Source organism: Macrotis lagotis, chromosome 4 (assembly GCF_037893015.1).
Source record: "Macrotis lagotis isolate mMagLag1 chromosome 4, bilby.v1.9.chrom.fasta, whole genome shotgun sequence".
Lineage (NCBI taxonomy): Eukaryota > Metazoa > Chordata > Mammalia > Peramelemorphia > Peramelidae > Macrotis > Macrotis lagotis.
Genome location: NC_133661.1, coordinates 50412238 through 50534133, shown reverse-complemented (window position 1 = coordinate 50534133; position 121896 = coordinate 50412238). Strand labels below are relative to the sequence as shown.

The 121896-nt window shown below is 44.5% G+C and overlaps 2 protein-coding genes across 3 annotated transcripts in view; one reads left to right on the top strand and one right to left on the bottom strand.

Annotated features, from left to right (window-relative positions):
• Positions 1-3084: 3084 nt before the first annotated feature.
• On the top strand, positions 3085-103555 carry CSPG4 (chondroitin sulfate proteoglycan 4). 2 transcript variants are annotated; one of them, XM_074232762.1, is made up of 10 exons: positions 3085-3233; positions 69459-69622; positions 70725-74270; positions 75365-75847; positions 76945-77121; positions 84008-84206; positions 85123-85257; positions 85973-86139; positions 90740-90923; positions 92159-103555. In XM_074232762.1, exons 1-10 carry the CDS (start codon positions 3125-3127, stop codon positions 94081-94083), a joined length of 7089 nt encoding a protein of 2362 aa, XP_074088863.1. In that variant the 5' UTR covers positions 3085-3124; the 3' UTR covers positions 94084-103555. The 2 variants fall into 2 exon arrangements, with proteins under 2 accessions (XP_074088863.1, XP_074088864.1); XM_074232763.1 differs by lacking the exon at positions 3085-3233 and having other exon boundaries at positions 67389-69622.
• Positions 103556-121682: 18127 nt separating this feature from the next.
• The window catches only part of SNX33 (sorting nexin 33), a 20241-nt gene continuing 20027 nt past the window's right edge, over positions 121683-121896 (bottom strand). Inside the window, exon 3 of the mRNA XM_074232760.1 lies at positions 121683-121896. This exon is cut by the window's right edge and continues 1579 nt beyond it. The gene's annotated coding sequence lies outside the window, so the exon portion shown is untranslated.

Genomic DNA, 121896 nt, shown 5'->3' with positions numbered 1-121896 from the left:
ATTCCATAATTACGATTTCATGGCATCTCCAACCCAGAGAAGCATTACTGATTGTTAACTTATCTCAATTATCTTTGCTTCACACCATTTTACTGTCAAAATTTCCATGTCAGGCCCTTACAATCAATTCTCTCTGTTCAGGAATCTTCTTTTCCCTATTGGCCCCCCATTAAATACCCACAAGGAAGGGTCCTCTCTTGATCATACACCCATTCTTTTCAAGACTGCTGTTTTTACTTTCCCCAGTGGTAAGAAGGATAGACTGAATTGTTAGAAGCAGAAAGAATGAATATTTGGGGTGTGAAGTGTATGATCTCCCAGGGAGATCGTTATCCACCAAGCTTCAGTCATCACGCGATCTGAGATCCAGTGTGGGGAGGGAAACTGGGAAAAGTTGAAAGCTTCACTAGTCCCCACCAAGGCCCAAGTCATAGTCCTAGGAGGCAGCTTGGAAATCACTGTATCTAAGCCCCTCGTGTTACAAATAAACTAAGGTATAGGGGAAAAAATGACATAGTCAAAGTCACACAGAGAGTAAACAGCAGTCAGGATCTGAACCCAAGTCCTCTGACCCAGTGCCCTTAGCACTCTTCCACAAAGGAGAAAACGAGAACTCTACATAATATTAGAGATCATGTGATCTGATATCCTCATTTTACAGACAAGGAAACTGAGGCCCAGAAAGAGGCAAGTTTTGCTCAAAGGTTTACTAGCAAGTTTGTGGTAGAGCTCCTGTTTCCAACTCAGCACTTTTCTTCCACTGCCTCTCCTGCAGAATGACTGATATGAGTGAATTCATTCGTTAGTCCCCTTTTCGTATCACTCAGAGTCCTAAGGGAGTAATAAATCACTCAGTAAGGATTTAGTTTCTTAAATTTTTTCAGTTTTCCTGCAATTATTTTTCCCCTCCCACATCTTCTCCTTCACAATGGAAAAAGAAAAAAAAAAAGACTTTGGAACAAATAAGTGACAAAATCAAGCTAAACAAATTCTCATACTGGCCATCTCAGAAATGAGGGTCTCATTCTGCAATGCATCTACCACTTCTAGCTCAGGAGGAATGGCATCCTTCAGTGGTTCTCAACCAGAATTCATGCATTATAACAAGACCTTCAAGGAGATCACATTCTAACAAGAGAGGAAAAAAAACATGAATATAATCAAGTGCATCCAAGATATATGCAAAATAAACAGAGGATTAAATCTTAGAGGGGGATGTCACTAGCAGTTTGGGGAAAAGGAAAGACCTCCTGCAGAAAGTACAATTCCAATCTTGAAGGAAGCCAGGAGTCAGGAAAATCTGAATTCAAATTTGGTTTCAGACACCAGTTTTACGACTCTAGGTTAGTCATTTAACCCTATTTTCTTCAGTTTCCTCATCTGTAAATGAATGATGGAAATGGCAAAGCACTCCAGTGTCTTTTGAAGAAAATCCCAAATGGAGTCATGAAGAGTTGGACCCAACTAAAACTATTGTGGTGGTGGTGGTAGAATTGGACATAACTAAAACTATTGTGGTGGTCACAGTAGTGCTGGTGGTGGTGGTAGTGTTCCAGGCTTGAGGACCAATACAAAGGCACAATGCATCATGTGTTAGGAACTGCAAGGAGTTCAATGAGGTCAGACAATAAAGTGTGTAAGGCAGAAAAAGTCTAAGAAAACTGAAATGTGGGAAGAGGACAAGTTATTAAAAACTGTAATCCAAACAGATTTTATATCTGACTTTAAGGGGGAATAAGGGAGCCACTGACTGGAGTTTATTGAGTCTTTAGGGGGTGACATAAGCAGACCACCTTTATAAGAAAAATCAATTTGGCGTTTGAGCCAAAGTAGGGGGTAGGGAGGTATTTGAGACTTGAAGTGTCCCCAAAGGTCGAGAACTGGAGCTCTGCTTATGGTCACCTCTACCCCACCCTACATGCGGAGTACGACTTTCATCTCCGCCAGTAAAGAGAGAATCCCATCCCAGTGGTTCAGGGACAGCAGGGCCATGAACATCTATCTGTACATATGAGATAGATGAGATAGATATGAGATTATTGAAGGAAAGACATGAACAAAGAGGAGATCAGAAAAGGGTTTGTGTTTGCGGTAAACCGAGTCCTGAAGGAAATGGTAGGGTCACACACACCCAGAGATAGAGTGAATGCTTTTCAGGTACGGTGGATATATTCCCCACGATGACATAGAAGATAGAATGCCAGTAAGAAAGTCAGGTTGACTGGATTGCAGTGTCCATGAAGAGGGTCAGAGTGTAATAAGACTGGAAAGAAGGGTTGTGGCCAGGTTGGCACACACACACACACACACACTCACTCAATCACTCACTCACATTCACATGCCCATACACTGGCCAGCACCCCCAGGCAGGAACACAAGAACACGTCGGAGGCCAGGCTCATGAGGAGCCACACAGACGTGGGGAGGCTGTAGCTCTCCCTGTATAAGCAAACTGTTGCAGAGAACATAACTGTGCACAGCCACCACCCGGGTCCAGGGAGGGGTTGTTTGAGTTGAGCCACTGCATAAGCAGATCTTTGTGAGCGGTCAGGGCGATCCGGACCCGGGCCTGGCTGCTGGGCAGCCCTGCATCATCCTTGCCATTTCATGTGGCTTTATCCCATTCTGGATCTGAACTAGGAGAAGGGACCCCAAAGATCTCTGGGGCCCTCTTGAGTGGGTGGGTGGCTGGGCGAGAGTAAATCAGGATATCCCCCAAGGAAAAGCTTCTTAGGCCTAATGCAGTCCGGAACACAGACCCCAGGCCCCAACAGGGATGAGGTGGGGGAAGGAGAACCCCAAGGGTTCTCTCCCCATTAATCACACGCACAGTCTCCCCAAGTCTGGCTTCAGCCGAGAAAGAGGGGGAAGCCTTCCTGAGTCCCAGCCCCCCCAGGGGGAGGGAAACCCGCTTCTCGAGCTCAGCTCTCCACTGGCCCTTTAAGGCGGGGTGGTGAGGGAGGGGGAGCCCCGGCCTGAAATCTGAGAGGCGCTTGTTCGAACCCAGCCCGAATAGCGGGCCGCTGGCCCCTCCCCGGCCCTGAGCGCTATTAAATCTAGTAGTCGTGCGGCGGGACCCCACTGCGCCCCTTCCTCCCGACAGCCGCTGATCTCAGGGGCCAAGATGCTTCGAGCGCCCGCAGCACCCCGAAGGCGGCCGCCCGGGGGGCCCCTGCTGCCCCCTCTCCTCCCTCTGCTCCTGGGCGCGCTCCTGCCCTGCCCGGCCTCTGGGGGTGAGTCTTACGGGGCTGCTGCCCGCGCCCGGGCCCTCTGGAGCTAGCGCCGTTACTGCAGGGCGGGGAGGTCGAGGCTGCGCGGGCCAGAGGGCGGGGAGAGGGTCCGTGTCGGGAGGCATCTCCCCTGCTTTGCCCCTCTTGCTGCCTGCACCCCAGTGGGCGGATGGGACCCAGGCCTCCTGGGTGATGGGCATGGTCCTCAGGGGGCGAGCCCCAGGCTTAGGAGCTGGAAAATCGGACCCTGGGAAGTGCCTCCCTTAGGGGCCCACCTTGGTAGGGCACGGGGAGAGCTTCTGGAGCTCCCCAGGTGCCGGAATCCATGCAGGGTGGGCTGGGCAGGGCGCCCTTGGCACCAGGGCTCGGGGCCAGGACCACCAGGCTCCCGCCTGTCTGCGCAGCCCCCTCCTGTCAGGACCTCCTCCGCCACCCCGACCCCCACCCCCCCAGCCGAGCCCTGCCGCACCCCCAGCATGTGGAGCTGAGAAAAGGGACCGCCGAGTCCCAGAACCAAACAGATGTCCCTCGTCGCTCTCTCGTTTAGACAAGGTGGGTCCCAGCCCGCCCTGGGGTCAGATGACTTTTGAAGGCTCCCCCTTGAGCCCCGGGACAAGGGGCTCTCGGGGGCGAGGTCTGCGCCCTCTTGCAGAAGAGCTGAGTCCGGAGGACTTGGCCCTGGATTAGCCAGGTTACGGTTTGGTCAGGGTGTGGCTTGGCCAGCCTCTGGCTTATCCAGGCTGAGGGACTGTCCAGCCTGCGGCTTATTCGGGCTTACAGTGAAGCATAGCATCGTAGAGATTCGAGCTGGCAGAGATCTTGAAGGCCGGCTGACTCGGACTTCTCGGTTTCCAGGAGAGGAAACTGAGGCACAGAGCCTTGCCGTGCCCCAGGCGTTGCTCGGTCCCTTTAGTTTCTGATTTAGCGAGGTCGTGATTTATTCCAGTTTGGGGAGCGTTTCCAGACCTGTTTCCCGCCCCCTCCCCTCCCCAGCTTGTCCTCTGGCCTCTCCACTGAGGTCCTGCATGGGTGTCTCAGAAGCAGACTCCTTAACCTCCTCTGTGACATGGGTCCTCTGGCAGTCTGCTGAAGCCTAGTTTCAGTTTGAAATGTGTAAAGAGAAATGCAAGAGATTACAAAGGAGACGATTATGGAGCTATTCAGTTTTTTGAGTCCATGGACCACAGGTTAAGAAGCCCGCCAGCCCGGGAATGGGGAGTTCCCTGGAAAGACTGGGAGCAGAAAGATGCTGAAGCTCTGAGTACCAAAATTCGGATTCTCCAGGGCCCCTCCTTTCCAGACCACTGATCATGGGAAAGGGCTGCCCCCCTCTCCCCAGGGAAGGGTGGGTCTGGGACTGGTGGAGTTCATTGGACCTAATGGTGGGGCATACAGGTCTCCCTTCAGAGGACCAGGTCAGTGGAAGAGCTTCAGGGAAATCAGAGAGGATGTTGGGTGGGTGGGTGGGTGCTTCTCTCAGCCAGCCTCAGTTTACTGGCCAGGTTGGTGTCCACTCCTGGAAAGGTAGCCTCAGCAGCGGCTTAGCCCGACAGTGGTTTCTTGGTTCCAGCCCCCCCACCCCTCCCTCAGTCTCTCAAATCTCCCTGGCTCTCTTCATGTCTGTCTGTCTGTCTCTCTGGCTATCTGCCTCTCACTGCCTCTAATTGCCTTTCTTTCTGCCTCTGCCTCCCCTCCACTGTCTCTGTCTCCTTCTCTCTCTTTCTGTTACTGTCTTTGCCCCTTGATCTGACTCCTTCCTTCTCCAATTCTTCAACTGTCTCTTGTTCTTTGCATATCTATCTGCAGCTGTCTCCCACTACTGCCTATCCCTACCCTCGGAGCCTTCTTAACTGGCATCCGCCTCCCTCTTAAGAAATCCTCTCCAAAGCAGGAAGGCAGCCTTAGTGACCTAGGAGACCACCCATTCAGCCACGCACTGGGTGGTTCTAGCTTCCTAGTGCCCTCAGGCAGGACCCTGGACTTCCCACACACAAGCCTACATACCAGGGAGGACTCACCTTGGAGGGTGCTGGCCAGCAATCCCGCCTCAGGGATCTACCTTTGCCCCCACCCCCAACCTCTGGCAGTGCCTCTTGTAATTCTCAGTCCCTGGTGGGAAGATTGCTGGGTACAGAAATGGAACCACACCCACCTCGGACCACAGCAGTGCCTAGAATGCCAGTGAGTGACCCTGCCAGTCTCCCCCTCAGAGTCCAGCTCAGGATGAGCTTTGGGAGCTCACACCCAGGAGAGTGTGATAAAGGAGATTCTGGAAAGACTCTCCCGCCCCCTTACATCTCTCTTCATTTCCACTCTTCAAGCTTCATTTCTTTTGAATGAGTTTCGGAAAACAGTGGTTCACACCAGTACTACCACCATTCAAGAATAACAGTGATATTTGAGTATCAATGAATGAGTTGTCTATCCGGGCTAGATCTGATGGGTGGTGTCGAGGGAAGGCTTGGATTGAGGACCTTGGACAGACAAGAGGGTACAGTGAAGAAGTTCAAACACAATACCCCTCCCACCAGGCCTGGGTAGGAAGAACCACACCCGTTTGACCACTAATCAGAAGGGGAAGCCTCAGCCCCCTAAGAGCATGAGGGGAGAGGGGAGAAGCATCATGAGTTTCCTCTGGGGGAAATGAGTCAGAATAGGATACCCCATGAGTCAGGGGTAGGAGAGCCTTGGGCTCCTGTCCCAAGACGCGGGACCTATTAAGGAACTCATTGCTTGTCTCAGAAAATCCGAGAGGACCAAGAAGAGAGAAGATGCTGGGTCCTGAAATCAGCAGCTCCAAGTTGGCAGTAGTTTCAAAAGATCTGTTTCACCCAGCCCCTTGCTGCTAGTTTGAATGAAAAATCAGAATACCAGCATAAACAGAAGGACTAATTCTACAATCTCCCTCTTTTCAGTTTTGTTTTTGATCCCTCCATCAGACAGATGGAGGAATCTGACCACAATGCCTCCTGTTTTAATTTGGACTCATTTGTTTTCATCACAATACAATTCTAATTTTGTTGATTCATTATATCATCCAAGGTAGCCCTCTCCCTACTCCATCCCAGAAAACAATTCATTATAACAAAGAAAAAGAAAGAAAAAAGAGAGGGAGGAAGGAAAGAAAGAAATAGGAAAGAAAAAAAAAGAGAGGACGGAAAGAAGGAAGGAAGGAAGGAAGGAAAGTAGGCAGGAAGGAGAAGAGAGGAAGGCAGGAAAAGGAAGAAAGAGAGAGGAAGGAAGGAAGGAAGAAATGGAGAAAGAAAGAAAGAAAGAAAGAAAGAAAGAAAGAAAGAAAGAAAGAAAGAAAGAGAGAGAGAGAGAGAAAGAAAGAAAGAGCAGGGAAGAAGGAAGGAAGGAAAAGTCACACATTGTTGTAGTTTTTAACACCCATAGTCCCTCACATCTGTATACACACACACACACACACACACACACACACACACACACACAAACCACACAGAGTTTTTAGACTCATTTTCTTGTTTTTGTTTTTAGGTTTTTGCAAGGCAATGAATGGGGTTAAGTGGCTTGCCCAAGGCCACACAGCTAGGTCATTATTAAGTGCCTGAGGCTGGATTTGAACTCAGGTACTCCTGACTCCAGGGCCAGTCTCTATCCACTGTGCCACCTGGCTGCCCCATAGACTCATTTTCAATCAATACTTTATTGAGTATATGCCTAGTACTCCATCTCTATGTCTCTCTCTGTCTTTGCCTTTCCTCCACTGCCTTTGTCACTCTCTCTGAATCTATCTTTATCCAGCTCTGTATATTCACCTTCTCTGTCTCTTCTGACATAACCCAGTAGCCCACCTGCTAGGATCTCAGAAGGATTTTAAACCATCCACAGTCTGACTCTTCCCTGGTTTTTCTAAAATTCTCTCCTCCTTTCTATCCATCCCATGGTGGAATTGGGAAAACTCCATTATCCTACCAGGCTTGGTCCTCCACTCACCACTACCTTCTGCCCCTCTAATTGAAGAGTGGAGCCATGAACTTCCAAATCTCCATTTAAGGAGGGAGCTAGACTCCGAACAGCTCATCTCTCACCTGGCCGCCTGCTTTAGGACACCTCTTGCATCTCCACTGACTTCCTGGTTGCTACTTTCCCTCACCTCTCTCCTCAGCTTTCTTTTTTTATTCTGACTTCCTCCTTGATCATTCCTTCCTAACTGAACTAAGTTCTCTCCTCCTCCATTTTGCATAGAGTACTTTCTCTGATTTTCTCCTTTACCTCTGGGCTCCTTCCATTGGACTGGCCTATATATTTCTCTATGTATATGGTCATGATGGAGTTGCTGAGGTGTTTTTGTCTCTGGTACATAGTAGGTTTTTGATAATGTTTGCCTAATTGTTCAATCAACAAAGAATTATTAAATACTTATCATGAACCAGGGCTCTGTGGTGGGCCATTATTATAAGACCCATTTCCTATCATTAAATTTGTAACATAGTAGGGAGACAAAACTCAGACATGGAAAGTTCAAGGTTGTATTGACCAAAAACTAGAGGTCCAACACTTCCAGTTAAAGAAATTAGAAAGAAGAGATCATCACTGGGCTGGGTAGTCAGCTTGCTGAAAGATAGCTTTGCTAAAAGGACAGCTTGCTAAAAGAAGAGGACCTTATTTAGACACACACACACACACACACACACACACACACACACATGAGCACACTCTGAACAAAATGTACCAGTCATCCACCAGATACAATCATTGTATAATAAACTTCAAGTCAATAACAAAGTCAGTCTCAGCTCTGTAACTAGGGTCTGGTGCACAGAGCTTTGGCCCAGGCTATCAGAATTTGAAGTGCTTGTATAAGTGATGCCCCAAGATGAGCTTCTCTCTACCCCCTTTCCAGTTCACTCCTTCAGAGACTGACCCCAGTAACAATCAATCAACAAGCATTCCAGAAGTACCATGTGTTAGAGGCTAAATAAAAAGCCAAAAAGAAAACAGTCCATGCCTTCAAAGTGGTAGCATGGTGGAAAAAGCAATGGATTTTGAAATGGATTGAAATCAGAGGACTCCTGGCTTCAGATCTCTTCTTTTAACATTCTCTCCAGGGCCATCTCCAGGTGTCCTGATTCCTATCTGGCCACTGGACCCAGATAGCTCTGGAGGAGAAAGTGAGGCTGGTGACTTAGCACAGCACCCCCACACACACACACACACACACACACACACACGCTCAAATCCATCATTTCCACAATGTCATGGTCTTCTTTGAGAATGAAGGACTGGGGGGAGGCTAGGTGGTACAGTGGATAAAGCACCAGCCCTGGAGTCAGGAGTCCCTGGATTCAAATCTGGTCTCAGACACTTAATAATTACCTAGCTGTGTGGCCTTGGGCAAGCCACTTAACCCTGTTTGCCTTGCAAAAACCTTAAAAAAAGAGAGAGAGAGAATGAAGGATTAATCACCTGTATTGGTATAAGCAAATCACCTCCCTGAGTCTCACTTTCCTCTTTTGTAAAATGAGGGGATTGGGTTGGGTGGTTCAACAGCTCCATATGACCTCTGACCAATGATGATCTTTATCAGAATCACTCAAATGTTCAATGTTTCTATTTCCTCCCAAAGGGTAGTTGGCTTCCCAAAGGGTCTCCTCCACACTTTCTCTTATGTCTAGGGATCTCAGGTCTCTCCCCTCATCCTCCCAATTGAATTTCTCCTTCAACATCAATTGGGGAGTGCTTTCGTTCTCCTGGCCTCAGGACCTGGGGACCAGTATTTGTTAGTATGGGTCTGGCTCTTTTCAGTCTAGTAATCCCCGAGCCAGATGCCTCAGCTGAATTATCACTGCTTCTCCTCTTTTCTCCCTGGAATGAGGGTCTCCAAAACCAGGCCTTGGGTTGGGAATGTGGACAGATATCTCAGACTGTCGACTGAATTTGCTGCAAGTTGAGAGGAAGGGAACTGAGAATGAGAGTCGTTGCTAGGTTCCTAGCATATTAGAATCATATCTCCAGAGCTGGGATCTCAAAGTCCATGCAGCCTAAGCACCTCATTTAATAATATTAATGATAATAGTGAATATTTATATTGCACTCACAATGTGCCAGATATTGTGATAAGCACTTTCTAATTACCACATTTAATCCCCACATTGACTCTGAAAGGTCAGGTACTATTATTATATTCATTTTATAGAAGAGAAAACAGATCTAAAATGGTTGATTGATTTGCCCAAAGTCACACAGTTAATAAGTTTCAGAAGAGGATTAAGGAGATTTGGGTGGATCCAAAGAGGAAAATAAAAGAAAGCACAGTTGGAAAGATAAAAAGTTTTGAAAACTGCTGGGGGGTGGGGGTGAAGCAGTGTGGAAGGTTCTGATTCTCTTTGAGGGCTGTCTTAAGGGGAGGGGAGGGGTTGCAGGAAACAGATTGGACTAGATGACTCTCTTAATACTAAAATGATCCAGTCCCTACCCCTAAAGGTTTAACAATCAGACCAAAGAGCCTAAGAGAACTAAAGACCAACAATTCGGGATAAAGGGAATCAAGAAACCTGGCTTCAAGTCCCACAACTATCACTTATAGTCACATGCCTTTGAGCAAGTCATTTCACTTCTCCAAGGCTAAATTTCTAATCTGTAAAATGAGATAATAATATCCATCATGCTGACCTCACAGGGCTAGTGAGTTGTAAAGACCAAATGAAAGAAGATATTTTGGAAACTGTAAAATGCTCTAAGAATGTAAATGATCCTTACTATTTAAAGAGATTTGTACTAACCAGCCAGGGGACACAGACAGTGGAGATTAGCTAAGGGAGAAATTCCAGAGGCAGGGAGCAGAAACAGAAATGGAAGACCTTTGTTGGTTGTTCAGTTGTTTCAATCATGATACCATTTGGGGGTTTTGGGGGGGAGGCAGAGGTACTATAGAGGATTTGCTATTCCCATCTCCAGGTCATTTTATAGATGAGGAAACTAACAGAGACAGGGTTCAGTGACTTGCCCAGAGTCACATGGCTAGGAAGTATCTGAGGTCAGATTTGATCTCATGAAACTAAATCCATCTAAGTGCCTTATCTTTTTGCACCACTTAGCTACCTGAGTTGAGATTTAAGCTTTGTTACTTGCTAACTATGAAGTCTTTGTTAAATTATTCAAACTCTTTGGGCCTCAGTTTCCTCACCTGTAAAATGAGGGGTTTGGACTAAATGAATACAAAGTTTCTTCTAGCTATAAATCCATTGATCTAGGATCATAGGGTTGAGATAATGAGGGAAAGCTTCCTAGACCTTGAAGGATGGTGAGGACCTGAGGCAGCAGGAAGGAAAGCAGAAGGTCACGTCACACAGCAAAGATGCCAAGGCAGGAATGAACATGGTTTGGGTGGATGATAATAAAGAGAACAATCTGACTGGAGAAGAGGGTGTGTGTTGGGGTGTAGTTGGCTAGGGTCCTGGAAAGGTAGGTTGGCATCAGATTATGGAAGATTTTGAACACCAAACTGAAGAATTGAAATTTGTTTTTCTTGCACTATCTTTATCCACCCCCTAACCCTATGAGTAGTGTGGAGCAAATGAAGAGTTTTGAGTAGGAAACTGATGTTAGGAAGAGTTATTGGTATTGGTATGCAAGACGTATTGGGAGAGAATTGGGATACTTAATGACTGGAGGAGAGGGCAGATATTGGAAAGGACAGAATTTTAGGATTTGTAGCTGGGAGGGATCCTAGACAAGTCCTGGCCAGTGTAAGTCCCAGAGAAGCTTAGGGATTTGCCCAAGATCACCCAGCTGTTATCAGAGCCAGGCAAATTGGTTTAACTTCTTAGGGGACTTCAGGGTTAACCCTTTCTCCCTGAACCTGTCAGCTGGCAGACCTTCTGATCTCTTCCTCCCCTCAACCAACCCAGATTCTCTGCAGTTGTTCTCCCCCTCCCCTCCTCTCCCCACCCCACCCCACCCATACACTGGGGGTCAGAACAGGGTCTTCTTGCTTGCTTGCTTGGGAAAAGTCAAAGGTATAAGGAGCTCTCCAACAGCTCCCCACAAGCTCCCTCCCCACCAAAAAGCATACACACTAGAAATGCTAATAATAACAATAATTAGGATTGTATAGCACTTTATGGTTCATAAAGCCTTTACAAATATTATCTCATCTTATTTTCAGAACAATTCTGACACAGGTGCTATGATTATCTCCATTTTTACAGAGGAGAAAAACTGAGACGTCTAGGCAGAGGTTAAATTACCTTCTCAGAGTCAAACAGTATTAGCTGTTTCTGGGGGCTGGATTTGAATTTAGTTCTTCCTGAATCCAGGTCTGGAGCTCTATCCACTATATCACCTAGCTGTCTCTAAAAGACCTGAATATGTCATCAAGTCAAACACCCTGCCTCTGAAAAGTCCCACTGAAATCTTTCCAGAGCTATAATTCCATCCTTCACTGCCTCACTTCATTTTATTTTCACAGAATCTTAGGGTTGAAAGGAATCTCAGAAAACCCACTGAAAAATTAACCTTCAACTTTTCTTAACCTGATAGAACTAAGGTCCTTGTTAACCCATTAAAGCCCCTCAGGACCATGCCTTTGTATTGAGGAATATGGAAAAGTTTAATAGAAATATCCAAACTACTAGAAAGCATGATATAATAGAAAAATGATTGGATTTTGAGTAAGAAAATCTAGTTTGAGTCCTAACTCTGCCATTTACTAGCCTCATTTACCCATTTGTGAAATGAGTGAATTGGACTAAATAATCTCTAGGGTATCTTTCAGGGTTTTTTTCCCAATATTTTTAACATTTTTATTTAAAGGTTTGAGTTCCAAATTCTATTAATCCCTCCCTCCCTCTGCTCCCCCTCCTTGAGTCAGTAAGCAATCAAATATAGATTAAATGTTTGGTAGAATTCACTTGTGAATTCATTTGGTCCTAGGGATTTTTTCTTAGGAAGTTCATTGATAACTTGTTCAATTTCTCTTTCTAAAATTGGATTATTTAAGTATTTTCTTTCTTCTGTTAATTTGGGTAACATATTTCTGTAGACATTCCCTGACTTCATTTAGTCAAATTTATTGGCACATAATTGAACAAAATAGTTCCCAGTGATCTTAATTTCCTCTTCATTGATGGTAAAGTAATCCTTTTCATTTTTGAAACTTAGTAATTTGATTTTTTTCTTCTTTTTAATCAAATTAACCAAAAATTTGTCTATTTTATTGGGGTTTTTCATAAGCCAGTTTCTAGTTTTATTTATTAATTCAGTTGTTTTCTTATTTTCAATTTTATTCATTTCTCGTTGATTGTCAGGATTTCCAATTTGGGGGGGTTTAAGTTTGTTCTTTTTCTAATTCTGTTTTATGGATGTAAGCAATTAAAGGTACAAATTTTCCCTTAAGTACCACTTTGGCTGCATCTTATAAATTTTAGTATGCTGTCTCATTGTTGTCATTTTCTTTCATTAAATTATCAATTATTTCAATGATTTGTTGTTTGACTCACTTGTTTTTTAAGATTTGATTATTTCATTTCGAATTAATTTTTATCTCTTTCATTGTCCATTATTGAATGTAATTTTTATTACATTATAATCTAAAAAGGATGGATTTACTATTTCTCCTTTTCTGCATTTGGTCAATTTTTGTATAGGCACTATGTATTGCTGAGAAAAAAAAAGGTTTATTTCTTTCTATTGCCATTCTGTTTTCTCCAGAGATCTATCATCTCTAACTTTTCCAGAATTTTATTCATTTCCTCAACTTCTTTCTTTTGGTTAGATTCCTCTAGTTCTAAGGAGGGAAAGTTAAGGTCCCCCACTAGTATGCTTTTATTATTTATTTCCTCCTGTAACTCATTCAGCTTCTTCAAAAATTTAGATGCTGGGGTGGCTAGGTGGCTCAGTGGATAAAGCACCGGCCCTGGAGTCAGGAGTACCTGGGTTCAAATCCGGTCTCAGACACTTAATAATGACCTAGCTGTGTGGCCTTGGGCAAGCCACTTAACCCCATTTGCCTTGCAAAAAAAAAAAACCTAAAAAAAAAAAAATTTAGATGCTATACTATTTGACACATATATATTTAGTATTAATATGACTTTACTGTCTATGGTTTTTTTCAGCAAGATATAGTTTCCTTATTTATCTCTTTTCATTTAATCTACTTTTGCTTTTGATTTGTCTGAAATAATGATTGCTATCTCTGTTTTCTTTTGAACTTCCTTAGAGGGTAAGGTAGATTTTTATATCTAACTGAAAGTGTATGTTCTTCCCTATTTGAGTCAGTTTTGATGAGATTAAGGTTTAAGTTTTGCCTGCAACCACTGCCCAACCTCCCCACCCCAATCTTCCCCTACATTTTAATAGCTCCTTCATGACTCTTTTATGTAGGATAATTTTGTTTCATTCAATCTCTCCCCTCCTTCTTCTAGTGCAATTTTCTTTCTTATCCCTTCATTTTATTTTTTGGAGTATCATTCCATCAAAGTCACCTTATATCCACAACCTCTGTCTACATACACTCCTTCTACACTCCTTTTAATTATATAATGTCTGTCCTTCATTTTCAAAGAAGACCATGATATCAGGCAGGTGATTCCATGACAAGCATGTGAATTGGACTTGAGTGAGAGGGATGCTGTGCCAAGTTGCCAGCCTCACTTTCTCCTCCAGAGTCATATGTGTCCAGTGGCCAGATATGAATCAGGACAACTGGAAATGGCCCTAGATGTGAAGCAATCAGGGCTAAATGACTTGTCCAAGGTCACAGAGCTAGTAAGTGGCAAGTGTCTGAGCCTGGATTCTAACTCCCATCCTCCTGAATCCAAGGCCAGTGCTCCATCTACTGTACCACCTAGCTGCCCTGCCCTTACTATAATAAAGTTATTAAAGAGTAATAAATATTATTTTGCCATAAATAAATGTAATCAGTTTGTTGAATTTCTTATGTTTTCTTTTTCTTGTTTCTTTTTTGCATTTTTATATTTTCCTTGAGTTTTGTATTGGAAGGCCAAATTTTTAATTCCATTCTGCTCTTTAATTAGAAATGCTTTAAAGTTCTCTATTTCATTAAATGCTCATTTTTCTCCTGAAAAACTTCATTCAGTTTTGGTGGTGATTCTTGCTTGTGATCCTAAATCATTTGCCTTCTGGTAAACCATATTCCAATCCCTCTGTTTTTTTTAATATGGAAGCTGCCAAATCCTAAGTAATCCATAGAATTTGCACTGTTTGTTTTTGGCTGCTTTGAGAATTTTCTCCCTTCATCTGAGAGCTCTGAATTTGGCTAGGATGTTCCTAAAAGTTTTCATTTCAGGATTTCTTTCAGGTGGTGATCAATGAATTCTTTCAATTTCTATTTTGCTGTCTGATTTTAATATATCAGAGCAGTTTTCTTTGATAATTTCTTGAAAGATCTGGTCCAGGCATTTTTTTATGGCTTTTAGTTAGTCCAATAATTCTTATATTATCTTTTCTGGATCTGTTTTCTAGGTCAATCATTTTTCTAATGAGAAATTTCACATTTTCTTTTTTACTTTTTTTATTTTGTTTTACTATATCTTGATGTTTTATAGAGTCCTTTGTTTCCACTTGTTCAATTCTAATTTTTAAGGAATTATTTTTATCATTCAACTTTTGTACTTTCTTTTTCATTTGGCCAATTCTAGTTTTAGGGAGTTATTCTCAATGAATTTTTATGTTTCTTTCTCATGCTATGGACTCTTTTTGCATAATTACCTTGCATTATTCTCACTACTTTTCTCAATTTTCTTCTACTTTTCTAATTTGCTTTTTAAAATCCTTTTTTAAGTTCTTTCAGTAACTCTTTTTGGTCCTGAGACCAAATGACATTTTTCTTTGAGGCTTCTCTTGCAGCCATTTTGATACTATTGTCCTCTTTTAAGTTATCCCTTCATCCACCCATCACCATAGTAACTTTCCATAGCCAGGCTCTTTTTTTGTATTTTTTCTTTGTTTTTGCTCATTTTTTTCTGCCTTTTTTTTTTGGTGACTTGGGTGTTTTTAATGTGAGATTTTGTATCTGATCCTACACTGTCCCAAGCTTTTTGTGCTGGGGCTTTATGTCTTTCAGAGCTTAGCTGCTTATTTTCTCTGGAGGGTAGGCCTCCTGTCTGGCTCATTGTGGGTGGGTGGGGGTCTCTGTTGGCCTCCCCTGAATGTGGGGTTAAGCTGCTGACCTCTCCAGGGGTGAGCTTGCTGCTGGGTTCTTATATCAACTGAGTCTTTCTGATAGCTGGCCCTTAGGGATAGATCTTGTGGCTGGTTAGCCCTGGGGCTGGGGGCTCTGCTACCAGTTTGCTGTGGAAAAAGGCCTCTCTTCCAGCAGACCTTGAAGGAGTAACTTTATTGCTGTTCTGACAAGGGATGGGGCCCTGCTGCTGGGTTGCTATGGAAATAGAGTCTCTCCACTGGTCCCCAGGGGTCAGGTTTCATGGTTGGCCACCCTTGGGGCAGGGCTTCACTACAGGTCAGCAATGTGGTCAAGGCTTCTGTGGGTGGTGGGGTCGCTAGGGTGGAACCTAGCTGGACTGCACAGACTGTTCACTTGCCTACTCAGCTGCTGACTTACAGGACAGGGCCTCAGCGCTGGATTGTACCAGGCTTGTAGTCTTCCGGCAGGTCACCTGCTGTGAGGCTGGCTGGACTCACTCCCCTCAGTGAGACAGACCTTTCCTACCATACTATTAAGTGGCATCCTTCCTCCTCAACAAATTCTGAGGTTGTTTTCTAGTTGTTTAGAGGGGAATCTGGGAAGATTTCAGAGGGCTTTCTTCCTCACTCCACTATCTTGGAAGACCCGACTTTAAAGGTCAATTATTCTGAGTGACATAGAGAAGAATAGAATCCTAGAGTTGGAAATGGCTATAACAATTATCTTAAGATTAATCCAACCTCCTCATTTTACAGATGATACAACTAAGACCTTGACAGAAAACTAAGTCCCCCCCCAAGATTATGCAATTTATTAGTTTCAGAGCCAGGATTGGAATCTTGGGTACCTGACTTCCAGTTCAGTGCTTTTTCAGCATCTCTTATGCCCCATCTACATAGAAGGATTAACAAGAAAATACTGATTTTGTCCCCAGGAAGCTCCCAGTCTAATTACTACTGCAGAATTTGCTCACTGATAACAGTGAGGCAAAATAAAGGTACTGATTAGGGCAGTAGGGGATCAGAAATACTGGGGATCTCCATCCTCCAATATTTGGAAAGAGAAGTAACTGGAGGTAAGAAATGAGTGGACCCCTACCTGTAAGGTCCTACATAAGGGGGGAGTGGTAAGACGTGAGTGAGATATCACAGAATTGAATGCTTAACACGATTCTAAGCGGCTCAGTAGCTAAATTAACTGTTTTCCCCACTACTCACCCTCTATCCTGGCCCCTTGGTCCTCGAGCCTGCCAAGAGCTGACAAGGATAGGCTTTTTCAGTGTGGGGGTGGGGCAGCATCAGGTGGGACAAGCAGGCTGCCTCAGTGCAGGAGTCAAAGACAGACAAGGATCATGGCTTGTGCTGAGATCACAGAGGAAGTATATATACTTGGAGAACTGGGCGTGCTGCCACAGGGTTGGGGGAGAGGTGGGAGGGAAAGGGAGAGCGAGGGAAGGAAAAACTGGAAATAGACCTGTATACAGAGAGAGAGAGAGAGAGAGAGAGAGAGAGAGAGAGACTTAGAAACCTTGGCTCCGGAGCAGGGAGAAAGGGTTAGGAAAAATTCTTTACCCAGTGTTGTGAATTAGAAAAGAGGAACCACTCTCTACCACCCAGAAACAAGGCTACCCTCTGGCTGAGATCTCTTGGATCTGAGCCTGAAAAGACTTGAGGAGACGTGGGATGGGGGATAATCCAGGGACCAAGGAAGTCTTTTACCACCTCCCGGGTCCTTTACACACAGCAGGCATCTAATAAATGTGTGTTGAAACAAAGTCTCTTAGTTACTCACCTTCCAGCTGTGACCTTGAGCAAGACACCTGACTTCTCTTTGGCCTTCGTTTTCCTCATCTATAAACTTAAGGGGCTGGATTTCATCCCTTCTGAGCTCTAAATCTACAGTCTTCTGACCTTAGGCAAGATACCTTACTCTCTGACCTTTATTCCTACTCCTTAAAATGAAGAAGCTTCACTAAACAACCTCTGAGGTCTCACCCAGCTCTGTTCTATTATATGATCCCCTAGAGATGCATTCTTTCTCTCCCACATCTTTCAGGAATCAGCTCAAAGACCCCTTCTCCAAGAAGACTTCCCTGACTAATCCAATCCACATTACCTCTCCCTTCTTGGACTTTTTCCAATCATTTACTGTCTTCATCACCTAATGTCTCCATCACCTACACTACTTAATCATATCTTGTCTTGTATTTTTCTCTAATGTTTCATTAGTGGGCTTCCTTTTTTGTCCTCCAGCCATGCTGTATCTTCTTCTCTTACTTAATTCCCTCTTTCATTGACCATTCCTAGGAACAAATGCCCAGAAATGTCTTCTTGCCTTTTATTTTGACATCTTCATTGATTTTGAAGTTGGGAACTTCAGATAGGCGAGAATAGAGAGTGACACTGTAGCAGCTGGATGAGAAAGGTTGATTTAGTGGGACCCCCTCAGATTCCACTATGTAGGCAATCTCCTATTCCACCTATAAATGAGACATATGATTATAGATTTAAGACCTCAGGACAAATCCTGCTTTAGCATCTATTTAAGAACAAGTTTGAGGAAATGAAACTCCCATATTCCCCTAATCTATTTCCACTTCATCTTTCTCTCCGGCGGTTCCTCTACCGGAACATGTTCTCTGCATTCAGATCTCTCTAAATCTTACCCATCTCTGGCCCTTGTCCCAAGACTACTCCAGCCTCTTAAGGCCAACAAAGTAGAACAATGTTGTCTTAATTGATAGACCAGGTTCTATGGATAGGTGGTAAAAGGAAGGGAGATGGATGGGTTAGGATGATTTGGGATGGAGGGATAATCATTACTAGCAGAGCCTTCTCCTGCATCACAGAAAATGATGGGCCTGGCCTACTCTGAGATGGGATATTTGTGAATGGCTTGCACTCCCCTCTCCCCACCCCCCACTCCCTTGGCAGCCTCCCAGATGTGAGAGTAGCCTGGGCCTTGTTCTCACTGAGGTCTGTTCTTCATCAGATTTCCTGCCTTTATCCACGGTTTAACCGTTTCAGTGTGTGGAGTGTTTCAAATGCTCCATCGCCCTCCATATGCTTCTTCCTTTCTGGGGGGCAGTATGTACCAGGGAGAAAGATTCCACCACCTAAGCATCAAATCCTTTCCAAGAAGGAGAGGAGTCAAAAGAAGAGGGAGGTGACTGTTTCTTCCCAGTAAGAATATGATCAAGAAACAGGAGACAAATTCCAGACCATTTAATTCAACCAAAATTCATTCATCACGCATCTATAAGGCCTTGCAGTTTGCAAAGCACTTTAAATATCTCCCTGTCGTACCCTAGTTAGAGAACTGACTTTTTGGTCAGAAGACCTGGTTCATATCCTGCTTCAGATGCAAGCTGGGTGACCTCAGTCAAGTCATTTAACCTTTATGAGGAGACTGAAATAAATGATCTCTAAGGGCTCTTCTAATTCTGATATTTTGAAATTTCCCTATTCTGTAATGCTGCCGCCTCCCTTGAGGCCTACTGTTGAGAGCCTGGAGGTTCCCTTGGCAGAATTGGGCCAGAATTGAGAGCTAGCCTGGGCATTCTTTGTTTCGGGCTACTTTGGAAAGTCCTTATGGATTTATCTGTTGGATGGTTAGTGATTCTTTTCTTCCTCCTTCTCTCCCACCCCTGGTTGGAAAATATACCCCATGTGTCTGGGCCAAAATGCTAAACTACTTTAAAAGTTTCCAGCTGATGAGAAAGCACCAATGGCAGCCCCATGTGAGCAAAAGAGGGAAGGAAAGAAAGGCCCAAGCCGTGGGAATCACGCAAAACCCAGGCTAGCCCAAGTCAGTATTTATAGCTCCCACCCCCTCTTCCTGGCTGAGGTTGGGCCTTGGGGTCCTGATGACATTCCTGAATAGGGGAACCAGGGCAGGGCTCTCTCTTCCTCTGCCAGCATCTGGGACTTCATTCCAAAAGGGGCTGTTTTCTTAGGGTCTTCAGACCTGATGGGAACGGAAATTGCTCTCCTTCACTGCACCCCCTGCCTTACCTCCCTTCCACTGTGACCACCCTCCCAAGGGGACACAGCCAGACCCCAGACAAATGTCTTTGACCCTTCTTCTGCCAAACAGTTCCCCAGGGACTAGCCCGGAAGGAGCTGGGAGGTATGAGGGATTCAAATCCCAAAGACTGAGGATTAGTCCTAGCTCTGCTAGTAACTGGAATGTTGAGACAAATCACTGCTCCTTGGGCCTCAGTTGCCCTCAGTGAGCTCTAAGACTCTTTCCAACCGTAGCATGCTGCTATTCATTCATTCAGCCCTCCAGTTAGCTGTTCTAGGCCCAGCTGCTAGGTTGGAGGCCTGAGGGAAAGTGAGAAAATTTCTTTGGAATAGGTTTTGGCGGGTAGGTGGGTGGGGTCCAGACTAGACAGAGATGTGATGCCTCCCCTCTGAGTGGGCTAGGCTTGACTCCAAGAAGGCAGGCTTATGACTGGGCTGATTGTATTGGGGCTCAGGCCCCTGCAGCTTGCTTCTGCCCTCCCCAACTCCCCAGGTCCAACAGGTAAGTAACCACTCCCCACCCATTCTCATCACAAAGGAACTTTTCTTCTCCCACTGGGGAGGTCCCAGTCCTAAACGATTTCCCCAAACAAGGCAGAAGCAGTTCTAGCCCCTGAAGTCATACGTTCCCCAGGACAGGGAGAGTTTGTCTTTTTCCTTCCACTGCTTATCCTTTGACTTGGGCAGGGTCAGCTCAGACTTAGAATCTACTGGTTCCAAGGGATGTTGGTCTATTTTCAGGACAGTCATGGTGACTTTTCCCCTGGATTTCTTTAACCTCATAGAAAGACTCCCTGTCGCCCAGGAGAGAGAGAGAGAGAGAGAGAGAGAGAGAGAGAGAGAGAGAGAGAGAGAGAGAGGGAGGTCTAACTGGATGACTCCAAACATCTGACCAGGGGATATAAGCAAACAGGGCCCAGGTAGGAGTATGAAAGGAAGTCTCCTTGGGCTGAGACTCAGTATTTTACAGCCCCTGCTGTATGGAGACTGAGAATTCTGTCACCCTTTCTCCCATCCTTCATGGGCTGGTGAGGTCATTTGGTCCAGCCCCCTGTCTTCAGGCTGATGAATGGCCAAGACCTCCAGAGTAAAATTTAGTCTTTCCAAATGGAATTCCAAAATGTCTTAGTCACCTATCCCAATAATAGATCCCCCTGAGAGTCCAGAAGTTGGGTCTTCCTTATACCTGGCTGCAACGTCTCATTCCTTTGCTCATTATTGATCACCCAATCCGTACCAACCTCTGTAGGGAATGAGAGGAGTAGAGCTCACATTTGTAGAGCTAGAGAGGCCACTTCATATGGGAGTGAGAGAATTAACCTCAAAGCCCCCAGGAAGATGCGGGGTTGAATGCTTTCTCTGAAACATATTGACTTTGTGAGCCCAGACAAATTTCTTAATATCTCAGTGTCCTAGGCCCCTGTCTAAAGAAGCGCCTCTTAACCCTGATCAGTCTGTTGAAGCCTACAGACTCCTCAAAATTGGATTTGTTTTAAAATTCCCAACAAAAGAATATGTTAGATAGAGGATATAAGGATGTAATGCTTTTTCTCATCTGAATTTGCCAACTCCCTGAAATCTATCCAAAGACCACTTGAGAGGGGAAGGAATTCGGTGCCCCCAGACATGAACTTCTACTTCAAGGATATACACTGCTGATCTGTCTTAATGGGGGAATTCCCCCATAACTGAAATCCTGGGTTCAGATCTTAGCTCTTTGAGGTGTGCAAACCTATGATATTCCCAACAATATCCCCCCCTGCAGGGGATAAAGAACTAGAAGGGACTTAAAGATCATCTAACACAACCCATTTGATTTACAGATGAAGAAACTGAGGCCCCAAGAGAGTATAAAGGCAGTAAGTAGCAGAGCTGGGATTTGAATGTGGATCCAATAATTCAATGTTTAGGACTCTTTGCACTGCCCCATTTAACTGGAGATTGGAATAGATGACTCTGGAAGTCTTTGGGGGTAGATAATTGAAGATATTATCATTATCCCAAATTTAAATATAAGGATGCTTACATCTCTATCACCATAACTTCCCTTGCAAGGAGGGAGAAGACTTCATCTTAGAATTCCCCAAGCATGTGTCTGGTTAGAATTGGGTGGGTCCCTGGCTGAGGGCCCTTTCTTTGTCCGAAGGGAAGGAATAGCAAAAGCAGGCATCTGAACCTTGGACCCTCAGACTCAGGTCTGACCTCAACAAGATGGGAGAAGGGTTTCTACTACATCTTCTAAACGGGCCAACAGCAGTGTCAAACAACTCCATTAGGCAGTAGCCACCAGAAGGGTTGGGCTGTGGGCATGTTGGGCAACCACAGGCCAGGGAGAGGCCTCATGGGCTGGGGGGAGAGAAGGGAGAGGAGATGGGGTAATGGCTCCATGACACATTCTCCAGGATCCCACAAGCCACCACCAGTGACTCAGATGCTTAAAAAAGGGATCGTTTATGTTCCGTGAGTCATCTGGGGGGTGCAGGGGGGGAAGGAGTCTAGGGGCTGGGGCTGGGCCTTAAATGTGGCAATTTGAACTTTATTTTTGGCGGTATGTGGAGCAAAGCCAAGGGCATTCTGCCCTGGAACAGCTCCACGTGCCAAGGCTCAGCTCTAGGGGAATCTTTTATGGATCCACTGCAGGGCCACAGATCACTCAACAGATGACCTCATGTCTATGGAAGCACCTTGTAATCCATCAGGTTCTGGGCAAAGAACATGGGATTGTGAACCAAGAGTTGGAAGAGAGCTGTGAGATCATCTAGTCCAAAGCTCACATTTGAAAGGGAGGAAACTGAGGCCAAGAGAGGAAAAGTAACTTTCAAGTAGTGAGAGGAGGACAGTTGGGCAGGCCAAAAGTGAAAAGGCAGAGACCTGACTTCAAGTTCATGGCAGCTCAGGACAGCTAGGGGCAGCCATATGGCAGAGTGGTTAGAGCCATGGACTGGAAGTGAAGGAGAAACTTAACAGCTATGTCACCCTAGGGCAAGTCACTTAACCTCAGTCTCCCTAGATTTCATCATCTGTAAAATGCGGATAATATATATAAGAGTCTCCAACCACTATATGTGTAGCACAGTGGTGATCATTCAAGGTCATTGGGAATGAGGGACTGTCACTCTGAGTTCTAGGTCTAACGCTGCCTCCTTCCAAATTGCTGGACATCTCTGGGTACCTGGGAGGGAGATTTACCCAGACTGTCATATGAGCCTTTTGAATGTTTGCCCCACTCCTGCCTTCCCTGAGAGGTAGCAGAAATAAAGTCTCTTCCTAGCATCAGGAAGTCACAAGTCCAAATCTTCCCTCTGATTTTTATTGGTTATGTGGCCACAGAATCAGGGTAGCTCTGGCTAAGTCACAACCTCTCCCTCTGTAAAATGAAGGGTTCAGATTCAATGGATTATTAAGGTCTCTTCCAGCTCTAAAACTATAATCTTAAATTCCAATCTCTCTGAGCCTCCCTCTGAGCATCCCACCCCCAAGTCAGGAAAATAGTATCATCTTTCTTTACCACATACTATGTGACCTTGGATTAGTCACAACTCTCTAAGACTCTACATTTCAGAACAGGAGACAACCTGCACTGGAGAGATGATATTCCTTAAACCAATGAAATTGCAGATCGCTCTCCCAAAGTAATAATAACAGTTGATATTTTACATATAAATAACATGATTTCATTTGAGCTCACAACAACCCTGGAAGTAGGTGCTAATATTATATGCATTTTATAGAAATCTGAAACCCAGAGAATGATTTCCCAGCATCACACAGCTTCAAATAACCAAGACTAAATTGTAACAGAGGTCTTTCCTGCATATTCATTGCTCAATCCATTGAGCCAATCCTCCTCTCCATAGGATTGTTATGAGGCTGAAATCAGATATAAAGTGCTTTGCAAACTTTAACTATAAATTATAGGTATTATTATTATTATTATTATTATTATTATTATTATTATCACTGCCCCAACCCTAATCTTGAAATTAGTCTGGAAAAGTAAGAATGAAGCATTCTGTACTCTGAGTCAGAATTACTGTGCTTAGGTACCCTCCCTTGCCACCTCATCCCCACATCTCTTTTTCGTTGCAATAAGATTTTTAGTTTCTTGGACCCATGGGCTTAGGCAGAGCAAGGCCTTTGTCCTCACTCCCACAGAACCTGGAGAAGCACCCCTGACTTCCCTTGTCATCAATCACTGAAGATAAAGAGCCCCACCCATCCTTGCCCAGAAGTGCCAGCTGGATGCCAGATGGATGGATGGCATAAGGATAGGAGTTTCTCAAATACATACCACTATTTCCCCCTTAAAAAAACATTTTTAAATGTTCTTTTTTAAATTATATGTAAAAGCAATTTTTAACATTCACTTTAAAATTTTGACTCCCAAACTGTCTTCTCTTCTTTCCCCTCCCCACTCCCTGAGATGGCAAGCAATTTGATATAGATTCTACACATTCAGCCATATTACTACAGAGTCAGACTTGGGGCAAGGGCTTTGGGGTTCCATTTAGAATTCAACCCTGTGTCTTAGCAATATGCCATTTCACTCTCTACCTTAGTCCAACTGCCTACCATCTCCTATGGAATGGATTTTTCTCTGTCCTCAGATGACCCAGGAAAGATCTCAAAGCACCCTAGGAATGGGGTTGAGAAGGGTAGGCAGTCAGTATTTCTGTTAGTTTAGCAACATCCCACTGTGACTACCACATGTAAAGAGGTTGTTAGGGCTGAGGTTCCCTGGTTTGAGCTGTTTTTTCTATGTGGGTTTCTTTCTTTATTGGATCAGTCCTCCAGTCTAAAGTGCAGCTTCTAGGAAGGCCCCTATCCCCTCCCAGAAATCTCCTGACCTACCCCCAATGACTGATACTCACCCATCAGACCTTTGTCCCCTTGGATTCTATATTGTCCTTTCTTGGAACCTCTTAAAATGAAACACCCCCCCGCCAACTCCCTGTGGAGAGGGAACTTGTTAGCCTCTCCCAAACCAAGGGGAATAAGTAGAGACTTGCCTCCCTAAGAAGGGGATCCCAAGGAAATGAGTAGGGTCCTGGGACCTGGAAAAGGGGACAATGGGCATAGAGAGAGGAAGTAAATAAATTTTATAGATGTTACCATTTGGACCTGGTCTTGATGTTGTCTATAAAATGCTTTAGGATCATCTCCAGCTCTGAGGTCAGAGAATTATGAAAATAGTTTCTCTTTGTGTCTAGTCCATCTTTCCCTTCTCCTTCCCTCCTATGGATCTGAATCATTTCCCCCTACATCTGGGGTGTAGCCAGTCTGAGGTGGAGAATTGGGAGGGGGGAAATAGCTGCAAAATCACCACCTAGCCCCCTGAGGCAAAAAGAGAGGCCATCTAGCTCATGTTTTGTTGGATCATTCCACATGGATGTATTGGGAAATTATTCAGGGTCCCTCATAAAAATAGCTTTCTCCCACTTCCTCTCCCCGCTTGCCAACACCTCCTGTCTGATATAGGCATCTTCCCTGGAGATCATCGATCACATGTCATCCAACTCCTACGGAACCTTCTAGGGAAGGGAAACCCACTAACCAGACAATCCGTTCCACTATGGAACAGTTCTCTTTAGGAAGTTCTTCCTGATTTTCTTCTGCCTCAGGCTTGCAATCACCAACACTCATTGTTCCTAGTCCTGCCTCCTGGGAATAGACCTGAGGCATCAGCCCTTCTTCCATCTGACAGTCCCTCTGCTAGTTGGACAGGGCTATCCTGACCCACCACCGCCGGGCCTCTGCTATCCTCATATGACAGTAGTTTCCTTCCTCTGCACCATGTCCAGTTTGTCAATATCATTTCAAAAATGTGGTGTCCAGAGCCCGACACAATAATATTCATATGTAGTTGGATCAGGACAAAACACAAAGGAATTTTCACTTCCCTCTTTCCAAACCCTAGATTTCCTTAGTTGTTATGTTGTTTTAATGTTATTTTATTTTATTTTTCCAATTACATGCAAAGATGGTTTTCATCATTCATCTTTTTGAAAGCTTTTGACTTCCACATTTTTCTACCACCCCCTCTTCCTTCCTCTCTTCCTATGGTAACCAGTAATCTGATAGAGGTTGTGCATGTGCTTTAGTTGTTAGGCATTTTTGTTTGGTTGGTTTTTTTGCAAGGCAATAGGGTTAAGTGACTTGTCCAGGGTCACACAACTAAGTATTAAATATCTGAAGTGCATTTGAACTCAGGTCCTCCTGCCTCCATGGTCGGGACTCTATCCATTGTGCCACCCAGCTGCCCCCAGTTGTTGGGTTTTAAAAAAACATCTATATCAAATTATTGAGTCATAAAGGAATTGAGAGCTTTGCAGAACCCCCCAAGTCAGAGGAGAGGTATAAAATACAAACCCCCTGAAAGAAGGCTTCTCCGACCTGAGGTTCACACTCTGATATAATCAATATCAAGTCCTTCCTTTTTCTTTTTTTGATTGATATTTATTTTATTTTTCCAATTGCATGTTATGAAAGTTTTCGACATCCATCTTCATGCATATTTATGTTGCATCATTTTCTTCTGCCCTCCCTTCCTATTCCCCCCCTCTCCTCAGTGGCACAGTCTGATGAATATTGTAAATGTTCATTTGTGTTTAATGTGTTTACATATTAGTCATTTTCTATATGAGGAATTAGGATTAAAGGAAGAGAAACAAAACCACAGGATAGGAAGGAAAACATAAGAGAAATTCTTAAAAAGTGAACATAGTATTCATTCAAATTCTGTAGTTTGTTTTTGTTTTGTTTTGTTTTATCAAATTCTTTCTTGAGAGCAAGTTTTCATACACATCTGTCTCCCTTTCCTCACAACAGACCTTTCAGGGAGGTGAGTGCAATTCATTTTACAGATGACAAACCTGAGGCTCAGTGACTTGCTGGGGTCAGAGCCAGGATTCTAAGCTAGGTCTCTTGACTCTAGCACCCAGATCTTTTTCACTCCTCTGCACCAAAATGGAGAGATCAGCAGGATCTTGAGGACATGAAGGGAATGAGAGGAAAAAAGTCAAAGAATAAATTCATGAATGGCACTGTTTGTTTGGTGGCTAATAACCTACTGAGATTTCTGGGGACTCGCTCCAATCTGTTACCTGGACTCTGGCATTGACCTAAAAGAGGAAAAAGTAACCTGGATAGCTTTCAAAAACAGGTTTAGAGAAAGGGGCCAGCAAGGTTATACTTAGGTAGCAATGGGATCTCCTCACTTCCGGGGCTATAACATAGGATCTGAGATTAAAAGAGGTTGAAAGGGACTTTAGAAATCATCTACTTCAGCCTCTTCATTTTATACAGAAAAAACTGAAACCCAGAGAAGAGAAAGTGTTTGTCCAAAGTCTCATGGGCAGTGAGCACCTGAAACTGAAAGCTAGCACTTTCTCCCTCTGCCATGCTGACTCATATTCCTATTTGATTATCTTAACTGTGTCCAATAATTCAAACAATGCCTCGTGATTGACTGAAGCTATAATTCTTTTGCATATCTCTTATCCTGTAGACCTTCTTTTCTTTCCCTTCCCTACCATTCTCTGGATCTCATCTTCCTTCCCCTCACTCTTAGTCCTCACCCTTTCTCTTCCTTTCCTCAAATAATATAATCATACCCATTTATATATCAATATATGGATCCTCCATTTCTCTTTTATCTGTGTCTCATTCCCTTTTTTTCTCATTCTTTCTCTTTTGTCTCCTATTTTCTTTCTCTGTTCCTCACACTCCCCTCCTTTCTCTCTCTCCTTTCCTCTGTTTTCCTCTCCCTTTCTCTCTGCCCAGAAACCTTCATTCAATCCTAGTCAGAGCCTCCCTAGGGAATAGGAAGGGGGAAGATTCATAGGAAAGACTCTGCCCCAAGCCTTACATCTTCAGACATTCTCTCAAGCCAGAGGTGTGGGAGTGTGGGGTTTGGGAGGCAGATGATCACTCACAGCCCTGAGAGACCAACCCAGAGAGAAGTTTCCCATCCCAGTCTTCCTCCCCCATTCCACCCCCAGCTGCTCCCTAGAAAGCAAGTTACACATCCTGTCCCACGGTTCCCAAAGCAACTTCTAGTGGGGCAAGAGAAAGGACCTGGAAAATGTGCTGCCCCCCCTCCTGGATCCCTACAGATGGAGCAGAGGTGTTTGTAGACCAAACAGAAATAAAAGCCCCACATTCATTCTTCTAGAAAGAACTCAATGGAGCCATGCTAAAAAGGTGCATCTCCTTCCACTAGGACCTTCTCTGACCCAAGAATTATCCTTCCTTTAGCTTCCTCTAGAGCCTGACTCACATCTCCTCCCTCGAGGGCTGTGCTTATTCTGGGTTAATAAGTGAAGGAACCACGCAACGGAAGCCTCTAGACTGAGGTTTGTTCTCTTGTCATTGCCTCTGACTACCTCCAGTTTCTTGGAATTTTTCTGATTCGAGATTGGCGGGGAAGAGCGGGCAAGACCCTGAAGATAATGTAAAAGCTAGGATTTGACCCTAGACTAACTTCACTGTAGGGCTTGGTACCCCTCTGTGCTGAGGCTGATGGGAGGAGATCCAGGCCTTCCATGGGCTTCAGAATCCCTGAATAGGTTTTTCCCTTCTCCCCTACCTAGCTGGGAAGCCAGGTAGATAGAGCACCAAGAACTGAGTTCAGATTTGGCCTCAGAGGAGGTTCTGACTAGGATTGAATGAAAGTCTCTGGACAGAGAGAAAGGGAGAGGAAAACAGAGGAAAGGAGATAGAAAGAAGGAGGGGAGTGTGAGGAACAGAGAAAGAAAAAGGAGACAAAAGAGACTGAATGAGAAAAAGGGAATGAGATACAGACTGAAGGGAAGACAGATAGAAAGAGAAATGGAGGATCCATGCACCTAGGTGGCACAGTGGATAGAAGCACCAGCCCTGGAGTCAGAACCTGGACCTGAGTTCAAATACGGTCTCAGATACTTAATAATTGCCTAGCTGTGTGATCTTGGGCAAGTCACTCAAAACCCCATTGCCTTAAATTAATGTTTTAAAATTTAAAAAAAAAAAAGAAAGAAAGAAAAGCACCTACCTCCCGGAGTTGTTGTGAGGAGCAAATGAGATAATAGTTGTAAAATGCTTATTAAACAATTCCTGGCACAGTAGGCACTTGATAAATTACTCATTCCTTCCCATTTCCCTCCTTTCCTAAGTTCAAGGGCCAGTCAGTACTTTATCGTAGAAGCAAAAGGAAATCATTGAAGGTCTTTGGGAAAGGAAGTAATAGGATCAGAATGAGAATGAAAGAAAGGGGAAGGCTAAGTGGATCCATCAGAAGATTCTTTCACTCCAAAGACCTCTCATTTCAGCCCCCAGGACCCTCCAATTCTCCTCTAGAAACTGCAGGGGATGAGCCTGAAGTCCAGAAGGACCTGAAACAAAATCCACAGTCATCGTGGCAGACCTGTGCCTCCAATCCAACCTACATCAGGTTCAGAATAGGATAAAGAGGGCCAAAGAAATGGAAGGACAGAGAATTGGAGGGTCCTGGGGGCTGAAATGAGAGGGCCCAGAGCCACAAAAGCGAAGGGAGAGAGACGAGGGAGGAAAACAGCTGCACTTGACCATAGTTAGACTTTCCGATCTGCAAAATGGTCTGTATATTTGTCCATTGCTCAGCTTTTGTGAGTGTTTTCTTTTCCCTTGGTTTCATAGTAAAAGCTCTTCTTGGAGAAAAGCCCAACCTGATCTCCATGGAATTAAAAAGGGAAAGATCTATTGGAACCTAGGGCAGAGGAGGAGCAAAAGGCCCTTGATGATCTGATTGCAGGGCGGGGGAGGGGAGGCTGTGACTTCCGTTCTGAAGTTCACAGCCTGCCACAGACACTCACTAGCTGAGTGACCTTGGACCCCAGTTTCCTCATCTGTAAAAATGAGTGGCTTAGAATAGATGATCTCCCAGGGTCTTTCCAGCTCTTAATCATTCTATGATCCTGAGAGTTTGGAAGGCAGAGGCTTTAGGCAAAAAAATAGGTAAAGAAGGGACCCCAGAAGGGTAAGGTTTCTGCCGAGCTGAATATGTTGGTCCTTTCCTGCTTGGATCTTCTTCCTAGAGGAGCAAGTATGTTTGGAAGCTGTGACTCTGACAAAAGCATAACCTTTCCTTTCTACTCTCATGCCACCACCCAAGTTCAAACCCTCATCACTTCTGGTCAAGATTAGTTCAATAGCCTCCCAACTGATCTTACCTCCATTCGTCCCCTTGCCAACCCACCCAGCACCCCATAGACAAAGCCTGATCTCCCTCACCAGCAGTCTGATCCTATTACTTCCTTTCTCAAAGACCTTCAATGATTCCCTTTTGCCTCTAGGAAAAAGTACTGGCTCTTTAACCTCGCATTCAGAACCCTCCACAATCTGGCTCCAACTTCAATTTATTTCACTATCCTGCAGCCAAACAGAGCCACTCACTGTTCCCTAATCTTCTCCTGGTATTCCTGGCCTCCGGGCAGTTCTACAGATCATCCCCTAATCCTATGATAAATTCCCCAGTGATCCTAAAACCTTGTCTGCCTACCCCCTTCAGGGCTGGATCCATCATGATTCTTGCATTCCCCATTCAAAGTCTCCTTAATCACTAATTTTCATCATAATTATTTGCGGACACTGTCTATCCCTCTCTCTCTCCTAGACTGTAATGAAGTAAAGCACTGTGTCTTGTGCCAAAACAGAGAGCTGAAAGAAGGAACCTCAGTCACCTGATAGCTTTCCATTTTAACTATTGATTCATACTAAGGAGGTAATATCTACAGAAGAGGCTGCTACTGTCCAAGCTGCTAGATTTCCCTGGAAGTATGTTCTCCTAAAGCTAACAACTCCCACCAATAATAATAATATATAATATTATTCCCCCCTAATAATATATATAATAATTAATCATCATCCAATAGATAAAACTACCCCAAAATGATAACATTTATTAAACTTCTGAGTAGCTTCTCTTGATACTGTAGCACAATAATAAACATTGGGCTCACTGGCACGTAAATGCACACTGATTCCATGGGAAGATTGACATGTAAGGAAAACACATAGCTTAGGCAACATAAAGATTAATACTGCAAAGCCTCAGTATCCTTTTCCTCCTCTTAGACTATTTTCTGCAATCTAACTCTAGATTATCAGGACTAGTTCTCTATTAAATCCATGGTCAGCTCTCTTCTCTACTGCCAAGGGTCAAGTTCCTTAAAGCTTGTTTCCACCATTAAGTGTGTTTCCATCATTGACTATTTTTGGCTATATATTATATATATATATATGTATATATATATATATAATATATAATGGTCTATATAAAAACCATATAACATCTTATTCCTTCAAAAGAAGGGCTTCAAAGAGACATGGAATATATATACATAAGAACCAGAAGGAAGCCTAAAAAGTGAGTTGATCCAATCCCCTCCTTTTATAGAGGAAGAAATTAAAGCCAAGAAAGAGACAAAGCATTTATCAAAAGTCACACAGCAAGAGTCAGAACCTGGATGAGAGTCATAAGACCTGTGTTCTGCACTGATACTTTCTAATTGTCTTATCATGAATGAGTCATGGGACTCCTCAAGTCTATGAAATAGAAGACAACGCTATCTATACAACCTACCACAAAAGAGTATTGTGAAGAAAAGCAAGTGTTATAGAAATAACGAAAAGGTTAAAAATTATAATATGTGTAATAAAAATATGATATTGTTTAAGTTTTTCAAAAAGAAATTAATGAAAAGAACTTATCTAGGAATTGCTAGAGATTCACTACTTTGGCATAAGGTTACTGGGTACTATATACTATTAAAATACACATCTCCAGGGGCAGCTAGGTGGTAAAGTGGATAGAGTTCCAGCCCTGTAGTCAGAAGGACCTGAACTTCAAATCTGACCTCAGACATTTAATACTTAATACTTAATACTTACTTAGCTCACTATGACTTTGGGCAAGTTATTCAACCCCTTTGCCTTGCAAATACCAAAAAATTAAAAAATTTAAAAAAATGCACACCTCCAGATAACAATATCACCCAAATGTTTCCATTAGCTATCAGAAAACCAGTTCCTGAGGAATCAGAAGACAAGAAGTTTGGATGGGACAGAGAGGGAAGGGAAACTTTCATGAGGAATCCACAGAGGAGTACCATATTTCTTGGGGATGACAAATAAGAGAGCCAACAGGAAGGACTAGGCACAGAAAAGGGAAAGGAGGAAGGATACTGAAGACAATTTTGCTAACTTTGTCCTTTCCCCAAAATTTGACTGCTCAGAATAGTCCTGATCTTAAGTAAGCCTTGGTCAAAGGCCTTCAGTCCTCCCACTGAAATAATCATCCAATAATATTGTAAAGTGCTTACACCGTGTCTGGTATACAGTGGTTGCTTAATAATTGCTTATTTCCTTCTTTCCCCATTTCATAGCATTCATTTTCCCAGAGCTTCTTACTCTCCACAGAGCTCCCTCCATGCTTTGCCCCTCCCCAAGGTAGAGAGAATAAGGCTGCAAGGGAGCCACAGATTAAAATAAATCAATTCACAGGAATTTGGGGACAATCAGGAGCTCTTCACAGAACAGGGCACAGCACTCTATAGTAAGTCACCCTTTCTATACTTAGAGTTCACCTAATGCAATCTCCTCATTTTAGAGAGGAGAAAATTATAAGCTATGAAGAAGTAACTAGTCCAAAGTCCGTTGATGAGGAAAACACAGAGTTGAGCCTCAGCTTTCCAGTCCACAGCTCTTTCAGTTATGACATGTTGCCTGACCTCCTTCTGACAGTCCACATCAGCCCCAACAAAACCACAGGGAAAGGCATATTACCCAAAAAAAGAAAGTCATTCACCAAAATATCACCAACGTCCTATTTTGAAAAACACGTCAAGTTTCATTTAGAGTGTTGAACTTAGGCAGGTGTTCCCACCCAGTTACTGGACAGAAACACCTTCCCCATAGGAAAACAGCTGCATTAATAAATCGTCTGCCAAGAGGACATGGGCTTATGAAAGCCATTATTATATGGGGGTTTTCTCATTCCAGTAGTATTTGTGGTATCCATGTCAACAAAGGGAGGCAGGGGGTGTGGTAGTGGTCAGAGTGTTACTGGACCTGGAGTCAAGAAGACCACCATTTAGCTCCCCCTCTGATACTAGCTGGGGGGCCTGGAGAAAGTCACGCAACCTCACTGAACCTCACACAACACTCTAAGACATCTGCTACATTATAGAAGGGAGGAGAGAGCTGTCTTTGGAGAGGCTTCCCACAACATAAAAGTCCCAGATCCTAGGTCTACAAAGTAGAAGGTGGATAAGGTGGCTGGTGGGGGCAGAAAGCTCTCCACATTAAAGATCTGGACCTTAGAGCTGGGGGGTTCCTTTCACTTACAGATCAAACTGGAGAGGAAAGGATTTAGAAGATGGGATAGGAGAGTGATGAGAAAAGAAGAAGCAGCTGAGTGTTACAGAAATACCTTGGATGGAGGGTCAGGAGACAAGAGTTGATTCATCCATGCAATCCCTTAAATAATTATGGGGTTTTTTTAGGTTTTTTGCAAGGCAAACAGGGTTAAGTGACTTGCCCAAGGCCACACAGCTAGGTCATTATTAAGTGTCTGAGGCCGGATTTGAACTCAGGGACTCCTGACTCCAGGGCCGGTGCTTTATCCACTACACCACCTAGCTGCCCCAAATAATTATGTTTTAAGAACATCAGGGGTGGCTAGGTGACACAGTGGATAAAGCACCGGCCCTGGAGTCAGGAGTCCCTGAGTTCAAATCCGGCCTCAGACATTTAATAATGACCTAGCTGTGTGGCCTTGGGCAAGTCACTTAACCCCACTGCCTTGCAAAAAGAAAAAAAGAACATCAGAGGCAGCTAACTGAAATACAGGCTCTGGAATCAGGAAGGTTTGAGTTCAACTCCAACTTCAGTCATTTACTTAGCAGGATGATCCTGGGCAAGTCAGTTTAATCCTATGAGTGAGAGAGAGAGAGAGAGAGAGAGAGGGAGAGAGAGAGAGAGAACACTATTATGTCCCTTGTATCATGCTAGATGAGAGGCTTATGAAGACAAAGAAGCTCAAACAATCCTTAATCTGATGGATAAATAAATTGGCAAAGTAAATAATAACACCTAGCATTTATAGAGGCTTTATGTGTTGCCAAGTGCTTGGATTCTCTCATTTAATCCTCACAACTTTGAGAGATCATTACATCCATCTTACAGATGAGAAAACTGAGGCAGCAGAGGTTAAGTGAGTTGCCCAAGGTCACACAACAAATGAATATCTAAGTTCAAATTTGAACTTGGATCTTCCTGACCCCAAGTCTAGCACTCTATCCACTGTACCGCCTAGCTGTCTCTCATAGCAAACACACAAAATAATTTGGAGAGGAAGAAATGGCATCAGCCACGGAACAGAGTGGGATAGGCCTCAAGGAGGAGAGAGCATTTGAAGGAAGTGACAGATTCTGTGGAGAGGAGGTCAGGAGGGCGGGTATTGCTGGCATAGAAAAAAGACCTTCAAAGATGGTCCTGGATGATGCCAGGTCCTGTGAGGGGAACAGCATATAACCCAACATGCTGGGAGCCTGGAAAAGGGTCATTCTTCCTTTGCCCTTGAGGAGAACCAATGACATCATGATATGATTTAAGTGAGGCTGAGCTGTGATTTAAGAGAGAAACTCACTCTCTCCTGCCTGGAAAAGTGAGCTGGAGTCGGACTGGGAGGGGCAGGAAAGACAACTGGGAGCCCCAGAGTTTTCTCAAACAGAAGTCTGAGATGGCAGGGTCAGATCCAGGCTTGAGGAACAGCTGACTAGAAGACAGGTTGAAAGGATGGAGATTAGTCCTATCATGACCTCAGTCCTTCTTCAAAATACTGGGGCAACTAGGTGGTTCAGTGGATAGAGCATCGGCCCTGGAGTCAGGAGGACCTGGGTTCAAATTTGACCTCAGACGCTTAATTACCTAGCTGTGTGACCTTGGGCAAGTCACTTAACCCCATTGCCTTGCCAAAAAAAAACTTTTTCATGAAAACTCTTCTTAAGGATGTCTATGAGTTCTCAGTGGCCAAGAGGACTCTTCCCCCCCCACCTCCATCCAGAACTTCCTTAACTTGATCCCTGTTTCACATGGAGACACATGGAAATTTTATCTATCAGGCTCCTGAATACCTTGGCAAACACTATTCAATAGGGGAGAACAGGAGTTTCATCTGTAGATCATGAACTTTTTAAAAAATAAATTTAAATAGCTGCATTTTGATACCATTGATTTCTTTTGTTATCCTATGTATTTTATTTTGTGCATTTAAGTACATTATTCTGAAAATGGTCTGTGGGTTCTACCAGTCACTGCTGTTGCCGTTGTTTGTCCTTCATTCTCAAGGAGGACCATGATATCAGGGAGGTGATGCTATGACACGCAAGTGAATTGGATTTAAGTGAGGGGGTGTTATACAAAGTCACCAGTCTCACTTTCTCCTTTGGAACCGAGTTCAGTAGCCAGATATAAATAGCACAAAGGGATAAATAAGATTGCCATGATGCAAAAAAAAAAAAAAAAAATTAAGAACTTTTGGCTTAGACACCCCCCCAGTTCCAATCTCCTCATTTTGTTTTAAAAAAAAAAAAAAAGAAACTCAAACTAGTCTAAAGTCTCAAGGAAATAATGACTCTTCTACCCAGTTGCCTCAATTCTCCCAAGACCAGGGCTCTTTTTACATAAGTCAGAGGCTCTCCAATTAATCAATGAACATTTTTTTTTATTTAGGTGCTTCTATTTTTTTGATTGATATTTATTTTTCCAATTACATGTTATGAAAGTTTTTCAACATATATCCACTTGCATATTTATGTTACATATTTTTCTACCACCTTCCCTTCCCATCTCCTCTCCCCTCCCCTCAGCAGTCTAGTAATAACTGTTCTCAGTGAACATGTATTAAGCATCTACAGTATACCAGGAGCCACAACCACACACTTCACCCAGTGTTATATGTCTTTCATCCAGGGCCATCTCCAGTCGTCCTGAATCCTACCTGGCCACTGGACCCAGATAACTGGAGGAGAAAGTGAGGCTGGTGACTTAGCACAGCCCCTCCTCATTCAAAGCCAATTCACTTGCTTGTCACGGCATCCCCTCCCTGATGTCATGCTCTTCTTTGAAAATGAAAGACAAGTAACGTCATATGTTTTTCTTCTCTTCTATAAGCATCAAACATTACCTTCCCTCATGGACACACCCTTCCTTCACCTCATTCTACCCTCCAGCTATCTGGAAAAAGATTTGCTCTTCCCATTCATACTTAGTTGTTAATGACTGATAAGTCCCCAGGGGACTGTCTGGAGCCTGAAATGAGAGAGGAGGAGGAGGAGGAGAGGATTAGAACTCTGGAATCCGCTGATCAGGGCTCCCCTCCTCTCTCCCTCCTCTTTCAATGGTCCTTCCCTCTCAGCCTGACCCTTTCTAAACCTATTTTCTGCAGTTGTCTCTGGAGAAAATGGATAAACTGTTCTGTACAAAGGTTCTGATAAACTTATCTATACCAAGGTGTCAGTGCTCAAGAATAACTTCCTATTTCTCAGTCCCAGGGAGGAGATAAAAGTCTATGGTGCAGAAAGGACATTAAACTAGAAGTGCAAAGACGCGAGTTCCCCCTTTTAGGTTTCTGTGCATTGGTTTCCCCTATCTGGCCCTTATTTTCCTTGGTCATAAAAGGAGTCCAGGTGCTTTCTGAAGTTGTTCCCATCTCTGAGACTGTGTTCTGCCCCACCTCTGGTGGCATGGATCAGGTCCGGGTGGGGCCCTAAACAGAAGTTGGGGGAGGGGAGGTGCCCTCTTGGGTTCTTCATCCATCATGAGAAAGACAGATCTCTATAACTACTTCACTGGTTCCACAGGCCCCTGTACCAGTGGCACTGGGCACACTGAGTAGGCTGGACCTGGAGATGAGAATAACTATGCCCCACCCAACACCCCCCAGGCCTGGCAAAGACTCAGGAGCCCTTCCCCTCAGCTGCTTTTCATTGCCTTAGGCGGCAGACTAGTATATGAGCAATAGGGTGGGTACCTTGATGAAGGGGGGGAGAGGGGGGAGATGGAGAAATGGGCAAAACCCTTCCCCAGGAGTCCTTTGGAGATCCATGGAAAGACCCCAGCAGCCTCTCTGCCCTAAGCCCCCAGCCCAGACCTGGCATCCAGAGCCCGAGGAGCTGGGCCTCTCCCAGGACCACAGCACCTGCCAAATAGAGGCTTCTTGTCTGCCCCCCTCTTCCTGTCTCAGCGTCTGTAACTTAGCCCAGGTGAGGTCACTCACAGGTACACGAGTTGTTTCTTAGAACTGGAAGAGTCCTTAGACATGATCTTGCCTGAGGCCCTCATTTGACGGAAGAAAAAAATGGAAGGTTAGCTTGAAGTGACTGAGCCAAGATCTCACAATCAGTGCTAGAGACAGGAGCCTCCCAGCTCTCTCCCAGTGGCTCACAGGTAGCAGGAGCCCCTTCTCTCCTTCAAGCAGCCCCTCCTTCTCCAGGCTCGCAGACATCCTGAAGAGCTTCCAATCCAGAGAAGAGATGGAGTTGCTCAACGAGCCCCCTGCTAAAACAGCTGCTTCTCTCTTCCTTCCTTATGACCACTCTAGGGACTCCAAGGGGGAAATGGTGCTCTCCTTCCCCCAGGCCCCAGGCCAAATCTCCTCTCCCAGGGGCAGCCTGAGCCTCCACTCCCCTTTGATTCCCATTCACACATTGGTAACGCAACTTCCCACTCTTGTGTACATGCACAGTGGTTCTCATTCACCTGCCCCATCCACCATGGACCATACACACACACGCAAGGCCTAGGTGGTCACTGGCACAGGGACTCACGGAGCAATAGGCATTCAGCTGAATTCAATTCAACAAGCATTGAAGTACCTTCCTCCTATGGTAGGAAGGAAGGAAGGAAGGAAGGAAGGAAGGAAGGAAGGAAGGAAGGAAAAGAGGGAGGGAAAGAGGAAAAAAGAAAGAGAAAGAAAAGAGGAAAGAAAAAGAAAAAAGAGGAGAAAAAGAAAGGAAGGAAAAAGAAAGGAAGAAAAGCAAAAGGAGAGAGAAAGAAAAAAGAAAGGAAAGAAAAAAGAGAGGAAAGAAAAGAAAAGAGAGAGAAGAAAGAAGAAAGTGGGAAAAAGGAAGAAAGGAAGAAAAAGGGGAGGGAAAGAGAGAAAGAAAAAGGAAGAAAAGAGAGGAAAGAGAAAGAAGAGAAAGGAAGTAAGGGAGGGAAGGGGTGGGAAGAGTGAGAGAAACAAAAGAGAAAGAAGAAAAGAGAGAAGAAAGAAGAAAAGAGAAAGAAGCAAGGAAGGAAGGAAAGATTTACATTCTGCTGAGGGGCCCAACAAGTCCACCTATACTAATAGGTCTCTATTTGGGAGGATGGTATTAGAAAGCAAAGAGCTGTAGAAAGGTGGATCCATTTCTGTGGGGAAATCACTCCTGGAAGCTCTTCCACCTGTTGCAGATTGGTGTGCAGCTCCTGTGATTTGTAGTCTTAGAGAATTTCCTGGAGATGTTAAGAGGTGAATGACTTGCCCAGGGTCATTCGGCAAACGTGTTTCAGAGAGAGAATTTGAATCCAGGACCAGTCCCCCTTGTTATCACCCAAAGCTGCCTCTGGTATAAGTATTAATAAACGGGGAGTATATCCAAAGGTATCTCACCCCTAACCAGAGTGATGGGGGGAACCTCCTTCAGATCCTCTTCCCTTAGAGAAATTGTCCCCCATGGACCCACTCTGTCTGACTCAAGCCCCATTCTTCACTCTGAACACTGAGTCTGGAGAACCCTCCATGACTACAGATTTCATAGAGTACTTACCCATTTTATAGGTAGGGAGCCTAAGGCATCGCTCCAACAGGGATGGGCACACATCCTATTCTTCTCACCAAGTAGGGATTGATACTCTCAAAGGAAATCCTACTGAGAAGGGGCAGCTAGGTGGCACAGTGGATAGAGCACCAGCCCTGGAGTCAGGAGGACCTGGGTTCAAATCCAACCTCAGATACTTAATAATGACCTAGCTGTGTGGCCTTGGGCAAGCCACTTAACCCCGTTTGCCTTGCAAAAACCTAAACAAAAAAAGCCCTACTGAGGAGGGAGAGTCCATGAAATGCCCCAAGGAGAACTGGAGTATGTTTCCAGGGGGACCCTGCCTGTGTTTCCTTTCCCAGGACTAAGCAGACTCTAGGACCCAAAATTGCCCAAACCCAGGAGGGAGAGAGGTGAGGGAGGCCTCCGCCCAACCTTGATGCTATAATTTGGCAAGTTCTGGAAATAGATGTACTGATTCCTACCTCTCTGCCCCTTTTATGCTTGGAATCACCCCATTACCTCTTGTCCCTCATTAGGTTTCCTACTTCTAAGACCCCTTCTGACTCTGTTCTATGATGCTGTGCCCCAACTTCCACCATCATCCCCTCCCAGAGTTTGTCCTCTGCCATTTTGGGTGAGAGAACCTTCTCTTGTGCCTTGCTCCATTCCGATGAGGAAAAAATAGGGGAAGAAAAAGGAATAGAAACAAGGAGAGGGGACATAGAGCCCCAGGGCGGGCCCGGAAATCCGCCTGCCTCCCAAGACAGGGAGAAAAATTAGAAGGGAAGAAAACACACACTGGCATCATCCCCAACCACAGCAGCAGGCCCAGCCTCTTCCTGCCCTGGGGGAGCAGAGGGGATTTGACAAAGGCCCTATTTAGCTTCCTCCTGTCCCCCACAACACCCCCTGCCTCCACCTCCTGCCTGCCTCCGCCTCCTCTGCGTCTCCAACTCCAGGCCAGGTCCCTCCTTTCCATTCCCTTTCTTCTCTACCCCAAACCCAAGGTGGTTGGGCTCTGAAGGCTCCAGGGTTTCCTCCCAAACCCTCTTATTTGCCCTTGCTCCTTTTCCTCTTCCAGGCCCACACCCACCTAGAGGGTTGGTATCCCTACCCTAGTCATCACTCCATCACCATCTCCAATACACCCAAGCCACAGGCCCAGGTAAACATCACAGTACATTTGTCCAACTGTGGTTTCTCTATCCTATGCATAGCCTGGGGAGACTCATCTTCCTTTCTGAAAGTAGGCAGCCCGTTCTTAGTTACAGGGCCCCTCCCTTGGAAGCAGAAGATTCCCGCCTCTCTCCTCTTGGGTGAATTTCCAGTACAGTGGCTGGATGTACCCCCAAGAGATAACAAAGGCATCAGGGGCAGTGAGCCAGACACCCCCAGAACCCATCTGGAGAATACCTGGGGAATACCCTCCTTTCCCTTGTCTAGGATCCCAGGTCTCAAGGCTAAGGGTATAGAGGTTCAGCTAAACCTTCTACTGAACGGACACAACCAGTCTGACCACCCCCAAGAGCCTGAAGCTCATCATTATAAGTGAAATAGAAGGAAGTAAAGAGCTATGAATGTCTTATCAATGGTCAGGAGAATGTGCAGGGAAGAAAGCCTGGGTTCAGCTGTGTCCTCCCCCCAGCTCCCAGAAGGGCCACAGGACAGGGCTCCCCAAGGCTTTTCCCCAGTCACAGAAGGTCACCCAGGCTTATGGAACCTGCCCTCAGTGAAGCTCCTCCTTCACCATCACGGTTTGGAACATCTCAAAAAATAGCTTCTTTCTCACATGTGTTTTTCCCTCTGAAATTTCCACCAAATTTGCCCTCTATCTATCTTGTATATACATTGTTTGTTTGCATGCTATCTTCCCCCAGACTCTGAGTTCTGTGAGGGTTTTGCTTTTTGCTTTGTATCTCCAGGGACTGGGGCCCAGTAAGGATAAAAATTTGTTGACTGACTAACTGACAAATATCCAGGACTGGAGAACAGCCATACTCTCAGGTCTAGCAAATTCCAGCCTTGGCCAAAAAGATCAGCCAAGACTCACAACGATTCAGGGAAATGTTTGGCAAGGACCCTCACCTGGCTCCCTCTGATCACCAACAAGAGACTCGCTTTGAAATATCTCCAGCCATGGAGATGAGTTGCCCTAAACTATTGACACTCTCAGACCCAGTCTCCCTTGTGAATAAAAACATGCATATATTGATTTGTGAAATGGTCTGATAAAATTAGGATTCTGGAGGTAAACTGAGTTTAGAGGCTTGAGTGACCAAGATTAGGGGTCATTTTTCAGGGTCATCCATGGCCATGGAGAGATCTCAGCATGTGATGGTTTAATCTGGTATTGGGGAAATAGCCTTCCCTGTAAAGTTAATTGTAGCATAAAGGAATCTTAATATTTTCTGACCTACTTTGTACGAGGTCAAAGATGGCAGCTAAGGGTGTTGTCTTCAAAATGTCAGTCCCATTGGCAGAACCATGTATCTGTAAAATAGGGAGCCATGATCAGGACCTGCTTTTTCCTGTAGAGTCAAAAAGGATCAGAGATGACAGCTGGAAGGGACCTCAAAGAACATCCGATGCAAGAATTATTAACCTGATGTCAAGGGATCTGTGAACTTGGAGGGAAAATTGACATCATCCTGGTTACTCACCTCCAATCAAAACTGAGTGTTTCCTTCAATTACTTCAGAACATGATTCTGAGAAGTGATCCATCAACTCCACCAGTTCATACTGTCCAAGGGGAGCATAACACAAAGAAGGTGGAAAATCCCCCTTCCCTAGTCCAATTCCATTTGTTTGGGATTAGGTGTCCTAACTCCAAGCTTCGGGTTCATTCTATTCCATTTCATTGGGCTTGTCTGATGCAAAGGGTCCCAAGAGTGTCCCCTTACTTCCAAATATTCCTCATGGTCAATGGTCAGATTACCTATTATGCCACTATCAAAACTATTTCTTTTGGGTAAAGCGTTTTCCTTTTTGTCCCTTGCTAAAACAAATACCAAAGAGAGAAGTAGCTGTTCTCAGTCCACTGATGCCCCACTACAAATGAGTTTACCAAAGCCGTTCCTGGGTGACAGCTACTAGGAACTTCAGGAGAAGGGAAGGAATTAAAGGAACAATAGAGAAGAGATTTGGAGGAATTGAGGCCAAGAGAAAGATTAAATGACTTTCTCAGTGTCACAGAACTAGTTATTTGTGCTAGAGGTAACTGGGGGGGAGGGGTACAATGGCTAGAGGGTTATACCCAAGCTGAGCAAGACCTGGGTGCCAATACTTGTGAGCTGTGTGTCCCTAGGAAGGTTACTTAACCTCTCTGGACCTCAGTTTCCTCATCTGTAAATTAGGGGTGATAATAACACCTACCTCCCATAGTTGTTGTGATGATCAAAGGAGATCATAATTATAAAATCAAAAGTGCTTTGCAAACCTTAAGTCACTCCATAAATGCAAGCTAGTAGGAGTTATAAGTGTCTGAGGCAGGATTGGAAACCATCTCTTCCTGATTCTGGGTCCAGTGGCTATTTATTACACTCTGTTGCTTTTCAAAGGTGAGAAAAGCAAATGTGGAACACTTTAGAAGGGGCTTCTGACCAAGTATTTTCTTAACTGCTGATATCCATCTAACTTCTGAAGGTTTACAAAAGGATTCACTACTGGGGGCAGCTAGGTGGTGCAGTGGATAGAGCACTGGCCCTGGAATCAGGAGGACCTGAGTTCCAATGTGACCTCAGAAACTGAATAATTACCTGTGTGACCTTGGGCAAGTCACTTAACCCCATTGCCTTGCAAAAACAAACAAAAACAACAACAAAAACAAAGGGATCCACTACTTCACACATTATTACAGGTGAGCCTTCCAGCAGCCCTAGGAGGGAAACCCCTACAGGTGTTACTATCACCAGTTTCACAGATGAGAAAACTGCGGTATAAAGAGGTTAAGTGACCTGCCCTGCTAATGTCAGCAGTAAGATTCAAACCCAAACCTCCTCTGTCTCTAAATCCACTATGTCTGGCTTCCTTCACTGGCCCCAGCAGTGAATACCTAGTGACTGGGGGTGTCATTGGAAAGACATTGTAGTTAAGTCCTCCACGGAGTGAAGGAAATGGATGTTCCTTTGAATCATGGAAATATCAGCTGTTAGATAGTAATGAATTGGCTGGTTGATAAAACAGAGAATCAATACTCATAATCCCCGTTTAGAAGCTAATATGGGGGATCTGCCTTTCCTCCCTAAGATACCAGGACTAGATACAGGGGGAAAGGACCTTAGCAACCGAGTGGCTTCTCATTTTACTGTCAGAGAACATGAAGCCCAGAGGATGGCAGAGAGCAGTGGCAGAATTTGGACCACAGCCCATGGCCCCCTGACTCCAAGCTTGGACCCCAGCCCAGGGCCCCTGGACTCCTCGTACTGTGATCTTTCCCATACACCAGCTGCCATCCATGAGCTCACACACATCACATAGTGTGGCCATGTATGGGCCTGTGTGGATAACTGTGTGTACTCACTCACCCACCCTCACTGTTTATCTATGCTAGCAACAACAGCTATTCACTGTTAAAAGGGGAATAAAGAAGCTCCCTTTACTGCCTGTGGGCTTCAATGAAAAGGCAAACCCCAGCTTCCGGCTGGAAGGCCAAGGACAGTAAGAAAAAAACAGTTTGAAGGCTCCTCCAGCCCTCATTTTGTAGATGAAGAAAGGGATTTCCAGAGAGAAGGAAGCCCCCACCCACACTTAGGAACTAAGGCCTTCTTGAAGTCTCTTCTTTTTCAGTAGGGGTTGGGGGCCAGAGACAGGGTAAAGATCAGAAAAGATGAAAGAACTGAGGAGGAGCTTGGAGAAGGAAACCCAGCCAAGAACTGGGCTCCTTAACCTTCTCTACATCATGACTCGGAGTCCTTGGTGGCTTAGTGAAACCTTGGCACCCTGTCTTAATGTTTTTTAATTCATAACATAAGATTACAAAAGAAACCAAGGGTTAGTGGATATAAAGATGGAAGTCATTTTTCCTATCCAAGTTCACTGCCCCTGAAATCTCTCCAAGAACCTTTGAGAATCTGGGTTAAGAAATTAAGAACCCCTGGCCTAGAGAGATGAGAGAGAAGGAAGGAGGGGGAACAACATGGAAAATCCAGTTTTTTTTTTCAAGAGCAATAAAAGAAGGGCTTGGCCCGGAAGGCACTGGATTCTATGTTGGACAAAGGCCACCAGAACGAAGGGGACTCTGGAGATGCATCTTCTGAGTTAGAGACAGCTGGTTTCTGGCAAACCCCCTCCCGTGACCCCATGAAGTCACCCTGAACAGAACAGAACTCAGTCCTCACTCTGGGAAGGAGGTTTTGTTGCTGGCCTGGTGGAAAGTGGAAGCATTGAACTTTACAATTAAGAGAGCTTTCTGTCTCTTCTTGGTCAGTAGCCCTGCCTGGAGACAGGAGTTGGAGCAGATGACATGTTAAGCATATGAGGTTCCCTGATTCCATAAGGGTAAATGCTCCTGGCCTCTGGCACTCACTTATCTATTCACAAAGCTGGTCTTCAAGCTCCCAAGGTGAGCTGACCCCCTTCTCCATCCAGGTGGAATGTCTACTATCTGGATACAGAGACAAAGAGTCCTTGGACTTCATTCAAGTCTCCTTATACCCCACTTGCCCCCTAGTTTAATTTCCTAAAAGGACATACCCACACCCAACATCTCCAGTCAAATCACAAGCCAGACTCTGAATATGCTGCAAGTGCCAAAAAGAACCATAGAATTTAAGAACTGGAGGTTAATCTAATTTACTCTCATTTTACAAAGGAGGAAACTGAGACACTGAGAGTAATGGTTATCATTCATTCCCATTTTCACTGTGCTTTAAGGTTTACAAAGTACCTTTTTCACAGTCTGCCTATAACATGGGTTACAAAGTATAATGATACCAACTTAAAATTGAGGAAATCAAGGATCAGAGACACCAAAAGTCACACAGCAAGTAGAACAGAACCTAGACCTTAGAACACTCTCCTAGGGTAGGGCTTTCTCCAATAGACCACTTGTCTCTCCGATTTGTTCTGCTGTGAATGATACCACCGTTCATGGCCTAAGACCAAAGAGAGAAGACAAGCTAGAGTCCTCATGGTGAAGGCAGGGGGCAAGGGGGAATGGAAAGCCTCCTCTGGCACCTAAGAGGTTCTATGCCTCCTCAAGGACAGGGATCAGTACTTGATCTGTCTCAGCTATTAGAATGGAGACTTTGAGTTTGATAATGGAGGTGATAATAATACTATCTAATCCTTATATAGAGTTTTAAGGTCTGCAAACTATCTTACATATTAACTTATTTGCCCTTCACAACAACCCTGTATACTAGGAGCTACTATCAAACACCTTGAGAAAATTGAGGCTAAGTATAGGTAGGGGACTTGTCCAGGATCACATAGCCAGTCACTGTGAAGAGAAATCTGAAAGTCAAGCCTTTCTGACTCAAGTCCCATAATCTAGCCACAATATCAAGCCACCCTAAGTACCCTGGTCAAAAGTCTATGGTCAAGTCTGACTAAGCAATTCTGGTGCCCAGGAATGGGAGGAAGACCAGTCTCTGGAATACCTATTCCCAAGGGCATCAACCCTGGGAGTTAATGGGAGATAAAATAATGGAAAGTTGGGATGGGATTAGATGGAACACCAGGCTGAAGATACTGTATTTGATCCTGTGGGGCCACTGGGAGTTAATGAGGCTTTTTTGAGCAAAGTCAAAGTGATACCTTAGGAAAATGAGTCTGGAAGATTATTGTGTGAAGAATGAATTGGAGAATGGAACACCAGTGGGCAGTTAGTTGATTATTATAGTAGCCCATGTGAGAGACAAGACCTGAGCTAGGATTGGAGCAATGGGGATGGATGAATGAATGAATGAATGAATGAAAGAAAGAAAAAAGTATTTCTTAAGTATTTTCCATATACCCAAGCACTGAAGATCCAAATATAAAAGTAAAGACAGTCCTTCCCTCAAGGAACTTCCATTATAATGGGAGAAACAAGGAAGGGACAAATGGGAGAGATAGGATGGATGTAGTTTTAAAACTAATTAAATATGAGAACAGAGGAGGGAAGAGTCAAAAGTTATTTGGATCTCGAACCTGAATAAATGGGATGTCATTAGCATCAACATTTTCTCATTCCACCCCTCCTCACATGGCAAGGAACTCCAGCATACAAATGAATAGAATGTCAGCTCCTTGAAGGCAGTGTCTGGCACATGGTAAATGTTTGAATGAGGAAAAAGAGATTCAGAAAGAGACAGTGACTCTCACAAGGCCCCAGGTGTCAGTGCTAGAGCAGAAGCAGCCTTTCTTTGTCATCACTAATCATCATGGTCAGCCTACTCCACCACCACCCCCAGCTTCCAGAGGGTGGAGAACCCTTAGACCTTGTGTCCAAGATGCTCAGGAGACCTCTGCCAGGGACCTGGTCCTCACAATAGGCCCGCTTCTTTAGAATTTTGGGGATCCGGGTCTGGGAGCTGGGTTCAGAGACATAGGGCCCAGCTGTTCCCTGCCTCCAGAGAAGTGCCTCATGACTGTCTTCTCTCCTCCCACCCAGAGATCTCCCCTGTGAGACAGACACTTGATACTTTCATAGCCGGGTGTCTCCGTCTCTCTCGTCCACCTGCCAAAGTACAGTAAGTCTGCTCATCGCTTTGGCCTGAGGCAATCTGGCACTCACTTCTCCTATTTCCAAGGACCTGGAACCTGCCCATGTCCCTTGTCCTTTCTCCCTGCATGACGGCTGCTCAGTCTATCTCTCTTTGTCTCTTTACTCTGTGTCCTGTTGTCTTTCTGTCTGTGTCTGAGATTTCTCATTTTTTCTTCTTTCCATATCCTTCTCTATCAAGTTTTGTCTTTCTCTTCTCTCCCTTTAGGTCTCTGTGTTGGCCTCTTTCTTGGCTCTATCCCTTGCCTTCTCCCTTCTTGTTTCCATTCCTCTGAGCCCAAGTCAGTAGGTCACAGATTTGAAAGTGCTCAATAACCAGTTTAGACAGAACAAACAGATATTTCTACCCATTTCTTAGTCAGACAAAATGAAGCACCTATGCCCATTTTTTTTGGTTGGTCAAACTGAGGTCCCATGTCTTTTTATTTTGTTAGAATAAGTAAGTTTCAGAGGAGGCTAGGTGGTGCAGTGGATAGAGCACCAGCCCTGGAGTCAGGAGTACCTGAGTTCAAATCTAGCCTCAGACACCTAATAATTACCTAGCTGTGCGGCCTTGGGCAGGCCACTTAACCCCATTGCCTTGCAAAAAAAAAAAAGAATAAATAAGTTTCTCTGTCCATTTTATATCTGGACAAACTAAGGTACCTAAACACATTTTTTGATAGGACAAACAAGTTTCTATGTCCATTTTTGGTTGGATGAACTGAAATACCTATGCCCAGTTTTTGGTTGGGACAAATGGCAAAATTTATGTCCATTTTTTTTTTGCAAGGCAAATGAGGTTAAGTGGCTTGCCCAAGGCCACACAGCTAGGTAATTATTGTCTGAGACCGGACTCGAACCCACGTACTCCTGACTCCAGGGCCGGTGCTCCATCCACTACGCCACCTAGCCGCCCCTTATGTCCATTTTTTGATAAGACAAACAAGTTCCTATGTTCATTTTTGGTTGGATGAACTGAAATCCTATACCCATTTTTTGATTGAACAAACTGAGGCACCTCAAGGGGAAGTTACTTGTCAAAAGACAGAATCTCTAAGATCTTAGAATCTCTAAGTCTGTCAGCCATCCCTTAAGCCCTGCTACTTCTTAGACCCCCTGTCTCAGGAGCCTCTCCCCAAGCTTCCCAGGCCCTCTTCTGTCCAGGCTGGTCTGCTCCCTGCCACATTCTTTGCACCACTGCAGCCAGGCTGGCCCCTGGCAGCCCAACAGGAGCATTCCTGGGCAGTGGTGGCCTTGTTACTTTATAAGGGAGAAAGCTGTAGAGAGTAGGAGCCGGGTGCGGCTCGGGGTGGTGTTGGGCATGACTGGAAGCTAGGCTTTCTGGCAGACGGGGAGGTTCCCGCATGTGGGTGCAGGGAGAGAAAGAGACCCACGTAGATAGCCATTCATATACAGAGAGAAAAACTCACTTCATGTATGTAGGGAGATGAGAGAACCACAGACAGACACAGAGAGAAGCTTAGGCAGGGACTCAAAAGCAGGGAGGCACAAATAAGGGGAGAGAGAGAGAAGTTTAGATAAGGAGAGAAGAGCCAGATGGAGAGAAACACCAACCCTATGAGATGAGGAGAGAGATAGAAAGATACCTAGAAAAACAATATCAGACAAAAATCCAATACTATCAAGAAAAAGGCACAGGAAGGCATGGGGGTGTGGGTGGGGAGGTAGAAATTAGGCCAGTGAGACTGACTGAAATAAAAATGAAGAGACAAGAAAGCAGAGGGGAAAAGATCCTCAAGACAAGGCAAGTGTTAAAAAAGATGAAAGAGAGAGACATCTATAAAACAGTGAGAAAGGACAAAAGTCCATCTTTCACATGTCTAGTGCTTGGCAATAGGGATAGTCACTAATTGGTTGAAAGAGCCTTCCACATCCTCTTTTCTTGCTTAGACTATCAGCCTCAAGGTTGAGAGCAGACATACTCAGGACAAGATGGTTCCTTAAAGAAATATCCCAAGATAGGGAGGGAGACAGAGAGCGGTCACAGCCCCGATCACCTGGGGACTGGAGCATGCCATTACCAATGACCCAGGAATAGAGTAAGTCGGTCATCAACCATTTATTAAGCCAGGCACTTTGCTAAGCCAAGGAAAAAAATAATTCTTTGCCTCGATGTTCTAATGGGGGGAGATAATATATAAATAACTGGGTACCTAGGAGATCTCAGTAGAGTAAATGGAAGGTAACCCCTAGAAGGAAGGCAGATCTGTCAGGGAGGGACAGCCAGACAAGAGACCTTGCAGGAAAGACATCTGAACTCAGCTGCACCTGCTCCTTCCTCTCCCCCCCCCCCCAACCCCCAACTCAGCCCCCAGAAAGAGCCATAAGACAGCTCTGTCCCAGGTCCTCTCCTGGCCCAGGTTCACATTGTCCAAGCCCTGTGGCATCTGATGAAACTCATGTCAACCAGATATCTTGGCTCCTACTTACCTTGCTAGATTTATTTAACACCATTTCTCTTTCATACGTTCTTGTGTTTTCAGCCAAAATGGAACATTAGCTGTTCCTTGATACGTGTCCTGGCCTCCTTAACTCTGTGATTTTTCTCTGGCCTAGATGCCTGGAATGCATTCCTTCCTCATCTCCTTCAGCCTGGGAGTCTTTGTTTCCTCCAAGACCCAAACCAGATGCCATCTCCTCCATTAAGCCCTCCCAGATTTGGCCCAGATCAGAATAATCCCCTTCCCAAGTGATGGCATCCTCTTTTGACCCCATCTGATTCTCCCTTGTACTACACCTGTATTGATGTGCATGTAGTTCTCAAACCTATCTGAACTTTTTTAAATCCCTTCCCTTTAGACTGTAATCTTGAGTTCAAGGATTGTGTCTTTTTTCTTTCTTTCTGAAGTCCCACTCCCTAACAAAGTGCCTCACTTATATTTTAATTCCCCATTGGATCTGGGATCCCATCACTTAGGATTTAATTAACAAAATCATGAGTAAAAATAGGTTTTGCCATTTTCCTTCATGGAATTTTCCCAATAGAATCAGACCATGGATCTGGAGATAGAAATAGGACCATTTTGTAGCACCCCCTTCTTTTACAAAAAAAAATTTTTTTTTTTGCTAGGCAATGGGGTTAAGTGGCTTGCCCAAGGCCACACAGCTAGGTAATTATTAAGTGTCTGAGACCAGATTTGAACCCAGGTACTCCTGACTCCAGGGCCGGTGCTTTATCCACTACACCACCTAGCTGCCCCTGCAACCCCTTCTTTTAGAGAGAGGTAAAAGTGAGGCCTAGATAGGAGAAAGGATTTATTTAAGGTCACACAGGTAGTAAAACCGGGATTTAAGCCCACATCTTGGTATTTCAGAGCTCTCCAGAGCTCTTTCTATTGTACAATGCTCACTATTGTTACCTTGCACCGTGGTAGCCTCCCAGTCTCTGACTTTAGTCCTTTCTTTTCCTCCCTCTCTGCCTTCTCCTTCCCCATAGTTCTGGTGATCCCCTCTGCCTTCCAGGTCATTGTCTCCAGCCCTCACAGCCCCACTAAACTTCAGTCTTGTCTTCCATTAATCCATTGGACAACTCCACCTGGACATTTCCGTTTTCCCTGTAACCATCCCCTAACGTGGCCAACACTGAGCTCCTGCCTCTCCTCTAAAGCATCAAAGATCTGGAAGGGACGTTGGAGGTCAATTCCCCTCGTTTTACAGATCAATGTTTCTATTCATGGCATCACCCTCCCCTTTTCAAATAATGTTTGTGGCAAAACCTTGATTGCAAATATCATTTTGTCAGTATAAGAATGAGCCTAATCCCTTCTTTCTCACTCTCCATCCTCCTTTTTGCCTAAGGAAAGCTCATTCCTTAAGTTCTGTTGAGATTTACTTGTGGGTTTCTCTTGGTAGAGTGAAAAGAACTCTGGCTTTTGACATTAAAAGACCTCCCTCTGCCACTTACTTTATGTGTGACATGGAGAGAACCACTTAGCCCTCTGGGGGCTCAATTTCCTCATCTATAAAATGAAAGGGATCTCTCAGGTACCCCTAGTTCTAAATCTGTCATCATAGAAGAGATGGTCCATGCCTTCCAGGGTTTGGAGTTGGCACCTCTGTGGAGATGGGGTTCTAAAAGGGGAAATGCGGAAAGCTGGGATGCCTAGAGGATGGAGTAGAAAACCTTTACCATTTTCTCTAACATCACTTCCTACACCTGGAATTCGAGGCAGCCGGTAGTCTGTTCTGAGGTCCCAGTCCCCAGATTCTGGGCTGACTTCTCTGGTCTAATGGCCCCCAAGCCAGCCTCTGGCCACCCCAGCTCTCCTCTCTTGGGAGTAAGGCCAGAACCCCAATCTGGTGAACATAGGCTCCCTCTGTGTAGCTGGGGTCCCTGCTGGTCAGGAAGGGGAGTGGAGGTGGGGGACAGGAAGGACTCCACCTCCAACCCTCAGAGGTGGGCCGCCAGGTCCCAGACAAGAAGGTCTTGTGTGGAGCTGGGAACTGAAGCCAGGGCTGCCCCTCAGCCCACTGGGGCTTTTTTCCATCTTAAACAAACCCCAGCTGTGAAAGAGGTGGGGACCGGCTAGGAACATACAGCCCCTTTCATGAAACCTAGCATGGGGAGGGGGAGTGAGGACAGGGGAGCAGCCCAGCATTGGGACAGGGTTTTCCTGAATCCAGTTCAACTGTAATGAACTATCTATCCTTATGGTACCCAAACCTCTTCTTCACCCATCCTCATACACACTCTGGTAGACACCTCGACCTAGACTGATACCTACGAATACATATTCTCTTGCATCCACACACAAGCACTGACCCCACACACACCCACCTGCACCTTGGCATATACTCCCATATTCACAGCATCTAAAGACTAACTCCTCCTACTTATACACTGGAACCACAAGTGCATAGGCTCCCTCTGATACACATTCATACCAACACATACCTGTAAATCACATATCCCTCTCACACTGATACCCCCAAACACATATGTCCCCTACCGGCATCCACAAACACACCCATGTATGTACATCTACATCTGCAGAGGCTTCTGCAAATATGCCACCCCCAAATGTATTTCAAACATGTCCACATGTAGCCACACACATTCATACTGATCTACACGCACTCATATTAGCACATGTGCACACGTCCCTCACTAACTCACAGGAGCGACCAAGCTCATGTATATTCACATATACACCATCTTCTTCCCTTTCTTCAGAATCTCCACTAACATACCCTCCTTTCCCTTAGACTCCTCAAGCAAGATTGCCCCCCAGTCGCTTCCTAGCAAATTGTCTCACTGGCTATCTTCCCAAAAAGCCTATGCCATTCATCCTTCTGGTTGCCAGGATCAAGCAGTCAACCAATAAGTATTTGTTAAGCACTTACCTAGGAGCAGACACCATGCTAAGTCCTAACCCTGTCCTCAGGGAGCTAACATTCTAATGGGAGAGCCAGGTATACATAGAGCAGTATATACGAGACAAATACAGGGCAATAGACGGTAGAGTTAGAAGGGGAACACACATCTTCCTGATTGTTGAAAATAAAGAAGATAAGACTTCACTTCCTCACTACTTCGTTACCTTGTAAAATACTGAGCTCCCTAAATTGGGAAAGAATTTTTACAACTAGTATTTCTGACAAAGGACTCATTTCTAAAATATTCAGAGAACTGAATCAAATTTTCAAAAAAAACAAGCCATTCCCCAATTGATAAATGGTCAAATGATATGCAAAGGCAATTTACAGTTGAGGAGATCAAAGCAATCCATAGTCATATGAAAAATTACTCTATATCATGACTTATTAGAGAAATACAAATTAAAGCTTCTCTGAGGTACCACCTCACACCTCTCAGACTGGCCAATATGATCAGAAAGGACAATGATCAATGTTGGAAGAAATGTGGGAAATCTGGAACACTAATACATTATTGGTGGAGCTGTGAACTCATCCAACCTTTCTGGAGAGCAATTTGGAATTACTCCCAAGGGGCAATAAAAATGTGCCTATCCTTTGATCCAGCAATGAAACTACTGAGTTAGGGTGGCTAGGTGGAGTAGTGGATAAAGCACCGGCCCTGGAGTCAGGAGTACCTGGGTTCAAATCTGTTCTCAGACACTCAATAATTACCTAGCTGTGTGGCCTTGGGCAAACCACTTTAACCCCATTTGCCTTGCAAAAACCTAAAAAAAAAAAAAAAAAAGCTACTGGGTCTATACCCTGAAGAGATGATGAAAAAGGGTAAAAACATCACTTGTACAAAAATATTCATAGCAGTCTTGTTTGTGGTGGCAAAGAATTGGAAATTAAGTGAATGTCCTTCAGTTGGGGAATGGCTGAAAAAACTGTGGTATATGTATGTGATGGAACACTATTTTTCTATTAGAAACCAGGAGGGATGGGAATTCAGGAAAGCCTAGAAGGATTTGCATGAACTGATGCTGAGCGGGATGAGCAGAACCAGAACAACACTGTACACCCTAACAGCAACATGGGGGTGATGATCAACCTTGATGGACTCGCTCATTCCATCAGTGCAATAATCAGGCACAATTTTGGGCTGTCTGCAATGGAGAATACCATCTATATCCAGAAAAAAAATTATGGACTTTGAACAAAGACCAAAGACTATGACCTTCAGTTTAGGGGAAAAGACCATTATCTTATTATATAATGTTACTATCTTTTATACTTTATTTTTCTTACTTAAGGATATGATTTCTCTTTCATCACATTCAACTTAGATCATTGCCTGTATACCATGAAAATAATGTAAAGACTAACAGACTGCCTTCTGGGGGGGGAGCAAGAATAGGGGGAAAAAAATTGTAAAACTCATAATAAATAAAATCTTTCTAACAAAAAAGATAGCAAGCTCTCCAACACTGGGAATATTTAGGCACCTAATAGACATGTTGTAATATGGTGTGGGGAGGGGGGAGGAGGGGAAGAGGCTCTAATACTAAGTACAAAGTTGGTCCAGATAAAAGATATCTAAGGTTCTTCCATTTCAGTTTGATAATATTAGAATCAGAAAGTTTTAGATCCAGAGAGAAATTGGAAATTAGAAGGTTGAACTAGAGATCATCTAGTCCAAACTTACTTTTTAGAGGAAGAAACTGAGGTTCTGAGAGAAGTTGCTCAAGTTTACACAGTGAATTAATGGCAGGATTGATTAGAACTCCCATCTCTTCATACCCAACCAGTAGTCTCATGCCACTGAGGATATAATACTAAATTTGCATTCGGGAATCCTGCAGTGTGGATACTCACCAAATTCCTTAAATTCTCCCAGCCTCTATTTCTATGTTTGTAAAATGACAATACCTATTCTACCTTATTCCAGTAATTCTTGCCCCCATGTTAGCCAAATAAGGCCTTACATAAGTCATTGCAAAATTTGGAGTGCTATATAAACGTTTATTATTGTGACTTCCCAACCTCATGAGAGTTGGCATCTCCTAGATGAGAGATGCTAGTACCATGAGTGACCTTAGGAATTTCTCTGGAAGAGATAGAAGTGAGAGATCCAGGATCATCAGCAGCTACACAGAGCAATCAAAGAGGTACAAAAAGAGACTTGAGATAGAAGTCAGGTACAAACCTGAGCCCCAAGTCTTGAACTTTTATGCCACACCTTTACCCTCCCCCTACCCAATTCCATGAATCCTCAGCCTAGGTCATGGGCAAATTCACAAACCAGGCCTTTCACGTTATCCAATGTGATAGTTTAGTAAATCTCTAACAGTGAAAATGAAGATCTGGAAATAAGGACATAGTTTGCTTCATACAACAGAGAATCTGAATGGAGTCTCAGAGGATTGCCCAGAATTTAAGTATCTTACCCAGGATTACAAATCAGCATGTGACAGAGGCACAGCTCTCTTGCTTTGAGGTCAGTCCTCTATCCAGAACACCTTGCTAGTCTACTATCTAACACATAGTAGGTTCTCAACAAGCATTTGCTGACTGATGAGCAGATTTTTGTAAATAGAACCTTGTTTCAAATGGTAACATAGTGGGGAGCCTAAGTGCAAATACTGCCTCAGACACTTACTGTGGAACCCTGAACAAGTCAATTAACCATTCTGTGTCTCAGTTTCCTCATCTATAAAATGGGAATAATAATGGCATCTCCTTCAAAAGGTTGTTGGGGGGATGGGATGAAATAACATGCTTTGCAAACCTGAAAGTATTACTACCTATTATCAGTGTTTTTAAAAAAAAAAAATCAATTATAAGTAAAAAAAGGTTATGATTTTGACCAAATGCATTAATTGTTTTTAATTAACGAAAAGCCCATGCATTAACAGCTGTGAAAATCTTCAACACTAAAATGACAGCCATCTTTTGCTAAGGGGCAAAGAGAAGCGATCTGAACATTGTAGAGTACTCGAAGTTCAATATGAGTCAGTAGTGTAATATGGCAGCCCAAATGCTTATGAGATCTTATGAGAAGGGTTCCAAGAAGCCATGTTTGAACCAAATACCCAAGTTTTTAAAAGTCCTCTAAATACCTAGCTGTGTGGCCTTGGGCACACCACTTAACCCTGTTTGCTTTGAAAAAAAAAAAAACTAATAAAAAGTCCTCTAAACACTGCCCTGCTGAGACCAGCCTTGGAATGTGCTGTCATATAATACTGTGTTCAGTTCCAAGTACCATATTCTAAGATGGACAAGAATGAGATGGAAATTGTTCAGGGAAAGGTAACCAGGTCAGGCCTTTGGGGGATCCCATTCATGGAACTAATGACTTTTAACCTGCGGAAGAGAAAACTCAGGGGGATGTAAAGGCATTCTTCAAATCCAATGGATTGCACATGAAAAAAGAGTTTCAATTCATTCTATTTACCCAAGAGATCAAAACTGGGAGCAGGGGTAGAAGTTTCAGGTCAACAAGTATTAAGTATCTACTGTGTGCCAGACATGCTAAATATGGAGAATACATAGAAAGGCAAAAACCAGTCTCCATCTCAGAAGTTCATAATTGAATAGGGGCGGGGGTGGGGTGGGGAAATACATACTAAAAGAGATATAGACAGGATACATAGGAGCTAATTAACAGAAGGAAAGTACCAGAATTAAGGGTGATTGGGAAAGACTTCTTGAAGGAGGTGGGATTTTAGCTGAGGCTCAAGGAAAAAGCCAGAAAGTAGAAATGGATGGGAGAGTAATACAGACAAGGGAGACAGCCAAAGAAAATTCACAGAGATGGTGTGTCTCGTGCTAGAGGTCAGTGTCAATAATTGCAGATTGATTTACTCTCTGGGACACTAGTTTGCTCTAAGGAAAAATAGCCTGACAAAGAAAGTCACTCATCCAAAGAGGAACAGATTGCTTTCAGGAGCCAGAGGGTGGGACCCCACCCCCTTGGGAGGTCTTCTATGTGTCAGGTTTATAAGGGAGGGAATTCTTTGTTCAGATCCAGAATGACTTGGGAACCATCTGCATTCTCTTCCTACTCTTATTTCTATAATTCCAAGCTCAGGAATGAAGCAGGATGATTGATCCCTTTAGCTCTGGGTTCTAAGGATTGAGCATAATGGTCAGAGAGCTCTGACATGAGGTCTCCAGCAAAGAGATAAAGATGGAGAGACAGAGACAGAGACTTTCTGGAAGGGGAAACAAGGGACTATTTGGCCATGAGTCGTGAGCAAGGGGGAGGCCAAGGAGAAAGGGTTGGAAGGAGGAGTGAGAAGACACTTTCCAGAGCCTCCCAAAGACTGAATTGGACCATTGAGAGCTCCTGGCCCTGCCTCTTTCCTGTGGGTGGGGGCAGAGGGGTGCTTACAGAGGACCAGGTTGTACTGTGCCCCTGAGGGTGGGGTCAGGAGACTGGAGAATTAGGGGGCAATGGGAACAGGAGAGGAGAATCAGGTTCTCCACCCACCCCACCCTTTCCACTGAAAAACAGCAGTTTAGGAGACCTGAAGTTTGGCCTGGAGTTTGGAAACTGTGACGGCCTAAGAGCCTGCCCGCCTGGCCTGCACTCACCTTCTGACTCTTCTCTGCCAGGCCCACTGTCTCTTGTGTCTCACTGAGGCATATTGTCTTTCTCCCCCCCTGTCTTCCTCTTTTTCTCTTACTTCCTCTCTCTCTCTATTTGTCTCTCTCCCATTTTCTCTTCCTTTCTTCTTTCTCCCTTGCTCTATTTTTCTCTTCCTCCTTCTCTCTCTCTCTCTCTCTCTCTCTCTCTCTCTCTCTCTCTCTCTCTCTCTCTCTCTCTCTCTCTCTCCCTTTCTCCCCCCCATTCCCTTGTACTGTCTCTATATGTGTCTCTCTATGCCTCCCTTTTCATCCATCTCTATATACTTAGCCCCATCTCAGTCTCTCATTCTTTCTTTGTCTCTCTTCAGGTCTTCTGTCCCTATCTTTCAGGATATCATTCTTTGTCCTTATCTCTTTTCATTCTTTCTTTCTCTTCTCTCCCTTTCAATGTGTGTATCTCTAGCTCTGATTCTCTCAGTGTATTTGTGTATGACTATCTCTCTAGCCACCAATCTCTCATTTTCTGTGTCTCTGTGAGACTTGCTGAATGTGTCTATATCTCTCTGTCTGTCTCTACCTCTGTCCTGTCTCTGTCTGTCTCTTTCTCTCTTATCCTTTCTCTGCCTCTGATAAACTACAAGGACCCAGTCTCTTGTATCAGGAATGTTCGGATGGGTGGCATATGGAGTATATTTAAGCTGGGCCAAACTAGACCTATGGTCAGTTAATCCACCTTCAGGCATCTATTATCCACTCCACCCCAGGGAAGCTCACAGGCATCATTGCCTCTGCAGGACATAAGGGAAAGGGACCCCTGACCCCAGATCTATATTCCTCCCCCCCACTTCCTTATCCATTAAAGTCTGACTGACCCTGGAGAAAAGTCAGTCATTCCTGCAACCCCAGTGCCAGGACTTCCCAGATTCATCCCTTTGTCCTTCCTTTCATTCCCCAAGATTAAGAACAAAAGAAAAGAGACAAGAGACCATCACCCCCCCCTCAAATAAGGGCCAATCCTCTTCCTCCTCCACACATAACTTCCCTCATCCTCTGAGGCAGAGAACAACAGCAGCCCACCAGTCAGCCTTTACTAAGTCACCTATTCTAGGCAAGGCATTGTCCTAGGATCTAAAGAACACTTTAATGGGCGCCTGTGTTTTCATCAGGCGGTATTCAGTGGAAAGACCTAGGTTCGGATGCTTCTATATCCAGATCTACATTCCTGTGTCATCAGTGAGGTCTGTATCATCAGTAGGGTCTCTCCCTCTGCTTTCAGATCATAATCAGTCACTCTTATTCTAGTAAATGCTTATCCATGTCTTTCCCAAACCATCAATAGACAACCTTCCCAAGATGCCCAAGAGCTTCCTTCCTCTTGGTCTTCAATATTTCATGAACACCAACATAATCCTTGAACAGTCTGTCTTCTGGCTCCTTGACTGGCCTGCTCCACATGTCCTCAGCATTTCCCTAAACCTGTGAGTTTTTTAACTTTGTCCTCAACCTCTAAAAGCTGGGGAGACCATTAAGTGATAAAAGTTCAAATATCTGTAACTTGCCTTTGGCCAGGCCCACAAGAGGATCAGAAAACATGAGGATCTGTTGTCAAGGGCCCAGCAAAAGCCTTAGATCAGAGACCTGAAGCTGGAAGAGATCTCAAAGAACGTCTAGTCTAACCTTTTCATTTTACAGATAAGGAAAATGAGAGCTGCAGAGGTTGCAACTTTCACAGGGTAGCTCAGGTAATAAATATCAAAGGATATTTGGAGCCCTTCTGACTCCAAAGCCAGCGATTTTATATGAGGAATCTTATCTCCCCAAACTGGAATATGAACTCTCTAAAAACAAGAAGCCTCTCTTTTTTCCATTCCCCCCACCCCAGTGGCTTCCTCAAGATAGGACATAGAGCAGGGACTCAACAAATGCCTCATGATTAATTTGTAGGAAGCCGTCCAAGGACATTTTCTCAATTATGACAATCCCAACCTTAGACTTTCACTTTGAAACCATGGGAATCTAAGGGATCCCCCTAGATCAAGAGTTCTTAACCTGGGAGACCATAGATTTGATGTCTAAAATATTTTGATAACTGTATAAAATGGGTTTCCTTTATAATCCTATATATTTTGTTTTATGCATTTAAAATATTCTGAAAATTGGACTTTAGAAGTCACTAGACTGATGAAGGGATCCATAGCAAAAAAGAAATCACTTCTGCTTTGGGAAGACTATTATCATTGCTCCAAATCCTTGAGTCTCCCAGGTCCCAGAAAACCATGAGATGGCTTTTTCCTTATCTTTAAAATAAGTTAGGAGCACCAGCCTTGGAGTCAGGAGGACCAGAGTTCAAACCCGACCTCAGATACTTAATAATTACCTAGCTATGTGACCTTGGGCAAGTCACTTGATCCCATTGCCTTAAATAAAAAGTTTTTTAAATATTTTTAGGGGTAAGATGATCTCTTAAGTCCCCTACTGTTCTAATAGTACCTAAGTACAGAGGATCTTTTCCCAATGGAAAGAGACTGTTTGTTTAGAAAGCCAGCTTTGTGTGCCCAAGGAAGGGATAGAAGGGAAGGAACTTGTGCCAGGGAAGTGATGGTCTATGGTTAGGTCCATTCCCAGGGCCCTCAAAAGCCTGCCTTAGACAGAATAAACATTTCATCCTGGGGCCAGTTGTCTCCCTGCCCCCACCTCCCTGCCTAGCAACCTCTCTTTCCCTTCTATGGCTACTGGCAGATTTCCTGCCAGGTGAAGTTGGTCATCAAGAAACAAGAGACAGTTGCCAAGTTCAAAAAGAAATCATGGGGAAAAAAAAAACAGAAGTCTTGAATCTGAAGGTCCTGGAAAGCCAGAGGGAATCCATCAATGTCCTGGCCTGAGTGTCCAGGAGGGAGAAAGTCCTGGGGAGGGCCCCCGTGGTCTGGGGGGGCTGCAGGCAGCTCCCAGTGTAAAAAGAACCATCAGAAGGTCACTGACCTTCAAGTTAGGAAATTTGAAATCTTGTCCTGGCTCGCACCCTTACTATCTGCATGACTTTGAGCAAGTCATCTCTATCCCCAAGGTTCCATTTTTCCATCCACAACATGTCCTCTATAAGAGGAGGCTATATCAGGGAATCTGGGGGGGGGGGTGTCATCCTTTCCACCTCACATCCTTCACTTCTCACAAAACATAGCTGAAATGCCTCCACCTCCTAAAAGCCTTTCATGATTCCACTCCATTATTCATCTTTGCTCCTCTTCAAATGACTTTGTATTTACTTTGTACATGTGTTGTGCACAGACACACATACACACCCTGTTCCTTGAGAGCAGTAAATATTTCATGAATGTCTTTATTGCCAGTGCTCCTAACACATAGTAAATACGAAATAAATCATAGAATTTAGGGGTACGAGAAACCATAGGGGAACAAATATTCCAAACTCCTCAAATTACCAATGAGAAAATAGAATGGAGAGGCTCGGTGACTTGCCTAGGGTCATCCAGCTAGTATCAGGAGGAGGATTTGAACTCAGGTCTTCCTGACAAGTCCAGCACTCTATCCATTGTGCCATGTTGGGAAATGATAGGGTGAGGGTGACCTTGGCTCTGCTCAAATGAGTCACTAGGGAAAGATGCCACTGGGTGAGTCAGGGTCAGCAGTCCAAAGGAGAACTGCTTAAAGAAAGGCAGGCAGAGAGGTCAGTGGAGGACAAAGACCTGCCGGGGTGTTTTATGAACTGGGAATGCCAGACGAGGAAAAGCCATTTGAGCCAAGGCTCAGGGCAGGCAGCGAGTTAAGGGAACTGAGCCCCTACTCCTCATGGCCTTCTCAGGGACAGAGTCACACTGACTTTTCCCAACCCTGGAAGCTTTCTTGATTTTTCTGTAACCCAGGTCAGGTTGTGAATGGGGTTAAAGAGAATATGAGAGGCTGAGTCCTCAATCCAGGTCCCTCCAACTAGAACACCAAGGTCTCCCTATTGGCAGATTCCAAATTCCATCCTATCCTTACCCCTAGAGGTGTAAGCCTCAGCCTGACCACCTAATTGTGGTCACAGACTGGCTTCTAGGGCCATGCACAGATTCAGTGTAGTCTATTCTCCCAGCAATAAACATAATTCAGCATTGGCCTCTCTCTGGAGGAGATAACTCCCTTCCCTTTCTGAAGTTCTGACAAGGGTTAGTTTGGAATCACCAGAGGTACCCAACTCTGTTATCTCCTCCTTGATGACATTCAAGTCAGCTTGGTGCTCAGAACAATGCTTTTTAACAAAGCTCCAGACCTCTCTTTCATTCCCATTGCCTTGGATAACCATTTGTGAACTTTTCTCAAAGCTCAGTAGTAGATAATGGAGATATAAGGAAAAAGGAAGTAACACCATTGGAACTTACCTTCAGTCATTGTGATATAATTTTGCATGGAAAAGTAAGTGTGTGAGAAGGGAGGGAGTGCTATCATCTCTGGAGGTAAGACAGGTCTTCCTCCAGGAGATGGCATCAAAGCTGAGCCCTGAAGGAGGCTGGAGATTCTAAGACTTCTAAGATTCTAAGGGTGTGGGAGACAGTCTTTTTTGAAGGTTAGTGAAAAGAGAAATAGAATGTTGAGTTTGGAGAATATGAGGAGACCATGTGAATGGAAATCATGTGAATAAGTCTGAAAAAAGTAGATTCTAAGCTGAGGAATTTGTACTTAATCTTGGGTGTGCAATAGGGAGCCAGTGAAGGTTTTTGAATAGGGGAGTGACATGGTCAGATCTGTTCTTTAGGAATATCACTTTTCTGTTGGGTAAAATTTGTCCTGGAGAAGGAAAAGAGGAAAGACAGAAGAAGTAATTGATGATGATGATGATGATAGTGATGAGGTTTGGGGATAAGTGGCTTGCCCAAGGCCACACAGCTAGGTAATTATTAAGTGTCTGAGGCCAGATTTGAACTCAGGTACTCCTGACTCCAGGGCCGGTGCTCTATCCACTGCACGCCACCTCAGCCACCCCTTGTCTTTCATTCTTTTTTTTTTCCTTGTCTTTCATTCTTGAAGAAAACCATGACTTAAGGCATGTGATGCCATGACAAACACAAGGAACTGGATTTGAGTAAAGAAGTGCTGTGCTAAGTCACCAGCCTCGTTTTCTCCTCCAGAGTCAGTGACCAGATATGAATCAGGATGACTTGAAATAACACTTGGAGGCAAGGCAATCAGAGTTAAGTGACTTGTCCAGGGTCACACAGGTATTAAGTGTCAAGTATCTAGAAATTAGATTTGAACTCAGGTCCTCCTGACTTCAGGGCTGGTGTTCTATCCAGTGTATCATCAAGTTAATAATTAGGAAGTTTTTGAGATTTCCAAAGGAAAGATGATGAGGGCAGTTTCTAGAATTGGGGGGGGGTGTCCTATGAGTAAAGAGAAAAAGAGAAATGCAAAAGATGTTATGGGGACAAAATTGACAAGATGAGGCAGCTGATGATTGCAAATGGGGCATGAGGGAGAGGGAGGAGTTGAGGATATGCCAAGGTCAATCAATAAACATTCATTAAGCTACAATTAGAGATTTTGCTAAGTGCTGAAAGAAAAGAAAGAGGAAGGAAGGAAGGAAGGAAGGAAGGAAGGAAGGAAGGAAGGAAGGAAGGAAGGAAGGAAGGAAGGAAGGAAGGAAGGAAGGAAGGAAGGAAGGAAGGAAGGAAGAAGGAAGGAAAGAAGGAAGGAAAGAAGGAAAGAAAGAAGGAAGGAAGGAAAGAAAGAAAGAAAGAAAGAAAGAAAGAAAGAAAGAAAGAAAGAAAGAAAGAAAGAAAGAAAGGAGCTTATGATCTAATAGAGAAGTCATGTAGATACCAAACTACTACAAAAAAAAATAAGCCAAGTAAATGGAAGGTGGGAAGGCACTTAGAATTGAGGAGGAAAATTGGGGAAGAAGATGAGATTTAATCTGAGTCTTGAAGGAAAACAAAGCTAAGAGGTAGAGATAAGAGGATAGAGTATTCCAGTCATGTGGGAACAGTCAGGAAAAGTGCCTGAAGGTAAGAGATTGTATCGTGTTTGAGAAACAGTTAATTGTAAGTCTGTGTAGTTAGATCATAGATTTTGTAGAGAAGTTAAGTAAGAAAAGGCTGGAAAAGTAAGGAGGGGCCAAGTGATGAAAAGCCTTAAATGCTACCCCAGAGGACTTTATTTTGGATCCTGAATGTAATAGGAAATCACTGAAGTTTACTGAGAAGAGTCACTTCAGCAGCAAAGTGGAAAATGGATTGGAATAAGGAGAGACTTTAGGCAGGTAAACCAGTTAAAGAAGAGTGATAAGGGCCTGAGCTGTGTGAGATATGTGATATAAGGGATATAAGGGATATGTGAAAGTAAAAATCAGCTAATGAACTGGATAAACTGGATCAGTATAAGGGCAGCTAGGTGGTGCAGTGGACTGAGTACCAGCCCCGGAGTCAGGAGGACCTGAGTTCATATGTGGCGTCAGACACTTAATAATTGTCTAGCTGTGTAACCTTGGACAAGTCCTTAATCCCATCACCTTAAACAAATTTTTAAAAAATTTTAAATTTTTAAAAATGTAAATGGAGTCAGAGTGAATAAGGAGTCAAATATGTCATTGAGCTGTAAACCTAGGTGGTTTTCATGATGGTGATAACATGGCAATTATTCTGGGGAATAGGAAGACAGGAGTATTTGGAGGGGGAAATGATAAGCTTGGTTTTGGATTTGCTGAGATGTCTGTGGGACATCTAGTTCGAGATCTCCAAAGAGCTCGTCATTCTTGAAGACTGCCACGCCATGTATATAAGTGCATGAATTGGATTTGAGTGAGAGGGTTCTGTGCAAAGTCACCAACCTCACTTTCTCCTCCAGAGTCATCTTGAGGAAGGACTCAAGTTCAGAGAGAGAATAGGACTAGATATGTAGATCTGTGAGTCACCTAGAGATGACAGTTAAACTCATGGTAGCTATGGAGATAGCTTGGTGGGGAGGAGTGGAAGAGAGAGAGGCATGGAAAAAATGAGAGGGAGAAGGGGGGCATGCATACACAGGACAGAATCTGAAGGGCAACACACAGTGAGTGGTTGTGACAAGATGAAAATCCAGTAACAGATTCTGAGAAGTAGTCAGAAAAGTGAGAGGGGACCCAGGAGAGAACTGTGTCATGGAAACATAAAGAGAAAAAATATCCAGGAGAAGGGGGGGGTGATCAACAGGGACCCAAGATTTCACAATTAAGAGATCACTGGTACCTTGGAGAAAGCAGGTGCGTCTAGCTTTGGAGTTAAAAGTCAATTGCAGCGGCAACTAGGTGTCCAGTAGATAGAGCACCAGCCCTGGAGTCAGGAGGACCTGAGTTCAAACCCAGCCTCAGACACTAAATAATGACCTAGCTGTGTGATCTTGGGCAAGTCACTTAATTCCACTGCCTTGAAAAAAAATTTTAAAAAGGCATTTGCAAGAAGGACAAAATCAATTGTAGGGAGTTCAGAAATGAGATAAGATGAAATGAAATCAGGTGGCAAACATGGCTCTTTCTAAGTTTGTCTGTGAAAAGAATGAGAGATATAAGATGATAGTTTGAGGCAGTGAAAAGTTCCAATGAAGTTTTTGCAAGGATGGAGTGGACCTGGGAAATGTTTAAAGACAGCAGGGAATAGGCAACTGCCAAAGAGAAATCAGAGTGAGAGAGAGTTGGGAAAGGAAATAATCAAAGCAAAGAGCATTTGAAGAAAAGAGGATGGAATGAAATCAAGGCAGAAACAGAGAGGTTGATCATGACAAGAAGGCTTCCATTCACTCTTCCTTTGCTACAGCTTCTGAGGAAGAAACTAGAACAAAGAAGGATAGAGTAGGGAGTGATGAGGCCTTTGAGGGGTAGAAAAGTTTGCTTTAAAACATGGGGTCTCTGTTTTCTCAGTGAAGTAGGGGGCCATGTCCTTTGGTGAGACAGGAGTCGCAGGTTTTCTAAGAGTCAAGAGAAGGGGCAGCTAGGTGGCATAGTGGATAAAGCACCGACCCTGGAGTCAGGAGTACCTGGGTTCAAATCTGGCCTCAGACACTTAATAATTACCTAGCTGTGTGGCCTTGGGCAAGCCACTTAACCCTGTTTACCTTGCAAAAACATAAAAAAAAACCTCCAGTGGGTTTATGATTACCTAGAGGATCAAATAGAAATTTCTCTATTCAACTTGTAGAACTCTTCACAACTTCGATCTCGCCTAATGAACATTCCTCCTGTCCATAGACTCCATGGGCCAGTCATACTTATTTCTCAAACATCCAGCCTTTATATTGGCTGTCCTACAAGGAATGATCTCAATCGAAACCTCCATCTGAAAGAATTCGACCTCCTTTAAAATTCAGTTCCAAGAGCTACTTGCTCCAAGGAGGCCTTTCCCAGTCCCCTGCAGCTACCACTGCCTTCCCTTCTACAGTTGTCATTATGTTGTTCAGCCGTTATCTGACTTTTCATGACCTTATTTGGGATTTTCTTGGCAGAGGTACTGGAATGGTTTTCCATTTCCTTCTCCACTCAATCTTACTGTTGAGGAAAAAAGACAAACAGGATTAAGTGACTTGCCCAGGGTCACACAACTAGTAACCATCTAAGGCTGGAATTCAGGTCTTCTTGTTTCCAAGTCCAGCCTAACCACCTCTTTACTTCTAACCACATTCTAATCAGCTCCACAAGACAAGACCTTTCTGTATGCTATCTCTGCCCTCATAGAGTTTAGAAGCTAATAGCTAGAAAACATAACAGATGCATTAATAAATATAATACAAGATGAATTAAATAATAAGATAAAGATGTAGACAAAGAATCTGAAGAAGAAAGAGACAAAGCTTCTAGCTTTGGGAAACAGGGAGAAAGACAGACAGGATGTTGAATGTCAAGGTTAGAAACTAGCTGGTGACTGGCTTGACCTGGAACACAGCCTATGTAAAGGAGAGGAATAGAAAAATATGCTTGGGGGGGGCAGGAAGCTCAGACAAAGGGGGCAGTTTTGTAGGTACCTCATTAAATTTAATGTATTTTTTTAAATAAACTGCACAACAGAAGCTTACATATATAATCTTTCTTTTCTAGATAATTTTTTTTTGTTCTTTGTCTAAGTTAATGTATGTGCTTGTGAAATTCAGAGTGTAATGTAGGTCTGCTCTGGCTCTACTCTTAGAGGACTGAGGATCTCTTCCCTCCTGGCATTGGCTCAAACCCCCATCAATTGTGTTCCTCCTTAGTTTAGGGGTGGTTGGGGGCAGCACTGGCCTTGGAGTCAGGAGTATCTGGGTTCAAATCCAACCTCAGACACTTAATAATTACCTAGCCTTGTGTCCTTGGGCAAGCCACTTAACCCCATTGCCTTGAAAAAAATCTAAAAAAACAAACAAAAAGGAGTGGTTGACCTGTAGCACCACAGTCCAGTTTCACTATTTAACTTTTACAAAGGAATAGTTACAGCAAAGGCATAACAAGAACAACATTGCATCTTGGTGACATAATCCCCCCAATAGTAGTTTCTGGGGAAAGGAGGGGCAAATTTAAGGTTTAACTCAATTCCTACATAGCATTGGTCTCATCAAGTTCAAATCCCCACTGAACTAGTCTTTCCCTGCGGGATTGGGTACAACATTTGGCCTGGAATCCTGGGATTCAAGATCCAGGTCAGGGACTGCCTTCCCTGCACATAGAAAGAAAAGGACAAAGGAGAGAAGACTTTAAGTCCATTTCTCAGGACTCTATGGGTTTAAGAGTGGGAGTGGGGGCGAAGAGAAGAGAGAACTGAATGAATGAGTCCTTCCCACTAGACTAGAATACAAGGAAAAAGAATGCTTTAAACAAGTAGATTTATAAAGAAACAAATAGTTCCAATAAGCAACTAATAGGAAAAAACTGTTCCCAAGCACAAGGTAAGCCAACCAGAATGTTCACCTACATCCACCAGTTCTCCACATCTCCAAAGAGCCGGTCCCTAGTGATTTCCACAAAAAATGCCTCCTTCTTCTAAGATGACCTAGGTATTTGTCATTGCACTAATTTTTAAATGCTATTAAAAAGGTTGGATTCAGAATGTGGAAAGTCTTAAACATCAAGATAAAGATTTAGATTTGATCCTGTAGACCAGGGCAGGAAATATTCAGCCTGCAAAGACCTGAGAAATCATTTGGTCTGGAGCAGCCACAGCAACCGGAGGTGGCACTTGAAATTTAGTAAATCTGGGAGTTTTATAGGGGTTAATTGTTTGACCACATATAGCAGACTAATTTTTACATTGATAATTTTGTATGGCTCTCAAATGATGTTATAAATATACAAATGGTCCTTGGCAGAATAAAAGGTTCCCCACCCCTGCTGTAGACAATATTGTTGCTGAAGGTTTTTGAGCAAGGGAGTAACACTCAGACCTTTGGCATTGGGAAGATGATTTTAACAATGGAGCTAAGTAGGGATTGGATGAGATTACAGAGATGAAAAAGGGATGAAGACCAATTAGGAGACAAGAAAACAGGTGACAAGGTCTTGAATTAGTATGACTGCAGTATTGCAAAAGGAGACAGATATGAGAAATATTGGAAAATCTAAAATTAACTAGGACTTGACAAATGATTGGATATGAATTAGGGAGGGAGAAGATTCATAGATAATTCCAATTTTCCCAGTCAAAGTGACAAGAAGAATGCAAGTGTCATTATCAGAAAAAAGAGAAATTGGAATGAAGAGGATTGGGGGAAAAGATGATGAGTTTTTTGGGACATGTTGACTGAGATGATGGCAGGATGTTGGTAATATCTAGAAAGAAGCTAGAAATGTAGAACTGCAGGTCAAGGGAGATGCCAGGTTGAATTTGAGCATCTTCTACAAAGATGGGAAATAATATTGCCAGGGTAGAGATTATAGAGAAAGAAGAGAACCAAGAACAGAGTCTTAAGGGTAGGGAAGGAATGTTCAAGGACACTCATATTTGGAAGAAGTCAAAAGAAAATAAAACAACCAAGGAGAATGAAAAAAAGAATCATAGCTTTAAAATTGCAAGGGACCTCAGAAGTTATATAATTGAGTCTTCTTATTTTATAGACAATGGTGGCTAATGATCAATAAAGTTGAGTGACTTGCCTCAAGCCATAGGGCATAAGCTAGGATCTGAATTCAGGATCATCCAATCACAAGATCGTGTATTCAAAGATTTAGAGCAGAAAGGGACCTCATTCAACCCATTATTTCCCTCTGTCCAAAAGACAGATTGGTCCCAGGGCTAAGGTTGCAGGTAGGGATCATGTGGCCCCAAATTGGAAGAATGTCCAGGCAGGAAGCCAGCCTCATTGTGAGAACATCTTCTTATCCTCATAATTATCAGAAATGCTTGCCACAATTTACTTCCTCTTTGGAGTATTAAAATCTCCATTTTTAACCCAATCATTTCAGTCAGTCTCTAAGGGTGACCCAGAGTGAAGTATAGATAGGGTCCTTACCCAGTCTTAATAGAGGGAGACAAGAAAGAAAAACCTATGCGGCAATGAATGGCTCCATATTCAAATCCTGTCATTTTTCTGGTGTAGGCCCTTCCTTCACAGATAGAAGTGACTCAGCAAACAGTTAAATGAGTGATAAAAAAAAATCATTCACTCCATTAGCAGATGACTAAGGTAATTCACTTCAACCCCCTTAGTTTTTAACAGATGAGGAAACTGAGACTTGGAGAGGTGAAATGATTTGCCCAAGATCATGCAGGTAGTGAGTGGCAAATCATAAATTTGAACCCAGGTCATCCTACTGCTTATCCATTTATCCTTCCATGATGCCATGATTGCTTTCTGGTACAGGATAATGCAGGTGACTCAAAGATAGCAGATTTCTTTTTAAAGTAATAGACTGTGTGTTTAGACCAAAATAAAATTGGATTAAAGGGATGTCAGATCCTAGAGAGAAGGCAGCGGAGAGAGAGACTGGACGGGGGGGAAGAGAGAGGGGGAGAGAGAGAGAGAGGAGAAAAGAGAAATGAGTAATAGGAAGAATTTTCTAGACTCTGTGAGACCTCTGTAAGACCAGAGTGATAAGTAGACTAGGTGTCCAGAAGGCTCATTGGTTAGAGCACTGGACTAAAGAAGACTAAAGATCAGATGCTTACTAGCTGGGTGATCAAGGTCAAATCACTTAACTCTCTTAAGTTCAATTTCTTCATCTATAAAATGGGTATGATCATGATGGCCTCTACCATACAGGGTTGTTGTGGGAATTAGATGAGATAAAATATGTAAAGGACAGTTAGATGGCTTAGTGGATAGAGTGGGTAGCCAGGAATCAGAAAGACATGAACTTGAAATAAGGAAGATTAGAGTTTGGACACTTACTAGCTATGTGACCATGGGTGAGTCACTTAACCCTGTTTGCCTCAGTTTTCTCATCTGTAAAATAAACTGAGAAAGAAACTGCAAACCACTCCAGAATTTTTGCCAAGAAAACCCCAAACAGGGTCACAAAGTTGGACATGATTGAAACAATCAAACAAGAAAACATGTATAAAGGGCTTTGTAAACCATCAACACCAGATAAATGCTACCTACTATTGTAGATCAGTACAGTCTGATTCAGGAAACAAGAAAGAAAAACATACAGATAAGTATCATCAGGTGGACCTACCGTTTATAAAATGGCTCAGCTAGGGAGCCCTTGTGTGCCCAAAGAAGAGATGAGCAAGGGGCACTCCTGAGTTGAAGCCAGATAAGAGTTCATCAAGGAAGACTTTCTGGAAGAGGAAGGGAAGAAGCACAGACTGTTTTGAGGGACGAGGAAAATATTAGGGAAGGCTATGGCCACATGGACCCAATCCACAACCTTATGTGGAATACCAAATCCTGGCTTCTCTCCCCAGTCCAGAAGACAGTTAAATCCTAGCTATTCTCTTTGGTGTAAACAGAAAGAAAAAAAAAATCTGATGGGTCTGCTTATTCATTAAGGGATCCTTAAATCACTCAATAACAGGAAATCATTTCACACAATGGAGGAAATTCTCTCCAGAACCAGACATTGAGCAGACTCATTAACTGCCCTCTAATAGACTCTCTCTGGGGTCTATTGTTCAGTTAATTCAGCCCAAGTTTCTAACCAAATCAATGCAAAGGTTTTGGAGAAATCAGCTCCTGGCAATGAGATCTCCAAGACCTGGGAAGAAGAAATGTCTCTACACCAGCAGGCTTGTCTAATTTCATTTAGATTTGGAATCAGTTGACCAAGTCTCATCCCTGTTTGAACTGGAACCCTCTTAACATCATCCCAGTCTTCCAGACTCTGCTCAAAGACTGGCAGTGATAGAGAACTCACTATCTGTTACAACAAAATATTCTGCTTGTTGGGAAGTTGTTGGGGGTTTTGCCCAATGATTTGAACTTTTTAGTAACCACCCATGGGGGATGTGTGGAGCAAATGTAGGGTCCCTTCTTCTTGACAGTCCTGCTCCTGTTTTCTCTTTTCCAAATTGAACATTCCTATGTCCCAAGAATAGTTCAAAGGAGGATTCTGGGTAAGGCTTCTTCCACTCTCGTATTCTAGGAGCCTGGCCTTCTGAATTCCCCTGGATGCCCAAGAAGGATCCAACCTGACCCACATGTAATCTTTTACCCTCTGCAGCTTCCTTCTTTGGAGAGAACCACCTAGAGATGCCGCTAAAGGGAGTCCTGAATGACATTCACGTGAAGCTCCATTTCTCTACGGCCCAATCGGATGCCCTTCTCCTCTTGTTAGCTGGCCCAACCGACCACCTCCTACTGGAACTTCGCTCTGGCAGCCTGCACGTAAGTATCCCCATTCTGTTCTGCCCTCTTCCAGGACCATCCCTGAAACATAAGCCTATGGAGCAGGGGAGGCCCAAACTTCAGGGTCCAAGAAATCAAGGTTGATACTGATGCCTGTAAGCCTGGAGAACCAGCCTGGAAGTGGGAAGAGAGTCAGAATGGGAGTCAGTAAACCATCAGTTAGCTCAGTCAGGTTTGACAGGTACCTTTACTTCTCATTCCTTCCCTGTCCCTGATCCTCCCTCCCCTAATCCTCCAACACAGCCCTTCTCTGACACCAAACTGATCCTAAATTCCCAAAAGCTTTAGCAACTTAGTGTAAGTTCTGGCAGACCTTGCCAACAAGAGACTTCATATCTCTTGTCCACAACTGGTCCTTCTTCAGTCTGAGAAACATCCCCAAGTTGGCTGCAGGGAGATGACTATATTGCTCGAAGTCACCCTAAGGGACAGCAGTGCCCTTGGGGAGGTAGAGCAGAGCATAGGAAAGGATGTTAGACCAAGAAGATCCAAGTTCAACTATATAGCCACATTCTGGCTTTAGGACCCTGAGAAAGTCACTTATCCTCCCTGTGCCTGTTTCCCCATTAAGACAATGGGGATATCCTATACCATAGGGATGTTATAAGGCTTGAATGAGATGAGAATGAGAACTTTAAATTGTCATGAGTTATAATTAAGAAGCAGCATGTTATAGTGGATAGAGACCAGATTCAGAGACAAGAAGGTCTGGGTTCCAGTCCTGTCTCTGACTCATACAGATTGTGTGACCCTCACCTCTCATCACCCCCGAGAACTCTCTAAGTCTTATTGGTTGCTGAGCATATGTTGAGCTGCATAGGTGGAAAGACGTTCATTCCACCAGTGAAATCCCAGGTTCGAGCTTCAAGAAGATATGTCATCTGTTGTGCCTGGCATCAGAGGAGGGGCTGTCCTTGCCAGTAAAGCCACAGGCCCTTGAAGGATGGGGGTGTAACTCTTCTGTCCACTTCCCAAAAAGGCTGACCCACTTACCCAGGCTACCATTTATGTAGAGAATAAGGACCTGGAGGTCACCTATGGTTCCTGGTTCTATTCCTCACTCTGCTTTTTTCCCCTGCAGATCCGACTGGCCCAGGGAAATGAAGAGACCCTTCTGCAGTCCCCTGAAGAGATGCCACTCAATGACTTGGTAACCCATGATGTGGAGGTGATGGTGGCACAAGGCCAGGTCTCCCTGACAATCGATGATCTTTTCAATTCCTCTACCACTACTGCCGAGGCTCCCCTCGAGGCCTCCTATGGCATTTTTGTGGGAGGGACTGGGAGTCTGCAACTGTCCTACCTGTCTGGGACTAGCCGGCCACTTCGTGGCTGCCTCCAGGAGGCCTCCCTCAATGGCCTCAATATGCTGGCCCGGCTAACCGGAGGAGTAAGGGATGGCTGTGCCGCAGAGTTCTCTGCCAGTGAAGACGAGGCTCTGGGCTTCACAGGACCCCGGGCCCTGGCTGCCTTCCCCACCTGGAGTACTCGAGATGAAGGCACTCTGGAGTTCTCACTAACCACACATGTTAAGCGAGCACCACTGGCATACCAGGCAGGAGGTCCTCAGGGTGACTTCATCTACCTGGAGATCTTCGATGGACACCTGCGAGCCATAGTGGAGAAGGGCCATGGGGCTGTCATGCTACACAACAGTGTCTCAGTGGCCGATGGGCAGCCCCATGATGTCAGCATCCATGTGGATGTCCATATGCTGGAGATCTCTGTGGACCAGTACCCCACTCGCACCTCCAACCGTGGTGTCCACAGCTACCTGGAGCCTCGAGGAAACCTGCTCCTTGGGGGTCTGGATGAAGAGGCCTCCCGCCGTCTGCGGGAGCACAGGCTGGGTCTGGCATCTGCGGTTGCCAATGTGTCACTGGTGGGCTGCCTGGAAGACCTGATCATCAATGGGGAGAGGCAGGGACTTCAGAGGGCCCTGATCACCCGTGACATGACGGCAGGCTGTGGCGTCCCAGAGGATGAATATGAGGATGAAGGCTATGAGGTGTATGAGTTGCAGTCCACCTTGGCCCCTGACACCTGGCCAGGTCTGGAGATGCCTGAGCCCTGTAACCTGGAGCCCGGTCTCCCACCTGTCTTCACTAACTTCACCAAGCTGCTGGCCCTGAGCCCCCTGGTGGTGGCAGAGGGGGGCACAGCCTGGCTAGAATGGAGGCATGTTCAGCCCACACTGGACCTCAATGAGGCAGGTATCCGGCAGTCCCAGGTACTGTTCGGCGTGACTCGTGAAGCCCAGCATGGGGAGCTGGATTTCAGCATACCTGGAGCTCAGGCCCGGAAGAAATTCACCCTTCTTGATGTGGTTAATCGCAAAATCCGCTTCATCCATGATGGTTCTGAGTATCCTGAGGACCAACTGGTCCTTGAGGTCACAGTGATGACCCAGAACACTGTGCCTCAGTGCCTACGCCAGGGCCAGACCTACCTACTACCTATACGGATCAACCCCTTGAATGATCCACCCCGGGTAGTCTTCCCACATGGGAACCTCATGGTGATCCTTGAGCACACACAAAAGGCTCTGGGGCCTGAAATTTTCCAAGCCTATGACCCAGACACAGCCTGTGAGAGCCTCACCTTCCAGCTTATTGGAACCCAGCACCTGGAAGGTGGTACAGTGGAACGTAATGACCAGCCAGGAGTGAGGGTCACTGAGTTCTCCTGCCAGGAGCTGGAAGAAGGCAGCTTATCCTACATCCACAGGGGTGGCCCTGCCCAGGACCTCTTGTTCCGGGTCACTGATGGTGTGGACACCAGTCCCGTGGCTGTACTGCGTGTGGTGGCCATCCAGCCCACCATCCAGATCCAGAACAACACTGGGCTATTTGTACCACAGGGATCGTCTAGACCCATCCTGACCACCAACCTATCAACTGAGACAAATGCAGTGAACCAAGAGGTAAGCATCTTGTACCGGCTTACCAAGGACCTGCTCTATGGGGAGATTCAGAAGCAGGGGGCCAGTGGAGCTTCTGGTGGGGATTGGAGGACTGTCAGCTCCTTCTTCCAGAGGGATGTCGACGAGGGGCAGGTCCGCTACCTGAGCACAGATCCCCAGCACCACACTGAGGACACCACCGAGAAGATGATGTTTGAGGTGCAGGTGGGACAGAAGACCCTGACCAATAATACTTTCCTGGTCACCATCAAGAAGGCTGCCATCCGCATGCTCAGGCTCATGCCCCTGCTGACCCATAATACCCGGCAGGAGGTGCTCACTACAGAGCATCTGGAGGCTACTCTGGAGGAGGACATGGGCCTCAGCCCAGCTTCCTTTCACTATGAGATTGTCCAGGCCCCCAGGAAGGGCAACCTCCGACTGCATAGCATGCGACTGACAGATAAGCAAGGTTTCACTCAAGAAGACCTTCAGAGGGGCCACGTGAGCTATCGAGCCACAGCCCGGGCCTCCGAGGAAGCCGAAGACTCGTTCCTCTTCCGTGTCACAGCTCCACCTTATTTCTCCCCACTCTATACCTATCCAATCCGCATTGGTGGTGATCCAGATGCCCCGGTCCTCACCAATGTTCTCCTCTCTGTGCCTGAAGGGGGCAAAGGTACCATCTCCCAAGACCATCTGTTTGTCAGGAGCCTCAACAGTGCCAACTACCTCTATGAAGTCATAGAAAAACCACGTCATGGCATTCTGGTGTGGCAGGGCTCTGGGTCAGAATCCACACCAGTGACGACATTTAGCAATGATGATCTGCTCCTGGGCCGGCTGGTCTACCAGCATGATAACTCAGAGACCACAGAAGATGATATCCCTTTTGTAGCAGTCCGCCAAGGTGAAGGCAGTGGTGGCATGGCCTGGGAGGAGGTGCGAGGCGTCTTCCGTGTATCCATACAACCAATGAATGACCACGCCCCAGTACAGACGGTCAGTCGTGTCTTCCATGTAGCTCGAGGTGGGCGGCGGCTGCTGACCACAGATGATGTGGCTTTCACTGATGCTGACTCGGGCTTCACTGATGACCAACTGGTACTTAGCCGAAAGGATTTGCTCTTTGGCAGCATTGTAGCCGCCGATGACCCCAGCCGGCCTGTCTACCGTTTTACCCAAGAAGATTTGAGGAAGAAGAGGATCCTGTTTGTCCACTCAGGAGCTGACCGAGGGTGGATCCAGCTCCAGGTGTCAGATGGCCAACATCAGTCCACTGCACTGCTTGAGGTCCAGGCCTCCGAACCTTATCTCCGGATCACAAACAATTCTGGTCTAGTCGTCCCCCAGGGAGGCCAAGGGACTATCGACACATCCGTACTAGGTCTTGACACCAATGTAGACATCCGCAGTAGTGAGGAGGTCCACTACCACATTACTGCAGCCCCTCGCTGGGGACAGCTGCTCCGAGCAGGCCAAACCACTACCACGTTCTCCCAGAGGGATCTCCTAGAAGGCACTGTCCTCTATCAACACAATGGCAGTCGCCAGCCCCAAGATGTCCTTGGTTTTTCTGTGGAGGCTGGACAGGTGACTGCAGAGAACACTCTGAAGGTGACTGTCTCCCTGGACAGACCCCTGGCCCCACTCCAAATGATGCATCAGGAGAAGATCTACGTCTTCCAGGGAGAGGCAGCCGAAATTAAGAGGGATTTCCTAGAGGTGAGGATATTGTGCCGGGGCCCAAAATCCCCAAGGCTGGGGGGGAAGCTGGTCCTGCTGTTCATTGGTTAGTGGGATCAGTGGAGGAGGAAAGGGAGCTTCTCCCATTCTTTGACTTACAAATCTCTATCAGTCCCACTGCCTCTTGGATTACAACTTCTCTCTCTTTGTGTGCGTGTGTGTGTGTGTGTGTGTGTGTCTGTCTGAATGTTTGTCCAACTGACTGTGCCTCTGTCTCAGTTTCTGACTCCCTCTCTCTGTCATCTGTCCATCTGTCTCTGTGTGTGTGTGTCTCTGTCTCTCTATGTCTACTTCTCAATCTCTGTCTCTCTCCATCTCTCTCTCTGTTTCTGTTTCTCTCTGCTACACACACACACACACACACACACACCTGGGGTAAATCAAGGACCCTGAGGGCTGAGTTGCAGTGGAGGATGGTTCTGAGACAACTCTCCATCTCAGCAGAAATCTCATACAATCTCATTCAACTCCTGAATTTGGTACCAGTCCATGTGTGACCTGGGCTTCACTTTTGTCATCTCTAAGATGGACAAGCTTGAAATGATGGAGTCAGAGGTCCAGCCCAATACTGATCCTCTTTTCCTCAGTAGGGGCTTAGAGGACATTAATGTAATTTGGGGCTGGAGGTCTGATGGTCAGAGGTTGGATGCCAGATAGTGAGCAGGTAGCTCCCTCACTCTATTGGGGTGACCCCAGAATTTACAAACAAATCTGGCCAAGGAGCTCTCAGGACTGGTGGTAGTGAGTGAATGGGCTATTGCACCATGCCTCCAACCCTCCTTATCCGAAGAAAGAGTCTTTTGTGTAGAAAAAAAAAATACATCTTCGTTTCCATAAAGTCTGAGAAGAGGAATGGCACCCCCTTGTGTCTTAAGATGGAACCCCCAGTTGAGTTCACCAGCCTCAGAAATCATGGAAGGAAGGGATGGATGGAGAGAGGGAGGGAGGGAGGAAAGGGGGAGAGAGAAGAGAGCAATGAAGGTCACCCTTCTTCCCTCCTATTAAATATTCCATTTTCCCCTGAATTTCTCCCAATCACCAAATCTCTCTTTTCTTCATCCCTCTCCCCATAGGTGGCCCAAGAAGATGTGCCTGCTGCAGAGATTGTCTACAAGGTGACTGACCCTCCAAGATCTGGCTACCTGGTGACTGTGTCTCAGGGAGCCTCAGCCAACGAACCACCCAGCCTGGACCCTGTCCACAGCTTCACTCAGGAGGATGTGAATGAGGGCCGGGTCTTATACCTCCACTCACAAGCAGAGGGTTGGACTGACCGCTTCTCCCTGGATGTGACCTCCAGCATGGGGGCCACATTAGAAGGGGTTCAGATTGAACTGCAGGTACTGCCTGTCACCATTCCCCTGGAGACTCGGAACTTCAGTGTGCCTGAGGGTGGGACCCATACCCTGGCCCCTCCAGTACTTCAAGTCACTGGCCCCTACTTCCCCACGCTGTCCGGCCTAGAGTTCCTGGTCCTGGAGTCACCCCAGCATGGAAGCATAAAGAGAGGAGAGACACCCAAAGATGGAAACTTCAGCACCTTCACCTGGAGAGAGGTATCATCATCCCCAGCAGAGAAGGGCAAGAACCAGAGACCTCTCTGATATTCCTGCAATATCGAGGTGGCCCTCGGAGTGAGAATTACAGGGATCCCTTTTGAACCAATCAATAAAGCATTATTGAGTTGGGTTTTAAAGGGGAGAGAGAGAGAGATAGCTCAGTCTAGCTCTAGACAGTAAGAGCAGAAGTGGGGAACAAGATGGTCCTTGGTGGGTGTGGGGAGTCAGAAGTTGTCAAGTTGGGCTGGAGTTTAGAATGCAGAGAGGAGTGAGGAGAGAGAAATCTGGGGAGGCGGAAAGGCCTTGAATGACAAACAAGAAGAGTTCAAACTTTTTATCACCTCAAGTTCAGTACTGGGCCAGTTTACATTGGTGGTGAGACAAGAAAAGGCATAGACATGGTCTCTGTTCTTGGGGTGCTTCAGGTTTATTGAGAAGACAGGAGTCATATCTGGGAAGGCTTACTAATAAGACAGGAAAGAATCTACTAAGTAGGCATAGGGAGTAAGCGGTAAGGGTCAGAAGAGGGAGAGATCAGTGTAGGTTGGGCTGGTCAAAGGAGGCTTTCCTGAAAAAGGGAGAACTGAGCTGGACCTTAAGGGATGGTTTAGTCTGGGCCAGACAGAAGAGAAAGGAGAGGAGAGGAAGAGTAGGGAAGGTTCAGCAGCTGGTATGTTGGAAAGATAGTGAGCAATCCAATCTGATTGATGATGGTAGGGGGAGGGGAAGAAAAAATTCTGGAAAGGTAGAATGAGGCCAGCTTGTAGAGGCCTTGATTGATGATGTAACTAAATTTCACTTGTCCACTGTGCTGTCAAGAAAAAGGGGAAAAGAAGTGGCCATGAAGGAGTAAAAAAGATAGTGATGAGAAGGTAATGAACAGTCACTCCCAACAAGACAGGGACAACTGAGTTTGAGGCTGAATGTGACCAGACGTGGTGGTTAGACTTTAGAAATGGGCCAAGGAAGGGATTCCTAAGGACGTCAACTCATCCCTGACCAAATACTGAGGGTGAGAAAGGGGCCAGAAGGGCTGCTCAAAGGAAGAGGCAGGTGAGACTGGGCTCATGCATCCATCTCTCTTCTCTCTAAAGGTAGAGCAGCAGCTGATCCATTATGTACATGATGGAAGTGAGACCCTGGTGGACAGGTTCGTCCTTGTGGCCAATGCATCTGAGATTGACCGACAAAGCCAGCCCGTGACCTTCGGCATCACTGTCCTGCCCCTCAATGACCAAGTCCCAGTCCTCACCATTAACACCGGTGTACAGGTAAGGCCTCCTGAGGGAAGAACTCTGGTTTGTCCAGAATCCTTCCCAGGCACCTTCCCTTGGGTCTGGAATGAAAGTTCACAGATCCCAGAAGCTGAATAGCAGCTTTCAGGTAGGAAGCATTCCTACTTAGACTGTGAAGTTTAATAGCAGCTCTGTGAAGGGTCAGCCAGAGCCAAGTGGCCATTCAGAGTCAATGACCAAGGCATCAGTATGTCACCAACCTAAAGAACCTAGAAATCAAAGCCAACACTTCCAGTATGAGAAACCCCACCTTCTTCCATCTATATGATTGACTTTCAGAATCTATTGAGAGGACTCTGGGGGCAGGATTCCCCTGGGGCTCCACTGGAGTAGAGGTAGTAGGAGGTTCCTCTCACCTTTCATTTATTCATTCTGCAAATATATACCTACTATTAGCAGAGGACTATTCAAGGCTCAGGTAAAATACCAAGCTTAGATTATGATTATTATTAAACCATGATTCCTGCCTTCCTGGTAGTCACCCAAACACAGAGAGCAATAATGCACAATATTACATGATAAGTAATCTGCCCCACTCTGATCCTTGGACCCACTCTCCTCTTAGTTGGAAACTATCCATCCTGCTAATGCTCCCCAAAGTCCATAGGACTGTACCATCCACCCTGCACTTTTCCTTGCCAAAATCTGAATCCTATCTGACCTTGCTATGTTCCTTGGGCTGAACATGAACTTGAACCCTCCTTCCATATTGTCTCTCTTAATTAGAAGTGACTTCCTTGAAAACAAGGATTGGCTTCAGTCACTGTTTGTATCTCCAGGATTTAGGGCTTGACAGGCCATTAAAATGGTGCAAAACAAAGTCTTCTATGAAATATGAAGAGTTGGTACATTAGGTGGGAGGTGGGGAAGATCAGAGATGGCTTCATGAAAGTTAGGTTAAAGGCTGGGGAGGACTTTGTCCTAGGTTCGGGCAACAGAATGAGCAAAGGTAGGCAAAAACAGGAAGCATTCTAGGGCTATAAAAAGTCATCCAGTTTTCCTAGAAGGGAAAATAAGCAGAGGCTAGTAATATGAGATAAAGGGAGACAAGTAAGGTCCTGGAAGACTGTGGGAGATAAAATTATGAGACTGAAACCATGTGGGAACAGGATGAGATAGAGAGAAGTCATCCGGATCATCTCAGAGTGCTGAGAACTAAGTGGTGCAGTGGTTGGAATAAAGGGCTTGGAGTCAAGAATTCTGAGAGTGACTCCTGCCTCCAGTATTGATTTACCACATGACCTTGGACAAGTCATTAACTGTACATTACCTCATTTATTCATCTGTAAAATGAGGACAATAATAATATCACTTCCTTTGTGGAATTTTTACAAAGATCAGATTAGATAATCTTTCTAAAAGACTGATAAACTGGTGAGTTACTATCATCCTTTGTTTCCCATGAACCTGCAGGAGATAACCTTTCATCCCAATATACTTTTGCTCATTTACAAAAAGTGGTTTATCTTATCCATCTGTGCCAGAGTCCACAGGATGTTCAATTCTATATATTTTCATAAACAACAAAAGAACAATTTGTCCTGTGACTGTTTCTATCCCAACTCCATTGAAAAGAAGAGAGGAACTACATCATAATGACAATAGGAACAATCTTCTTTTACCTTCCCAACCTGTTTTCCCATCCATTCCACGAAGAAATCCTGACTCAGGACAGATATTCTCCTGATCATTTTACAGCTGAGAAAACAGGTCTTCAAAGGGGATGAGATCTACTCAAATTCACAGGATAGGTCAAAGACAAAACCAGAATTGGAATTCAAGTCTCCGGAGAACCTACCCAGTGAACTTTACTACTTGGTTCCAAATAAAATGAGTCATTTTCTTCCAGAGTCTCTTATGAGTAGACTCAGTTAGGAAGCCTAGGCCAAGGTGGCACCCAGAAGGATTTTCCATCCCTGAAGCAGGGAAGAAAACTATCTGAATGGGGGGGGAGGCTATAAATTCATCTAAAAGCATTTATTAATTAGTCAACATGGCAAGTGCTAGTGGTACAAATACAAAGAGATGAGAGAGCGCCCTTGAGTTTCTTCCTACCCCTTCGTGCTTAAGCCCAGGAGAGACACATGAAATCGGGGGGCTAGCAGGGAAAGGGGAGTGGGGGGTCAAATATACCCAGCACCATCTTTCTCTAGAAGAGAAGGCAATTCCACAGTCTGGCCACAAGGGGGCAGGCGCAGCACGCATGTTGGAGCATCCTCCACCATGATGGAGGAAAGGGGAACCACCCAGGGTCCCCACCACAGTGCATGGAGCCCCCGCCTCCCTCAGGTTCAGCTGGGCTTTCGACTACTACTACCGCTACTACTACTGCTACTACTACTACTGCTACCACCACTACTACTACTACTACTACTACTACTACTACTACTACTGCTACTACTACTACTACCACTACTACTACTGCTACTACTACTGCTACTGCTACTGCTACTACTACTACTACTGCTACTACTACTACTACTACCACTACTACTACTGCCACTACTACTACTGCTACTACTACTACCATTACTACTACTACCACTACTACTACTACTGCTACTACTACTATTACTAACAACACCACCACTATCACCATCTACCACCCCTACTGTCTACTATCCCTCTTCCTCCTCCTCTTCCTCCTCCTCCTCCCCCCTCCTCCTCCCCCCAAGAGGGGAGCAGTGTTAGAGGGCTGGGCTGGAGAGCAGAAGGCCTAAGCTGAAATGCTCCTCGGACACTTTACTAGCTGTGCAACTGTCCTGTCACTTAGTCTCTCAGCCTCTATTTTTCCAAGTCCTGCTAAAATTAAGGGGTGGACTCAGTGGTCTGCCCCCAGGGTAATACAATGAATCAGATTCTGCCTCTGATGCCCACTCACTGTTCATGTGAAGCTGGGCAATCACTTAGCATAGATATAGAGATGAAAGGCCGGAAGGAAGGAAGGAAGGAAGGAAGGAAGGAAGGAAGGAAGGAAGGAAGGAAGGAAGGAAGGAAGGAAGGAAGGAAGGAAGGAAGGAAGGAAGGAAGGAAGGAAGGAAGGAAGGAAGGAAGGAAGGAAGGAAGGAAGGAAGGAAGGAAGGAAGGAAGGAAGGAAGGAAGGAAGGAAGGAAGGAAAGAGGGAAGGAAAAGAGGGAAGGAAAAGAGGGAAGGAGGGAGGCAGGCAGAGAGGGAGAGAGGGAGGGAGAAATTCAGTCTTGGAGTCAGCTTCAAACCCCAACTCAGACACCAAGCTGGACAAGTCATTCTGTGCCTCAGTTTCCTTACCTATAAAATGAAAGAGATGAACTTGTTAGCCTCTCAGGTTCCTTCCAATTCTACATCTAGGACCTTGGGGCGCACACAGTGACTGGAGCCCCAGGACTGAAGTCAAGAATAAGTCCAAATGGGGCCAGAGACACTTGACTGTGTGAACCTGGGCACATTACTTAACCTCTTTTTAACCTCCATTTAATTGCGACCGTAGCCCCTCCCTTCCAGGGTTGTTGTGAGGATTCAATGGTATAATATTTGTAAAACTGCAGCACAGAACTTGGCCCACATTAAGTGCTGAATAAATGTTAGCTGTTGTTTTAAATGTTGACGGCTATTGGTGGTGGTCGGTGTGGTCCTGGGTTTTTTCCCTTCTGTGGCATCATAGGCTTTTTTTTTTTTTAGATTTTTCAAGTCAATGGGGTTAAGTGGCTTGCCCAAGGCCACACGGCTAGGTCATTATGAAGTGTCTGAGGTCAGATTTGAACCCAGGCACTCCTGACTCCAAGGCCGGTGCTCTATCCACTGTGCCACCTAGCTGCCCCCGCATCATAGGCTTTCAAGCTACCTAGGACTTTAAGGATCACCTAGGGGTGGCTAGGTGGAGCAGTGGATAAAGCACCGGCCTTGGAGTCAGGAGTACCTGAGTTCAAATCTGGTCTCAGACACTTCATAATGACCTAGCCGTGTGGCCTTGGGCAAGCCACTTAACCCCATTTGCCTTGAAAAATTAAAAAAAAAAAAATAATAAAGATCACCTAAACCAGGGGTTGGTGAATTTGGATGGGAAAGCAATGACACTATTTTCACTCACCTTTTACTGAAATTCTGAGTTTCCTCCAATTACTTCAAAGCTTGATGCTGAGAAGAAACCCTAGACTGTCCCAGAGGCCCAGAACACAAGCAGCCTCTGTACTGGGAAGAGCCTCAGGTCCTAGGGGTGATGCAGAATTAAGGTCTGATGGGTGTCTGGATGCAGAGCTCTGGTCCTCACACCCACAGGCAGGGCCCCAGCCTCTCTGCCAAGGTTGACTCTTTGGAAGGGAGGGAACCACCCACAGAGAAACGGTGGCTCAGGTCTATGGTTCTGCTCTTCTGGAACTTCAGGCTATTTTGGAGTAGATTGAACCTGCTGGGGCAAAGTGGTGTCATCAGCAGAATTAGCCTAGGACCCCCCCAAACGTACATACTTACAGAGCACTTTCCCTGCCCCCATGATGCTCCTTATACCCCCAAACTAGCCCCTAAGCCTGAACTCAGAATCTTTCCCTATAGCTCCTCTCTGTTCTCCCTAAGGGCCTGGTCCTAACCCCTGTGTGATGCCATCCTTGGGTTCTCTAGTCAATAGTTGTGTATGTTCTAAGTCTGAGCGCCCCTTGGGGAGTGAAAGATTCTGGCTTCTGAGAAAGAGTCTCAGTGCTCAACTAGAAGGGGCACAGGAGGAAGGAGAGGAGACAAGCAGTGGGGCCTTTCTGAGCTTCCTCCTCTCATCTTACTTAGGTAAGACCGTCTCTAGTTCAGGGGAACCCCTCCCAGGTTGGGGATACAGTGACTAGGAAGGTCAAGGAGCAAGGGAAGGGGGGGACATACATATGCACCCAGTTCTGGAGGACAGGTGTCAGTAACATGAAGGAACTGGATCTAGCAGCCACACGGGTCCCCCGGGAAGCTCCAGTGACTGACAGGCCCCAGTTTGGCGCCTGGGAGGGGACAGAAAGGGGGCCAGGGGTAGAGAGCTCTTTTTCCTTTTGAGTTTTTACCTGTAATGTGTAGTGGAGTCCCAGCTCGCTCACTCTCTTTCTCCCCCACCTTCTTTTTCTTTTGTCTTTCTTATCTCTCTCCTCTCTCTTTTTCTCTACACACACACACACACACACACACACACACACACACACACACCCTATTTTCATCTTTCTGGGTCTCAGTTCCCATTCTCTGCTCCCTTTTTCCTTTTAATTTAACCATGAATATGTTACATTTATCTCCTTAATTCTATATGTCACTCAGTTGCCCACCCTCAGATAGCTATATTAAAAAATCTTTTTCAAAGTTTAAGTCTTTAAGAAATAGAATTTCAGGCTTAGAATGTACTCCAAAACCAAGTCTTACATTGAAAAATTGAAAAATCACAAGGGCCTTATTCTACTAGGTACATGACCTTACCTTAGCTCTGTCACCTCAATGGGCCTCAACTTCTTCATTTATAAAATGAGAAAATTAGATTTAACAATTTCCAGTTCCTTTGCTCCTTTAATATCCTCTCATATCCTCATTTCTTCAGAAATCAACTAGAAGCACCTACTGTGTGCTTGGACATTGGGGAAGGTAAATGGTATGCAAAGTTTACACAGTCTGTCCACCTAAGGAGCTTACATTAGCATCTGCACATGTCAGGAAACACATAATATATTCAAAGTAAATATAAAATAATTTCTTGGGTGAAGAACCTAGCTTTGGGGAGTAGGGGTGGGGCAAGAAATGCTAAGGGAGGACCTGAAGTCAGGAAGATCTGGCCCAGGGTCACATAGGGCAGTAAGAAATAGAGGTAGCATTTGAACCTGTTATTTTTAAAATCTAAATGTAGCCTGTTTTTCTCTGCATCACACAGGATGTCTTTTGTCTCTTTTTGTATCCCCAGTGCTTAGCACAATTCCTGCACATAGTAGGCATTTAACAAATATTTATTGATTGATTGACTGAGAGGAGTAGTCCTATAAGATAAGGTTTGAATATCAGGTTATGGGGATTCGATTTTATTAGGAAGCAATGGGGAGCCATTGAGGGACTTTGAACTGAGAAGTGACCAGATTGATACTTTGGAAAGATAATAAGGCAGATCTTTACGAAGAAAAGAATGATATAAGGCTGTATGTGGTCAAGTCCTGAGTTTTGTGGTCAATGATAAAAGCTATAACAGATATCAGAGAAGGGAAAAGTCAGTCTGGGTTGGAGTGTTAGGGGACTGCTTCCTGGAAGAGATGGATCTTGAGCCTTGAAAGATGGATAGAGCTCAGATGGGAGAGCAAGAAATGGTATTGGCAAAAGCACAGAGCAGAAATGAACCTGGTATATACAGAGGGCAAGGAGGAGCTGGGCCTGATTAGAGAACTGAGAGTTAAGAATGAGAGGTGGTGTGACCATCAGATCAAAGCCAAAAGGGACTTTAGGGTCATTTCTTCTCCCCCACCTCATTTTATAAGTGAGTAAACCAAGGGTCAGAGGTTCATGTAAGGCCATATGAGCAGTGAAGTGGCAAAGTCAGAATTCAAGCTCAAATCTATGATGCCAAATCCACTGTGCCATGAAAGGTTTTAAATGATGAGCTGAGACATTCAAACTCAATTATTTTATCAGTGAGGAGTCACTAGAGATTTGAGAGAGGGGAAAGGGAGAAGGAAGGGAAATGACCATATTTTAAAAAGCATCCCTGATCCCTACATAAATAGGAAGATGGTGGGCACCAACTCTTGTGTCCTTCCTCCCACTGCCATAAAAGAAGACCACTGTCTTAACGATTGACAAGGCCCCAACCAAGCTCTACTACCACCTATTAGCAAAGGTCCTAAGTCTAATAACTTGGGGTGGGCTAAATGTTGGGATGTGCTTACAGATGTGGGAAGGAGCCACAGCCCAGATCACCCCTGATATCCTGAAAGGAGAGGATGCTGACTCCCCGCCAGAAGATTTGATCTTCTCCATCGAGCCACCAATCAATGGAAAGATTGTGCTGAGATTATCACCAAGGACAGAGATCCAGCAGTTCACTCAGGCCCAGATCAATAATGGGCTTGTTCAGTTTGTCCATGAAGGTTGGTGAAGAGATGAACCTTCAGAAAAATAGTTAGATGATAGATAGATAGATAGATAGATAGATAGATAGACAGACAGACAGATGCATGCATTTATACATAGATGAGAGAGGGAGATGAGAGACAGAAAGATGGATGGATGGATGAATGGATGATGGATGGGTAGATAAATGATGAGTAAATAGGTAGATAAATAAACAGGAAGACAAAGAGATAGATATAGCTACAGATAAATATAAAAACACTTACTGCTACTTATTTTCTATTCAGACTGAATCTTCCTATCTGGTTCTGGCTGAAAGTACAGAGGCCATTCCCCAGACCCAATCCCACTGTTGATTATTACAGAAGCATTGACCTGTTCCATTCCTTACCTGAGCAGGTTCGCCCTTCCTGAGGTGACTTGGTGGCTCCCTCCCCACCTCCTGAGGATTCACTATCGTGATGCCAGACTTAGTACAAATACCTGATCACCTTTAGCCTGAGTGCAACTCAGAACTCCTGAGTGCAATCAAGCCACCAGCCTCAGCATCCCCCATTGCAGGGATTCCAGATAGCCATAACCATCCCTGCCAAGAAACCTGTATTTGAATAAGGGAATTCAACACATTGTAGGGAGCAGAAGAGTTGGCAAAAGTTAAATAATGCTTAGCCCTTCCCAATCTTTTCTGTTCTTCCTCTTCCCCCCCCCAGCCCCAACTTTATGGAGTAGATGGAGAAGATAGCTATCTCTCCTTAAAGAAATGGAGCCTCAGAAAAGTGGACAACAATCCATAATCAGAACTAGAACCCACCTCCATGACCATCCCTAAGCCCCCCAACATCCCACCTCTACCCCTCAGGGCTCCACCCAACCTCTAAGGGAATAGTGAGAAGTCAAATCATATTCATGGTGCCACCTTCTGTCATTCTCCAGGGCCCCTGGATGGTGGGTTCCATTTCAACCTCTCTGATGGAGATAACACCTCTCCAGGACATTTCTTCTCTGTGAAGGCTCAAAAGCTGCGACAAATCACTGTGGAAAGCAACCAAGCCCTGACCATCTGTCCAGGTGGGTCTGCTTGAAAACAAATGGTCTGTCTATTTACTCTTCAGCTGTTGCCTTTTTTTTTTGGAGCTATTAGCCGGTCAGAATGGTGCTATTAGACCTGGCAAAGTGATGGATGAGGTTTAGGCTCACTCCTCTTGGAAAAAGAAACCCCTTAACCTCAGCCAATCAGATTCAGAGCAGCAGCAGAAGCAAAAGAAAGTCTATCCAAGGGGTTGTCCTTTAGCTTCTAACGGTCCCTGGACAGCTTGTCAGGTGAAGCATCGGACTCTCACTGCATCTGGAGTCAGGAACTATGGTTCAAGATCAAGGTTCAAGGTGCAGAGTAAAGGTGACAATGTGGATAGAGCGCCAGGCCTGAGTCAGAAAGACTCCTGAGTTCACATCAGGTTTCAGAGAATTACTAGTTGTGTGACCCTGGGTAAGTCATTTTGTCCTACTTGCCTCATTTTCCTCTGTAAGAGAAGGAAATGACAAACCACTCCAGTATCTATCCCAAATGAGGTCAAGAAGAGTTAGACATTATCAGAAACCACTGAACACCTTGGTTCAAAAATCCCAACTCTGTCACTTTTACCTTATGTGAACTTAGGCAAATGCCTCCATTCTATCATCCGTAAAATGAAAAGGTTGGACTTCTAAGTTCCCGTCCAGCCCTAAATCTGTGATCCTATAACTACCCAGAAACCTAATGGGCTCCCAAATTGCCTTCTCACAGGAGCCTTCCAGACCATTACCAGCAGAAATCTGAAAGTGACCACCAATGAAGATACAGACTCCAAACACCTGTTTTACCTAGTGGAGCGCAGCCCTCGGCTAGGTCGACTGGCGCATTCTCGCCTGGGAAGCAGTGGGGATGCCCTGAGGAACTTCACCCAGGCAGAGGTAAGCACAGAATCCAGTCCTGGCTCATCCCTACTCCCCACAGTCTTGGGACCAGAGATGGTCTGTCTTTGTCCAGGAGAAGAAATACAATAGATAAGATTCTCATATCTGGCATATCCACATATGTGTATACTGACAATGAGGTGTGTATAGCCCTGGCCATATCGGCAACTCTACACACTCCGCTCCACTCCTTCACCCAACAATCACTTATTAAACATCTACCATGTGCAGAATAGGGTAAAATGGATAGAGTGTGTGGTCTAAAATCAGAAAGACTCACCTTCATGAGTTTAAATCTGGCTTCAGATCCTTGTTGACTGAGTGACTCTGGGCAAGGCATTTAACCGTGTCTGCCTTGATTTCCACAACTGTAAAATGAACTGTAGAGAGAAATGGAAAACCACTCCAATATCTTTGCCAAGAAAACCCTAAATGGGATCCCAAAGAGTTGACACAACTAAAATGACTGAACAACATGCAAAACCATCAAAATGGATCTTTCTAAATAACTTGCTATAATAGCAATTCTTTTTCTTTTCTGTATCATTGTTCCCACCATTCCTCCATTTCTGGGAGCCCTAAATATGAGTCTCTTCTGTCCCTCTCCAAGAGGCTGGTGTTGCCAGAAAACTCAAACTCATTTTCACTCTAGATGACTGAGTCCAGGAACTCCCAAACTTGGGGTAGCTCTAAGGCTGACACTGACCAAGAACTCCCCATCTTCCTGCAACAAAATGCATTCTGGGATAGTGATGCCGAGGAACTGTTGTCACACCCCTTGATTCACACCCATCCTTCTGGCTTGCAAGCTCAGTACCATCACTGATTCCACTTCCACATTCACCCAACACAGCCAAGCTCTTGTGGAGTCTTGTCATTAAACAACTCACAATCATTCCTCCTTCCCTCCACTCATCTCCATCCAGGTGTACATCCTCATTACCTCACCTATGAACTCCTGTAATAGCCTACTGGTTGGGCTTCCAGACTCAGGTCCCTAGCCACAGTAATATGTCCTCCACTCAGTTGTCATAGTGAGAAAAACAACCGATTCTGTCTCTTCTCTTCTTCCCACCTCTCTCTCTCTCTCTCTCTCTCTCTCTCTCTCTCTCTCTCAATGTCTCTTTCCCTCTGTCTCTGTCCTCTTTCTCTTCTTCCCTTTCTCCTTTCCCCCTTATCTTTCATCTTTTCCTGTCTCTCTCTTCCTGTTGTCTCTGTCTCTGTCTTTCTTCCTGAAAGACAAGACATATGATGAAGCGTTCCCATTCATGACCCAGAAAACATCCCCAAATCCTCTCAAGGCTCTAAGATATGGCTACAACTTGCTCTGGAAAATGTAATCCAAGTCCCAGACAAGCCTGCTCCAAGACTACTCTGCTCTTCCAGATACTTAAGGATCTCTTCTGACCAATCTCTTCCCCTGTGTTTATACTCACAACCTAATAACTCCTTTATTTACCTACAATGGTTAGAGACCCATAAAAAGTTATTTACATTTTTTAAACCATGATTATCCTTGGGAATAAGAGTTAATGTAAGCCCAATCCATTATTTTGCCAGGCTCAGAAGCACTCTTCAGGCTGAGTTAATGTACCCCTAATTAATAATAAACACTTAATAAATGCTTACTGATTATAGACAGGCTAGCACTCAGCTATTAATGAAACATACCATTAGTTTTGTTTTTTTAATGGAGGATGGAATAAGCATTTAGCTCACACCTCATACTTGCTAAGTACTTTTTTCCCAAAAAATATTATCTCATTTGATCTTCACCACCACCGTGGGGCTATTATTATTCTCATTTTACAATTGAGGAAACTGAGGCAAACAGAAGTTAAGTGATTTGTCCAGGGTCACAGTCTGTGTTAGAAACTGGGTTTAAACTAGAGCCTTTCTGACTTCAGGCCCAGTGTTATAATCACTGCCCCACACCTACTGAAGGTCAGCACAACCCTGATCTACTAACTCAGAGATTTGTTGAAAAGTTTCAGCAATATTAGAAAATCCATCAAGCATTATAACTTGAATTCTAGAACTTTAAGATGACAAAGCAGTTCCAAAAAAACTCTTACAAATGGGGCAACTAGGGCGGCTAGGTGGCACAATGGATAGAGTACCAGCCTGGAGTCAGGAGTACCTGAGTTCGAATCCAGCCTCAGACACTTAATAATGACCTAGCTGTGTGGCCTTGGGCAAGCCACTTAACCCCATTGCCTTGCAAAATCAAAAAAAAAAAAAACTAAAAAAATTTAAGATATAAAATTTAAGAGTTAAATACTGAAGAAATGATTGTCCCCAATTCTCACAGATGTGAAAATAGAGTCACACAGTTTTTATGTGTTGCTAGAAACTTCTTCCCATTGTAAAGCCTGCTTCCCACTAGCAAACAAGAGATACTGAAGGTTTGCTGATCCTTCTAATATTGAAGACACCTATACCTCTTCCCTCCTCATCTCCCATAGTCTTCTTTTCTCCAGGCTAAACAAACCCAGCTTTTTCTTCCTATTTATTTATTTTATTAGATCTTTGCCAAGCCTCCAGGGTCACTCATCACATTCACTTTCCTCCCTCCTCATGAAATTTTCAGTAGAGCTGCCTTAGCAACCGCTGTTGTCAACTTTATCACCTGAGAGATGGAAGCTTTCCCCAGGGTTCCTGAGACCATGGGAAGGGGAATAGGAAAAGGAATTTTAGGAGCATCATTCCTACCTTCCCCAGAGGTCATCAAAAAAAAACTGCTCTTCCAACTACACTTGCAGTTCTGAGTCTGCAGCATTTATTTACAAGGAAAGACATTGGCTAGACTAGTAAACTCTCCGGGGCAGAAACTTCTCTGATGTCATCTATCCTTTGAAGAATAGGATTGCCCTCTACAATATTCCCAACAAATGATCAGCCTGGCCTTAGTAGAAAGGCCAGTCCTGTAGTGATGGACAATATCCCTAAAAGTGAACAGCTATAATATTTAGGGAGTTTTGCCCTCATTTTGAGATAAAATTCATCTTTCAGCCACCTCTTCCTACCTAAACATATCTTGTTCTACTTTCTGGGGCAATAAAAATATTCATAGGTTTGCCAGCAACAATTTTGTTAAATTTAATACTAATCTAATATCCAGACCACTTCTGACTTAGACAGATGTCCAAGATAGATCTCCTATGCCCTCCGTTATATCTGTTCCAAGAAAATTGTAGATATTTTTCTTCTTGTAGATGAAAATCACAGTGATAAAAATAGTCCAATTTAGCATTCCAGTTGAGTAACAAGTCACCATACTATTCCTTTCAGGACCCACTCCCCTTAAGGAAGCAACTGGATTCCTCCCAAAAGGCAATATCTTTGGAGAAGGCAGTCCTTCCCTTCTAAGGGAATAATAGGAGGCATTTCCTATTCCTTCTGGTTATAAAGACCTAGAGATAGCCTTTGGATGGGTCAACAGCCAATCCCTTCAGGAGTGGGAAAGACAAAATTAAACCAAAGAGTTATTCTTTCTACTAAATTTGGGTTCCCTGTTTTAACCAATTTCCTTATGCAAGACCTTTTTTGTCCTTAACCTGTCACTTCCTTTCCAAATTGTTTTCTCCCCCTATCCTCCCAAGTCTAGAGAAAGCTTTTTAGGCCAGAACAATATTATTTCATAATATTCTTACAAATAAGGAGTGACATGCTTCCATATCAGTCTCCTCCCTTCCACAGTCTCACTTCACTGTCTTCCCTAGTGCTTTGAATGCCATGGTCTCTAGTCCCCTCACCATTTTGGTTTTGTTATTTCCTTTCCCATGGGTTCCTGGTTGACAACAACCTTCCTGCAATGTAGTATCCACAATCCTCCAGATCAGATGTCCAAAATAGTCCAAGATCATTTTGTCAGATCCTTCTTTGAAGGGTTTGGTGGTGAGAAGGGAAATCCAGAGCACTTGATGCTGTCCAGAGAAGACAGGACCAGGAAGGAGGATTTGAGGACCAAGAAGTGAACTTTAGCACCAACCGAGTCCTGGACGCCTGTCTTTCTTAATGTGGTTAAAGAATGCAGAAGCTTTTTTTTTTTAACCAAGAGTTCAGGAACTCAAAGAGTCACTTGATCAGTCAGCAAATATTTATTAAACATTTATCTGTGATTGGCACTGAGATGGTAGAGAAGAATGCTAACATTTGGGTTTGCCCAGTAATTCACTAGTTGGATTCCCTTGCCCCTGCCAGGGTCCCCAAATCCTCCTCCTGGACAACATGAAGTGCTCTAGGCTTCCCTTCTCACCACCAAACCCTTCAAAGAAGGATCTAACAAAATCACTTGCATTAAAGGACCAATAATGTTATTGGCTACAGATCTCTGTCCTGGGCATTGGAGAGGTAAATGGAGAAAGACATCCTTACTCTCAGAAACTCATTCTAATTAAAGAGACATAGCTCTTTCCCTGAGCCCAAAATCTGAACTGAGAGACACACTACTTGACCCTGAGTAGCGTAGCTTCTGAGAGAGGAAACACCCCAATTTTGGAAGCCTCTAGTCTGATGAGAGAACAAAGCAACCTCTCCAACCTCCAAGGTCTAACCCCCTGCCAACCACAGATCCAAAATGATTCTCCTCTTCTAGGTGGATGCGGGGGAGATCCTTTATGAACATGAGATGCCTTCAGAACCCTTCTGGCTGGCCCAGGACACTCTAGGCCTCCGGGTAGCTTCACCCCCTGCCCGCGATGTTGCCATCAGCCTTTCCATTGCTGTGTCCTTTGAGATATCCTGCTCCCAGCGAGCCAGTCGCCTCTGGAAGAACGAAGGTAAAAGTGATTTGTGGGTTTGGGAGAAAGTGATCCCAAGTTGGGTGGTGTGGGGAAGCCCCAGGGAAGATGAAGCATTACCTGATCAGGAGTCCAGTGGCACTTCTCAGGAACTTGGATAGTTAAAGAACTTAGAAGATCCAAACAGAGGGGCAATTGAACAGTCTGATGTGGAGCTAAAGTGGGGGATGAGGTGAGAATGACCACTACCCCCTGATGGTCTCTGTAACCCTGTAAGTAGAAGTAAGAATAGAAATTCTGCGACTACCAGAAACTCCCCTCTTTCCTCTCATTCAAATTGGGGGAGGAGGGGGTTTACAAGCCAATGGGGTAAATGACTTGCCCAAGGTCACACAGCTAAGTATGTATTAAGTATCTGAGGTTGAATTTGAACTCAGGTCTTCCTGACTGCAGGGCAGGTATTCTATCTACTGAGCCATCTAGCTGCCCCCCTCATTCAAATTTACAGCCCCAAAACCAGGTAGGGAAAGTCCTACTCTCAAAACCTATAACCCTTCAAAAAGACTCATGGAATATCCCATGTTCTAAACCCACTGGGGAAGGGAAACAAGTAGTCCCTCTCCTCAGAGAAGACTCCCAAAGCTAATGGGAAAGACCCTGCCCTCCTCTCAGGAAGCTCCCAGGCTGATGGAAGCTTAAAAGAAGAGAACTCATAAAGGATGGGGACCCCCCCAGGGCACCCCTGGTAGGAGGGACAGAATGTGTGGTCCCTGCCCTCAAGGAGTTTCAAGTGCAGTGAGGAGATTCAATCACTTTTTCCACTCTTAGGTAGCCCCCAGTTTGTTTGTGGAAACTGATCCCTACCCTCCAAATGATGACCCAGGCAGGGACTGTCCTTTAAACAGAAGGTTATTCTAAGCAGGCACTAAGCAGGCTGCCAGGCACTCCACTAGTCTCTAGGGATTCCAAAGCAAAAAATAAAGTCATCCCTGTCCTGGGAGAGAAAGAACAAGTTTATCAATAGTCAGTAAGTCTCTCCAAGAAATACACAAAATAAATACAAGATAATTAGATAATTAAGTGGGGAGGAAAGAAGGGGACACTAACAGCTAAAAGAATCAGTAACGACTGGAACCAGCTCAAAATCTCCCCTGCTTAAATCAATGAATTCTTTCACTCCTTCATCCCATTTCTGGGACACATCTTCCTTTCAATCCTTGGTCTCCAGAGATCTAGAGCAGCACTGACTCTGGTTTCATCTTTTTTCCCCCTAGGTCTCTGGGTTCCAGAGGGTCAGAGGGCAGAGATCACCCGAGCATCCCTGGATGCCTCCAACCTTCTGGCCAGCATCCCAGCCTCAGATCGACCTTCCCACAATGTAGTCTTCTTAGTGACAGAGTTGCCAGTCCATGGGGAACTGTGGGTGGGCAGTAATCGCCTCGATGGTACCCAGCCTTACTTCCTGCAATCTGACCTGGCCAGAGGGCAATTGGCCTACATCCATAGAGGCTCAGGGACCCAGAGAGATGGCTTCCACTTCCAAGCCTCCATCCAGGCTGGGCAACAAGACTCTGCTCAGCCTCCCACAGCACACCATGGGCCTCTGATCTCTGAGACTTTCCAGATCACTGTGCGGGATGTCAATGAGAAACCACCCCAGCCTCAGGCTTCCAGACCTCTACAGATCATTCGGGGTACACACGTCCCCCTCTCCCGGGCTCAACTAAATGCTATGGATCCAGATTCTTCCCCTGAAGAGATCGAATACCAAGTGCGGAGGGCACCCCACAATGGTTACCTCCTACTGATGGGCAGCCCATCTTCCCCTGTGACTCGGTTCACCCAGGCAGATGTAGATGCTGGGAGGTTGACCTTCATAGCCAATGGCAGCAGCACCCTGGGTATCTTCCAGCTGAGCATCTCTGATGGGGCAAGTCCTCCTGTGGACACTTCCCTATCTGTGGATGTCCTTCCATCCTCCATTGAGGTACGGACCCGGTCACCACTAGAGATACCCCAGGGTTTGAATTGGGCTCCACTGACCCAACAGCACCTTTTCGTGATATCTGACCAGGAAGAGCCAGATGCCACATACTCTATCACCCGTATGCCACAACATGGACAGCTACTGGTCAACAGGCAGCCCAAGACAAGTTTTAGCCAGAAACAAGTGGAACAAGGGGAAGTGGCCTTTTCCTTCACCAACTTCAGCTCGGCCTCTGATCAGTTCCACCTCATCTCACTTGCCCGTGGTGCCAATGCATCGGCAACAGTGAATGTGACTGTCCGAGCACTGGTGCGGGCTCAGGCTGGTGAGCCATGGCCCCAGGGTGCCACCCTTTGTCTGGATACAGGCATCCTAGATGCTGGGGAGTTGGCCAACCAGACACAGAGTGTGCCCCAGTTCCGGATCCTCCAGGGACCCCGGAGAGGCCAAATAGTACGGATCCCCAGAGATAGGAACCAGGAGCCTGAGGCCCAGTTGGTAGAGCTGTTCACCCAGGAGGACCTCAAGGAAGGGTTGATTGGACTGGAGCTGAGCAAACCAGAGGGTCGGGAACCACCAATGCTGCATGATAGCATCACCTTTGAGCTCTCGGCTAGGGGTGTGCCCCCAGCTGTGGCTTCTCTCGACTATGTGTCTGAACCCTACAATGCATCCCGGCCCTATAGTGTGACTCTACTCATCTCCCCTGGCTCCTCTGAAACCAGCAGGGGATCCCATGGAGATGACAGTTCCTCCCGGATGGTAACAGGACCCAAGGGACCTGAGAGACCAACCCCCAACACCAGGGAGGCAGAAGTGGCTCCCACCAGTGGGCAGGACCAGACCACACCAACAAGTGCCGCGCCTGCAGAAGGGGGCACCTTCCTGAGCTTCATCGAAGCTAACATGTTTAGCATTATTATTCCCATTTGCCTTATCCTGCTCCTGCTGGCCCTCATCCTACCCTTGCTCTTCTACCTCCGCAAGCGCAACAAGACAGGGAAACACAATGTCCAGGGTCTATCGGCCAAGCCTCGCAATGGCATGACCAGTGACGCCGAGACCTTCCGCAAGACCGACCCTAGTCAAACCATCCCGCTGACCTCAGTGCCTGGCAAAGGGCCTGAGGCCAGGGGCCAGCAGGACCCAGAGCTGCTGCAGTTCTGCCGGACACCCAACCCAGCCCTAAAGAATGGCCAGTACTGGGTCTGAACCCCTGTCCCGCCGGAACAGCTCTGACAGACAATGCTCTTCCCTTCTTGGGGTTCTAGGATCCCACTTCTACCTCCCGCTTCCATTTTCCTTACTTCCTTTTCTCCATTCTAGCTCTCCTCATTCCTTCTTCTCAATGGGTTTCTCAGGGTGACCTAGAGTGACCAACTCCATGACCATCACATCTGATGAGAAAAAGAAACCCAGTAAATTGTGGGAGAAAGATGAAAGACCTAAGGGTGGAATGCAGACCCCAAAGGGTCAGGAATGAGGATCAAAGATCTACCCCTTCCCCACCACTCTACCTGGAGAACTCAAAGTTTAATAATAAGTGGGGGGGCAGGGATGGAAAATTGAACTAAGGAAATGGAGCTGGCCCCTCTGTTGGGGCCCCAATTTGAACAGTTAGGGGGCAGGATGGCCTTATGGGGAGAGCAATGGGAAGAGAGACTCTTGGATCCATCAAGTCCTATCTCCAATTCCTGGCATGACCTTGGGTAAGTCATGTCCCCCTTATGGGGTTACACTTCAGGAGTCCTCCACTCTCATGATACTCCCCAGTAAAGGTCCTCCCTTACTCTGCAATGGGGGGAAACACCTTACCAATCTGGCCCACTTTGGGGTCTCTGGGAAGGGGCTTCCTCTCAGGGTCCAAGAATGTTGGCAGCCAGGAGCCAAGGTCTTCCATCTCATAGTGGAGTTAGTGGGGATAGGGAGAGAGAGGAGATATCTCCTCTCCAATAATGGCCACCCAGTCAGTAAGATAATATATTCAGGGTTTATGGGAGGGAAAGGAGTTCCCTAGGGGAGGGTATCCACATTTATTTAAGGGATATTGCACAAAAATCTATTTAACACATTGTCAAAGCAGACCAGGTTGGGGGCTTGCAAACAGCCTGGAGAAGCTGGCCTTCTGGGCCAGCAAAAGCACCAGGATCCCAGCTCTTGGGACTAGGCCTGAGAGTAACTGCCCTAGAATATGACAGCGGGGGTTGACCTGCCAGCTCTCTGGGATCACTGGGGTCCTGGGAAGATGCCATCAGAAAGACCCCATTCTACAGGGGACCAAGGACCAAGTCCATGGAGAAACCCAGGGACTCTAAGCCGCTGGCCAGCCTTGGCAGAACACCTACCATTCCTGAGGTCTCCCAACTGTTGAAGAAAATAGTGTGCCTTGGGACTGGGTGATGATTCGCCAGGGCATCTATAAATGGTGCTTTGGTTGGTTCTCAACATCTTGGTGTCCACGCTGCCTTTATTTCTGCGATGGGAAACGAATAGGGGGAGGTGACATGGCTGCTCTATTCTGTGCTGGGCTTCTTCAGTGGAGGGTGATTGAACACCGCACAGGCATCAGAGAGTAATGGATTCTGTGCTGAAAAGTCAACTTCCCACTTTATCCAATATCCAGTCACACAGGTGGCAGGCCAGATTGAATTCCAGATTTTAAGCTAATATTCCTCTTACTACATTATAGTTTTGGCCTAGAAAATGATAATATATCACACTTTACATATATCCTTCCCCTCCCTTTGATCCTCACAACAATCCTTTGTCCTATTCTTATCCCCATTTTAAAAATGAGGAAAAGTGAGGCTGAATGACTTGCTCAGGGTCGTATAATTAACAGAGGTCTGAGTAGGATTTGAACTGTGATCATCTTGATTCCAAGATCTCTCCACTGTTCAAGGTGGCTGCCTCTAGCCTACTAACATGTGGAAAGAAGAATCCCACCAATGAAATCATTGCCACTGGTGATAAGCCCTCAGGATACAAAGAAAGGCAAAAGTCAGTCCCTGCCCTCAGGGAATTCACAATCAAGGAAGGGCCATGTTCTTTACAGGATAAACTGCAGATATCAACAGAGGGAAGCCACTAGAATTAAGAGGGTTGAGAAAGGCTTCTTCTGGAAGATGGGATTTGGGGCTGGGTGAACCTGAAGGAAGTCAGGGAAGTCACTGGGAGGGAAAAGATGAGGAGGGAGGATATTCCAGGCTTCAGCGACAGCCAAGGAAAATGCTCACCCCTTGCCTCCCTGGGCTAGGAGTGAAGTGAATCCAAGCACTGGACCAATCTCAGAGCATCATGGTATTATTGGATGTTAGCAGAAGTAACGCCCTGAATCCTTTTTCCACCACTTTCGCCTATATCCAAATCCCAGTATGGACTGGAGAGATAGAACAGAGAGAGGAGGAAGAATTGCCTTGAAGTTTCTTTGCATATACACTACCTCCTCCTTAGACTAAAATTATAGAAAGTTAGAAGGGAAGGGATGAGTTTGAGTCCAGTTTACTTAAACCACTCATTTGTCAGAGGGAGAAACTGAGGCCACAACCTACACAAAGTAGTCCTTGTGGTGATCAGCAAAGAAGGTATTAGGATTCTGGTGTCCTCTCATTCAGGGTCTGTTCTATCGACCTTCCTACCTCTGGGAATTCAAAGAGTGTACAATTAATTCCTATGTGATAGACGTATAAAATGTGTCACTTCTCATCCCCTGGGGGTCAAGATTCTGGTGAATAGAGTTTGGTGTCTGTCCCTCCCCTGTAAGCATCTAACAGTCTTGGCAAATAGTAGTAGCTGCTTACTTGTTGATGAATCCCCCAAGTCCATCAACCTGGGCCTCTGGGACTGGATGGTCCATTGGGTTGATTCCAAGGGTTGTGCTGATGGACTAAAGCTCATAGGAATGTGTGGCGGGGGGGCTTTGGAGTCAAGGGAAAAAAAATGTTTGCTCCGGTACAAACAACACTCACCCTAGAGTCAGGAAGATCTGAGTTCAAATCCAATTGTAGACACTAACTGTATGACCCTGGGCAAGTCACTTAACCTGTTTGTCTCAGTTTCCTCATATGTAAAATGGAGAAAATCACAGCCCTTACTTTCCAAGATTTTTGTGAGGATCAAAAGGGATGATAAATGTAAAATGCTTAGCATTATAGCATTCCATAAATTTAGCTATTGTTATTGGCTAACAGGTAGTTTCCTTGGACTGTAGTTTCTTTCATTGTTAGGTGGAAAGTTGAACAAGATGTCTTCTGAAGTCTCTTTTAGTCCTACAGCAGTCATCCTGCCAGATCTGGATCTCAGTCCCCTGAGTGATCTTAGGCAAATTTATCAAGGCACCACTGTGCCAAGTACCATACTGGGCTACCCTTGGGGAGTTTGTATTCTGTGATACATCACCAGATGGGCCTTGGTCTCAGAGTCCTCCTCTATGAAATGAGTGAAGCAAGCAGTCTCTCAGGTCTTACTAGGTCTGGTGTTCTATGATTCCAGTATAAGAACTTTGGGGATAATTAAGAATTATCAGCCAGTTCTGGTAAATGGACTGTCAGCAGCTAAGAATTAGAACCAAAGGAGGACATGGGAACCAACTGCCCTCCGGTGCCCTCCTGCTCAACCTTCCAATATCCTCCTTTCCAGAAACTCCCTCTGCTCCAGAATCATCCATTCCCCTATCTTCCTGTGTATTCTGCTAAGCTGGCACTTCTAATGACTTTCCTGGCTCAGCAAATTGGACAGTCATCATGATCAGAGGGGCCCCTGAATGGCCTCTGGCACTCAAAATGCCCATCTCACCCACCTGCCAGCCTGAAATGCCGTTGTAAGAAGGAATGGCAATCTCCAAACAAAACATATTACCATTAGGCTTTAGGTCTGAGAATCCATATTAGCAAGCAGAGTTATCCATAAATGCAGTAGGCTATGTGTGGAGGTCACATTTTAGTCTTATTTGGAAACCTTGTTCTGTGACCCTTTACTGGGGATATTACAATAGGAACTCTTTTGTAGATTGGGTTAGACTAGACCAGAGATGTCAGGTCCTCATCTTGTAACACTGTCAAGTATGGCCCAAACCATAATAAAATTTAATTGAGAAATATTAAACAAGATATATAAAAATACAATAAAACATGGAAACTATTACATTTTAAAACTAAAACAAAATGGAGCCTGCCTAAATCTCCATGTATGGATTCAAGGCCTCCCGTTTCTATTTGAGTTTGAAACTATTGGACTAGATGATCACTGAAATCCCTTAGAACTTTGTGAAGGGCGGGGAGACATTACCTCCAGAAGGTACCTCTTAAACTGCACATTTGTTACCAAAGGAGTTTGCCATTTCCCATTAGCATATTGGAGGCATGGATTAATCTTAGATATAAAGATTATTAGATCCAATCACCTGATCATCTCCAAGAGAAAATTAATGATCAGAGCCCAACTTATAAAGGCAGACTCTGATTTTCAGTTGTTCACTGGAGCATATGGGGGCCCTGGGGCCCTGGAGAAGACAGAACTAAAACCCCTGTTACTGTGGAGGCTGAGGCTCAGCTCATGTCAGGTATTCACTTTCAGTCTGGCACCAAAATAGTGAGCACCCAGAAGAGGCAAAGTCATGATTCCAGCTCCAAAGTAAAATCAAGTCAATGAGCATTTATCAAGTACTTACTGTATACCAGATGCTATATTGAGCACTGAGGATTCAAAGAAAGATTAAAAAATAAAAACCACAGACCCTGCTTTTGGGAAACTTGCAGGCAAGAAACACACACCTTGCAAACCACAATGTAGAAGCAAGATATGTGCAAAAGATCATCAGCAGGGGCGGCTAGGTGGTGTAGTGGATAAAGCACCGGCCCTGGAGTCACAAGTACCTGGGTTCAAATGTACCTGGGTTCAAATCCAGTCTCAGACACTTAATAATGACCTAGCTGTGTGGCCTTGGGCAAGCCACTTAACCCCATTTGCCTTGCAAAAATCTAAAAAAAAATAAAATCATCAGCAGAGAGAAGAAAAGGAGGAATGATGACTTTTTGAAGAATTTTAGGGATTTTAGCTGAGACTTGGTTGGAAGGTAAGCAGGGAGAGAATTCCGGGCAAGGGGCATTAGTAGTGAAAAATGCTCAGGAAAGGGGCCTGGTATGGTAGCCCAAACTCATCACCTCTGCCAGGGGGAAGCTGAGGCAGATGGCTTGCTTGTGCCCCTGAGCTGCTGAAGGGGACCTAAAGTTGATTGGGTGTCTACACTATATCCAATACTCACCATATGGTAAGCTTCTGAGTGTAAGGGGAGAAGGGGGAGCTTCCAGGCTGTCTTAGGATATGTGAACCATCCAACCTTGGTCAGAAATAAAACAGGTCAAAATCTACTCACAGCTTAGGAGCAGGATAAGCCCATGAAAGGGTGCTATATATACTTCTAGCCTAGGAAAGATAGGAAGTATCAATCTCAAAAAAAAATATATAGATAGATTCATAGAAAACCTAAGCTATTTTCACAGAATATCCGTATCTAGACCTGGATCAATCACAATCTGACTTTGGGGACCACGTTTCTCCTCCCCTTAATTCCCTAGGGTTTCTGTCTTCAGTCTAGGAAGTCTGCAGAAAGCAGATCTTATTCTAAGAATCAGACAAGGAAGAACACTTTGGAGAAGAGACCTTGATGAAGAGCTATCCTCAGGGCAAGATTCTAGTCCACATTTTCTTTCTTTGCCCTTGGAATGAGATCAAGGTGCCATCAATAGACTCAGGCAAGAGCCAGACCCAAGTTCAAATACATTTTAGGATAATTAATATCTCCCAAGTCTAAAGGTAAATCTTTCTTCCCTCTCCTTTAATGTCCTTGTTATTTCTTTCTCCCCCTCTTGGTCCCTTCCTCTCACAGAAATGACTTCTTCCGGCATGCCCATCATTCTTTCCTTGGCTCCATCCTGCCCATAGCCCTAGTCTCCACCCCTTCTGGTTCCTGACCTCTAGCCTCTAGCTTCCTCTGACCAGAATCCCTCAGGCAATGGAATGCCCGCCCTGGCATGAGTTCAGTCACCCCAAGGAGCTCATTCCTGGGAAAAGAGTATCAACCACCCTGTCCTTCCCCAACCAACCCCTGTTTTGCCATCTTTCCCCTTCCCCCAAACCCCAGAACCCCAGCAGCAACTAGATTCTCCAGTGGCCACTGGCCCCAGCCAGGCCCAGAACTTTGGGAGCCAGGAGGCCCGATGCCTGCTGGCCCAGAAATCCTTGGCCTGGGTGAGAGCTGGGTCAGTCCCCTCCTCCTGGGGAGAAGAGCCAGTTTCAAGGGAGACAGTAAATGGAACCAGCAGAGGGAGTCAGACCCATCAAACAGGATGTAGAGTCTTCTCTCATTTCCTTAGGGATGCTGTTTTCAGTCCTGGATCTTCAAGATTGCTGCCCTGGACTGGACCAGCCCAAGTCTGGGATATATACTGGTTTTTTTAAAGGCTTGACTTCTCAGGACTCAGGACAAGGCTTCAAGATTCCAATTATAAAACAATATCTACATGTCAGCCACTCTTCCTATTATTAGTGGTTGACATATAGATAACATCTTTAAAGTTTACAAAACCATATATGTTATCTCGTTTGATCTAAACAGCCTTCTGAGGAAGAGGTTATAATTGCCACCATTTTACAGATGTGAAAACTGATGTGGACAAAGTGACTTTTCCAGGTCATGCTGTTATAAGTTACAGAGAAGGTACAGGTCTGCATTAGCAGGAGAACTTTCTTTCCTAGAAATTTTCTACACAAATGATATCGTAAGTCAGGTCCAAAAATTTAAGAAGATGGCCCCATTAGCATGTTCCTTAGATGTACTCAGACAGGAAGATAATCTTGTTTCTCAAGGTTATCCCAGTAAACCAAAAACTTTGGCCAGTTCTTCCAAGCTGGAAAAGCTGCCAGGGCAGGCCCTGAGATGTATTTCATACTTTTTGCATATGGACTAATGTAAAAAAAGTTCTAATAGTCTAAGAGGTTTTTTCCCAGTGCAGGGCAGGCTTTTCTCAAAGACAATCTATACACTCAGTTGCAGAAGGATGCCCAGCTGCATCGGAGAGGGAGGGCTCACCCAAGAAATCACAGATAATTAGAGTATCAGTGCACATACACACACATGCACAAATACATACAAGATATTACAAGGCATTTCAGCAAGCGCTCCCTAAATACTTCATTCATCATCCTCTGTAAGGTTGAACACCTTATCATGGCCTGTATTGACTCAAACTACTCAGAGGCTCTGCCCAAAAAGGATGGGGAGGGTTCTCCTAGCTGAAAGACTTTGGAGTAGTAGCACTAGTAGCAACCAGTAGCAATAGTAGTAGTAGCAGCTGTAGTAGTAGCAGTAGCAGTAGCAGCAGATTTTATGGATAAGAAAACAAGTAAACAAAAGGTAAATTACTTTCCCAAGGTCATACAGCTAGTAAGTATCTGAAACTAGATTTGAACTCATATTTTTCCTGACTTGAGGCTCAGTGCTCTATCCACTGCACCACCTAGCCAACTAATTTTATAGATTGGGACATTGAGGCTCAGGAAAATTAAGATTAAGAATGTTAATGCAAAGTGCCAAAGTCAATATGTCAACAAATTTGGAAAACTCAACAGTGGCCATTGGAGTGGAAAAGATCAGTTCATGTCCCAATTCTAAAGAAGGGAAATGGTATGCTTAGGATTCTGCAGGCTAGACTTCAGAAATATATGAACTGAGAATTACAAGAAAGACTGGTTAGAAGAGGCAAAGGAACTAGAGACCAAACTGGCAAGATTCACCGGATTATGGAAATAGCAAAGAAATTCCAGAAAAACATCTACTTCTGCTTCATTGATTACACTAAAGCCTTTGACTTTGTGGATCACAAAAAAGTGTGGCAAGGCCTTAAAGAGATGGGAGTACCAGATCATCTCACTTGTCTCCTGAGAAACCTGAATGTTGGTCAAGGAGGTCAATAGAATAAAAAATGGAACAATTGATTGGTTTAAGATTAAGAAAGGCTGGGTGGCTAGGTGGTGCAGTGGATAAAGCACCAGCCCTAGAGTCAGGAGTACCTGGGTTCAAATCTGGTCTCAAACACTTAATAATTACCTAGCTGTGTGGCCTTGGGCAAGCCACTTAACTCCATTTGCCTTGCAAAAAACTAAAAAAAAAAAAAAAAAAAAGATTAAGAAAGGCTGTATAGTGTCACCTTCTTTGTTTAATTTATATGCAGAGTGCATACAAAATCAGACTGGATGAATCAAAAGCCACAATTAAGATTGTTAGGATATACTTAGATATATAGACAATACCATTCTATGGCAGAAAGTGAAAGTGAAGAGAAATTAAGAGGATGAAAGAGAAAAGTATAAAAGCTGGCTTGAAGTTTAATAATAAAAAAATTCAAAAATCTTGGCAACTGGTCAGTAACTTCTTGGCAAACAGAGGGAGAAGAAATGGAAGCAGTGTCATATTTTATGGTTTGGGGCTCAAAGATCAATGCAGATCATAACATCAGCCATGAAATTAAAAGTTGCTTGCTCCTTGGAGGAAAGGCAATGGCAAATCTGGACAGCTTATTAAAAGTAGAGATATTACCTTACTGACAAAAATCCATATAATCAAAGCCATGGTCATATATATGACTGTGAGAATTGGACTATAAGGAAAGCAGAGTACTGCCGAATGAAAACTTTTGAATTGTATTGCTAGAGAAGACTTTTAAAAGTCCCATGGACAGCAAGGAGATCAAATCAATCAATACTTAAAGAAATTAATTCAGTGGTACAGCGGATGGAGCACCAGCCCTTGAGTCAGGAGATAAATCCAGCCTCAGACATTGGTGACCTTGGGCAAGTCACTTAACCCCATTGCCTTGCAAAAAAAAAATTAATTCAGATTGTTCACTGGAATATCAGATACTGAAGCTGAAGGTTAAATACTTGGATCACATAATGAGAAAACAGAATTCCTGGAAAAGACCCTGATGTTTAGAAAGATTGAAGACACTATTGATGATGATGATGATGATGATAATGATGTTTATCCTTCCCTCTCAAAGAAGCCCATGGTATCAGTGAGGTGATGACATGACAAACACATGAATTGAATTTAAGTGAGGTGGAGTTGTGTTAAGTCACCAGTCTCACTTTCTTCTCTAGAGTCATCTGGGTCCAGTGGCCAGACATGAATGAGGACAACAGGAAATGGTTCTGGATGTGAGGCAATCAAGGTTAAGTGACTTGTCCAAGGTCACATATTAGTCAGTGTCAGGTGACTGAGGCTGGATTCAAAGTCCCATCCTCCCGACTTCGGGACATACACACACACACACACACACCAAGCCATGTAGCTACCCTGATAGAAGACGAGCAGAAGAACAAAAGATAGAGAGATAGTGCCATGGAAGCAATGAACATAAGCTTGGATAGACTTGGGAGATAGTGGAAGATGGAAGGCGCTGGTGTGCTAGGATCCAGGGGATCAGGAAGAGTCGGACATGACCAAACAATAATAACAAAAACGACAGAATCAGAATCCCATGGGGTGAATGGAGACCACATACGTGTAGAGTATCATTAGTCTGGGGAATACCAGTGAATTGAGATGAGACCGTACATTCCAACCTCTGCTGACCATGACCTGCATGACCCTGGGTCTATTACTTAATCTCTGTTTGCCTCAGTTTCTTCATTTGAAAAGTGAGGGGATAGGGTGTCTTTGACCTCTAAATCTCTGATCCTCTGCAAGAGCTCTGGTGGGTCAGACAGAGACCACTAGGTGAGATGTTTAGAATGGGCTACCCTGGGTGATTTTTCTAACCCTTAGGTACTTCCCAGAAAGGAACTTGGAGAGAAGAGAACATGGAGAGTGATCAGCTGAGCTGGAGGCAGCAGGAGTACCAGAGAATAATCAGGGGAAAGGTCTTGACTCGTCAATGAAGAGGCCCAGAAGAGGGGCGAGGAGAGAGGTCAAAATCAGACTGAATGACCCAAAGCATGCAGGAAATCCCACCAGACACACACCACCCTGTCTCCAGAATGGGGCCCCAGGGAAAGCTGATCTGCCCCCAAACAGCCTCAGCCTCTTGGGATCCTGCTTTGTCTATTCCTGGCCCCTCCCCATCTCCAGTGGGCCCAGAAAAGGGAAGGGGGGAGGTGGCAGGCCAAGGTCACGCCACTGTGCGTCATTGTCTCCCCCCATCCTCCCCCCATCCTCCCCCACCCCCAGCAAACAGGCAGCAGCGGAGGAAGGAAAAGGCCCTATGGGAATGGATCTATAGCCTGGGCTGGAGAGACCCAAGGGAGTGATTTTCCCCAACTCCAAACCAGAAGAAATGGGGTGGGGGGTGGAGGTAAGGGGGGAATGTATGGTGAGGGGCCAGAACTTGGTTTTGCTCTCAGGGCAAAACCTCCCAAAGACCCTGGGGTCCTGAGGATAATTGAGTTGATTTTTCAAGACTTAAAATTCTGTGTTTTTCCTGATCTTCCTGGAAGCCTTGGTTTTGCAAAAACTGGGAGACCCATATAGACAGAAAATATCTATAATAGCTAGTTTCAGGATAGCAAAAAACAAAAACACAAACTGGTAAAGTGGATGCCACTGGAAAGACAGGATTATCTAGTAGCAATTATTGCTATAGGACCAGTGTCCCTGGATGGAAGAGTCCATGGGAGTGGGGGTGGAGTGTAACATGTGTAAAACATGGAAATTAGATTAACCTCCTTTTCCTCATCTGTAAAATGAGGATAATAACAGCCCTCTCATAGAGTTATGAGAATCAAATGAGGTATTTCCAAAATACTTTGCAAACCTTAAAATCCTCTATACATTAATATTATTATTACTATTATTATTATTACTAAAACCCAGATTCTCATCCCTTACTCATTTATCATCCTCCTAGAGCCATCTTAATTTCCCTACCAGCTGCTGAAAGGAGATAAGAAAGTTATACTCCTAGACGGACCAGAAAGCGTACTTTTCCTTCTCCCCACAAAATACCAATTGTTCTCCAGTCTTCCACAATCCCTACCCCTAGGCCTAGGCAGAGCAGGCACCTCTCTGATCTTCAAGAAGCAAGTTGAACCTGGTTCTCAGATTTACTATAGACTGCTAGTATAAAACATAATAATTTAGGATTAAAACAAAATGGCAGAAAATATAGACATGAAGTTTATTCTCTAGGATTCACCAAAAAACTATCTACCCAAGCCATCTATCCAAGATGACTACCAAAACCCATAGGTGGGGGGCAGCTGAGTGAACCAGTGGATGACACCAACCCTGGAGTCAGGAGGACCTGAGTTCAAATCAGACCTCAGACACATAATAATTGCCTCGCTGTGTGACCTTGGGCAAGTCGCTTAACCCCATTGCCTTGCAAAAACCAAAAAAAAAAAAACAAAACAAAACATAAGTGGACCATCTAGCCAAGATGACCACCAAAACCTATAGGTGGAGGTCATCTATCCACAATGACCAGCCTGAGCAGAGGGAGACTGTTATATTTATACATAAATAAGGATAAGGAAAGCATTAAACCTCCTTGGAGGCCATCCTATTGCATTACACAATTGCTCAGCCTTTTACAGTGATATCTTGTGTAAAAGAGGATGCATAGTTACCTCTCCTATATTAAAGTAAAAATGAAGGGACGACAAGTTTTCTGACTTTTTAAATCATTTGTCTTCTTGAGATTGTCATTAACATATTGCATCTTTGTCCTCTAATTTCTTCATCACACCAGAAATCTATTTTGTCTCTCCTTGATGTATTGAAACCTGCTAGAAACAACTATTCTCTTGGCTTACCCCGTGTCAATTGATAATAGAAATAGAGACTTTGAGTCCAGATTTACCTGGGTTCAAATTCCACCTTAAACAATTACTAGCTATGTAATCATTTAACCTCTTAAACCCTTAGTTTCCTCATTTGTTTAAAAAAAAGGGGGGGGTTGATAATAGTTAATAGCACCTTTCATAAGGATATGTGAGAATCAAATGAGATAGTAAAAGAAAATCCAAAAACTAGCTATTATTATTAAGTAAACCCAATCACTTAACACAGGGCTAAAGGAGCTCGCTTGCTCTCCCAGAGATGATTTAATTTCTTTTTTTTTTTTTTAATTTTTATTACTCTAAGGCAATGGGCTTAAGTGACTTGCCCAAAGTCACACCACTAAGCAATTATTAAGTGTCTGAGTTAACATTTGAACTCAGATCCTCCTGACTTCAGTGCTGGTGCCCTGTCCGCTGCACTACCTAGCTGCCCCCAGTGTTTTCATTTCGACAGAGAAGTTGGACTCATAGAAAAGCTAGTGGCAGAGCTGGTACTCTTTGGGACCTGAAAAACTGCCAAGTCCTCAAGAAGTGGGACCTTGGGCTGTAAATGAGGAGATCTCAGAGTGAGAGGAAGAGAGGACGGAATGCTTGGGAAAGCCCCTAGCCAGGATTCAGTTCTTGGAAACTCAGAGACATTCTACAGCAAGAGATTCCATAGAAGTCAGAGAGCCAAGATCAGCTTCTGTACAAGAAGGAACCCAGACCATAGAGGAATGTTGTTGGGTCTTGTCATGGAAGGTGGAGCCAATGGCAGAGAGTGAAAAGAGAGGAGGGAGGAAGAGAGTCAGGACCCAGCCAGATGGAGAAGTGGAAAAGAAAAAAATATAGAAAAAAAAGAGAAGGAGAAAAAGGCAGAGGAGAAGAAAGGATCAAAAAGAAGGAAGAGAGAAAACAAGGGGAGGGAAAGGAAGAGAAGGGGAAAGAAGAAGAGGAGAGGGGAAAGGGGGAGGGATAAAGAAATTGGGAGGGACAGAAAGAGACAGTGGGGAGGAAGACGAGGAGGAGGAGGAAATTCCTAAGATCAAATCAGGTGATTCTAGAAGAAAGGGGTGGGGGGGGTTGGGTGACTCAGGTCGATGGGTTCCCCTCCTTCTGAGTCAACACTAAATTCAGACCCCCCCACCCCCACCTCAGGGGCAAGGTGGGTGGAAGAGAGAAAGAAGCCAAGAGCTCTCAGGATTGTCTCTAGGTGTGGCTTCTGAGGTAGAAAGCAGGAATCAAAGGTTCTTGGGGTCCTTCAATAGCAAAATGTCATTCTCAAGGGACAGCTAGGTGGTACAGTGGATGGAGCACTGACCCTGGAGTTGAGCAGACCTGACTTCAAATCCAACTTCAGGTACTTAATAATGCTCTAGCTGAGTGATCTTGGGCAAGTCACTTAATCCCATTGCCTTGCAAAAACAAAACAAACAAAAAAAAACAACATATTCTCAACTCCTCTAAGGAAAACCCTTTTGCCACCTTAATTGATCTCTTTTGGGGCCATTGAGGGAAGCATAGCAAGCAGAATCCAGAGAGTCATTTAGAAAACTGATTTGAGGAGGTATGCCTGTTTCATACTTTTTTTTTTGAATAGTCAATATGTATTCTATTTTTTTTCCATTTCAAATAGCCTTTTATTAAGGATTTTATTTGAGTTTTACAATTTTTCTCCCAATCTTACTTCCCCCCCCATTTCATACTTTTAATGCTGATTTTTCAAGCATCTGGCATAGGAAAGAAATCATTCATCTTCTGTTTGTCATTCAAGGCCCTTTTTAACCTGGCCCCTTATCTTTCCCAATTTTCTAGCATTTTACTTCTGTCCACATACACAGTGAGCCAATGACACTGGCTTCCTGGACATTCCCCACCCATGATGTGATTTCTGGCTTGCTCCTTTTGCTCATCTCTGCTTCCTGGCTTCTTTCAAGACTCGGTTCAGAGGGGCAGCTAAGTGGCGCAGTGGATAAAGCACTGGCCTTGGAGTCAGGAGTACCTGGGTTCAAATCTGGTCTCAAACACTTAATAATTACCTAGCTGTGTGGCCTTGGGCAAGCCACTTAACCCCATTTGCCTTGCAAAAAAAAAAAAAAAGACTCAGTTCAAGTCCCACCTTTTACAGGAAGATTTTCCTGGTTCTTCATCTTAGTGCCTTCCCTCAGAAACCATCCCCAGTTGATCTTGTCTATGTCTTGTGCCCATGTTGTCGGGTACTGAGTTTGCCTTTCCTTGTATTCGCAGGGATACGTTATATGTTCAGTGTCTGTACATCAAAGTTCATGAATTGGATTTGAGTGAGGGGGTGCTGTACTAAATCACTAGTCTCACTTTCTCCTCCAGACCATCTGGGTGCAGTGGCTAGATATGAATCAGGAGGACTAGAGGTGGTCCCTGATGGGAGGCAATCTGGGTTAAGTGACTTGCCCAAAGTCACACAGCTAGTACATGTCTGAGTCTGATTTCAAACTCCTATCCTCCTGACTCCAAGGCCAGTGCTCTATCTACTGTGCCATCTAACTGTTTGATAAATGCTAAATGAGCACCAAAGGTGAAGGGGAAGAAATTAGGCAATGACTGGTGGGCAAGTATGTTGGGTCAGAGATGATATCTATATAATAATATAATAATGGTTACATGGGCATTAAAAAGGGCAACAAGGGAGTTAATATAATATAGATATTATTCCCATTTTACAGATTAGGAAACTGGGTCTCATTGACCCATGGTGGGTTGGTTGATTCTTTTTTTTTCTTTTTTAGGTTTTTGCAAGGCAATGGGCTTAAGTGACTTGCCCAAGGTCACACAGCTAGGTAATTGTTAAGTGTCTGAGGCCGGATTTGAGCTCAGGTACTCCTGACTCCAAGGCCAGTGCTCTATCCACTTCGCCATCTAGCCTCCCAGTTGGTTGATTCTTGACCTTCATTATCAAAGAGGACCAAAATGATATCACTATGTTTGAGACAAATGACAGTGTGTCCAACTGTGGCTGATCAGCCCAATACAAGCTCAGAATGCTCTAGCCCACATCAGACACAAATAATCCATGTGAGCACCTGGGGTGGGTATTCTAAACTTACAGATGTCAGGTTTCCTTGGAGCTACTTTCATTCTGCCTTCCTCAAAGAGTGCAGCCCCCTCACTGATGAGGGCACGCCGTGCTGGGCTGTCTTGTACCACTGTCTCCCATGTGATACAATCAACTCTTAAATTCTTGGATGAAATCTTCAGGGTGAATCTGTACAAAGAGACACATCTAGCTCTGAATATTACACTTTTTCCATCAATCAAATCCACAGTTGTCAAAAAAGATTGTTGGATTTGGAATCAGAGTAACTCAGTCTGAATCTATCATTTATTGCCCATCTGATCCAGAATAATTCTCAGTTTCCTCTTTGGGCAAATGAGGAAGTTTGGCTAGATAATCTCTTAAAGTCCCCTCAAGCACTAAATTCTGTGATTGTTCAAGTTCTAGAAACTGTGACCTGATCAGGTCTGGGCACAGTCCCACCCCCTCACCTGGCCTCAGGGTAGAGTCCTTCGGAAGTCAGTGGAGTCTCTGAATGGCCTGAAGGGGAGGATGAAAGGGAGGGAGGTAGCCTACCACTGTAATTCTGCCCCATTTGATATCTAAGCCAGTCAACCAGCCTCACCAGTGAGGCCAGAATAATGGAGCTGCCATGATCCTGATTAGTGAAGCACTTTCACCAAGCCCTTCTCTCACACATAGCCTGTTGGGGGTGGATCCATCCAAAACAATGGTGTTTATTCCTTTTCTGTCCTCATGTTTCCCATTTCCTATTAAGTTTCAAGTTGTAGAGTCCAGAGGTCAAAAGCATTCAGTGCCCATCTCTGGAAGGAAAGGGGAAATCCGTAGAATATTCTTGGGTGAAAGAGATTGAAGGACATGTTCTTGGCTTAATAGTCCAAAATGTGTCTAGTATTCTAATTTGAGATAAAGGGCAGAAGTTTTAGTTGCACTATTTTTTTAATCCCTTTCTCCTTTAGGGAGGAAAGAAATGACTCCTCAGTTGATGATCTTGACAATACCGGAAGGTTAGTATTATATAGATATCATTCCCATTTTACAGTTTAAGAAACTGAGTCTCATTGACCCAGGGTCAGACACATCTATCTCTGAATCTTGCCCTTTTTCCATAATCCAAATCCACAGTCATAGCCAGAAGATAGGACATGCCCCTCCCTTCCCCTTCCCAATCTGTTCATTTGTTCTTTCCTAGAGTGCTACCTTTCTCCCCAGTGAGGGAGATTGTTAGTGTCCTGTAAGTCTTGAGGACTCCTTAAGGAGAAAATCTGCCTCCCTCCCTTGGCAGATGGGGCATTTAGCACCTGGAACAAGGCACCATAGCCCCACCCTAGTTACAGTTGTCTATGTACTGCAGGGGCTGCCTCATATAGAAAAGCTTACTAGCCCTTACCCTGATAGATTATTTCTGAATTTTTAATTCATTTTTCTTCTGCAGATAAGTCTTTTAAAAATATTCTCTTGTGGTTTGGAAGGGGCATGGACGCAGCAATTGAGTAAGAAATGATTTCTGAGGCAGGCATGGGTACTCATTCAGTCAGTCATGGTGGTAGAGATAAGAGAAAGAAGGAAAGTTCACAGAAACTCAGACAATAGAATCCTGCCCATTCCTTAGTCTACCCCAAGAGGTGAGGTCGGTCTGCAAATCTCTGCTTATCCTGGTTCTCTGAACCCCAGGAGTCAAACAGGTCCTGGACCCAAGACAGAAGGAGTCTACACAGTGGGTCCTTAATGAATGTTTGCTCATTGATTGATCATTGCTCTAAGCATGAATGATAAAGAAGTTTAAAAGTGGAAGACATAATCAAAAAAGGAAAAGGACATGTCATAATGTTGGTACCCAAGAATATTTTGTTTTATTTGTAGGTAATCTGGTTAAGTTTTCATTTCTCTCCTGTCTTAGTTCCTAACTTATTTGGAGGTAATCAGGATCACATGGCTAATAAATGTCTGAAGTTGAATTTGAACTCAGATCTTCCTGACTCCAGGCTCAGCCTAGTTGCACACCATCTCCCCTCATCCAGTGGAATTTTAAAAAACATATTGGGGCGGCTAGGTGGTGCAGTGGATAGAGCACCAGCCCTGGAGTCAGGAGTACCTGAGTTCAAATCCAGCCTCAGACACTTAATAATTACCTAGTTGTGTGGCCTTGGGCAAGCCATTTAATCCCCATTGCCTTGCAAAAATTAAAAAACAAAGAAATAAACAAAAAAAATATTAATAGTTTTCATTTTTACATCACTTTAATTTTTAAATCTCTTTCCTCTCCCCTACCCAATAAGTCGTTCTTCAGAACAGAGAATTTAAAAAAGAAAAATGAACAATTTAGCAAAACTAAGCAGCCCACTATCCAAGTCTGGCAACATAGATATGGTAAACTCCCATCATCTTTCTAGTCTGTATCCTTCTCTGTCTCCTGCCTAGACTATTCCAACAACCTCCCATTTGGTGTCCCTGATGCAAATCTCTCCCCACTCCAACCCATCTTCCCCAAATGGCTTCCTATTGCTTCTAGAATTAAATATAAACTCCTCTGTCATTTACACACCATAGCCCCTTCCTCGTTTTTTGAACTTCTATGTTAATCCCCTCCTTGAATTCTCTATTCCAGTCATACTGAAGTGACCCAGGTTCCATTAGACACACCTCTGTACTTTGGCATAGTTTGTTCCCCACACCTGAAATGCCCTTCTTCCTCATCTATTTCTTGGGATCCCCTAGTTCCCTCAAGGACATCTAGGTAATACAATGGTTGCAGTCACAAGATTCAGGTTTATGAGTTCAAACCAGTTTCAGACACTTAATAGTTGCATGAGCCTGAGCAAGTTGCTTAACCCTGTTTGCCTCAGTTTCCTCACCTGGAAAATGAGTTGAGTTGGAATAGGAAACAGCAAAATGCTCTAGTATTTTCACCCAACAAAAACAAAAACCCAAATGAAATCAGGAAGAATCTGACATGGCTGAAAAATTCAATAATAACAATTTTCCCTAAAGACTGTATTTAAGCCCTATATTATATAAGATGACCTTCCTAATCCCTTCTCCTGCTAAGGCACTCTCCCCAAACTGTCATTATTCATTTTTAATATATTACATTTGTATGTATATGATACATATATATTTATATATCCTAATGCAAGACATAATATAAACATCTTTATTTAATGGTACACATCCATCCACAAATATAAGCTCCTGGAGAGCAAGAATTTGAAATAATTGTGAAATAAAAGTGAAATCTTTTATCTTTGCATTCAACAAAATTAGCACACTGTGCTTGGCAGGTTATAAGTGCTTCTTCTGAAGAAGAAAAAGAAAAAATATTAATATTAATCTGTGATTTTGGAACAATTTTATAATTTATTAATGTATTAAATTGATTTATTAATTACACTTCATTTATTTAATTGTATTAATTTGAGATAATTCATTAATTTTTATTAATTAAACTAAATTTATTGTTCATCTACTATCCTCACCATTTTTAGCTTACAAAGAAGTTCAAACTGACCTAGTTCCCCTGTGTCCTTCAACATGTCTCCCTCTGCAAGACTATTTGAGGTAACATTTCTAGGAATCCTGAACAAGGAAAAGATCATACTGTGTTCAAATGCAGTTTAGGGTTTTCATTCCAGGACAGAATAGTCATCACTCATTTCCTCTTTACATTCCTCAAGTATCTCCTACAGGAAAGAAAGAGATCTCCTCCCTTTCATAAAAATATTCATCTTTTCTCAATGGAAACCATTTTTTTTCAGGGAATAGATAAGAAAGGAAACTGCCCTCAGATGGGTCAGTAGCCCATATAGGAGGTTCCCTTTGTTCTCTTTCGTTTCTCTTCCAATTAAGATGGATTGCTAGCTGTGTGACCTTGGGGAAGTCACTTAACCTTGATTGCCTCCCATCCAGGGCCATCTCCATTCATCCTGATTCATATCTGACCACTGGACCCAGATGGTTCCGGAGGAGAAAGTGAGCTCATGACTTAGCACAATACCCCCTCACATTCAAATCCAATTCATGTGCTTGTCATGGTATTACCTACCTGATGTCCTGGTTTTCTTTGAGAATGAAGGACAAACATCATCAGCTTAGATGGATCAGTAGCCCAAATAAGAGTTTCCTTTTATTCTTTTTCATTTCTCTCCTGCCTTAGTTCCTAACTAATTTTTCCATTCAAACTCTGCAGCCTTCTCACCCAGGATGATCTTTCAGCTCCTGGGCTCCCTTCCTCCAATTGATCAGTTCCTTCTACAAGTTTCATTTTAAGGGTTCCACTTCTGACTCTTTAGCCACTGTGCTCTATCAGAGGAACCTTCCTCTACCTTTAACTGCTTTTTAGTTATCTTTTCTTTCTTTTAATCTACTAATTATCTTTCCCTATTAGTATATAAGCTCCTTAAGGTCAAGGACTATTTTTCTTTTTGTCTTTCTTTGTATTCCTTTGTTTAGCACAATATCTAGCACTTAGTAACTGGACTTGTTTTGTTCTAAGTTATGGTTATGGCTTTTAATTCATTTCCCTAAGAAAAGTCTTCCCTAGTTTAATCCACTTTCAAATACAGAAACCTTCAAACAGTCTTGAAATGATTCTATGTCAGTATTTCTTAGAGAAACTAAAAAGGAAGCTTTTCATGTGCTTCTATAATTCTCAACTCTTTTCTGAGACTAAACTTGTTCACTATAATTATATAACATTTGGTTTAGAGCTTTTGTTCTCTCCACTTACATTGTTGTAGTGAAGGTATAGATTGTTTTTCTGGTTTGCTCATTTCACTCTGCCTCAGTTCAGAGAAATGTTGGGCTTCTCTGAATTCTCCTCATTAATTATTTGAGATTCCCACTAAATCTAATAACCCAATCTTGATCCTAGGGGCAATTATTTATCAACCCCAGTGCATTTTCTTTCTTTCTTCAAAGAGTTCAGTCTTGGCTCAAAATTATTCTTCCTAATTCCATTTTACAAGTGAGAAAACTGAGACAGAGGTTAAGTGACTTGCCTAGGGTCACACAACTAATAAGTGTCTGAGGAACCCCCCTCCAAATTCATAGACTCTTCAAAGTCTATGCTAATAGAGAACAATAATGGCACTTTAGGGGCGGCTAGGTGGCATAGTGAATAAAGCACCGGCCCTGGAGTCAGGAGTACCTGGGTTCAAATTCAGTCTCAGATGCTTAATAGCTTAATAATGACCTAGCTGTGTGGCCTTGGGCATGCCACTTAACCTCATTTGCCCTGCAAAAACATTAAAAAATAATAATAATAATAATAATAATAATGGCAGCTTTTAGTAAGTTGGGAAGACTTAGAATACAATCATTGACTTGGTGCCAGATTCTATTTCTTGAGTCCAACAACCAACTGAGATCCAGAGAGGCTCATCACAAGTAGAGCAGGTAAAAGGCACTGAATTTTGTGGCCATGGCAATTCATGCAACAAAGAAAAGAGTTCTTTTGGTCTCTTTCCCCATATACAAAATGGAGGATGTATTACAGGAAGGCTCAAAGGAAATAAGGTCCTCCTCCATGCTATGATGAAATATGGGATTTGAATTGAGGTTCACCTTCATAGTAGGGAATCCTTTTTTGGATTTTTTTTTTAGTACATCATCCATGATGCTGGCAAACACACCTTCCTGGTTTATGCTTTTCTTGATATAAATCTTGATGTGTATCTCTACATCTTTCTTGGAATTTCTTAAAGTGAAATATCTTCTTTAAGGAGAGAGTTCCTAAAAGATGTACTTTGTTCAAAGGTCTGTCTTATGGGGGTTTTTATTTTTGTTTTCTTTTGTTTGTTTGTTTGTTTTGGCAGGGCAAATGGGATTAAGTGGCTTTGCCCAAGGCCACACAGCTAGGTAATTATTGTGTCTGAGTTTAGATTTGAACTCAGGTACTCCTGACTCCAGGACTGGTACTCTGTTCACTACGCCACATAGCTGCCCCATCTTATGGGTTTTTAATCAGGAAATAATAAACTTAGTAAAATCAGGTTCTCCATACCTCTTAGTCAACTGTGGGACTGAGAAAATGTGGCCTTCTATAGGAAATCATTTATGAACGTCTGCTTCCTCTTCTCTTGCTTTCATCAAGGATGCCTTTGCTAGGCCATCATGCTTTTAAAGATTTCATAGATTTAAGAAAATAATTCTATGGGTTGGGTTTATGACTATATGCACCTTCTTAGCCACCTTTGGGGATGGATGGGTAATAGAATCGTCAGCATCTCTTTATTAGAAAGATGAGAGGACCTTTTCTTTAAAATGTCTTGAAATTTCAATCCTGATAGCCTTTAATTCCTTCATTGATTTCTTTAGGATGAATCAGTCTAACTCAATTGCTCCTCCTGATTTCCCTCTTTTAGATGGCTTCTTCACATCAGGGAGCAGGATGGTGTAATCCACATGTGATGGTTCTATCATCACTAACAATGAGAGTAGATTATTATAGGAAGGCTGACAGATCTGTTCTAGTGATCAAATCAGCTTGATCTATAAATATACTTGGGATGATCTGGCTTAGCTGGTTCTCGTGCCAAGCTTTCTGGAGGCTCATTTTCCCCTCCATTGCTTTTCATGTTTTTTGAGAGGCGGTATTGTTTATTATCTTCCTTCCTCTTTTACAATGTTTTTCAAGTCAGCTTGTACCCTATAATGGTGTTGTTCAGGCCAATATGTTTCCCCTAAAAGTAAATATTTGCTTGCTAGATCTGTTTCTGGACTTTCTTGACCTCCTCATTATGGTGACTATTTTTTCCTCCTCTAAAAAAAATGGCAATTTCTTACCTCTCTTCTTTGAAGAGTCCAGGCAAGAGGGAAAATTTTATTAAGAGTCTCCTAGAGGGGCAGCTAGGTGGTGCAGTGGATAGAGCACCAGCCCTGGAGTCAGGAGGACCTGAGTTCAAATATGACATCAGACTCTTAATAATTACCTGTGTGATATTTGGCAAGTCACTTAACCCCATTGCCTTGGGGTGGGGTGGGGGGAGAAGTCTCCTAGAGACTGAGTCCTTTACTAAATGTTTTATAAGATCCTCCCAACAACTCTGGTAGGTGGGTATTATTATGATCCTCATTTACAGCTGAGGAAACTGAGGAAACTGTAACAATATGGATATCAAATTTTACATATTCTGTCAAATTCAGTTGACACAGTGTTTCATTTTGCTTAACTGCTTTTTCCCTTCTCATTCGTTTTAATTATTACAAGGGATGGTTCCCTGAATGAGAAAGGGAGAAGGATATATGAATTTTTTTTTACAGTTTTAACAAAGGAATGATGATAATTATTTCCAGTTACCCATTTTCCAGATTCTATAGTTGGTGTTTTTTTAAATACAGTTTCAATTGGACAGAAGAGATGAGAAAATATACCTTCCTCCCACCTTTCTTACTGGTGTGAAAAACTGCATATACTGTAGGGGGTGGTGGTAATAGTTTTGTTGTAAATGAAGACTTACTGGATAGGGAAGGATATAGTTGGAAGTAAAGATGATGTAAAAATAAAAGATACTAACATAAAATGAAAATTAAAGCAATAGGTTGGAATGGAACTGGACTAACTACATTCTCTGATATCAACCTATCTTTGTCCTTTCTTCTGATTTCATATTGATGCTCACCTTTATTCGAACCAGTTAAGGATCTAACTGCATACTGCTGCCTGATTTGCAGAAGGGTGGGGAGGACTTTTCTCACTCAGTAACTCTGTGATCATTAAGGTTACTTTTACAGACTAGTGTTTGGTGGCCCAGTGGCTAAAGCAGGAAAACTTTAGGAAGAACTGAGTTCAGGTCAGAAAGACCCAAATTCAAATTTGACCTCAAACACTTATTACCTGTGTCATCCTGAACAAGTCACTTGATCCATCTGTTTCCCCAAACTGTAAAATGGAGACCATAATTACACTTACCTCTCAGGATTGCTGTGAGTAGTGATTGAGATAATAATATTTGCAAAGCACAAAGCACTGATCAACTGCTCCAACACAGAGGAGGCAACTCAGGCTTAGAGAGGAGAGGGGATTTTGCCAGAGTCATTTAGTAGCAAAATAGCAGAATCAAGATTTGAATCCAGGTTCTCTGACTTTACTACACAATTCTGATTTTCACAGCTGTTTCCATTGGTTTAAATACAGCCAATTTCATTTTTTACGGTTATGTAATATTACAGTGCTCAGAGTCCAGTACTTTCCTACACTTCTTTCATTTCTCATCCTGAACTATATTTTCCAAGCTATTTTTTGCTTTTACTCCTGTGTGCCCACCTTCCCCACAAAGATCACTCACTAACAAGGACTACATTGATTTTTACAAAAAAAAAAGAGAACTTAGATGAAATGTCTAGTCTAGTGGTGGCTAGGTAGTGGATAGAGCACCTGCCCTGGAGTCAGGAGGACCTGTATTCAAATACAGCCTCAGACACTTAATAATTACCCAGCTGCGTGGCCTTGGGCAAATCACTTAACCCCATTTGCCTTGCAAAAACCTAAAAAAAAAAGACTAGTCTAGTGTAGTGTTACATAGGTAATATGAGCTAAAAGTCATATTTGAATCCAGGACTTCTGTCCTCAGAGCTAGTGCTGGTCTCCTGAAACCCCATTTCCTCTAGAGATCCTAGGTTTCTTAGGAAATGATGTTTCTTATTGCTTTTGAGCACAGGATGAAATCAATTTCCTCATCCTGTCTTTTACCAGTTAAAGGAGGAAAGTAATTACAATCTTTTATTTCCCAGGTGTGACAGAATGAATAAAAGAGAACATATAGCAAAGTGCTTTAGAAAAAAAGTTCATATTTCCTACCTTGCTTTGCTGAGGTAGTGGACTATGGGTGTGGAATATTGCATATACTCTCAGAAATAATTGGTGTGCTTGTTGGTTTAGCTGAATTGGTTCTTTTCTCTTTTTTTATACTTTGTTACAAGGTTTGACTTGGTCGATTGAAGACAGGGACAGATTTGGAAATGAAGATGATGTAAAAACAAAATACTGTCTGTACGAAAAGTCTCAGTGCAATTTAAAGGTATTTAAGCTTTATAACAACATTTTAGGATAACAATTACAAAGAAATGATGATGATCATTACCCATTTTCAAGGTGCCACAGTTTAAACTGATGAAAAAAGTTGAGAAAATACATCTTTCTCCTTCATTTCTGTGCCACCTATCTGGAAAATTGTAGACTGTCACATTAGGTTGATGTATTGGTTAGTTGTGCTGAACTGCTCCAAGTCATTCATTGAAGCTTAAACCTGCAGGAAGATTGTTTGGGGAATATAGATGAATGAAAGACTGGGGGGGACTTGTATTATATTATTATTATTTAAATTTTATTATTATAATTGTTGCTATAGTATAATAGCATTATTATTTGGTTTAATATCATTTAATATTTATCATATATTTTATTATTAGATTTATTCTTTAATATATAATTATATTGTCATTAGTTATTTTATATTTATTTTATTTATTCATTTAAGCTTTATTATCATATTATAATTGCTGTTATAACATTATTCAGTTTATTATTTAATCTTTATCATATGATTATTATATAATTCAATTTATTGCAATTACTAATTAAATACCTATTATTTAAATTTTATTATCCGATAATTGTTATAAGAATGTAATGTTGTTTGTTTAATATCTGTTGTTATAAGATATTGATATTCATGTCATTGTATTAAATTTGATTATTATTTCATTATTTAAACAGAAGAGGAGCCCAGAATCTCCGAGATGGAAGGGACCTCAGTGAGCCAGAAAGATTTCGCCTCCACAGTCGGCCTGCTAATCATTCAAATCATTCAGGTGTGGCTTGAAGACCTTCATCGAGGGGGGAGTACAGTGTTTCCCTAGGAAAATCCATGCCATTCTTCCATTCCTCCTGCTATATAGTCTAAATCTGCCTCTTTGCAATTTCTGTCCATTGCTTCCAGTGTCCCTTTGGGTGGGGGAGGGGAGGGTCCTGGGACTAGCAGAGAAAAAAATGAAGCCTCTTCTTGGTAATGACCTTGGGAGGCAATGCTCCTGGCCCCTTTAACTCTTTCCTTTCTCCAGACTCAAGAACTGCAGTTTCTTCAGCAGCTAGACCCTCAGGCCCTTCCTCTCCATCCCAGGTGCCCTCTCTGGAGGATGTCTCCAATTTACCAACCCATTTCCTTAAATAAACTTTATATAGGGGGTGGCTAGGTGGTGCAGGGGATAAAGCACCGGTCCTGGAGTCAGGAGTACCTGGGTTCAAATCTGACCCCAGACACTGAATTGTGTGGCCTTGGGCAAGTCACTCAACCCATTGCCTAGCAAAAAAAATATAGGCGCGAGCATTCCATCCCGGACCTCTCCTTCTCCCTGCGATTCTTCTGCTTACTCTTCTGGACCGCTCTGGGGTTTGTTTTTCCATGATGGTTTGGGGGGTCCGGGGCACCAGGTGACTGAGGGCAGGGGGTGCGGCCCGTCTGGCCGCTGGGGGAGCGCTGCGTCAGCAGGGCGCGCCCCAAGTCCTCACATGCTCCGAGGCCGGGCCGGGAATGTTAATCAGAACCACGTTGCCGCCCCCCCCCCGCCCCATTTGGGTGGCTTCTCCTCTTTTTGTGACTCGGGGCGGGACCTGGGAGATTCCTGGAAGGTTGGGGCTGGGGGGCTTGGTTTGCTTTTGGCGGGGAAGGCCCGCCCCTGGAGAGGAGCCTGGTACCCCCGGGAGGAAGAATTCCGGCGAGGCGGCCTGCCACTCGGGACCGGTCTGGGCAAGGCCCGATCACCCCACTGCTCCGAGGGGCGTCACCCCCTCCCCTCACGGCTCGGGTGCCCCGGGGTGCCCGCAGAGGAGCCCCACCACCCGGGCTGATCAGAGCGCGTCACCCCCGCTCTGGGCCTCAGTTTCCCCAGCTGTAAAATGGCCGGAGACCCGGAGCGGAGGAAGGGGTTTCTGTGATGAACTTGTGCCCGGGCGGGGCGGGGGAGGCAGCTCTGGGCCCGGCTTTGCCTACGTGTTTTTGGACCCGGGAGGACGTGTCAGTGCGTGCTGGGGGGAGGGGACAGCCCGTGATTGGCCCAGCCCGCGCGGGGCGGGGCTGGCCCGGCCCCGCCCCTCCGCCCCAGCGCCCGGCCCGGCCCCGCCCCTCCGCCCCAGCGCCAGGCCGGACGTGCCCGGCCCGGCCCCGCCCCTCCGCCCCAGCGCCAGGCCGGACTGCCAGGCCCGGCTGCGTCCCCGGCCCGGCCCGGGCCCAGGCGCAGGGGCCAGGAAGGCCGGGCTCGGCACATCTGCCTCCGCCACGTGACGGGCGGCCGGGCCGGCCAGGGATGACCTCATAGCCACCGGCTCCCGGCCCCACCCGGCCCGGCCCGGCGCAGGCAGAAGCGGGGTCTTGGAAAATCCCAAACGGCTTCATTTTGAAGTGGGGCTGCCGGGAATCACCCCAGAGGTTTCCTGGCTCCCTGCGGGAATCAGGCCGCTCCCCCCGCCCAGGCTGGGGCCCACATTCCTCCACAAATCCAGCCCCATCGCGTGGGGTCGAAAACCAGAGGCCCCGGGAAGTGGCATGACCTGCCCAGGTAAAGCCGGGCGCCGGGGCCCAAACCCAGGCCGCCGGCTCTGCTGCTGCAGGTCGGGTCCCCCTCCCCAGCTCCGAGGGTGGTCCGGCCTCCAACCCCCCTACACTACCATAGGACCACCTGAGCCTGTCATACCCCTTTTCCCTGGGGCCAGGAGCGGTTTAATTTTCTTTTTTTAATATTTGTAACTCCAGAATGGAGGAAAGAAAGCTCTAAATTGTTTTTAATTTGTTTAATAGAAAAGAAACTCCATTCCTTCCCACTGGGGACCGACAGCACAATGCCAGGGCCCCTCCGGCATCTCCCCTGCCCACCCCGTCCTCCACTCTCTCTCCTCTCTTCCTAGCCAAATCGAATTCACTGTAGAAGGTCAGGATCAAACCCTGCCGCCTCCAAGAAGCCAATCCATGCTGCTCTTCCTCTCCTTTGACCTCTCCTATCAAGGTTACCCTCTGGGAAACCACAAGCTCCCGGGGCCTCAGTTTCCCCATCTATAAGAGGGTGGGCCCGGCCATTGGGAGCTGAGCCTCCAGCTCCAGATGTGTGAATCTGCAATCCTCCAGGCGCCTGTATAATCTTAGCTTCTGCTACTAGAAGAAACTTCAATTATGGCTCCTTGCTCTATATAAAGAAACGGAGGTCCAGGATGACTGACCCAAGTTTAGCGAGTTAATGGCAAAGTTGGAAATCCTCCTGTCACACCTCCTGTGCACCTTTCCAAACCACAGGCCTGATACCACATGTAAACCACCATCCTGTTCCATTTCCCAAATGTTTCATGCACCCCCAACTGAGGCCAAGGTCCAAGACCCACATCTTCTCATCTCCTTTACAGAGCAGCTGAACAGAGTGGGCCCCAGTGAAATGCACTGACCCTATTTACTGTTTTTTCAGTCTTCAGCTCTGGCCCCACACACTCCCATCCTCCCCTTCCTGCAAATCCATCTAAAGAGCTCATTTTATCCCGGCAGTTGGGGGAAGGGAGGGCCACTGGAACAAGTCCAAGGTCATGGGTTTCTCTGACATAGCAACTAAGAGGATTCATCCCCTCATCAATCTCCCTTCTCCCAAATTAGGTGACTGATTCTACTACTCACTCCCTGACTTCATCCATTACCTAAAAACCAAAGAATGAGCTACTCCTACCAGGGAAGGATACATTTGTGACCCCCCAGCTCTCTTCTATAAATCTGACCACTGGATCCAGATGGCTCTGGAGGAGAAAGTGAGGCTGGGGACTTGGCACAGCACCCCCTCACTCAAATCCAATTCACGTGCTTGTCATGGCATCACCTCCCTGATGTCATGGTCTTCTTCAAAAATGAACACAAAGAAAACCAAAACATTTTCATCTATCAGAAAAGGGAGTGAGGAGGACAACACTTAAGGAAAAAATTTAACTCTGCTGTTTTAATTGTAAAAGTTCTTTTGAGGAAAAAAAAGAGAACAACAGAAGCGAGGGGGGGCTGCCTGAGGCCTCAAGGGGTACCACCAAGCTGTGGCCCACATCTGCCTGTGTGTGGCCACTGTCAGACGGCACCCCTCCCAACCTCTTCACCCCCCCAAAAAAAATCTACAGAGTGTGTGGGCAGCTCCCACTGGGA

Excerpts from the sequence above, each read along its gene's own strand:
- CSPG4 (XM_074232762.1), top strand. The coding sequence starts at position 3,125 with ATGCTTCGAGCGCCCGCAGCACCCCGAAGGCGGCCGCCCGGGGGGCCC. Across the intron at positions 77,122-84,007 it reads CCATTAACACCGGTGTACAG|ATGTGGGAAGGAGCCACAGC; the intron begins GTAAGGCCTCCT and ends ATGTGCTTACAG. Across the intron at positions 84,207-85,122 it reads TGTTCAGTTTGTCCATGAAG|GGCCCCTGGATGGTGGGTTC; the intron begins GTTGGTGAAGAG and ends GTCATTCTCCAG.